At 41.5% G+C, this 144,179-nt stretch overlaps 1 protein-coding gene across 1 annotated transcript; it reads left to right on the top strand.

Annotated features, from left to right (window-relative positions):
- The first annotated feature begins 34,184 nt into the window (after window positions 1-34,184).
- Window positions 34,185-132,468, top strand: ZNF516 (zinc finger protein 516). The gene is made up of 6 exons (XM_084220819.1): window positions 34,185-34,241; window positions 76,376-78,393; window positions 118,430-119,899; window positions 124,711-124,815; window positions 125,723-125,790; window positions 132,291-132,468. The coding sequence occupies exons 2-6, from the start codon at window positions 76,497-76,499 to the stop codon at window positions 132,348-132,350; spliced, it is 3,600 nt and encodes a 1,199-aa protein (XP_084076945.1). The 5' UTR covers window positions 34,185-34,241; window positions 76,376-76,496; the 3' UTR covers window positions 132,351-132,468.
- Window positions 132,469-144,179: the final 11,711 nt, after the last annotated feature.

The raw sequence follows: 144,179 nt of genomic DNA, 5'->3' as shown, positions 1-144,179 counted from the left end.
TCAGAATTAAGGACAATAAGAAAATTTGTCATCCCATTTGCATGTAAGTATAAAGGTTTAGCTATAAGCTGCATTAGTGGTGAAGGGTCTGGAGCACAACTGTTATCAGGAGGGGCTGAGGGAGAAAATGAGGCTCAGGGAAGAGTTTATTGCTCTCTACAACCACCTGAAAGGAGAAAATGGCCTCAAGTTGCACTAGGAGAGGTTTAGACTGGATATTAGGAAAAAAATCTTCATTGAAAGGGTTTGTCAAGCACTGGAACACAATGCCCAGGGAAGTGGTGGAGCCTGGAGGTGTTTAAAAGGTGTGTAGAAGTAGCACTTGGGGACATGGCTTAGTGGTGGACTTGGCAGTGCTGGGTTAATGGTTGGACCTGATTATCTTAGAGGTCTTTTCCAACCTATTGTTTTTGGGTTTTTTTTGTAATTCACAAAGGTTGTCTGAAAGATTAGTGGCTAGACCAGCAATTAGCACAGTTAACAGAAGTAAGTGAGCAAGTGGGAGTGATTTTTCTTCCACAATGCAGATGCATTCGAGTTCTGTAGATGCCTCTTTTGCAAGTGCCATTGTCTGTTTCTCGCAATATCCTCCTTTTAAGAGAAAGCATCATCCTCCAGGCTGCATTTACAAAGATGCGTGGCTTGGATGTATCTTATAATACGAAAATGGCATAATTGCTTTGCTTCCAGCCAAGTCCATGGACAAAGTGACCCAAAGTCTTGTACTTTCAGGAGTAAAAATAGGTTTGCATCATTTCTACTGTCCTTGGTTTGACAAAATACCATGTGCCTCCAGTCACTGTGAAGCTTACTGGAATAAGGATAAAAACTGAGCCCAGAATATAGTCGATTATGCCAGTCTCTAACTAGAAAATTTCCTTTCCAATAAATCCATTGAGATTTTTGTCTTTCTTTAATTCAGCAGTATAGTCATAATCGCTAGAAGTGGTAAACCAGGTTGAATAATTTTAACAAAAAGTTTAAAAATCCTGCATAACTTTGTATTTTTATCTTCTGTTCTAGTTCCCAGAGACATGAGGAAGGCGCCAAGTAAAATCCTGGCCTTGAGTTGATTGCAATGTTGACCTATAACTTAGCCTGAGGTTGTAATACTGGTTTATAACCTGCCTGATCCAATTCATCCCCTTTACTGTTAAAGACAAATGATGGCCTACTGGCTAAGGCACAGAGTGAGAGTGTCTCAATTTAGTTCTCTGCTTTGCCATGGTCCAGACAAAGCCATGCGGTAGGAAAGCCTTTGAGGGATTTCACTCCTCTTTTGCAACTCCTAACCTCCATTCATTTCCAAAACACAGGTCAGACATCTCGGGGATTTCAACATTGAGATCTTAGCAGCAGTTCATCCCCTCTGAGAGGAAGGATTATAACTCCTCCCTCTCTCACAATAAGGAATTCATAAATCTGTGGAACACTAGAGAATTGCAGTGATGGGCTTAGTGACCATTCTTCAGGCACAAAATTAGGCAGAAACTGGTGTGAGTCAATAAAGTTGTTTTTCTGTACAAAAAGCTGTGGAAACTCAGTTGGAATCTCAAAAACCTGTTTTCCACAGATGTGGAAATAGTCCATGGAAGCATTCTAGAAGTCATTATTGCTTTGGTGTCTATGTAAAAAATTTCCCTCATCTGCAACAGCATGTACACACCTTAAAGGTCCTTTCCAACCAAAGTGATTCCATGAGTTTGGCTTTTTCATGTGGCTGTCCTAGAGGTAACTACACTTCAATAATTCCAAGTGGGCAGCACAGGAGGAGCCCTCTGAGCCTGACAGCCAACCCTTACACAAACACACAGCAACAGAGCTCATGGGGTAGATGTCTTCTGCTTAAATCTGCGGATAATTGCCCCATCCCCTTACCTGGAGTCGACCAGCTGTAAGTATTTTGCATTCCTTGGTGTGAAAGGTAGAGCAGGAATTCCAGCCTTAGCCCAGCTCTTGTGGGCAGTGCTCTCAGAATAGCACAGTGCAGCCCCCACCATGTTGCTGCTGCCAACCAGCATCAGACATCACACAGGGTTCATTAGTCAGTTTAAAGACAAGCCTTCTAACCTGAAGTGTGGTTTAGAAAAACTGCTCCCCAGTGTTCTTGGCTTCAGATGGAGATACTTTAGCAGTAAAGTATACTCCAGTAGTAAAGACTGGCCATTTTCAAAAGAGCTTTGCAGAATATAGCAGGAAGGATCTGCAGGTTTATATATATATAATGAAGCTTTTTAATGATGTATGCCTTTAAAATGGACAGGGACTCCCTCCAATAAAAACTTATTGCAATTACTATTTATACTTTTAGCAATATTGGAATGTAAGATCATACTACTGTACAGTTTGATATCATGATAAACCAGAAAAAAAAATCTTAACAATTCTCAAAATTCTCATAAATTCTCTATTACTAATTCTCATAATAAAAAAAATCAAACAAAATTCTCATAATATTTCCAGATAACTAATTGCACATTGATGTCTGCTAAACATTCTTCCATCTGTATATGCATATTTGATCTTGCAAATAAAAGTATAATAACTAAACTGCTAAACATTCTTCCATGTATATACATATTTGATCTCAAAAATAAAGTATAACAACTACGTGTCTTTTCTGTACATCTCCAATGCAGAAAGCAATCCTGAGTCCTGTGGGCTGCATTTTGAATACCTATTTGAAAAAGAAAAACAATTCATACTTTCTTTGTTGACACATTGCACAAGTCAGATGTCAAGACTAGAATTATTCCCTGCCAATATATTTTCACTTTATAAAATTGATGAAGATACAGAAGGAAAATAAATAGGGCAATAACTGCATGATATAATTTAGTGTAAACAGTAAAATGAGCTTCTTATTTGCAGCTTCCCATGGGACATGAGTACTGACAGGGAATTTCTTTTTGTTTCTAAAGTGGAAAATGGAAAAGGAGGGATGGAGAGGCACCAGTTACTAATCTGCAGAGCAGCCAGTAAGATAAAAACAGATGGGGACCTGGCTCAGAAGATTGGTAAGAGGATATGGTACCTTTTCCTTCCAAGTTACTGACTTTTATCAAATTCAGGTGGTTAGCCACTAACAATGGTGGTATTACCATTCAATGTATGTTCAGTGGTCTTTATCAAAAGGGCTGTTTGTTGCAGTCTAGTTTTTTGTGGTTCCAGGACCACTTGAAGTGGCACCCCAGGGTTATTCAAGCAGAGACACTAAGCTTTGGGTAGAGAGAATAAAATTCTCACCCAAACTAAATCTCAGTCTCCCAGCAAGATGAGGAGATGGAGCAGAGCTGCCTTTGCTACACTGCTGACTTTGCTACACCCGTTTTCTGACCAGACAGGCGTTGTTTTCAGCTACAGACTTTCAGTGTCCTTTACTGACAGATCTTCTAATGTAGCATTTGATGATGATGGTGATGATGATGATGGTGAAGATGAGATGATGATGCATAATTTATTCCCTTCCTCATGTGAGAACTGCTTCCTGGGCACTGCCTTCTCTGGTCTTCCCTCTATTTTCTTCCCAGTCTTTCACTTTTTCTCTATATTGTCCTGGTCTATTGACACATTCTTTATTTAAAGCAATCAATAGAGAGTATGAATTAACATCTTTGCTTCTGCCATTAAAATTATCTAGGTTTTGTCTTGTGCATGGTTCTTTTCCTTTGTCTCACTTACCATCTTTTCCCCTAGTGAGCTTAAAGTGTTTAGGTTTCATCAGGAGGGCTGTGGGCAGAGGTGGTGGTTCAGAGGGTGCTCTGATGTCCCTGGGATAGGCAGGCACTGCCCCTTTCCCCCCAGCACTGGGAGCCAGTCTGTGCCTTGGGGACATTGCTCTCTAAAGTGGCAAGCCTAAAACATGCAGAGAAATACTTCTATCTGCATGAAAAACACCACAGGAATGAAGAGCTCAATCTGATCATTGCAACAGTTTATTTTAAGTATTAGTGGCCTTGTATCTGTTAAAATTCCTTATGTGAGTGGTGGTTTTGGTTTTGGGTTTTTTTTTTCCTTCTCCCAGGGCTTTGGAATGAAGAAAGTATACTCACCTCACACCAGGTTGGGGGTCTCATGCCGGGTTTAGCAAGTACCCGAATCTCATGTCAAAGCCCAGCATGCTGAGTAGGTCAAAGAAGGTGCTCAGAATACCTGAGAAATAAATTGCAATTGTTATCCAGTTCAGCAAAGATGATTTTTCATTTCCTAAGTGACTCGGTCTTTGGAAGAGATACATCATAAGAGGTGAGCAAAGGTAAAACTTTTCAGTCTCTTAGTGATGAATCTATACTGGCCAAGATGTACAAGATGTAGACTAGCTGGAAAAGCAGCAAAAACTAGATTCCCCCCCCATCTTTTCATTTTAAAATAACTTAACATTTAAAATTGAAGAAAAAAATAGTTTAATGCCCCATTGTCTCTCTTCCAATCTCTCACTCCTCATCAATATTTTTAAACACACTATAAAGTAAATCCAAGAATTCAGTAGTGATTTAAATTCTTATAATAGCCACTAATAATTACCATTCTGCTACTATTCAGGAATTCCATCTATTTTGCTGAATGACAGAATAGGTAGAAACACATAAAGTAAACAGAGTCAAGTCTGATTAGAGAAGCAGGCACTGAGTTTCATTTCCCAAGGACATTACATTTGTAAAATTAGTATCTGAGAAAGATTTGAAATGTCTTCAAACTGGAAAACTAATAAGAGATTTTTTTTTCATATTTTTTGTAGAGTTAATACTTCTGGAAATGAATTATTCAACATTTCTTTAATGCTTGAAAAGATAAAGAATATCCTTTTAGCTTTGCAGATATGGGACAGAAAAATATCTATTCCTATAGAAATAAAAAAATGTACCTACTTTCATACTATTTCCACAATCTGTGTGACACCTGCATATCAGATAAAAATTCCCTCAGATATGCATTTTGATATGCAAAGATTGCTAATTGTCCTTGTAAGATACATTGTGTCATTATGCAGGATATAATAGAAAATACAAGACTTTCTACAGCATTTTGAAACTAACTGGGAGATGTAATAATGAACTTAAATGCAATTTTACAAAAGATTATATTTTTTTCCAGACATCAATTAAAACACTAGGGAAAGCATTTAATTTTTCATTGCTTCCTTTAGCTTTTTTACAGTAATTTTCTACAGCAGACCTGTTTCCTGAGAGTTTAATTTTTAAAAATTTTCTTGTGTTGTATTATTGATGCTAAAGTTAGGCTAAAAATAGTTGATTAATTTCTAATTATCATTGCTTCAGACAGCATGATGGTACAGATTTAGTACCTCTGGATTAAGTATGAAGCCTTGAATCTCAAATAATTTCTACAGCTGGTAACGGGGAATCAAGAAGACAATACACTGTAAAGGATAATGCAAGAAACAGAAAAAGAACTGCATAATGACTGCAGTTTTACTTAGCAAAGATGTGTGCAAACAGTTTCTGTTGGCTTTTACTTTGAATACCTGTTGTGGGTGTGTTGGAAGCTCTGGATGCTTTTATAAAAATCAAAGCAAAACAAAGTTTATATTTGGTGAAGTTGGGTTATGGCCTCAGTTTTGCTCAGAGAAGCAAATTATCACACGTTGTGCATTATGTCACTGTGAATATGTATTGGCTTAGGTGAATTTGAGGGAACATTTTAATGTATTTAGTCTGAATCTCAAGGTTATAATGAAGAAACAAAGCACTCTGAAGCATCATGACATCTCTGACCAAGGGATCTGCTTATTATTGACTCTGAATATGCCCTTATTTAATATATCCAAGTTATAAACCTTCCTGTACACATGCAGCAGAGATAGAGACAGAGATAAATGCAATGCTTTAAACTTCTTAGAGGCATGGACTTTACTTGGATGTAGATTGAACTTTCCAGATGAAAGTCACTGCAGACTTAAGGAGCAAAAGTTCATTGAAGGGAAAGCAAGGCACACAAGCCTGGGGTGCTCACAGCTCTGCCTCTGATTCACCTTCTGGCCCCAGATTAGTAGCTTTGCATCCTCAGATGTTTTTCTCAAATGTTTAATGAGCATCTCTGATATTTGGCTATATATTAGAGGTGCCTAAAGGTCGCTGTACAGAAGTACTAAGTTTTTTTGCTGCCAAGTCTTTATTGCCAAGTCTTCCGTTGAAGATTTAACTGTGTTCAATGAACTTCTGGTAGAGCGGGGCTAGTGAGCAAGGCAGGAATAGGACACCTGGAATACTGAATAGATAAGATGAATTAATGGGAAATTTAGATGAAAACTGAGCTAAAGAAGAAAAAGCATAAAAGAGGAAAGGAAAGGAGCTGAGAAAAAAAAGGGTCAGTAGAGATGGGAACAGGAAATGAAAACCACACCTCACATCTTGCAAAGAGTAATCCTTTCAGGATGGCATTATCCATACACTATTGTCATGGATTCACTGTTGGAAGGAAGGTACATCCTTGTGGTAGGCACCTACCCAAAGAAAACCACAAGTGCCTCATCATCCTGCTGATGATTTGCCTTCAGCAGGTGAGATGCAGGTGAGACACTTCAGGTCAGACACTGATGGTGCTGAAATCTCACTTACAACAACAATGGGAAACCAATATAAAAGAATTCACGTTGGCATAGCCCATTTCTGTGGATCGCTAAAGGTTTGAATTGTGACTTTTTAAAAAATGGAACAACAAATTTGGGTTTCACAGTACATTTTTGCATCGTTTTTAACTTGTGTACTGGTTGATGTTAATTAGGTTTAGATCCTTGCTCGCAGGATACTTTCCTTGCAGGTAAAAGCAACAATAATTGATGAGAATATGAAAATAAAAAATTTAATATATTGACCCCATAATTTTCCCCAGCTTGAAACAATGATATCATGCTTTGCTACAGCCTAAATCAGATTATTTTTTCCTATTTCACCAAATTATATGGTTTATAGAGCTATCATCAAGATGGAGAAGTATATGTAAACTGGCTATCAGGCACAGAATAAACCATATTTTGTCTTCCAGTAAACACTTAAGCCTCAAACCATCCGATTATCACCAACAGGGAAAAATGCAAAGTTCTTGACAAGTTAGTAAAAGCATCTGGCAAAGGATGGAGATTTTTAATTTTTAATTTAAAGACCAACTATCATTCTTACTAAAAATATCATGAAACGATCAGGTGATCTTCAACACTCCAGATGGGTTAAAATTTTCCACAGAAAGCTTTTACCAGTCTGCAGTAATCTGTCATGACTCTGCTCAATATGAATAGTGTGGATGAAAAATGTGTGGTTTATTGGTTCACATACAAAATGTGTAAATAAGGAAGCAGAGAAGAATGTGTGGGCATGTGTTTTTATCAAACTTTCCTTGCTCATACACAAAGATTATGGTCTTGAATATGGCATGCAGCCCTAGTGAGTAAAATGTCTAGGGCTCATTTCCTAGGAACTCAATGACTTACTCATTTCCTACCTGTGCCTATGCAGGGTCCAGAGCTGCCTCTTTATCCATTTGAGGACCACAGTAAGAGGAAAGTAATTTTTGGTATTTCCAAGTGAGGAAGAATGTCATTGCTCCTAAGTCCTTATTGCACAGAAGTCAAGATCTGCTTTCATGTAAATAACAGTGGCTAAACAAAGGTCTCAGTCATTTTTTGGTCTCTAAGTCTCCCTTTCCTTTTCATAGGAATATCATAGAATATCTCCAGTTGGAAGGGATATATTCTAGACCCTTCTTCTTCTATCCTGAATTTAAAACTGTATGTCCATACACCTAAGAAACACTTTTTATTCAATCCTATCCATCTAAGATTCATTTCCATTGTTTCATACAATCTTGAAGACAATGCTTGTCTCTGCATTAATTTAATTGACAAATCATTAGAATGACATATGTTAATTTGAAAGCAAGGAATATGAGCTCGGTGTATTTTTAACCTAGCTTACACGTCTAGAATGTGCCACACTGAGAAAGGCTTTTTTAGATCCCACAGAGAACTTTTAAGCCTTAGATGCCAGAACCTGTATTTTGGCCCTGAAAGAAAAAGCTTCTGTTACTTGAGACAGGGAGGTCGATGTAGGCTAATTCTATTTGGATGTCCAAAAGCTGGTTAGGGCAGGGAGCATTCAGCACGCTGGGCACAGCTGTGCTAGCAAGGCCTGTAAGACAAGGGAAGGAGCACTGTGGTGTCTCTTACAGCTTTGGAGAAAAGCTGGTACATCACACCCTGCAGCAGCCCGTGGCACCAAGTAGGTGCTGGAGGGCTGTGTCAGTAGCAGAGGCTGAGCTTTAGTGTGTCGAGGACGAGGATAATGAGCCTCATGCAAAAGCAGATTTTTGCTGGGTAAAAGGGATGATTTCTGCCTTAATGAGAGTGCACCTTCATGGTTATCAAGGGAGTTTATAAAGCAAACTAACAAATCCTGATGTCTTTCGCTTGTGAATCGGGTTCTTAGAAGGGAGAATTCACTTTATCTGCCTAAATACTTCATTCAACATCATGTGTTCTTAGGGGTGCTTGTTCCCTGCCCACTCCTGGCTAGCCTCTCACTCTGCAGACTGGATTTAAGGGCAGGGTGCTTATGCCCCTTAGGAGAGTAGGAGTTGAGCACTGAGACACCTGCCAGAGCCCATCCTTCTGTCTCCTGACTCGCACAGGCACTCCGTGGGCGCCACAAAAGCCCTTCCCTGCCACACATGCTGCAATGCCAGGGAAGGCAGGTGCAATATTTTGAGTGGCCTTTACCCATGGACTTCACTGAAAAGCATTGCACTTCATTTCAGCACTGGGCAAGCTTTTCCTTCACGTGAGCTTTTGAATTTTGAGTCTCCTCTTAATGATAAAGGACAAGTGCAGTAATCAAAGCAAGGGGAAGTAAAAGAGTTAAGAGGTGTCATTAAGGCTTAGTAGGATTTGAGATTTAAACTCTCTTTTTAATTTAAAAAAACCAAGCCAAAGAGTGTGACAAAGAGTGAAAACAGGCTTGTACCTAAAGCTGCTTGAAGGATGTACTAGAAAAACAACCAAAAAAAGATCTTCCATTTCCCAGCTATGCCTTTCTAAGTGACCTTTACTAAGACCTATTGGCAGTCCCCAGGTCAAATCCCTGGCACTGACAGATGGACTTTCATAGTGTACATCATGATGGACACCAGAAAAGGAGGTGGAGAACGACAGGAAAATCTATGGCCACTGCCTGTTGCTGCAGAAGAAATCTCCATATAAATTGTGGCTACAACCTTGGGAAAGTTTTGCTTTTGTTGTCCCAAAGGGTTAGGCATTTTGTTAAATAAATAAATAGGAACATGTAGTTCCTATTTATATAGCACATTTATTTATCGAAATAAATAAATAGCACATGTAGTTTTTTAATATCCTAAGAATTCAGTACATATGTTGCAATGACATGAAAGTTGGAATATTGGCAATTTTTCTTTTATGCTAGAATGCCACCTGCACACAGAACAATAGAAGTCCATATCCTCTAACATCTGCTCAGGGTGATGATGTTATGATCAGTCCCTGTCTGCTAACTCACATTGAGATCCACTTCATCCACAGTTTGAAGAGGTGTCTACATAATGGATTGTGTAATTTCTGCGACTTCTTGGGTTTGTGGGAGCGAGTATGCCTTTGGAAATCAGCTTTGTTACACAATAAACCAACCATAGGAAGGTCTGAAAATGAACTCTTTATTATCAGGACTATATTAATATTAATATTAAATAGTTATATATTGTTTAATGAATAGAAATATCTTAATAATATTTTTCCTACCAGAGAAAGTAAATAGATGTATCTTTGCTTACAATTTTCTGTGAATTTTTAGGGAAACTATCAAGTGGGAGAGACTTCAATTTTGTATTTCTTACACAAAAAACCCCAACACAACAAACAAACAAGCTGCATGAGGTCAGTTAAGATTCTTCCCGTTGCTCCACGCATTCTCTTCATTGTCAGTGATGTAACAGAAGGAGTTTGTAGGAATATGCTTTGTAACTGGGACTTTTTTCTAATAGTTAAGGTCGTGGAACAAGTTGAAAAGCATGAAATTCTGCTGCATAAATTATCATTAACAATGTGGTTTATTTTTCTTTGGCAGTTGAAATTTTAATGTAATGTTCTGCTGAAATTCTGAGATTCAGTCAAGTTTTAACAAGCTACTGCTAGGAGATTGCATTATTTTTTATGCATTTGTTATAAAAATTTTTTATAAATGTTGCAAAAATTCTACCTGTGAGCTGTTTTTCACTCTCTAGCTGATATTAAATACTTGCCACCAGAGCTGGATTTTTGATGGTGATTTGTCACATGGTATTATTTCTGCTCCTAGAGTGAATGAATGCAACCTTCATCAGGATCCTTGTCTGAAGCCTCACAAGAAATACATTTCAAAATGGAAGTCATCAGTATGTATGTGCATAAAATTTTCCATAAAGATATACTAGTACTATTTTCTTGCATTAATGTTTATGACAAGAGAATGCTACGGCTTTCAGCATGGGTGAAATGGATACATATTTTAATACTGAGCAAAATTTAATAGAAAAAGTTTGTGTTGTTCACCCAGCTGTATTTTGTTTTAGTCAGCATTTGTGCAGACAGAGCTACTCAGGAGCCTAAGAAAAGCCCACGGACAAGGTTCCTGTGACTCCAGTGCCTTTGGCCCAGCCACCCTGGGTGGGAAGATGGGAATTCTGTGGGCTCTGGCGTGCTCTCCTCAGAGCATATGAAGAATCAGTTTTAGATCTGAAGGGGAAAAAACTGATTTTTTCTAGCTTTTCTCTGGAACACTTTCCAACATCTTAAGCGAACAGGTTCCCAGCTCGCTCCCAGTCCCGGTTTATCGCTGTTCTTTAGGGGTTTGCAGAGCATTTTGTGCATGCAGCGCTGCTTTCTTTAAAACAGCAGGAAGCCAGCATGGTGGCAGTGGGACAGCCTCCAGGGTGCCAGCCTGACCCCAGGCCCTCCAGCCAACTGCTGTAATGGGAGATGCTGGCACATCAGTGGCTTTGTGCACCCATGTGCCTCAAATGAGCGCAGAAAGGTAGGTCAGTGATTCTACAAACATGAGCCTGAGCCACCCTCTCTGCTGGCTCCTCCGAGCTTTACACTTCTTCCAGCTTTTCTGGGGATTGTGTACAGTCAATCTTACACCACTGAGTTCAAACCTCAGCAGGGTCTTGCAGGTGTGGGTGAAGGAGTTTGATAATAAAACTTGTAGAAAAGAGTGCCATGAAAAGAAGTCTCCCCAGCGGTTCTTCCCATATCACATAAATGGCCATGCAAACCTTAACCATCCTGGGAGCTCAGAGGGAATGTGATCTGTGCTGTCTGTGACCCCAGTCACCCTTTCACACTACAGTTTCCATGAAAAATCAGCTTTTACCAAGTTCTGGACGGACTCCTGGGAGTGCTGACCACAGTCACAGAGGTAGCTGCCTGTGAGTCATTTCTCCTGCCTGTCATTCCAGGAGGACCCAGGGGGTTTCTGTGTTATCCTGGAAGGGTGGGTGGCTGGCCAGGGGAGCCTGACTGAGAGAGGAGGGTGGAAAAGCCTGTGGCATCCTTCCACGTGAGGATCTGCTGCTAATATCTGACCCATTCCTGTAAATTGTCTTAATATGTGAAAGCAATTAATGCTTCATCTATAGGTTTTGTATATGTGGCAGCCAGAAAAAGGTTGCGTGCCGGGTTTGCGTTTGATTTGAGGGAGGAGCGGGATCTGAGAGCTGTAGCTGCTGTTTTAAAGCTTTTCTCCAAAGTACTGATGGTAATGAATGATGCAATCCATTCCTTCGGACTGATGATTAATCCCAATGAACATGTTGCATACGTACGCCTCACGGCTGTCATTAAGCTTCCATTTTAACCGCTCTTCCCCTTTACCCACTCCCACCCGTGCCTGCAATCTGCAAACTCCTATTCCCTGTAGGTATTTTGATAGAGAAACAGACAGGTAACGATCCCGATGTCAGACTGTAAGCCATGCAACTGTCAGTTCATATTGTGTCTGACAGCCATTGACAGCTTGCTTCTTCAATTTTACTAAGATTAATATTCTTCACATGTTTTATTTATATTTACTGATCTTGCTGCAGTGAATTTTTAAAGAGACGTTTTCGTGTTAAAACCCCCTATTAAAAATCAAATCTGCATTTTCTTCAAAATTTGGGTTTAAATTTCATAATACTGCTTGCAGAATTTTTGCACGTTGCTAATGATACAATCTCATGAACAATGCTTTATCCATACAGTGGTCAATAAGGCTTATTCCTATAAACCTCCAGGATCATCATCTGGGAACCTTCTCATCCCTGGAAGCACGTTCACACGTGGCTAACTTGACACAAGGCAGTAGTTTCACAGAAGACAACTGCTCAGATGCATAAAATTATTCACATGTGCAAGCATTTGAAAGATCCAATTTCTGTAAGAGTAACATTGTCACCAGAGTAATGCTATTGAGCTTCAAAATATTCACACCAGCAAATGCCTGCAAGATTAGACTTTGGGCTCTGTTGAAACTCTTGTACTCTTCTGTCCATCTGAGGCAGCTCAGCATCTCTCTGGATGCTTGAATTGAAATAGAAACACATTGGGATGCTGAAATTTTGGATACGATGGGGGAAATTACACTTAATCCAAAAGAATTTTAAACAAGACAGAAATACTTGGAAATTTGGAAAAAAAACTCTCTAAGTTTATGAAAATTTTTATACAAATAGCAATAGGGTATTTAGCTAATTTATATGAAAATAATGTTTAAAAATGTAAAATTTATATCTGTGTATATAAACATAAAATTTTACGTTGTGTAAATGAAAAGACAAAAGCTTAAACTTGATTCCTACGGTATATCTGCTTTAAAAGGCATTAGCCAACTCTCTCACCCCATCATCAAGGATTTTGATCATGTGTCCTATCTGAGTGCAGGCTGACTTATTTGACTCAATTTAAAAAAATTCAGATCCCCATCTTCCCACATTTACTAATGAGAAAATTTGCACTTCAGGACTCCTTTTAACCTCTCTGGTCTTTCAAATTGTATGTCTCTAAACTTCAAGAATTAGCCAATTCTGACTTCATCTAGCCATGAGATTACAGTGGTGGTTTATCTTTTTTTCCCCTTCCTTTCTCTCCAAATCTGTAACATCATGTTTTTCCTATTGCCATGGCAATGCAGCTAAGTATACACAAAAATGCAACAAGCCAAGTGCATGTAAAAAAGTTTGCACAAAGACAGAATTGCTAACTAGACAAGGGGCATTGCTGATACATGGCTCCTGCAGGGATGTTAGTGGTGGGGGAGAATCCCTTTTTATCAGCTCTCATTTCCAAGCAAAGTGAAAACACCAGTGGGGTGACAATACATATCAGGATATCCAGGCCAGTTACAGGAAGGGATATCATCAAGTAGGACCAGAAACATGGAAGTGTGATGTTTCCTTCACATCATACAGAGCTCCAGCAGGCTCTAGTGAAAATATGGGTGATTTAGCACTTCTTCACCAAAAATAACCCTGCCCTGGACCTTGGAGAGGGGGCATATTGCTAACTTGGAAATAGTGGCACAAACAATCAAGGGCACAGAAAAACCAATGAATCAGGGAAAAGCCCTTCCATTTAGCCTAATAATTCTCTCCATATGATTACATGTGAAATTAATTCGTCCTTCACTGACAAATCAAGACCATTTTTAGCCCAAATAATTGTAATAAAGTAGTTAAAAGAGAGATGCCTTTGATTTTCCCTAATGTAAGAGGAAAAATTAGATGAACAAGCTGTAGTTTCTTACTTTTTAAAATTTGATTTAATTTACATTTTGTTCATTAATTATTTTTTACAGAGAATAGGTTTGTCTCATTTTCAACAAAAGGAATGCTGATTGTTCTCCTAGGGATATTATAAGAATGTCAAGGAAAGCCATAAATATTTTATAAAGACTGATAATAGAGTTTTCTGTGCTAAGGAAAAGTCAATGATTTTTGAAAAGGGATACATAATGATTTTCTGACTAACTGCAAAAATGAGATGGCAGTAATTTTAGTATTAGCTAATAAATATTGACATTTGTATTTCAATGAGTGTAATCAGGCTTTGGTTGGATATGAAAAGTCATGATTTTTTCATCAGTATTATTATGAAAACTTGACTATTTCCACCAAAGATATTAAACAATCTTTGCAGGAAGCCCCAGTAACTTCTCAAAATAAATCCAGTAAGACTGCGAGAAATAACATGTGCTCTCTGTATCATATTGAAAGCTCATCTATTTTGCTCTCTCACTTAAAAACAACATTGTGCAACAGGCATCCTCACACAAAAGCAGCCTGCATGCAAAATGATCTGGTTAAAATGACAGCTTTGGGCATATAGGTAACCTGATGACCTCAGCATACTTTACCTTGTTTTATCTCATAGCTATTCAAATTTACCAGTTAGGGAAAAAAAAAAGACTTAGAAAACACCCAGGGGTCACTCATAGTCTGAAATGTCAGCTGTTATTCATGGTGGCAGCCTATTATTGCAGAGACAGTCAAAACAGTCATTATTCTGTGATGACTTCTCAGATTTTCAAAAGCTTTTGGTCCCAAAGTTGCCACCATTCCACCAAAGCCAAAATCCCAAACTGGTTTCAGAATGGCTACATTTCTGGTGAAGGATCCCCCCTGGGATACCTGGTATTTGATGAATTAAGAATGACATCACTCTTGTGGGCTTTAGGGCTGATAATTACTGTCTGCTGAGAACACACAGCAGTGACTGGTGGCAAAGGGAGCGAGCTGAAAGCCAGCGCTTTGGTTACAAGTTCATTAGCAGACATGTCTGAAACAAACAGACCAGATTGTAAAATTGACTTGTTTTCACAATGCAGACAATTTTCAACAGAAGATTCTGGAGCAGTGATTCTGTTTCCTCACAAAGCAGCCCCAGTTTCCAAGCAATGTATTTTTCAGGGCAGCACATCTGTCTCCTTGGTTGCCCACTCTTCAAAAGTCTCTCCTATGGTACCCAGTTGGATGGACTGGGAAGAGAGCTGGCTGAAAAATAGCCTGTTTTGGATAATCTTTAGCTGGATTAATTCCTTGATCCAGGTGAAATTTTAAAAAATAAACCATGGGAGTGGGAAAAGTGAAGCTGGCTGGTATAAGAAATGCTGCTCACTGATGGGGAGCCACAACCCCATCTCAGTGAGCACCATCCTCACCTTGGACTTGGTGATGTATTTCCAGACCTTGCTCTTTTGCTGGCCCTGGTGCTCCCCTGACCTCTCTGTGACTCAATTTAAAGTCTGAAATCAACTGAAAAGTAACACAATGAAAAAAAAAAAGAACAAAGAAAAAAAAAGAAAAAAGGAAAAAGAAAAAAGAAAAAAGAAGAAAAAAGAAAAAGGCTATTTGTTTAAATTGGCTTAATAAGGGGTCACATAAGCAGCAGTGCTACTGCACTTCTGTGCATCAGCAACATGTGGCATAGCCCAGGGAAAAGGGAGGACCCTCACTAGCTTGACCAATTTAAACTGTCTTGAAACAGCTCCCTGGATATCTTGCCAGGGGCTGTGTAATTGAAAGAGGAGCATTTCTGCACCACAATGTTTAGTCCTGGCTAATTTTAAAACATCATGTAAAAAGGCTTCCTTCCTTTAAAAGCACGGGACTCGTGACCCTTCCTTTTATAAATACACACGCACATACAGATACACAGAGTATAAATTAATCTGAAAAATGTGTTGATTTATCAGAGGAGGGAACAGAGGGAAGAGGAAATCTAAACAACCTCATTTAGTCTTGGCAATATCAAGAATGCCAAGGCTAGTTTTCCCCTGCTCGTGGATGAGGAGGTTGGAAGCTTTTGAGGGAGGGACTGGGATTATATTATGAGGTTTTTCACAGTTTAGATAAACTGGGGGTGATGCTGGAATTTTAAGGAAAGGTTTTTTCCTTCTATATGATTTTGCATGCTGAAGTTTAACAGCTGTTGCAAGCAAAAAGAAAACATATTTTTCCCACTACATCTTTTGATTCCACCAAATGAACTGAGTTTCTCTGGCATTATTTCTTTTTTTAAGAAAATTCAGAAAATCAGGCAGTTAATTTTAACCCAGACGTAACTCTGCTGATTGAAACTTACATTAAAACAAAGGTCAGATTTGGCCAAACCTTTTAATTGCTCATGACCCCATTATTTTCTGTCCCCCTTTCCTCCCTCCTTAACTGGTTGTCCCATTGTTTCACTAGGGATTGAAGTCAGATTTACTGGCTGGCAAATACAAGGATTGCTCTTTTGCCCCTTTGCTCATTCCCTGATTTGAAAAATAACAGGAGAGGGGATGGGTGTAGGGAGAAGCCTCAGAGGGGTTTGTTTGTTTATTTTTTCCCAGCATCCCTGTAGGCGGCTAGTGTTATACCGTGAGTTTTTCGGAAAAAATGGGAACACAAGCCAATCAATCCCCTTCAGCTCCGCAGGACTGCACTTTCCTGGGACAATGTAAACATCCAGTTGTGCTGTGAACTCTCCCATCTGATTTTATTAGATTTGTTTTCCCCTGTTTTCCCCTGTTCACCATCATTTTTGTACATATTTGCCCTCACATTGTATTTTTGCTGTCAGCTAGAGCAACACGCAGGTTGGTTTCAGCCCATGAGCCCCGTGCAGGGGAGCAGCAGCACCCGGCACTGAGTGTCCCCTCCCGTGTCACCGGCTCCCCTGTGCCACAGGGGACTGATTCACTCCCTAAAGACACAGAGTTCCCCCTGGGTCCTCCTGCCCCGTCAGACTTTGCTCTGGTGTGTGTGCAGGCGCTTGCTTTGCTTTATGGCTGTGGGGGCCGGGTCAGCTCAGCGTGTCCTGCACCTCCCCTGTCCAGCAGGACCCAGCTGGGGGATGCTGCCAGCCCCAGGAGGTGCTGCTCACCCACAGAGGCTGGTTTTGGTGGTGGCGAATTATTCTACCCACAGATTTCCCACCTCAGAGGTCCCCTCTGGGGGTTTGGATCATCACAAGATAGGACTGACTGCGATTGAATCTGACCCCCTATTTATGTCCAAACAGCAGCAAAGCTGCAGACAAACATAAATAACACATGCTTGCACCTCCTCTGCTGTGCTGTGATTCCAGAAATGCTGAAACTGGTGTCTGAGCACTTCGAACCCTGCTTTTAGAGAATTTGAAATGCATCCATCAAATTGCAGCTTTTGCTGAACCTGTCAAGAAGCGTTTCTGCCCCAAATGGAAACTGTCCAAAAAATTATGCATGGCCATTTTAAAGTTATGCAAGGTTAGAAAATACAAACAAAACAAGCCAAAACAAAAGAGGGGCAATTGAATGGCTGCAGGACAAAATTGTGAGCAGAAGAGTCCATCCCCTTCAATTATGCCCACTTAGGCACGTGAAATCAGGGCAGTGGTGAGTTGCATGAGGATGAGGCGGGGGTCATCCCCTTAACCACAGAAACTTGGACTCCAGTTTTCCAAGTGTTTTGAATCCTGATGTCATTTTAGGCTAACAGCTGGGGTTAAAATAAAATGCTTCATTGAACTAGGTGGGTGTGTGAAATGTTTCTTTCTATATCTGCTGCTCTGGGGAAAAACAGGAGGACAGGCTGGGGTTCAGTGCTCATTTTAGTCCATGCTGCTGCCTGTGCTAGCAGACAGGTGTCCCAATATCAAGGGCCCATCCCTTTTGTTCTCCAAACATGAGCCACAACCACTGTGTTGAGAACAAAGAGAAATATTAAGTGCCCTCTGATTAATAGGTGTTTTTTTTGAGTTTTGTGCACTGATGAATTTTGGGGGTGCCTGGGAGACAGTTGTGCTTCTTAACTTTGCTGGATCTGTTTTCTGGGACACTGCAAATGAATAAATATCCAGAGCTATCAGCAGCTCCTCATTCCTTGGAGCCCTCTTTTCTCCACTGCTCCCCAAACTGGCCCTCTGACATACATTGCAGCTCCTGGTTTTCAGCGTTTTTCCCCTTCATTAGCTGAATTCTAAACTCAGTTAATCTCTGCTTGCTGGATTAGTAAAAACTTTTTGTCTTCTTGTGAGCTGCGCTTTTTCTGATCTCTGATTTTAGGTGCCCTTAATAGAATTTTAAGAATTCTGAATGGGTTTTGAAGAAAGTCTAAAAAATCCTCCCATCTCTCTATATAAAAACATGTCTCCAGAGAAAATTCTCTCAAAATACAGAAAACAGCCACATAATTTAGAACCTGTGGGTTTAACTTCGACAAGGCATGACAACCATTTTGCAAGCCTGAAGGCGTTTTGGAACCATTGTAACCCAAAACCACAAAGATATTGAAAATTAAGGATCCAAGCCCAAGCACAAACTGCCTCCTTGTGCACCTATTGCAGCACACAATGTGTTGGGGAAATATCACTCCCTTTCTGTCCAGGGAAGACTGAAACACATAGCTGCAGCAAGGCATGAAAAAGCTGGAGTTTGGCTGTAGCCTCTTACAGAAAGGAGATTCCTGGTTAGGAATTAGAATACTCTGGTTTGCCCTAGTGTAATTTGATGAATAACTTTTCAGGAAGGCTTCCAGCAACCTCCTCTTCCCTGTCCCCTGCCATTGCTTCATCTTGGCCTTGGCCCTCACTGATTTGTCTTGCCTTACAGTGAAATGGGCGAGAGAGCAGAATCCCTGGGAAAACAATAATTTAATCTTGTAGTTTCTATTTGTTTGTCTATTTTATTTTTCCTGGGTGTTTTTTTATTTCCAGGGAATCAGGTCCACGATCCAGCCTCCTACACAATCAGGAAAATAGTGCAGGATGGACACAGGAGGCAGAAGTTGCTGGCAAGGGTCAGAAATTGCCTAAGGTAGCTAAAGCATCCTCCAGCAGCTCATTGAGTTCCAGGTAACACCTTTAGTCCATCTGGTGACCACAGCCTGATATGGTTATTATGCCTATACATTTACCTGAATGTCTGCAGCCACTTATTTTCTGCTGAATTGTCCCTAACTCGCACCAAAGCAACGTGAACACAGCCTGTCTGCAGAACACTGCTGCCTGACTGCTGCTTTGACTTGCTTTGCACAGCTGTAAATACAAGGTAGAAGGCAGCGAAAAATTACCAGCAGAGTAGTTAAGGACATTACAAACAATGCCTGTGAGCTTCATTTAAATTTAGCTTATGTTTCTCTGGAGTCATTAATGATAGATTGCTTTGCATTCTTAGAAATGGGGGGTGGGGGGGACAGTATCCATGTAAATTGACCCTGTTATCAAAACAACAAAAGAAATCCCTGGAGGCCGTTTAGATGCTGTTGAAACCAGATTTCCAAAATACTGTCAATGGTATTCTTCCCTGTTGGTGTGTCAAAACGTGTATGCAAAGGTAACAGAGGACAATAGTAACAGAGGACACAGAAGTTGCATGCAAGCGATGTGGATGTGCATTCTTCTGGTTCTTCTCCCTCTTCCTTTGCTTCTCAAAGTACTTATACATGTGTGGTGCTCCGATGTGACTCCTTTCAAAGGAATAATTGCAGACAACAGACTTCACTCTGCTTTATTGGCAGCTTAAGGCATTCAAGCACTGCAAGGATTAAGTTCTGTATCTTAAGGGACACCTTTCTGTTTCATGTGCTTGGGAAAGCTAGTGGTTATCAGGGATGTATGGGCAGGTGTGTGACCACCTTAAATATGAAGGATTTTTTGGAATGACTCAGTGTTCATTTTATCTTTTCATGTTCTGACTTTCACTTAAGTTACCCTGAAAACCTTTTTTCCCCCCAGATACTCTTCGGTGCAAGGTTCTTTAGGCATCACCTTAACCCAACAAATCCTCCCCATGCTCTGCTGCCTGTACACAGTGCTGCCTATCACTGCAGAACATAATGGACAAATGCTTCTTATTCTTATTATGTTTAAAATGCATTTTCCAATTACATGAGTATATAACATTTTTTAAACAAATAGTCTCATTTTGTATAGCTAGGCAGCTTTTTAACAGGATGCCCCAATTGACAATTACCATACAATTCCTGAGGCCGAGAATCACAAACATGTCATTAAATTCCTAATGAAAATATCTGATCTCCTCCATGCTTCACTGTAGAAATCCCTGTCTTTTTTCTTTTTTACTTTTTACTAAGTGCAGGTAGCTGATTGTTTTGGGCTATTGGAAACAATTAAATCAAAGTCCATGGGGCTTTCTACAGCTGTACTTAATAGAGAAAGGCAGAGTTCTTCCTGCTGGTTAAATTTGTTTCTGCAATGCACAGCTATTCTTATTTTTGTGTGAAAGTGAGGTTTTGAAGCCTTAAAAAGAAATGATGGACTTGGCAGAAGAAAAATACTTGCTTATAAATCAGCACAAATACAGTGTCCTGTATTTAATCTGTGGTGTGTATCTAAATTTCTATTTTGATTCAGGGACTTACCCTGATAGATTAATCTATGTTTAGTGAGAGAAAAAATTAATGCTACCTGTTTCAACAGTGAATTTGCATTAAATAGGATGGGTAAGAGGAAAGCTGAATACCCCATTTGCACATTAAAAGCTGATCATTAATCCTATATTTTAACTCCACAACTGTCAGGAGCTATTATTTCCCAAAGAGCCTGACAGTTCAAGGGATAAACTGGAGTGGGTCCCATTATAAAGGTCTATGAATAGACGTCAGAATAGTTTGCGCATCAAACCCCAAAGGCTATTAGATGTGATACTTTAAGAATCAATTTGTAGCTAAATGAAAATGAAGGGATGTGGATCCTTGGACAGATTTTAATAAAGGAGAAAATGCAACATATAGAGAGGCATTTTAAATAAAATTAGACAGATGTAAAGATTTTTTTTAAAATGTATTATTAAGCATAAAATAACCCCCAACACTGATTTCAGACTGGTGCTTGAAAAACTGTGCCACAGCAACGAGATCAAACAAGGAGAGGTGCTGAAATGCTGCTTTCAAAATTATGTTTTCAAGTGACTCTAGAGTAGATCAATAAGAGAGCTGATAGCTTACGAGCTTCTGAGACAAGTCAACAAACGCAAGGCAAGAAAAGAGGACCAAAGAGCTGTCTTTGTACAAAAAAATTAGTTTCCAACAGGACATCCTGCTGAGTTTTATCTGAGTTCATTAGGCTCGAAGACTGAGATCTGCTAATTCCACATGAAAAGTTCCAGACATTTGCAAAACCAAATCAAATGTGATGCTGTACTTAAGCTTGTTAAGAAGTTGAAGTTAACACTAAAACCCGCTTAAATAGGCTCTCAGGAAATAACGTTGCACAAGCTCTACTGTACTCACCCTTTCAGAAAACCAAAAGAAATCATGTAAGCTCTGTGCAATTCATGTGAAGCTTTTAAGCACCACATTAGACTGGCCCTCCAAAAAATAAATGTTGAGAGAAGAACACGATCCCACAGTATGTTACTTTGGTTTTCTCCCAAGGAGTCTCAAATAAAGTCAGGGAAGCAGGCCCAACACATAAAATTATAAGGGCAGGAGTACAGAAAGACTGACAGCCTCACTGTACTGGGAACAGTGTTCTCTGTCATTTATTTCTAGAATTTCTTGCTCTTAGGTAGTTTATATCCTGAAGTCCTTGAAACAGGATGTGCCTTAAAAATTATACATCTTCTGTGCTCTGAAAGTTAATTGTTGTTTATTATTCAAAGTAGGCTACTGAAATTAGATCTCATAAAAATGAAATGGTTCATTTCCATAGCTGAAAATGGAGCTGCTTGCATACTGAAGCTGGAAGAGGTGAAGACAAAGAGAAGTTTATTGTAGACAGTTCCCCCTGGTTGTTCTGTTAAAAGCCTGCTGAGACATGAATGGAAACTCCAAAAAGCCCCTTACTCTGTACTTCACTGATATCACAGATTTTAATATCCCAAGGAGGATAGCTGAAAGCTCTATGCTGTGGGTTGTCCATAATGTCTAGCAAATCATTGTCTCAAATAACTTCAGATAAGCTATTCCTGCCTCTTATACATTGTTAAATACAATCAAGTATTAACCCCTTGTCCACCATTATTTTATTATTTTGAACAGGAGGCAAGCTACTTAGAGACATGTGGATGTGTGAATGTATCAATGAAAGGAACTAGGCTTTTTACTGTGTTCTTAAGTCATGTAGGCAAACTGATGTAGGAAGTTCCAATAGTGAGGATTCCAATACTCAGTCTGTTTATTCAGCCTCTTATATGTGTGCTTTATGGTAGCATCTTTAATTGCATAGCCACACAATAACTTTATTCAAATGCTTCTCTCAAAAAGAAATAATCAAATTCCTCGTGAGCTTTTCTGTGGTGACCAGTTCTGCAGTATCTGAACGCTTCATGAACATAAATTAATTTATCTCCTTCTTGGCAGTTGCTGTTGGAACTCATCCCAACGTTACTGCTCTGAGTTTGTAGTATAGTGAAATTTTGGCTTTGCCCATGTAATCTACCCTAGAATAATATATTCGAGCGTGCAATAGTGGGACACTGTAGTCTATAGCTGAGGACGTGGCATATGTGGTTCAGTCGGCACTACCAGCTGTGAGAAACCTGAGCATCCTCAGTTACAGCAGAATCTTAGAATTCAGCGACTCCAATTGAAGAGGTAGTGATGGAGCATGTGCAAACTGTGATTTTTCACAGACTTATAACACAGCCAAATGTGTAACAAGAATAGCAAAAGGCAAAGCCCTAGCATAGGGAGACTTTTTCAGACGCTGGCTTCAGATTGTGAAGGTGCTAGAACAATTCAGACTGTTTACTGATAAGCAAAACAACCTGCTTTCTGTTTCAGAAACAGTCAAACAGTTTTGGCTGAAATTGTCATTAGCATTTGGGCCTAAATTAGATGCTGCACAGAATGACAGCAGAAATGGCTAAACTAATACAATTTAGCTGTCTGTGAAGACAGGCTTATAAAGGTAGGCAATTTTTCCTTTTCACAGTGCACCTACACAAACGTGTAATAATCTCATTACACATAACGCTGTGCATTTGATATGACTGTGTATGTGTGTGTGTTTGCACGCAGTTGGAAATGTGCTTGTGCAAATATACACAGAGAGATCAAACGTTTTGTCATGTTCAAGATTAGCACCTATAGATAGTCACCGTGTGTAATTCGGGATCAGTTATGCAAGCACACAAGCCTACTGCTCGTGAGCCACTCAGCAACAACGCTACCTCCGACTGCAGTCAGAACAGGACAGTCAGGATCATAATCTTATTAAAGGAGAATAGATGCAGAAATCATGTCCTACTTTTGTTAAATGCAGCACTGCTAGGTTACACGGCTTGCACACGGTTTGAAACGCTCATTGTGTGTCTGGCTTGCAAAAATGATTTGATTGATTTGCGAAATTCTAAATTTTACCATTAACAGAATTTTCTCCCTTAGGCCTATAAATCCAGGTATATATTAAAAAAGAAGGCTTGTGTTTATCATCTGTAAGAAGTTCTTGTTGTCTTTTATTGCAGAGAGCCAAGTGTAATCGCCACAAGAGGAAACAATCCAGTTCAGCAGCAGCCCCGGCAGGAAAGCTGACTGCCAGGTGCATGAAGTGTAAGGATATCTGTGCTGGCTATGTACGCACCACGGGTTTGATTTGCATTAAAACACTGCTGAGTTGGAGGGAAAAGAATGGAAGAGAGGACAGGTAGGCACCTACCCCACCACCATCTCTGTGCCTGCTGAAAAGGTTTGGGTTTCACGGCAGAAACACAAATACAGAGTGAAGATAAATAATTAAAGCCTGGCATAATGGGCCAAAGTAATTTCTTGTTATAGGGAGAGTATTTTGTGTGTGTGTGTGTAACAGATGAAGCTCATTTTGAAAAATTTAAATGTGTTAAAGCATTCTAGCATTTCTTCCAGTATTGGCAGAACTTGTATTACCTTGGGGAAAAAAAAATTACCCAACACCACTGAGCACATGGGCTTATCTGCAACCTAATACTGTTATTGTAAGGGTTTGTATAGCTCACTTCCTGCCTTTGGGCTTACACAACAGGATATTTAAATTACAAAGACTGAAGAAATGAGGCAAAATGCTCTTGATATTAAAAAATTTCTAGTTGTTCTAATTCTCCATTAAGTGAGTTGCAGAATTTATCAGTAAATACAAGGTCATTCCTGGAAAGAAACTACAGGCAAACTAAAGGCAGCAAGGCAGGTTCAGGGTTTACCAGCTGTCCCTCTATGCTGTGAAAAGCGTGCAACTTACGAGTATAATGGCAGCTAGCACCCTTTACTACTGTTAGCTGTCTGTCACTGTTTCCATTGTTAACTTGGTCTTCAGGGTTTAATATCTCACCTGTATCAAATTGTGCCAGGTCAAAACTTGGCTCGCTCATAGGTGTGTCTGGATGGTATTTTTTTTTTAAACAAAAAAAACCAACCAAACAAGAAAAAAATCAACCAGAGCTGGGATGAGGACTATTAAAAAAAATATTTTATTGATATTGATTGTTCACTTCCCAAATCTGAACACAAACAAACATTTTACTTTTCACTCCCTTGAATAATTTTGTTATTATTCAGTTTGTGTTGACAGAGATATTTTTATGTTAGAGGTCTTTATCTGAGTGGGTTCTTCCTTCTTACGCTTTCCTGATCTACCATCTTGGAGCACTGCAAGAAAATCTGCACTGGATGTGCAGCAGACACATTGTTTTTTTTCTCTGGTGCACGTTTGGGACAGAGTTTCTGTTCTATTCACAGTATATTTATTCTCTTTTAGCTGGGTGACTGACTCTGGTTAGGCAGCCATCTCAAAGAAGGTGCAAAACTGCTTTCTGCAGAGATTGCCAAATGGATATAACCCTTGCTATGTGAGATACAAATGCCAAAACACAATTCCAAGCACAGGTACCAAGCATGACTGTGCCACAGTTTGCTCTGCCAGGGTCAGCAAAGGTGTCAGGGTATTTCATTACAGCAGTAGTGAGCACAGCTCTCTGAAAGTACTGACCCATTTTGCAGCTAAAGGAAAATGAGGCTCAAAGAGAAGAAAAACTGGCTCATGCAGCGAGTGGAGAGTCCTCCTCAACCCCAGTATATATGGCTGCACTGGGGACCAGAGCCAGCAAGGTGCTTTGGGAGCAGGGCAGAGATGTGTTATTCCTGCATCCCCTTCTGCAGCAGCTTCAGTGATACCCAGGGAGACGGGACCGTGGCACACATCACCCTGCTGACAGGGAGGTGCAGATGCAGCCACAGGCAGCCAGTAACTGCCTGGGATTGAGAGCAGCCACATCAGCTCTGGTCAGCAGTGCAGCCCTTCCCCTCTCCTCACTTACCTGCGCTGCATGGGGAAGAGAGGATGAGTCCTACAAACCCTGGGTAAGGACTAAGTGTCCACTCGTGAGCTGTTGGAGTGAAATTCAACTTGGATTAACAGCCGGAGTTCTAAACCCGTTTTGCATTAGTGATGAAAAAAAAGGCGTTAGTACATGGATGAATGTAACTTATTCATGGGTTTATGGGCCCTAAGGTCAGGGAGTGAAGGACTCTGCAACAGCTTTGATGGTTACATTCTTCCATTCATATCTCTGATTAAGTTTAAGTGTAAAACTCATGGAATTTCCCATTAACTGTACATCTGAGGAAGCTGCTGAATGCACTTATGCAAGTCCAGATAAGAAATTTAAGTTATACAAACTAGTCACACATCCCCTAGCTTTTGATAAAGCAGAAGAAGGACAGAAGGATTGTGTGCTAAATAAATGACATTAGATGAAGTAATGCCTTTTTTGGACATTTTCCACTTTGCATTTGGAAGTCAGGAGCATCTGGAAAACCACAGTTTTTTGAAATATGGTGGGAAATGATTAAATAAGAATGCTCCTGTCAGTCTCTTGCGTGCAAATCTTGCAGGGTCTGGAAATTACCAATGAACTTTGGAGAGAATTTTACCCTTAATATGGACTAAACACATTTGGTAGTCAAGGAGAAAACACTTGGCTACCAACCAAGCAAATACTTCCTTTTAAAAATGTTCTAGTGAGCAAGTAAAAAATGAGGTCATTCATGCAAATATTCCATTCACCAGCACTTTTTAAATAACCAGATTATGGATACTATGCCTGCCTTACAGCAGAACGGTATGAGCTTAGTAGAAAACTCTTGAACATAAACTTAATGTAGTTATATATTCCTTGCAGAAGCACTTCTGAATGAAGTAAGGAGTGTGCAGAGGTAGTGTTAATGCTCTGGCAAGTAGCTTTCTCCAAATAAGCAAGGGTGAGAACACAGAAGGCTCCAGGAGCAGGTGTAGAGCCAGGCAGTGGGTAGCCAAAACTACTGTCTTTGGCCCAGATCCCACAGCAGAGCTCCTGGCTGTGACCTCTACAGCCACCCCTCTTTGGCTCCTGCAGCTTAGGGCAGCAGCTCTTGTTCAGCTGTTCACACCAGCTTCCAGTTGCTGGCCTCTCACAGACTTGGCACTGGAACCACCACAACATTCTCTGGGGTTACAAGGCAGGAGGGGAGCCCTTCCAGAGGGCTCTCTCTCCCATTGACCCCTTCTTCCCACTTACGCCTCATGGTGTCTCTCCTGGGGACTACAGATGTAGGTACTTGTGTTGTGTAAGTTCTACCTGGAGGAGCCTTCAGGGAGGTAAGCACCAAATGGTGAACCCAACTCTCTTAAATTCTGTAACACAAGTAAACAAACAAATCAAAACACACTTTAGCCTTAGTAACACCAAATGGAGTTGACAGCACACACTCACATGGATGCTTCTTCTCTGGAGAAAACATTGGCTTGGACAATACTAACAGCATCATTCTGCGAGCATTTTTGGCAGTGTTGTTACCGCAGTTATTTTGCAATCTATTATTTTTATTACCCCAACTTCCATCAAAATAAATAGGGTCCTGGACTCCTTAGATGATAGAGGGATTTGGCATGAAATGTTCTTATATCTTAGGGAAAAATACGTGGAGTATTTACAGAGCAACATTCTTCGTAGCAATAAAAGTATGAGTGGTGGTATATCTTGCATTGCAAGAACATTGTCACACTAGTGATGTGAAATGCAGATCTATTGCATTTGACTTTATAAAGCCCCTAGGAGCAAACAGGATGTTTGCACCACTGATATTAATGGGATCCTTTGCAATAAAAACAGTTCTTGGGAATCTTTTGAACAGCAGAAGGAATCTAAGAGATGCTGGCATATGTGATAACTGCTTTATTGAGTGAGTACATCTCTGATTTTGTCAGAGAAGCAAATGAAAATGTAAATAAAAGGGGGAAAAAAACCCAGATAAGGTATTGCTCCACAAGAACATTCAAAACAAAGAAGTATCTTCCAAATAGCCTGTTCTCTTCAGGAAGCTAGATAAGTGTTTTAGAATAAAAGTGCTGCTTATTCCTGAATGAGGCACCCACATAGGGAGCTGCTTTAGTTTGGTTATTCTGCAAACAATTCCGATAGCAAAAGCTCTGCCAGCCGGCTTCCTTGGAGAGGAGGGGGGAGGAGGTCTTCACTACATTAGGAGCCTTTTGTTGGTCTGATATGGCTATATTCCCCATCACACTGGTGTTCAGCAGGGTTTCCAGGATAAAACAGAAATCCAAATAGAAATCCAAATACCCCTTTCTGTCTACTTGAAAGTTTGTTCTGATTTGAACAGAATTTGTGTACTTACCAGACAATTGAATAGTGTAGTTTAACACTCAGCCTTTTCTGTGCTCGTTTTAAAACACAGAGGGGGGAAAGCAAGGGGGATTATACTGTAGGAAACCGAGAAGCAAAAGTGCACTGCATATGACTAAAATATCTTCAAATCCTTGCTAAAGAAGTTTCTCAAAACCTTGCCGTCTCTAAGTAAGGTCTTTGTTGACACGAGTGCCTTGCTTGTTACTGAATGCTCTGAGTTTATTAGCTTTGGAGTTTAACGAGGGAAAAAAGGCAAATGCCTCACAAAATCTGTCGTGGATCAACTTCCCTAACTCACTTCTGTCTTTCAAACCCTATGAAAGCAACAAATGAGATGCCGCCTGCAACTTGTTGTTATAAGTCAGGATAATTTTATGCTGATAATTTTATGCTAATGATCCTGAGTGTTTGTTTCAGCCTCTTTGTCTCACTAGAACAAATTCTGTTGGTTGATTTGTGGATCCAAATGTGAAAAAAGGAATCATGAATTTTGTGTGATTTATGGGGAAATTAGAAAAGTAGCCAATTTGGCATAAAATTGTGCAGGGAAGAAAAATGGTCTATCAGCAATGAAAGAAATAGTGGAAAGTTTTTGGAAGAGTTCCTGTTCTCAAAATAATTTTCCCCAAAATTCTGCATATTTATTATGACTTATACTGTTGCAAACTACTGCAGCTTCAGATGTAATCATTGTACTTTTACTAATTTTTAATTTATGCCAGTTCAGAAAGACAGGCTGACACACACAATTTCAGGAGTAGCAGACGCACAGCAACATCTTAGCTACCCACCCCAATCTAGTATTTCCTGATTATTCTTTAGGATGTGGGCAGTAGTATGCTAAAACTGGGCTAATGACACACATTTCTGATTTGAATGAGATCCAGAAGGTAGAAAAAAAGTTTGGGAGCTTCTGAATGCTGAGTTTTTGTCTGGCTCGCTGAACGGTTAGAAAGCTCTGGCAAACTTTTACTCCAGCCTGTGAATGGATCTGTGTGGATGGACTTTGGTGTAAGTTGCAGCATCTCTGCAGTGAGGCAATAAACTCTGAGATTTGGACTCTAAAGCATCTCTATTTCTCCTCTGCAAGTTTCTGTGTGCTTTCAGCCAAGTAAATATCTGATGCTGGTTAACTTTTACTGTTCCTTCTGCTGCTCGTCATTGCAGATCCACATCCGAGTGCTTATGGCATATTATGTTACAGCCAACCAACTAACTTCCTCTCAAACATGTTACTTCTACTCTGTTGCTTGTGATATTGATGGCTGTTTTGACCTTTGCAGTTCTCTAATTACTGAAGCCTTAAAATAGTACACATCAGGTAAAATATTCTCTTTTTGAAGTTCCTTTCTCCTCGCATGCCTGAGCTGAAAGACCATATAAACTAAGATTATTCAACCACTTTAGACCACTGCACAGAATGTCAAGGGAAATTTTGTTAGCGAGGACAAGTGACTGTTTTGTTCCACTTTTACTTTTGAGGTATTTTTCACTCAGCAAAAAATAGCACAATAATGTATTCGCCATGTCGTTCCATAAATCAATTAAATTCTTCTTCTTGCTAAACTCCAGAAACGAACATTTGTGAAACTATTTTTTTTCCCTGTAGTCCTTTATTTAAAGTTTGTGCAACAGCCCCAGATAACACATTGTTTAGAGCTGGCAACCAATTTCCCAGTTTTAGCAAGCATCGCATTCGCTGCAACATCACAGGTCATTTTTAGCTATTGTACGTCTTTGTCTGGTCCAGTCAGAAAAGCGCACAAGCACTCCAGTACTATCAGTTATGCTTGGAGGAACATAAGAAGGGTGAGGGGGAGGGGAGAGGAGGCGACACAAACTCAGAAATACCCCGTTTTTCTGCTTTGGGAGAGCACAGCCCGCTAACAGCCAGGTCCAGCCGGCCAGAAAATCAGTGTACTGCAGTATTACTATCGGTAGACAGAATGGAAAAACCCAAGCCACAGAAATATGCCCTCCCAATGATCTCTGTCTCAAAGCAAAAAAAAAAAAATCTTAAAAGTTGCATCCTTATTGAATTTGTCTTCCTTGAAATTAATTCTACTTTGTGGCCTAGTTCTTTTTTATTTCTGAACCTATTATGGGCCACATCTGTGGAAGTCTGATCAACTATTCTGAAACCAGCTGCTGCTGAAATTCTTTCAGTTAAGCTGAAATTAAGAACAGGTTTGTGGGCTCCCTACCTGCTGTGTAGCCGTGATGTACTTTATAAAATTACATATGGGTGAGAAAATCTGACTGCCAGGGCTGGAAAAGTTGGTACATTTAGCATGAACCTAAAATACCCATGTACACTGAAGCTGTACTTATTTATAATATTAACTTTTTCTGCTCTCTTCCTCAGTGTCATTGTAAAAGCAATATTGGATAATTCAGTTTAAAAAAATGTGGGTTTGAGAGGATCAAAGCACAAAAAATCAAAATCAGGCTATATCCTAGCAACTGTGTTGGCAGTAGGGGCAAATATGAAAGACATTAGAGTTAAAAATGTTGATTCTTCAAAAAAGGTCTCCAGATTATTTCTGCCATAAGGAAAAGCTCATTACATGCCATACATGAGATGATGGAAATAAACACGAGTCATCTTTTATCATTGATGCAATTACATTGATAGCAAGGGGACAACTTGTATGAGTAGAAAGTAAAGAGGTTATGACCACATCCTGACACCTGATGCAATTTGTCAACAGATATGACCAAGTTGCTTATTGCTGTTACACATTAATAGACATGTCAGATCATGAAATATGTGCACCTCTCCAAATGGAAAAATATTTTCAAATCCTTTCACTAGATTTATGTCTGACTAAATTAACAGGGTGCAAGAGCTTGACCTCAATCCATGCAAACCCGGGGTACGCTGCTGTGCAAAACTTTGGTGGGTGGGGGTGTGTTTTCATGGTACAAACTCTGGAAGCAGCCTCACACCACACAGCTACTGAGGCATGATTAGAGAGGAAAGAAAGATTGTTGTGGTGCTCATCAGAAGTCAATGTATTTAATCCAAGTGTATAAGCTTGTTATTAATCGAAACCATTTTGTTTCGGAGTGGAATTTGTGGCATCCACAGAAACTCTGGAAGCACACCAGTGTTAGAATGGTCCATTTTCACTGGAGTCAGAAATATGAGATTCTTTTTTAAAAGCATTAGTGGGAATGCTTCTGTGTGGTGATCTGCAGACATAGATGGTATTAGAGCTGCCTGTGCCTTCCAGTTTGTAACTTCTGCATGTGTGTTTATCTTCAGATACACCAAGAAAACTCAGGTTTAGAATGTAAAGATGATTTGTCATCAGTTTGTGTGCTCTTTCTTCTGACCAATCACAGAGTGAGAGCAAAATCTGTCTTGCATTTAAACAGAATTTCAGACAGATTTGTAATAACTGAAAATATTAATTGGCACAAAACCTGAGTAACTCTGAGGAAGCACACAGAAAAAGAGACTCACTTCCCTAGATTTCATTTCACAGACTGTATTTGTGTATGTGACATGTACACACACACATATGCACACACATATATATGAAATGTAATCCAAACTTGGCTTGTTTGCCTGTCTTGAAGTATTTATCTATGCTTTCAGCCTTGCTTTTACAGAGATGGCTTTTTCCTCACTACTCTACCACAGTGTTTCTCAGGAACCTTTTCTTATCTAAACTTCCACCAATCACTCTAAGGCTAAGTTATGCAGACAAGTCATCGCACAGAATTTCATCAAACTGCCATTTTCCCTAACTTGAGAAAGCCTGGTCCCAAACGCTGAACAAATAATTTATTAGACCATAGCAAAAGTAAATAAATGCTTTCCTGCTCCAAATATTTCATTAGCCAGAATTATTATATATGCAAGTCTATAAATAGTAAAACACGTATTGAGCCATTAATATCACTGACATTCTCATACAAAATACTGTAATTTAAAGAATTTGAAACTGGAGGACATCTCCTCGAAGATTTCTGGCAAAGATAAAATAAGCAACTTGTCTGCAAACAAATTATTCACCCATGGCAATGGTACACTACTAACGAATTAAACATTAAGAACATCATCTCTACCTGAAATTTCTAATGACATTGATGATATTATGCAAATATATCCTGCATATCTTTTGAGTCTATAAATTCTTACACTGTTTCAGTTTTGCTTTTAAAACCCAGAAGTGCTGGGCTCAGCAGAAGAAATGTGAGAAAATCTCCTATTTAAAATTACATGGACAGAGGAGCTCTGCTGGTGACTTTCCGTGAAATTAATATACCGCTTGATTGTTTTTAAGGTCTCTGCATCTTCTGAATTTTTAATTGCCTTTCCATTAAAGTGGAATACCCCTCGTGTACTGAGCTTGAGATGGGTTCTCCAGTCCTTTCACTCCTGTAGCCTCCTATTTTCTTACGGGAACAAGGAGTGTAAGACTGGGTCCTATGGAAGCAAAGATGGAAAATATTAAGCATTTTAAGCATTACTCTGTCAAGTAATAGAGCAAGCACTGTGTTCTGTATTCTCATGTTTTACTGTCTAAGGAAAAGAATCTGTACAGACTCTGAGAGAAAAGGAGTAGGTCATAAAAATCACATTTTTAGGTAGAGGAGTTGAGAAGTCTCATGCACCTTTCATTGCTCTGACTTGTCAATTTTCGCCATATGGAAATTGTTAGCTTAATACTGTAGTTCTAAATACTGCCCAGGAATGCTGATTTATAATGGATTTCTTACTCTTTGTGTAAAGAAATACTAAAGTACTATATAAACTGTGATTAGAGAATCTACACACTTGTGTTATAGGCGTGTGCCTGGGGTGGATTCTTCAGGCTCAGAGAGGTGACATCTGCCCTGGTCCACTCACAGGTAAATATGGCACCAGTGAACTCGAAATTCCCACAAAACGCTGCACTTCTGGAGTAACTGGGAACACAATTTTGCCAGCAATTGAAAAAGTGTGCAGGAAAGATGCTGATGCATAAAGGACAAAATCCAGACATTCCAGATGCGTTATTTACTATTGAGGCTCTTAAAGATACCACATTAATGTAATGAAGCTGCTTTTGAAGAAAAGGCAACGTGCATTTTTTAAAGTGTGTCCTCTCTATATTTTGACCAGCTGCTGTGCACATCCAGTTATTTTCTTTCCTGTAAATTATAATTAAATTTGATTGTCCCAAATACATCCCACTCAGGCATTCATGCTGAAAGCAGCAACAATTGTCAATGACCTTTAACACGCCTGCTATACAAATTAGTGCAGATCATTAATCACACATAGCTTACATTTTATGATTCGTGTATCCTTCATTACCAACTTTCCCCTCTCTCTCGCTGCCCCTACCCCCACCGCTTCCCTTTATTCCGAGGGTTCTTGTAATAAGCACTGGAAAGGGCAGGATTTAAAGCCTCCCCCCGCCCCAATTTTGTTTTCTTCTCATTGGGAGCAGTTCGCGTCCCAAGTGCAAGACGGAGGGAGGGCAGCGCGGGGCCGGGGCGCCCAGGAAGGGCCGGGCCAGGGGCGGGGGGCGACTCCGGCGGGGAGCTCAGAGCCGGGCTGCTCGGGGGCCATGGGGTTCTGCCGGCCCGAGGCGTCAGGATAACACCGTCCCTCCGTCAAAAGCGCTCCGTGTCAATTATACGTCATCGCACATTATGAGACAAAGAAAGAAAAAAAAAAAAACCGAAAAAAAAAAAGCGCTCCATCCACACCCTCGATGTCTAGTGCCGAGCATTAAATTAGGCTTCCCAGCCATAGACTAAACACACTCCCCTCGCCTGTGGCACACACAGATTTGGCGTGATTAAACAGGGCTTCGCAAACAGGCAGGAAAACAAGAATTGAACTTTTCAGCCATAGGAGGCGATGGGGGGGGGGGGGGGGGGGGGCGGACCAGGGGGGCTTTTTGGTTGCTTATTTATTTTTTTTTTCTAAAGCCATATGGCAGATTGATTTGTTCGGAGGTCTTTCAACTTCCCCAGCGTGGCTGTTGAACAGTATTCCTCTTTGATCTTGATTGAGGACTTTAATGTTGTTGTTTCTGCGCATTTCAATAGATCCATAAATATTTTACCAGTGGAATTCGCCCCCCCCCCCAAAAAAAAAAAAAAAGAATAAAAAGAAAAAAAAGAAAGTTTCTCATAGAAATGCATCTGGGGCAACTCCAGCCCGCACCTTTCGCAGCGGAGGAGGTACGTGGGAACCGGGGCGGCGGTGGGTAGAAGCGCCACTCCGCGCCCGCACAACGCGGCGCCCGCCTTCCTCTCCCCCGCTCTCCCGCAGCGCCCGGGGGCGGCGGCACCCGCGCCCCAACTTTGCCCCGCGCAGACAATGGTCCCCGGCGTGTGCGTGCGGGTTCGGCACCGGCCACACCAGCGCGGCCGCCGGGGGACGCGCAGCGGCGGCGGCGGCGGCGGCGGCGGGGCGGGCGGGGCGCGGGCGCGGCGGGGGCGGTGCGCGGGCGCGGGGCGCGGCGGGGGCCGGCGGGGCCGCCCCCGCCCGCGCCAGTGGAGCCGCTCGGCGGATCATGTGCAGCGCGGCGCCGCTCGCATGCGGCGCGTGGTTTCACCTTCAGAGCGGCTCGGCGCGCCCTTCCCCGAACGCTGCCGCCGCCGGCCGCGCAGGAGGTGAGGGGCGGCGGGGCGGGGGAATGGCCCGGGGGGCGGGGGGTCCTCGGGCTGTGCCCCTGGGGGGAAAAAAAACCCTCAACTTCGCGCCTCCCCTCGGGTACGGGGACTGTCCCCCCCGGTCATCGGAGCAGCTCCAAAATGGTAACTTTGCGCTGTTCCGCGAGGAGGTCGGGTTTGCTGCAGTGGTGGTGCCGGGGGGTGGGGGAGCCCTGCGGGCTCCGGCAGCCTTTTGGCTTTGTACGCTCCGTCAGGGGCGTTGAGGGGAGGCGGATTGCGATATTAATCCATTAAGAGACAAAGAGCAAATTGCCGCACTTTAAAGTAGAAAGCTTCGGCTGAAGAAGGTGGGTGATGGGTCGTGGAGCCCCGAGTAGCCAGTTCGATTATTAACAGTGGGTTGTTCCCCCCTCTTTCTCCCCCCACCCCCGCTAATATTGATCCAGCGTGTGCGTGAAATGCCCGATGTGGGGCTGTGCCCGTGTGTGTCCCCCCCTTGTTTGCGAGTCGCTCTCGGTTCCGTGGCGAGTCGGTCGCTGCCTGATCCCCGTTAGAGAAGTACACAGTTTATCAAAGGAAGTTGGGGGTGGGCGGGCAGAGAAAACAATTATTCACATATAGACAGCGAGGAGGACTCGGAGGACAATGTCTCTCCGTAGCGATTATTTCCAGAAGAGGAAAAATAGCCCGTTTGATGCGGGTGTGGGGGGGGGGGGGGGGGAGGGAGGGAGGGAGTTTAATATACATGTTAAAAAAAAAAAAAGTGGGGGGGGTCGAGAGGAGGGAAGGAAGGGGAGAGAGATAGGGAGGGAGGGAGGAAGGGAGGGAAGGAGAGAAAAGAAGAATAGAAATAATGCAGTTCCAGACATTTTGTGCTATAAAAGCTTTCCTCCTCCTCGTCCCTCCCTCCCTCCCCCCATTACTATCTTCGGTGATCATTAGCATAGCGCCGAGTCGCGATCCTAAGGCGATCGCGAAAGCACTTGGGGAAGTTGAGGAAAGTTTGGATGGGTAAGCTTTGCTATGAGGGAAGAAGGTGGGGTGCTTAAACTGGCAATACGTGTGGTGAGGCGTGTGGAGCATGACAGCCGGCCGTTGTTTTTCCCCTCAAACCAGCTAACCTCTGCAATTAACTGCTGGAGACAAACCCTGTGTTTTAAGCCGAAAAGTGTCGGTTTGGAGTCAGCACCATTTATTAGGAGCGTTAATAAGCTCCCATCAGCAGACAGGGATCTTCTGGGGAATGCGCATTGTGTGTGCCCACAGCTTATCCTTTACATTACCCCTATAGATACGGAGGCGCTCGGGCACTGGACGTGCAAATATCATTTTGCTCGGACTATTTTCGAAACATTAATTCTGTTCTTTATTTAATCCAGATGCAGGGTTCCCCTCCCCCCCACCCCCCCCCCCCCCCTCCCGCATTTGCTGCCTTATTGTTGGGTGTACATTTTCTGAAAAGGCGACTGGTGTAACCTGTGGAATTTGAAATGCAAATAAAAGCCTGTGGGAGTTGAGGCAGAACAAATCAGCATTTATAAAGTGAAAAAGATTTAATGTCTTTGAAACCACTGCGAGATTTTTTTTTTAATAAAAACTGAATCGTGACGTCAAGTCGTTTGGGCAAGATTTTTAAATTTTTTTTTAATGTCTGAAACGCGGGTATGCGAAGTGCTTACAGGAAAAACAGATTACAAGATTAACATCTGTTAACATGATCGTTTATCTCCAGCCAAAAATAGGTCAGCCCTTTCTTAAGGAAACACGATTGCTGGGCGCATGATTAAATAATGAAATTAGGCTGATGAGTTCATAAATTGGACGCTGTGTCGACGTGCGTTAGGCTCCGACCTGTGACAAAAATATGTAATTCGCGGTCCGCCGGAGAGCGGTGCGGGGTCAAAGTCCCTTTTTGGGGAGAGGCGCAACTCTCTCGCCGCCTCCTCTTCCTCCTCCCCTCGCTCCCCATCGCCGGGCGCTCCCCGCTCGCACCCAGCTGAGGAGCCGAACTCTCACAGCACGCGGAGAAGTTTCCTCGGCGGGGAAGGACGCGGGGGGTGCCGCGGTAAGGGGGGGTTGGGGTATGGGGCCGGACGGACGCCGAGCCGAGCCCCCGCCCGCCGGCGGCCCCGCCTCGCCGGGGCGGCCCTATCCCCCGGGCCCGCCCCCCGCCACCGCCCGGCCCGGCCCGGCCCAGCCCCGCTCCGCTCGGCCCCGGGGTGTCGGGGCGCGGCGAGCTGGGACGGGGAGCCGCCGTGCTGCCGCCTTCCCGCTGCCCTGCCCTGCCCTAAGCGCCCCCCGGCCCGGCCTCGTTCCTGCTGTCCCCTCGCCGTTCCCCCCGCAGCGCTGGGACCCGGCTTTTTTTTGGAAGTGGGTGCAAAAGTGCCTTTATGAAAAAGCTAGTCGGGCCTGGCGGGGCCATCGATATTTTGATTTTTTGTGGGGTTTATTTTAATATTTGTATTATTTTGAGGCATATTCAGAGGTTTCTGGAGAGTGTCTCCCCAAAACTGGCGCCGTGCTCAGGGCCGGCTCCTCGGCGGCCGGGGAGACGTCCCAGAAGCCCGGCCGGCAAAGGGCCGCTGCGCTTTGGCCCCATGCCACGGACTTTATTTCATGCTTGCTGCACTAAATGAGTTAACAGCCAAAGGGTTTTTCATTAACTCGACTTGGCAACCGTGTATTTCGTCGGCTTCTCCCCCCACCAACATCCCCCCCCCCCAAAAAAAAAGGTGTAATGTTAAACAAAAACTGAGTGGCATAACATGGGTTGTCTGTCAGATTTCTCTTGTGCCCCCATCCCTGGGCATTGTGTGTGGGTGGGATGATAGCTAAGAGTTTTGTTTTGTGAGATGTGCTGTGTGTCCTGATTTCTGACCATTGCTTTCCAATGCTGTTTTAAGGCCCTGTGTGTCCCTTACCAAGCAAGCAGGAGGGTGCTGACCCTGTGGCAGGGCAGTGATCTTCAGCTGCCCCCCCCGAGCCCTGTGAGGGATGTGTGGATGGGGCTGGGGGGAATGTGTAGGTGTACATGCTGGGGAGCTGGGTGCTGCATGCCGGGCAGGTGCACGCAGGGCCAGGAGGGGTGGCAGGTGGATAGGAGTGTGTGCGCACACATGCAGGGCAGGGATGGGGTATGTTGCATTGCTGCATGGGAGCCAGATGTGTGTGCCTGTAGGTGCTGCTGGGGATGTGTATGCATGGCAGAATGAGGCTCAGGTGGCTGCGGGGTGAGGGAATGCTTCATTCACGTAGGTGTGTGTGTGTGTGTTCATGTCCATGTCCCCATCTTTGTGGCAGTGTCCCGTGTGCAGGTGTGGGAAGTAGTGTAGTTTGGGCTTCTCTAGTGAGCCCCCCATGTGCTAACCCCCCAGGCTGACTGCTGCCAGTGGCCGAAAATAACAGAGGTGTTGGCTGTTTTAGGGGGAAGCAGTGCCCGGGAGGGGCGTTGGTGATGAGAGCAAAAGTTTGATCTCGGTGAGGAGTATGTTGGTAGTTTTGCTCCAGTAGTTTTGTCCGTGGCAGCTGGCCGGAGGAATCGTCTGTCAGTGAATGTTGTTGCTTTGTTTTTCTGCCAAAGTGTCTTTCACTTCTGTCACAGCAAACCCACCATCTCAGCTTGGTCATCTGCTACTCTGTGCACCCCAGCTTTGTCCCACCAGGGTGGGCACAGTGCTTTTTGGAGCTTTGATCTGTAGAAACTGGAAGCTGAAGTTGCGTAGGAGCACCTGTGGAGTAAGTATCAAGGTGCGGATATTCCAGGAGACATCTTCAGTTTCACAAGACCAGCTGCCATAGCCATCTTGAGTGAACTCTGTATAATAAAGTCATTTGCGTGGGGCTCTGTGTTACTGGTACAAGCACACCTTTACTAGCTCCTGGTGTAAAGTGGTTTTTAGCTATCTCTAGAAATTCTTGCCTGGGGTTTGTTTTCAAGCCTTTAGTTCCTATAAAGCTGAGTGGTGTTGAAGTGACATCTCGTTAGTGATAAGTACTGTGCAGTCTGTGTGAACAAAAGGGCATTATAGCTGTCCCTCTGAACTGTTAGATTAGTATGCAAAGGTAACGCTTACAGAAAAGAGAGAAAAAATAAAGCATCAGTGAAAATAACATCGTCCTAAGGAGTGATCTAAAATATGTTTAAAGAGAGGAGTGGTCTTTGTTAGCGCAGCACCTATCAAAGCTTAGCACAACCGTCTAAACTCCTGTACCAGACAAACTGTGTATTCGTCCCTCCATTAATGTCAACGACTATTTCTCTGTGCCTCATAGAAGAGAGTAGGGTGAAATCTACCTACTGTTACTTGCAAGTGTCCTCAATAACTCTATCTGCCTAGAATGAACAACATTTTGTAGATTAAAGTTTTCCTGTGGCAGTGACTAATGTATTTACTTTAAAAATAGGTTCATTGTATGATTTTATAATTGGTCATAGTATCATGCTGTCACCAAGATTTAATAATAGTAATTATCAGTACAGAAGGGTTCATTGAAGGGGTTGGAAACGATTGTGCCATTGTTCTGAATCTCTGCCTGTTCAATTGATCGTCATTTTAGCAAAGGAGGATGCTTATGTCTTAACATCTTACAGATTACCTTCCAAAGCTGGGCTGTTGGCTTCAGTTGACTTAAAAATGCATAACTTTTAAATTGCACCCTGCTGTGGGCGCTTACACCAGAGGGGGCAGCCTGGAAGAGTATCCTCATAGAAATGGTGTACTCACCAACTTTTGAGAACTTTGGGCAGTCTGTTTATTTGGATTTTTTTTGCTAAGGTCTTTGTGTGCAGGTGACTTAAACAGTTACCTTTAGTTACCTCTAACTGTTGTTTTATATATATATAGTTATAATTAGCAATAAATATTATCTGTCTATAGTTATCTATCTTTGTAGTTATCTATAGTTACGTATCTGTAGTTCTCTGTGATTGACATCTGATGAGTTTTATTCCGAGGTCCCATCTAATGATAGGTACCTATATTTAGTAAGATCCAAAACCTGTCAGCTTTGAAAGGCCTAACTTGTGTGAAGACTTTAATTTGTGCCAAGAACTTCCAGGACTTCTTTGGGATTATATGCAGTATGCAGAATGATCCAGTGCAAAAGCTTTCATTGAGACCAGTGATGAAGTCTGTATATGTGTGCTTAAACTGGAAATCTGGGTTTGACTATACTGTTTCATAAAGTCATCAAAATAGAAAGCTGAAATGCAAAGTGATTGCATTTTGCAGGAAGCAACTTGTCCAAGCTTGCAAAATTAACAAGAAAAGTGCCTGTTTAAGTTTTTGAGATGCAAGTATGAATTTGTAGATACATACCTTTTAAGACTGGATGGGCATTGGATTTCTGCACGGAAAGGAGAAATGGATGTACTGCTGTTTTTCACAACCATGTGGTGTTCTTTAGTTGGATAAGACCATGTACAACCATCCTAAAAATTGACTTGTTGCTTGTGAATCCACTGCTGACTCATAATAAGCAACCTTTCCACTCCCATTGACTACTGGGATTTGCATGAGGGTGATTCTGGGCGGAATTACAGTTCCTATATGCATATCTGAAATCCTTAATTATATTGGCAGTTAATCAACTTAAACTTGTTATGGTCATTTTTTTTTTCCTTTAGCCATAAGCTTAATCCAGATACCTAATCAAAGCCTGGCCAAAAAAAACAGGAAAAAAAAAAGTCACATTTATTTGATTAGATATCTGCAATATAAATATTTGAAACTTGGTGCAATGTTGCTTTTTCAAAGCAGACATCTTACATGCTGCAAATATTTATACACTTCAGTGCTAGGATAAAGCTGTTCTGACTCAGACACTGAAGGCAAAATTCTGTTTTTCAGTTACCCACTGTAACTGCACAGAAACTGTACAGCACTTGGGAGTTAGAATGACTTAACAGATAGCAATATTTCCTGGTTATCACTTCTATGTTAAAAGTAAGTGGAACTTCCTTGCCTTTTCCAGCAGGAACGATTCTAGTAAATATCATGTTAGTGAGCCCACGTTAAAACTTGTGAGTGGATTATGCTCCAGGTAGTTAACGCTGCCACTTAGGCTTTCATTAGGATGATGACTTCATTACAAATGTTTACTTTCATTACCTAACTGTTAGTCAGCAAATGTTTAGTCTCAATCTGCTGAACCTGCTTTGCCATTTGAAGCCAGCGAGCTCTCATTTTTTTTGGTGTGATGATGACTCAACGCTGGTTGTTCATTTTTTGATGTTTACATCTTGGGTATCTGCAGAGGCCCATCACTGTTGTTGCACACTTGGTGTTAGCAGTTTCTCCTTGCATTCCTGAAACTGCAGCAGCGCTTGTGCAAAGGAACGTGGGGCATTAAGCCTGTGTTCTGAGATTAAATTCGCGCGCGGATGGACAGAACTTGCATCTCTCAAGTTGCTACTAAACTATTTATTGCCTAATAAGTTCTAGCAGGTCTCATAGCAGTAGCACACATCTAAGATAAGTTGTTTATTTACCACCCCCAAGTTGTGAGCTAACCCTGCACATGGTGTCCATGGCAGGGATACTGGGACAGAGGCTGCTGAAGACTGGTCTATAAACTGTTTCAAGTCATGGAAGAACAGAGGCTCTTTTCTGTGGATTCAAGACTGCTTACCTTCTGAGGACTACTTAAAATTCATTTTTGCTAATCTTTCATTTAAGTGATTGCTTATGGAAAAGAATTAAATTTTTATCAGCAGGATATTGTGTTGCTTAACGCTTGTTCAACAAAATCCACATTTCATTCTAGACTGTTGCAGAAGCTGTAGGCCTGGCATTACTGTTGTACTGTTGTGGTAAACCCAAGGTAACTTTAGTAGGGTGGCTCTGAATTTACAGCATTGGATGTGGGGATGAATTTAGCACACAGCACTTAGCACCTAATTAAAGCTTATAGTATTACATCCGTAATCAGGGCACTCTTAGAATCTCTAAGAAATTACTTTTTCCTTTGTCTGTTATTCTCCCTTTCCTTTCTTGCCGTCTCACTGTGTGGTGTTGGGAGCTTGCTTCTCCATGTTGGTGCTGTCGTATTTATGTCCCAAAGGAAATGCTTTCCAGCAGCGTACTTCAAATTGCAAAGTAGAAGAATTTTGTGGCTCCCTAAATCTATAAGGCTGGTTTCTAAAATTATCTAGCTTTTAATCTTCTTTTCAAAGTAAAATAAAAACTACAAAGCGTGTGTAATTACAATTTGTAGCTATTTTTAGACTCCTGACATGTTTCATTTATAGTGTAATGATAAAAACAAATAGCACAGCAGCTAGACAGGCAATTTTCAAACCAACAGCATCCACTTCAGCTACCCTGTGTGTATTTCATATGTGTTTCCTTTGGTTCTTTCTTTTTTTTTTTTTTTCTTTTTTGGCTGGGAGTGTACCGAAACTGTATGTCTCAGTACATGCTGGGGGGTGCAGAGGAAACAAGAGCTCTCTCTGTCAGGCAGGTCCTGTTGTGAGTGCTTGCTGAAAACTGGATTGTGTGTCAGTGAGTTTTAATGTACTGCACACACACACACAGACACACACGCACGCATGCTTTGCTTTTCCGGCAGGTATAATAAAGGAAGAACGGTGAGTTGGCTTGTCACTATTTTTACACTGCATAGAAATGCTTGTGTTGGTTTATTATGGGGATAAAGCTGACTGAATAGTAATTTTTCCTTGTCTTTTTAAAGAAGATGGTGAGCAGGGAAGTGGTATTAGTTTCAGTATAGAAAGAGGGAAAGAAGGTTGTGGAAATTGAGGTGTTCTAGTCACAATTGTAGCCTAATTTTAAAATGGTCACGTTTACTTATTTAAAAATAGATTTGGGAATGAAATTAGCCATGTTCTTTGTTTTTGAAAGGGTAACGTGTGCGCACTCACCATATGGTAGCATTTAACCCATATTGTATTAGCTGACAACAAGTCACATTTATTCTCTGATTTATTTCAGTGTTTCAGAATTTTTTTTTCTGAAATCTAGTACAATAAAAGATGCATTTAGGATTGTGCAATGTAATTGTCTGTAGCTGTTTTGCCTCATTGCTAAAATGATACCAGGTTCATGAGTAAGCAATATTTTTCCCTTCTGAAATAATTTCCTTGAGAAATAGTCATTCTCTGAATGTTGAAATGGTTTGCGGGAAGAGTTATGAACAATAGCCAGTGACACGGTGTGTTGTAAAGGATTGCGGGGTGAGGTGTTACAGTCTCTGCTGGCTGAAACTAGAGCTCCTCTTTTGATGGTTGAGTATGTGCTTGCAAAGTCTTTCTCTCCCCCCCCTCGTCCACCAGTCTTTACACAGGGGTTGATTACTTGTCTATTTTAATGGATGCATTCTGGCTTCCTTTGTGGTAGACTGTGAGGCACCTGCATTGGTGAGCTGGTAGCAGTATTGGCAGGCACAAGTATGATAAAACTATGAATCAGGCAACTTAAGGACTGACTTAAACTATGCAGTTAGGGAAACAAGATACCATATTTTCCCTTTGGATTTGGATTTCCCTGGGAGTTGTATTTTTAGGCTTTCTTTCCCCTGTGCCATCCTGTCTGCGCACATCTTGGGAGTTTCAGGAGCTGAGGCTCTCCTGCAAAGTACCGAAGTGTGCAGTAAATAAGAGTTAGCCCCATACGGTGTGTTGCGTGAGAACTTTCAAAAGTCGGTGGCCCTCCTCACTGTGGTATCAGTTGCTCGCCATCTGTCTCTTAAAGTAATTTCTTTTAACCTTGGGACTCAGAAACATTTCAACAAGGTTATTCATGTGTTTGTGTGAAGAGTTCGTAAGTGTACCGAAAAACTGCTAAGCTTCTAATTTCAGCGTGGTGTTTCAATACTAATGTATACCAATTAGGAATTGCTGACTTTGGAATTCATAGAAGTTGAAAGGAGCATGAAACACCACCCTTCCAACACTAAATACAGCTTTTCCTCCTGTGTGTAGCTGCTTACATGAAACCAAGGGTCTGTCTTCCAGATTGTTGTGCTAGCACGTTGATACATCCTTGGATAAAATACCAGGCTCGTGTATTATCACATCAGTCCCTTTGCAACATCCTGTGTATAACTGTACCTTCAGCTGATTAACACAATGCTTTTTTGGTACTGTTTTTGATGGCTCTGTGAATCCTTTTTTTAAGACCTTTTTTTAAGAAGTGTTTTCATCACTAAAGAGAAAAACTGTATGAAATCTATAAATACTTACTTTAATTAGATTTGCTCTGTCTCTTTTTTTTCTTTCCCTCCAGTTAAATTTTACCTCAGTAATGAATGCTGTGATCTTCAATGCATAATTTATATTGACATTAATAATGATAGTTGGGGAATATTTTAATGCCAGTTTGAGAAAACATGGCAATTTATGTTGATAAACTTGGTCCCATTAAATTAGAACAGATTTTAGTAGAGAGCTGTGACTATCAGTGGTATGATGAAATAACCCACTTCTTTTCATTGTGGCAAGCATATTGGAGAGTTCATCTTATCATGAGCGGTACATACCAGGTGTCAAGTGACATGCCAGACACACAGCTTTGCTTCTGAATGACTCTTTCCAATTAGAAAGTAATGGCTTTAACAGGATCAACCAAGTAATCGGAGTCTGTCAGTTCTCCCGTGCCAGGAGGTGTATATTTGCAAATGTTATTTATTTATTTATCTGCTTTTTAATGAGTTGCAAAATTGTTGGTAACCTTGAGTAAATTTGAGGGGTGGTGGAAATACTATGTGGAAACTGTGGGATTAATGGTTTAGCAGTTGGGATTAAAAATAGTCTCAGCAAATTACCCTGTTGATACTGAAGCCAGAATCTGTTAATGGGGTTACAAGCAGATTGGTTTATCGGTCATTTATTTTCTAGGTTGATTAGGGATTATAGGTTGCCATCACAAAAGTAAGCAGTGCAAAAGGCAAGGATTGCTAATATTTTGCTTCAAAGTTTCATGTACTTAGAAGGAGGGTGTCTGGAGCTCAGAAGTGGTTTCTAGATTGTGGGCAGCCTTTCCCCTCGGATTTTTATATCCTAAAGTAGATGTCTAAGGAGGCTGGGTATTGTAAAGGGGTGGTTTTGATTGTTAAAAGTTTGCAAAATGGTAGAAAACAGTAATCTGCAGGCCACTGAGAAAATTTTAAATGCCTCCTGCTGAATTGCCTACTGTTGTGTTCCCTGTTTCAATGCTGAACCCAGGGCTTTTCTTACTCAAAACAATATTTATGATGTGCAGTCTCTGCAATAGACTGATGGCTTTTGTGTGTCCTGTTCTAACTTGCAAACAAACTGTGTGTACCTCTGTATAACAAAATCCTTTTACTGCCACCTATTTATTGCCGATCACACATACGCCTCTCAGCTAGGGATAGAGTTGCAAACCAGGGCATCCCCTCTGAGGGATTAAAAGATGGCACCCATGATGAAACCCTTTAGATATTAATATTACTCTTATCTTCTTCTGCCTAGTTCAGGAGATGCTGTGACTTTAGCACTCTTTGCTACCTTGTCCTGATGTACAGCTTGAGATAACATAGTGACATTTATTTGGCTTTTCAATACTTGCTAAGTCAAATGCAATGAAATAGCAGGTGAACATTTCTGCAACTTTTTAGCTAGATGTGGAGCACTGCACAAGATTGGTGGAGAGACCTGTAATTGTTTTTGTGTCCTTGGCTCTGACAGAAGATAAGGGGGAGAACAAGAAGTTCAAGAAGAGAAATGCTGACTTGGTTAGAGGAGTGGAAGATACAAGCTTAAAAAGAATCCTCTGGGGACTGGCTGATGTGGCAGGCTGGCAAAAGGGAAGTAAATGGGGACCTTGAGATGTAAGAGATCAAGCTAGTTCCTTACCCTTCTAAAAACTAGGTTTTCTTCTCTCCTTGCAGAAAGCTTGTCCAAGCTTCCTGCAGGTTCTAAGACTGATATCCAAGGATCAAGACTTGTATCACCAGACTGGAGAGGAAGACAGGTAGTTACCTGCTTAATGTGGCTGTCCTGTGAGTTTTTGAGGAAGGATGAGCAGCCCAGAGCAGTGTCAAGGTCAAGAAATTTTTCTGAATTTTGGCTTAAATATTTTCTTCTGCAGTTCAGTTAGCACACCGGTGCAGGTTAGTCTGGAGTGTGTAGGGAGCCTAAAGCTGTCTTGTTGGCTCAGTGGGATTGGGAATGCTGCCCTCTGAGTTGGTCCTTCCTCTGAACGGGAAAAAAACCTCTTCACTTGATACAGATCTGTGATCCCCATGGAAGAAGAACACTATCTCTTAAACTAAGCTCTCTTCAACATGTAAGAAAAAGGACAAGATGATGAGAGTTGAGAGTCTGTCAGCTAAGAAGATGCTAGACATGAGACAGATTTTTGTTTTCTTAAACGCACAGTTTATTCTGCTTTATTCATTGTATTTTAGACTTTGAAGAAGATAACAGTCTTTGAAGGACTAAAGTCTCAGTTTTTCATTCTAATATGCAAAATGAAGTTTTGAACTTGAATCTTATTTTAAAAAGAAAATATATATGTAGGTATAGCAGTATGTGAATGTAGGAAAATAATTTTGCAGATGAATAATAAAAATGCTCTTCACACCGTCCTCCCTGTTTTCTTCCCATGCTGTTAGGGTTTAATGGATTTTGCTGATCATAACTCAATTCTTGTGGAATCTTGCAGCAGCTCTGAGAAGTTTATTGAAGACCAGGCAAGCAGAATTACTCCTTGTGTAATTCCACCCACAAGTGAGGTAATTACACCTTGTGCTGGGCATTAGCGGAGCTATGCCAATGTGAGCTGGTTCACTTGTAAAGATCTCTGAGCCGTTTCACGTCTGGCATCAGTGTCAGTCTCTTTGCTCAGAAGTGATGAAGAGCTGGTGCAAGCAGCAGGCACAGCAAAAGCTGGAGGAGAAGAAAATAGGGTGTGTTGAGCTGAACACAGCCTTAAAGGAAAAAAGACTGTAACAAGATCATACAGAAAAAAAGAGGAGGAAATGGGTATTTGGAGGAGCTGTGACTGTTGAAGGTGGAGAACTACTTTTCCCTGTACCTAGGAACATTGAGTTTCTGTGGGTGGGTGTCTGTCTTTCATCAGAAATCACCATGGCAGGAATCTGTAGTTATCTGCATTAAGGTACTAAAAGAATCATTGGCCTTTGGTGATGCTTTTCTTCATGAGTGGTGAGGTTGAGGTGGTGGCTGGAACTCCCCTGGTCATCATGTCCCTGTACAGTGTTGCTGGATGTCCCTGTCTGGGATGTGTTAATGGGGTCTGACTGAGATTTGTTTTATTTCCTGTGGCACTGGTCTGCTGGGTGGTCTCTGCCATCCTGCAGCAGCACCAGAATGAGATGGAGTGCGTACAGAGCTGTGTAGAAGCAGGATATGGGAGATGCCTGGTGTTCTGTCTGGTGCCTAGCTTGTGCAGTCCTGTTTCATCACAAGGAGTCGTGGGAGAAATTAGAGTGCTGGTGGTTATAAGAGAGGAGATGTTAAACAGAAGAAGAGGAGGTTGGCTGAGCACATGTGTTTGCATGTGTGTGAGGTAACTGAATTTTTCTTCTATGTAGTTTCTTGAAGGGACTTAAGACTTGGTTCTACTGCACAAATCACCAGTTATTGTAGGCTTCTTTCCTGTCTCTTGTCCCCCAGGCGTACTTAGCTCTGCAGTCCCTTTTTCCTGGCTGTTGCGCACTTCTGAATTGAGCTGGTGTCAGCACTCAAAACTTGAAGGTGGCAGAGACTTGGGATGAGTAGGTGGATGTGGCATGCTGAGCATGAGAGTTTTTGGAGGAGGAATATGAAGTGGGGCAGGTTTGTGTTCAGAATGAAAACAGGAGTGATCCAGGTGTTGCAAGGGGCCTGTGAGAAGGATTGAGGTATGCTGAGAAACCAGGCTGTTGGCACAGAAGGGTTGGGAGGGTGTCAGGCACAATGCTAACAGCTACCTAAGACTGATTAATTTTTAGCACCGGTAGCAAACTTCCTTAAAAAAGAAATTGCTGTTAATGAATGGAATTTGTTAGGACTAGCTGAGTTTGTGAAAGATGCATGTCAGCAAAAACAGCCATGAAAAGAAAAAGCACTTGGGAAGTCTGTTGTTCATCCTCTGTCTTTTCTGTGAATACTGTCATGAATCTGTCCTGAAAACACATTTTCTAGACGTGACTTTTACTGCTACAGCCTTAACTCTGATGACTTTTGCAAAGAATGTGCTGGGTATAATGTTTCTGCTCTCTTAAAAGGAAGTAGTAGCTTTATGTTTTTAGCATTATAAAGGAGATAAAATGAGGACTTGCAGCAGTTCCCTTTTCCAGGCTTCTGTAGCTCTGATCAGTTCCTTATGGTAACAATCATCCTCTACATCAAACCACAACATGATGGTCAGGTAAAGGTGCGTGGGAACACAGCAGGCATCTGTTTTTATCTGACACAGACTCAGCGGTTTAGGCTTACAGAAGATTATGATTTATCAAGAGAGTATAATTATAAGCTGTTGTCATATGGTGGCACCCAGTAGCAATGATGATCTATTGCTGGTGTTCTGGGATGTGTACAAACACACAGTAAGAATAAGTTCCAGGACTTGATTGTATCTCCTCTGTGTACATGTGGTTGTATGGATCCATTAAGGGGTCATTAAAGTTCTCCAAAGCATATCTGCTGTCAATTTAAATGCTAATAAATGTCTGTTAAATATCACGGTCCTCTTCACAATAATAAGTTATTAGAATTGAATTTACTGTGCATTTTACTACAGTGGGGGGAAGCCAACTTTGGTGCTTGATCCTCATCTGGCATTTGAATGTGTATGCATAATGCAAGGTAAAAATTTGGCCACAGTCTTCCTGGTACTGAAGGCTGCCTGTGTGGTGATGGGGTAGAAATGTCCTCTGCTCTCCTCCAGACTCAGCTGGTTTCTGTGCAGAAACTGGTCTTGCCACAAGCTTGCAGGAGAACTGTACCGTGGGGCTCTAGTTATGTATCACACCATAGGTGCCTAGAAGTGTGGTCAATGCCAGTGTCCCTGGGTCATTCCAGAAATTAACCTGTCAGCTACCTGAAAAATATTAGGATGGTTCATTAGCTCTCTGTGTCCATTACAGAGGGGTAGTAGGGAAAAGTCACATTAAGAGATCAGTGACCAAGGAGGAAAAGGTTTAGCATGCCATATAGCATGGGTGTACTCATGGGAGTACAGCTCTCTTCCCCAGTAAGAGTATTGAGTATGGAATTCTCTTTCATTGCAAAGATACTTTCCTTTTGCAAGCAGTAGCGGCAGCAACTTTCTGGTTTTGGTAATTTAGCCTGTTAGTAAGAGCTGCGTGGCATAGTAAATGTGCACAGATAGGAAGCTTACTTTTATGTATTTCCTGAGCAGAGCAACTGGAAGTGAAGTGGTGCCACATCCCCTGCACATGTAAATGGCATTGTAATTTCTTCTAGACAGTGTTCCATCACTTTAGGACGTATTCCATCACGTATTCCATCACTTTAGGACATTCCATCAACTTGACCCCAGAGGCTAAACCTTGCTCAGTTATTGTGCATTTTGTGGTGTTTGTCCAGTTATTTGGTCATGTTAGTTTAAATTTATATCAGCATACGTTAGACTAGAGCTTGGTATTAGGTGTGCTGAATATGAGAAAGAGCAGGATGACAGGGAACTGGGCTGGCAGAAGGAGATGTGCTTATGGCATCTGTTTTGTGCCTCTTGAAAACTTTATTTCAGCCCTGTATTCCCTGAGTCACGTTAATCCTCGTATCGGCAGGTACTGCCTACGCCCAGTTTATTTCTACCTTGAGGTCATGGCATAGGGTCATTATCTCACTTTCTGACTGCAAGCCATACTGCCTTGTAGGTTGATGATGAATTCATGGCTTTTAGGGAGTCGTGTCTGCTCCTGTGCATGTGCACACACACATCCCCCCACTACAAAATAGCAACTTCAAAGCCCTCACTGGGTAATCTTCACTGACATCAGTGAGTACTTCTTACTCATCTGAGGAGCCTTGCTGACTTGAGAGGCACTTTCTTGTGAGTAGGAGTTTGTCAGTGTTAGCACTGGTGGACCAGCCTGGCCCCAGAGGGTGATGGTATGACTCAGTTACCCTAAGTTTGGCATTGCCTAGGCATGGGCATATATACATACATGCACAAAGAAAAACCCAAAAAAAAAAAAAGAAAATAAAAAGTTCTTGGTGTTACCTGGCCAGGATTTTTAAAAAAAAGTAATTGTTGGTTTTGTGTCTGTTGTTGATGGTGTTTAAAGTCAAGCAAACAGAATTACCTGCAGCCCTGTAGGTAAAAGTGCCTCCTTGGCTGCCCATAATGATGTGGAACATTTTGTGTTTATGGCAGTGCAACGTGATACGGTTCTGTCCTCCTGCCTCTGTTGTGACACTGTGGTCTGCATTCTCCTCAACTCTTTGCCATCTCCACCCACTGATATTGAGAGTTCAGGAGTGTAGGCCGGGCTGGTTTGGTTCTCTGTTTATATAGGACACAGACCTGCATGCTCTGAATGTGTTTGTTTAAACAACAGGTCAGCTGTTAACAGAAAATGGTGCATGCCTTGCTGATTAATGGGAAAATAAAGGCAATATTGTCTTGATTATGGCTGTAGAAACAGAGAATGTTTCCTGTAGTTCCTCAAGTATGACAGAAGACGCCGGGCTAAGTGTTGTTAAAAAAGGTGCTTGCTTGAATAATAGTAAGTGTATGATGAACTTAATGCCAAAGATTACAATGCAGTTCAGTAGAGTGACTTCAGAATCCTGTTGTCATTCAGTATTTCTGCTTCTTTTGTCTTGGTAAAGAGCAGATTTTTTTTCCTTCTCCTACTTCCGGTTTTGCAGAAGGAGGTTATCTGTAGTTTGCTATAGTTTTGAGTTTATATATTAGCAAGTAGCACATTATTAACCATTGCAAGTCAGTGTTGATTTTTTGTAGTATAAACATAGTATATGCCTATACATGTGGAAACGAAAGTCAGAGATTTATTTTAAAGCTTTAAAGGAGGATATGTGGTGTTGGCAAGAAGCAGAGTGTACCCTAAGGCATCCTTACATTGCCAGTTGGGATTTAAGCTTTTATACTAGTAAATTTTATTGTCTAGGTTAAAAGCCAAATTCATTCAATTAAATTAATCTTTGGTTCTTTTCCAGTGTGGCAGAGTTTAACCAGGGACGAGTGTAGCTGTTTGGTTAAACATTAAAAGATGCTGATGATTTGATATTTTTTAAACTAATATTAGAGTGAGCTCAGAATGAAAAGAGGTTTTGAAGGTTTTGCATGGGGCTGCCATGCTGCCATGAATAAAATGGATCTTTATTTATTTACTTATTTAATCAACATGCTTGCCATGATTACAAAGCTTGTTATTTAACACTCCTTCTTGGTCTAGCAAGCTGATCCCTGTAGGTGGGTGCTGGTGGCCACTTGGAAGTCTGTTGAACTGACTGCAAAGATTTGATTGTGTGGGTCAGTCTGTGCAATGTGGGGTTTAGTTTCAGAGACAATGATTCACTATTGCCTAATTTTAGAGCTCAAATAATTGCTTTGCTATCAGTGCTTCTTTTTGAAGTGTTCCTAACTAGGGTGTAAAAGCAGGTAGTTTATGTTAAATGGCAGGAGAAACAGTTTGTCTGCTGCATGAAACTACTGTGTTTATGTATCAGTGTAATGTGTGTAATCCATCTACAAGTTTATGCATTCAGTGTCCTCCTGGAAGTGTCAGAGATCCACAGTGCCCCTGAGCACTAGATTTAGCATTTGATGCTCAGATGTAGTTTTCAGATCTATAAAGTGTCTTCATCCTTTACACCTCCCCACTGGCTGTGTTTTTCAGGACCTTGAAGGAGCTTGGTACTCTTCCCAAGTCAGCTGTGATTTATGCTCAGTCAGAGAGGACTGAGGCAGCCCATTGAAGTTACCCTAAGGGAAGCTGTCATCATCAAGATGATTAAAAAGCCTCGTTGGGCATATGATGCAATATCAGTGTGCAGGATAGCCCTGCTGCACGTCGAGGGCTCTGGCCCCAGCTGATGCTTCTGCCCAGGTACCTGAAGGATGGCAGAGCTGCAGGAGCAAACTCAGAAACAGAAGGAGCAGGCAGGAATGGTTGTTCCTGTGGATTTTTCTCTAAGCAGTGAGGAGAATCTGAAAAAAGGTTTAGAAAGGCTAAAATACCAACTTGCATAAATGGAAAACAGCTTAATAAATGCAGTGCTGACATAGCATAGGTGAGATCTTCTTGCCCGGTTGCTCCACATGCCCTGTTGTGACAGCTGGGGTGGTTGAGCAGGGGAGCACATATCCACTCCCCTCTGCAAGTTTTCATGTTGCAACTCCTATGTGGATGTCTTCTGGCCAAAAACTTCTCTCAGGCATCACTTCAGGAAGCATGTTTTGACACTGCCTGCTTGCATATGTGCTTAGAGGGAGTCACTGCAGGTGTCAGTGCAAAGACAACTCTCGTGTCTTGTTGAAAGGTTGTAAGGCAAAGAAGTCAGTGAGAATTACTTAATCTTCTTTGAAAAAAACCAAACCCTAATCTTTGAAAAAAACCAAACCCTAACTCTTCCTCATTAAAATTGCATTAATTGAACAAAAATGTATATCAACATTTGATATATTTGGGAGGAGATGATTAGTTGATTAGTTTTGATATGAAACATTAGGTTTAGAACAATCCAGATCAAGGACATGGTATTGCAAGTATAAAAGGTTTCAGGTAAAAATGTTAGTGTTTGTGGTTTTTTTTAATTATTTTAAGCACATCTGTATATGGACCTGGGGAAGAGATTACCCTTCATTGTTACTGCTTGTGGAGTGGTGACCTTAACAAGAGATACTGGTCTGAGTGGGTTCCTCAGCCTTACCCTTCTTTCAGAGGAAAGGTTCGGTATGGAGTGGCTGATTCGGTATTGAGAGGTGTGGTTCTTTGGGTTTCTTTTTGGACTTCATCCATGTGCCTTTTTTTGTTTGTTTTTTTTTTTGGTGGTTTTGACACTGACATAGGTGAAAACCAGATCTGCTGAGAAACATCATTAACACACTAGATGTCCTGTGTAACTTTGCCAGGGTGAGGAGGAAGGGATTTGGTTGGGATGTAGCAATTGGCAATTGTGCTGAAGTGTGGTAAGACCAACTGGATGCAGTCACCGGGGTGCAGTCAGATTTGATTGTCCTGTGCTTAGTTACTCTTCCTGTAGTTACTGACAGGTAACATCCTGCAGTGTAGCAGGCATCTGCATGTTTGAGCTAGGTCATACAATACCTGATCTTACAGATCTAATAATCTGGGGTGGTTGCACAGCATAACAAAAAGAGTTTGCATCCTACTTCACATTAATGAGATGTCTCTTAAAGCAGGGGGTTTAAGATGCAATTATTCTGTATTTATACAACAATCACTTGTTGTGGTGTAAGTGAGGTAGCTTATATAAACTTTCCTTTAGCATTGTTTTTGTTACTGTGAATGAAAAGTTGGTTTATTTTTCTTTTAAATAAAATTTGAAAGTAAGATCAAGCTATTTTTCCCCCCTGCACATAGGATGTAACCACTACAGTGGTACAAATCGCAGCAAAGGTATTGTTGCTTTATGTAGATTCAACAATGTGGAAGTTCTGCCATGGGCTGTGTGGGTCTTTTCTTCTTTCAAGGTCAATGGGCTAGACTTCTTGAGCAGCTGAATGCCATAAGAAAGAGCTTCTGTCTCTTGTGTCATGGTATCTATCTTTGCAATAGTGGCTGTGCAGTGGAGGGCAGAGCCCTGGTGGAGGGGTAGGGGTGGAAGAGGTGGAGACAGGAGGGCAGGGATATAGCCTGGAGGTGTTGGCTCACCTCCATGGAATCGTTGATACATTTTTGTTTGAGTTGAGGAGTGCTTTGAAGTCCTCTGGTGGAAAGCCTGCCTCTTTGCCCCTGTCGTCTCTTTCAGGTGGGTAGGTTTTCTACCTACACTTAACCAGAAGTGTAGGTTTAGCTGCCTGTGCTTTACAAGAACAGAATGTTTCCTGTGTCAAACAGAAATTGCATGCAGAAACCCAGGTTTGATTTCTCAATTCTGAGTCTCTCCGTTCTTACAAAAGAATGTTTTTTTTTGTCCGACTTGTTAAGTTTTAAAGGAACATATTCAAATTGTGCTTTTCAAGACCATTTAAAATATTTGAGTTATTGTCTTAGCCAGCAGAGAAGACCTTGGGGAGCTGGAAGGTAGAAAGGCAGAGAAAACAAAAGTACCTGTTCAATTAGAAGTGCCAGTGCAGATTAAGGAACGTGTAGCATTTTTCTGCCAAAACTCAAAAGCAGTTTCAGTTCAACTGTTGACTGACACAATCATTGCCCCTGTTGCAGCATCTGAGTAACTGTGAGGAAATACCTCAGTATCTCCTGGTTGCTGGTGGTGTCCTGGTGACCTCATGCACTGATGTGTGTTTTCCCCCACTGGTGCCTGAACACATATTGCTGCCAAGGCTTTCTTTCATCCGCAGTGGACAGAAGTGAGCACTAGGCTTCATCGCTGTGCTGCTGCCTATTCTTGGTTAAAACGGTTGTTGCCTCCTCTTGGTGGATGGAAACACGTTCCTGAATATTGAACGCCGGCCTCTCACTCTTTAGGTAGGAGTGATGGCAGCCCTGTTGACCTTGGGCTTGAGAAAGTCACTATCCTAGTGGGTTTTATGGGGTTTCCTTCTTCTGCTTCTGTTTGTTTTTCAGTAATTAAAACTTGCCACTCTTTGAATTCTGAGAGTGAAATTCTAATTGCTAAATAAAACTTCAGTTATTTGAATAAATAATGAGGGAATCAGTTAACAGCTTTGTGTTTCTTACTGTTCTGGTTATGCCTACTAGGAAACTTTAAGGAAATATATGAAGCTGTCAAGACTGCAAAAGCAAGAGAGTCTCATTCTTGAAGAGAAGAGACTTGGAAAGCTCATAAAATCGCAGCCTTTGGGTGCTGCAGAGAAGTAAATTGAAGTCATTATGACATTATGGCAGAGAGCCTCTGATCTGCCAAACTGTCAGCGTTTGATGGACGTGGTATCTACTGACACGGTGTTGCATGAGTGCCAGGCAGTTTCTCTTTCTGTCAGTGCAGTGTTGATACTGCCAAGCGCCTGTTACTCCCTCGAACTACTGCACGTGTAGAAAAAGCTGCTGATCAATACTATAAAGGGACACTTCATGTTTGGTGATTTTCAGATGCTTATTGATCCGTCTTTCGGTTATGGGTGGGTAATGTTAGGAAATCAGTGATTGAGACAATTGAAGTATTGGTAACAGATAATTTCTCTAAATTACGACATAAACATTTGCAACACCTAATAACTTGCCAGATAAATACAGTTTCCTGACAGCTTTCCAGAATCAGTTTCATTTGGGAGCTGAGTCACTAACACCCTAAAGTTTAGGAGGAGAAAAACCAATGAAGTATCAGGAAGTGACTTTTTTTTTTTGGTATGTTTGGTGTGCTTTTGTTTGTTTGTTTGTTTGTTTAACATAGCACAAAATGAACATCCCAAAGAAATGATCTCACCAACCCTGCTCTGACTAAATGCTTCCAAAATGAGTCTGGAAGCCGGTTCTGAAAGTGGAGATGCAGCAGAAACAAAGGTGAAAGAGCAAATGACTGATGTTATGCAAGATAGCAGATGAGAAATGATTCAATAATGGTTACAAGCATTCATACAAGGGAAGGAAAACCCACCCAGATTCCCACTTAACAATATTGATTCCACACTTGAAAAATGAACTGCAGTTTATTGCATCCAAGTTGTAGAGAATGTTCTCCGCGGATCCAGGGAGAGGTACGACAGGAGGGGTTTTTCCTGTGTGTTTAGACAACAAAGTAATACGGGAAGGATTAAAGGACTTCTCAGGTGAAGTCATCCTCTATTTAATACTTATGGAGAAAGCACTGGCATCTTGTAGTCTTGGCTGAATATATTTTGGAGGATTAAGGATATTTCTGCCATTGTATGAGTGACTGTTGAAAATAAGATCAAAGCTCCAGTCTTTTATTGGCATTCTCTCATAGCAAGGGCGTATGCTTTGTATTTTATTGTGTCACAATTTCTGAGGGTTTTATTTTGGTTTTGTTTTGTTTTGTTTGTTTTTGGTTTTTTTTCTTGTTTTTTTGTGTGTGATAGTTTGTCATCTCTAGTCCAATGTACAGATTAGTTATTCAAGTAAAAACTGTAAAATCTGGATGACCTAAATATAGATTTCTTAATTTGCACTCCTGTGTCCTGTTATTAAGTATTCCCTAACTCAGAAAAGCTCAGTACTTGGAAATCCCATTGCAGTCAACGGGAAATGCTATAATAAGCACTTTGAAAAGCAAGCTTTCCTTGTTAAGCACTTAAACATGATGGTTTGTAGAGATACCCGAGACATGAAAATTCTTTACCTAAATTAGTAACCTAGTTAGTATCTCCAGAGCCAATGAAGTGTTTGAAAAATGTCTGCACATAATTTGAGAAATTTCAGGTTTAATTTTAAATAATTCTGAATCTTGTTGGTATTTTTGCTTGGAGCAGATGAGTAGAATTTGATTATGTATTTTAAGTACTGTTTTTTTTTGGAAGAAATTTTTAAGTTTCACAGTGAAATCTCTGATTTTGTTTTTTGTTAAATGTACTGTGTCCTGATTCTAGTCACATTCAAAAGGTATGAGGGGTTTTGAAAAGAATAGTCTCACTGGATTTAAGCAGATTATTTATGTGTATGAAGTTACTCAGTTGCATAAGTGTTTGCAGAACTGGGGGTTCTGTAAAGTTTTGGTTAATGGCTTAAATTTCTTTTTTTTCCCTTCTTAATAACTTTATTTTTAAGATGCCTGAAATGCCTGTATTTACAGCACAGCTTACTCTGCATTTGGTTTCAGAAAGGAAAATCATTTTAGGTCAACTTCTGTTCATGTAGAAGGAAAAAAATTGATGTGGAAGTAGAACGGATTTTGGCTTTATGTGCGTTTCATCAGTGATACAATGGATTCATTCATAAAGCTTTAGTAAGATGTATTTTGATATTTTTCCTTTCATTGTAAAACATAGGTACAAGTTTTCCTGGAGAATTAACAACACAAAAGCCTTAATTTAGAGTTATAATTACAAAATGATGACTTTACCATTCGGAGCAGTTTAATGGTTTTATGTGGAATGAGAAGACAGATGAGGCTTTCTCAAATGTGGGCCTTTTTAGGACACTGTGAATAATGTGCAACAGATAATTTTGTTCTAGTAATATACAACAAAGCATGGAAATGATAAGACTACATATTTTAGGAAAGTGTATTCCTGAATGACCAGTTCTAAATACATCCTGAGATAGTTCCATTCAGTATGGACGTGCTGTGAAGCTCAGGACATCCTAGATTTCCTCAGACAATATAAAATACTTCTTACTAAATTTTAAGCAGGATTCACTGTGTCCTTTTATGTAGTTGTTCTGGGTAATACCTGGAAGTTTAATGGTTTCAGATCCTTTTAGTTTGCTCTGCAGATAAATTCGGGCATTTTCAAAGTAGCAGTTAAAGCCTGCACTAAAGGGTAGACCAAAAAGTACTTCCCTCAAAAACACTATAACCTCCCTCCTTCTGTTTTTCCCCACTTCCTTCTGTATGCTAGAGACTTTTTTTTCCTTTCTAGCTATGCATTCTTGAGTACTTATTGCTAAGTTATCTGATTGACTCTTGCATAAAAAAGCCAGTGAGGAGACTTACAAAAAGCGTAGCCAAAGTTTACAAAGGAACCTCCATAACACCATTTGTAAGACTCTTCAGCTGCTTTGAAAATTTCAGTTTACTTGTTCTACTGTCTGCCTGAATTGTGCATCTGTGCACATGTAAGTATAGAAAATGTACTGTATGGTAAAACTGGCTAAAATATCTGTTTCAAATTAAATGTAGTCATTGAGGAAAGATTGCTTTAGGCTCAGGTTATTTCACCAATATTCTTCATTGAACTTCTATTCAAACCCAGTATTGCCTGGTCCCAGTCTGTGGAGTTGGAGCGAAGCTTGAGTGAAAAGAAATTTCTTCAAGTGGTTGGGTGCCAGAATGAGCTGACCTCTCAAAGACATTTGACCTGTGGAAGTCACTATACCAAGATATTATCAGAGTAAACCATTACAGCTCAGGCTAACTAATGGAGAGGTTATGACATACGGCTTTTGGCATAAGAGGGCTACTCAAATCATGAGGTCAAGAAGACATGTTTTCAAAGAAGGATGCTCTTGCCTACTTTTAAATCACTTTGTACCCTCTGAATTTGGGGTACTGGTCTCATCTCTTACTGCTTTTCTTAAGATGAAGGATGGGTCTGGTTATAGAAAAAGTATTTTTTTCATCTGAATCACTGCTATAGTGGCTCAGATTTTAAGGAAATGTCCTCATGATTATGTATGCTCTGTTATTTTGATACCAAATATGAACAGTGTCTGTCAGAAAGGAGAATTTATTACCATAAAAATGATTAAGAAAAGCAAACCAACATTGCAGCAGTTAAGCTCAAAGTCAGCCATAGTAAAGCCACAGAGTACTTGCAATGTCTCTGAAATGACACTAAATTGTATGACAAGGAAGAGTGACATGGCAGCACTTGCACTCGATCATCCTTAGAAGTTTTCTACAAGAGGTTCCAATTCATGTTAGAAACCAACACAGTAGTTTTAGGAAAGCTACACACTACTGTGGTCTGCAATTTACATATCATGTGCTTCACTGAAGATTTGCTTTATTAAATCAGCCACTGCTTCCAGATCTGCTTCAGCAAGACCAAATCTGAGGCTTTTAAGGTTTTTTTTTTTCATTCCCTCATTGATGAAACAAGCAGAAGCAGACAGGCTTGCTGCATGTTACTTCTCCATTCATGGAAAAGATGAATTCTATTAAGCCAGTTTCCTGTTTAAATTGCTGAATTTTTTTTGTTGCCCAGAACTGGAATTCAAATGAAGCAAGAACCAACTATTTCTCTCTGACCTTGACACATGTTTCCTTTTCTTGGCCAGCTGGAAAATTGTTAGAGCAAACTTCATGGCAGGACATGAAGAGAATAATTAAAACCGTACATGTAGATTTTCAGCTGTTGGTTGTGTTTCTTTAGAGAATTGATTCAAATAATTACAGATAAAAGTAACTGTAACACTAGTAGAAAACCTACCCATGGATGCTGGAATTGAAGGGTGAAAAACTGTGATTTTGTGCACATTTTATGATTGATTATTGATGATTGTGGCAGTTCTGGAAAGGTTTTATTGTGCTGAATGAATATGATCAGCTTTTACTTCAGCTTTTGTTCTGTAAGGTACTTTAATGAGGAGCACCTTCGGTGCTCAGCAGCTGCATTTCTTTAGTGCTTTCATCGGTGCAGAACAAGAACAATAACGTGGAGATAACTTAATTATAAAATACATAGATGTTGTTTCACTTACTTGCTCAATAGGGCAGAGACTTGGGAATATGAACCAGTGAAGCAATAAGCATTTTTCTAATAAGGATGCATTTACAAATGAAATAGCTTTTAAATTTGATATTTCTGTGCTGTGCTAAAGATATGTTGCGTTTCTATGCCTTGGAGTTTAGTATGTTCCTGTCAGGGAGTTATCAGAGTAGTTTAAATATTTTGTGTTGCAGCTCCCTTATAAGGAAAGGCAGCATGATTCAAGAGGTGTTTGTTCAGTTGCGCTTTTGGTTTATTTGATGTACACGGAAACATAGTTCTCCTCAGTTTTGTGAAAAAGACCACTCTAATAATATCAGTACAAAATGTGGCTCTTTTCCCCAAGCCCCACACTGTGCAGTTAAACCTAAGCTGGGCTAGGAATTGCTCTTTTTTGCAATGCAAGCACGAGCTCCATATTGGCATAGCTCACCCCCGTAATTAGCTGCTGCCGCACAGGCGTGGTGGCCCAGGGTACAAACTCTTGCAAGCACATCTCTGGATCTGCATGTGTTGTTTTCGTTTACAATGTTAATGTAGATGACAAACATTATTAATATAGGGTAATTAAAGTGTGCATCTATAGCTTTCTGACATCTCTGCAGTTCGTTTTATTTCAGGCTGCAGGAAGCATTATGAACTCTGAGAAAGCTGTAAAGAGAGATTAATGGAAGTTACTCAAAAGAATTTGAGATTTAAATGTGAAAGCCTGTAAAGTTACTGCTGTTTCTCTTATTTAGATATTAACATATATTTCTTGATTTCTAAACTACTTTGGTCAAGGGCTTATATTGATTCTGGGTTAGGAGAAATACTTTAAAATAAATGTTGGGATGAAGGTGATATGATAATAGATGAGTCCAACTCTCTTTAATGTTTTAAAGTTGTTATTCAGTTAAGTTAGACCTTGCTGCACTGGTACACATGTGGTCATTACTTTCTTTTGGCTGGATTTCCCTAACAGTTTGCCTTTATTAATAGCTACCAGCTGACTCTTAGAAAATAATTAAAATTTTATTTGATGGTATTTGTAATACAATGGCGGTATTGTTACTGGAAAGTGAAATCTAATGCTTGTTAGGTGCAAAATTTCTACAGATGAATTTCACTGTTTCAGAGAAACTACTGGTTTGCAGTGTGAGCTGTGAAGTTTGGTGTGCGTGCAAATACACTGATAATGTCATCTCTTCAGAGTAGCATGCCCTTTACTTAAAAAATCTGTGTACTGAATGCCCTTTAAATCTTACTGACATCTTTTTTTATATATCATTGTTTAAGATGTAAAAAATCCCTGTCATTAGTTACCAAAGTTTACGAACTTGATTTTTGTTCCTTGCCTTTGGCTGCGAGATAATTGCTGTGGGTTGGTCACTCTGGTTTGATTGATGGAGGCACAAGGAGGATGTCTCTGAAGGCTCCTGTAGGCAGCCATGGCAGTGTCTGGTTTGCAATAAGGGAGGTGTCTGTGTTCGGCCTGTGAGGATGGAAGTAGTGACACACAAACAGAGCAGGTAGCAGAGTGGGAGATGTGTGTGTTTTCAGAGCTTTGTTTTTTTGATTTTCTTTTTTGTTCCAGGGAATCAGCACTGTTTGGCTTCCCAGTTTGAAAGTTGTGTTGTCAGCTCTTTTGGACGCTGTTGACCTCACACATGCGTTCATAAAAAGGCAGGGAAGGGAATCCTCTTTACCTTGCCGAGGAATATTCCTGCTGCTGTGCCAGAGATGGTGGCTGTGCTCTGGGTGGCTGCAGTGCCAGCTGTTTTGCAGCTTGCCATGAAAGATAAGCCTTGCCCTGAAATTCTGTGGCCGCATAAAAGTGACTCCCCACCCTTTGACTGGAGGTGGCTAGGCTGTAGGATCTCAATGCCGGGAGGTCTTCACCCTTTTCTTGTACAGCAGCAGATGGCTTTGGATTTGTTACTGATAGTCATGGGAGCATAAGAGAGTCTGAACTGGGTCAGGCTGAAGCTTCATGTGCTCCTTCCCCTATCTTTCCTCTGATAGTGCTTGGAGCATCAGAAGCCTCTTGGGTTACTTTCCCAGTTTAACCAGTTTGCAGTTCAGTGACTAAGCTAGAGGTCATATCTGAGTATTTTTGGTTTCTTAGTCTGGGTGGGCTTTTCTTTCTGGAGTTAGTCCATTTGCAAATATTAAGCCTTATGTGAATTGACTAGATAGTGGTCAGGTGTGCTAGGCAAACTGGGAACTTAAATTTTGGGTGTCGTGGTTTCCAGCTGATGTGCACCTCACAGGCTCAGGCAGGGTTTAAAAACAATTCCAGTGCAAAAGGAAGTAATTCTAAATGTATAAGAAAGGTAAATGTCAACCTTGGACTTCAAAACAAAAACTGAAGGGCTGATGTCTCCCTTCTTGAATGGGTATGAATGTGCAGTGAGTGCTAAAGTCATTGCAGCGTGTCAGGAGGGACACTTGCCTGACTCAGGCTGGAATTTGACCCTCAGTTTATAAGCAAAGCCTTGAGTGGGTGTAAACCTCTTGTATGCCAACAGTCTTTCTGCAAGCCCCTAGATGAGAGAAACTTCTTGATTAAATGAGCTGTATCCAGCTGCCATGGTGGGGTTCCCAAAGAGCAGTTGCCTGTGCAAGAGGTACCATGTTTGACCAGACAGGGCCTGTTGGTGGCTGAACACCGCTTCAGAGGCTGGACCAGCTTTTCTTGGTCCAGCCAGCTAGGTAACAGCATGAGACCACCCTTTGCACCTTTGGTTTGTTATCTGAAGCAGATGAAGGAATGTTGTTTTCACAAGTTCCAAGTTGATAATAAGCTAGAGAATAAGTGATGAAGCACAAGCTATTCTGGACTTCATTTTCCATCATTATTGCTGTGTCTCAGGGAGTTGGTCTGTTGACTTCTCCTTTATGGGGTGCCTAACAATTTGGGCTGAAACAACCTCTTACTGGTTTCAGTGTTAGCAGATGCTGTAACTGCCTTTAGCTGTACCCAGGACAGGCACAGTTTTTCAAATGACAAACCCAGTGAGACACAGTGGGGTTTGTCACCTCCTTCAGAGCTCTCTTATCTAAAAATGGTGTTGTCACCATCTATTCTACTTACATTCAGGGTTATACTAAAAACATTCTGGCAGACGATCTTTCTTTGCATAATTTTTTGATTACCTCTAAATCCCATGGAGTAAGTGAAGACTATGCATGCTCTGTGCATGTGACCATCCATCCACTGAGTGCTGAGGGGATTGTTCTGGCTCCCTGTATTAGATGTTTGTAGTTAAGCTGTTGTAACCTTCTGAGGAGTATTTTATGATTGAAGCAGCAGAGCAAAAGAATACCACATCTGTTTGCTTCAGTTATGGTTTTCCCAGTTACAGTTTAGTCAGTGGAGAAGGTAGCCCAAAGCCCCTTTTTCTGAAGTCCAGTGGTTCCAAAAGAGAAGATGTAAGCCTGTCAGAACAGAAGGTTCCTTGACTTCATGGTTACTGGAAGAAGCTTGAGATACGACTGAGTGTACTATAAAAGCTCAGAAGACAAATAAGAGAATTCACAGCCATGTTTTGGTCAAAAACCTCACCTAAGCTGATGGATATACCATGATATTTGGGTGCTTGACATGAGGTTTAGTGCTCTGAGTTGACAGTACTATAATACCCTTTTTTTTTTGGTGCTTTCTCTGCAAGTTTTATCCATACCTGGTTTTGAATATTGTATTTAATTAACTCCTTGATTTTAAATGTTAGTTGAATGAGTCATGCTTGAAATAATCAAGTTCAGGAGATACTTGAAAGCCCATGAAAAAAAAAGTGTGACAGAAGGAAGGACAATACTTTTAATTGTAAACCTGTATTTTTAGAGTTGTGATCTTGAAAGGAGTTATCCTGTTTGAATAGAAACCTGATACAGGGGTTTAAGGAAAAAGTTTCCTTATTTTTACAAAATACTTGCTTATAGATAAGGTGGTGTACTTTTGACCCTGTACACAGTAGTAATAACGTGTGTGTTTTTGTTTCAAGATTGTGGTTTTTTACTGTTGGTCAAATTGAAGCTGTTTGTTTCTTCCATATATGGCAAGTTTTTACATGTGAGAAAATCATCTCTTCAGATTATAAGCAGTAGCTTTGGTAAGTGTACCCATTACTAAAGGAAGTGAATACAGGTGTGCTTATCTAAAACTGTTAAAAAAATAAAATCCCAAATCCTCTAAAGTATTAGCAAATATTGTAGCTGACTCTTGTAAACCTGCCAGAATTAGATTGCACCTGCCTAAAAATGTGCTTTTAGTCAGGCATTTTCTACAACTTATGCTTGCTATTTCTGCTGAAATATAAACCTCCCTGCCATAGATTGCTTCTTTTTATTTGTATGCTCTTTGTTTAGTGCTGCAAGTAGAGTAGCCATGGAGTACTAAACGTAATATATAGTTATAAATGTTTTGTTTTGGTAGTAAGAAGTGTCAGGTAAGTGTATTGTAGCAGTTATTTATATCTAGAGCAAATATAATACTGTGCTGTTACATCATGATTATTTAACACTGTTTACGGTGTAGAAATATATTAAATAGGGAGTAAATGAGTAATAAATGGGGGAGATGCAGAGAAGTGAAAGCAGTGATAAAGATGGATAACCTAAAATAGGAGAACAGTCTTTATGTATGTGGCCAAGACAAATGGCATTTGTGTGTTAGGAATAGCATCACAAAACATCCCATAATGAACCAGCCACGCTGTAATCCATGCTTATTTGTTGTGTAACAGGTTTAAGGATTTAGCAGTGTGGCTCAAATTCTGCTCTTGGAGTTAAAGAGTCACAGTGATGTTGTGCTTCTCTGGTGGAAAATCTACTTGCTTCAGCACTGCCCTGAGGGGTGAAGGAGTATATTTCTATTTGCAGAATAGGAAAATGTGTGATATAAAGCAGCATGCTCATGCTGGAGGAAAGTGAGTTTGAAAAGCTTTCAAATCATACTTAAAGTCCCAGGTGTAGAAAGAGACTAACAGGAGTAAGAAGAGTAGGTCACTGAAGTGAGCATCACCTCTAAGGATCATACCCTTTAATTTGATGTTCTGCATAGCCTACTTTTTCTCCAGTTGCTTATGAAGAAATGGAGAGAGAAGTGCAGCACTTGAATTCTATTTGTCCTTATGCTTCTTGTTTGTTATTAAATGTAAATACATAACATTGGCTGGAAGCGTATGTTTCAAATAGGCAGACAGGCTAGAGGTTAGTGATGTGTGATTTATGCCTTGTTAGCTTCTTTACTAGCTTACCTTTACCATTTATTTGATGGTCCTTTTGGTTAACTAAAGAGATGAACTCTGGGTCTGCAGAAGAAGGGGTTAGTTTACTTTTGGAGCTCATGGGAAAGAAGCTATTTCTCAACTTCTCTCTGTACCTCTGATGAAAAGAGGGACTTTGACTCTTTGAAAAGGTGAATCTTGACTTCATAATGATAATTTGCTCCTAGAAATTATTTGAAGTTGGAACATTTGGCACTGTTTAAAGAGCACATACAAAAGATCTCAAGTTCCTGCCTTGAGGAATATACATACCAATTAGAACATAGCAATATGCAGTACATGTATTATACGTTAGGGGGAAAAACTATACAAAATGGAGTGATGGATTTAATTTTAGAAAATAATTTTGAGTCATTTGTGGAAAATATAATTTAAGAATGAATGAAAATATAATGAAAAACCAGTTCTAAATGCAGTGTCAGAACACAAGGTCGTAAGTGGGAAACCAGTATAAAAGCTGTATTAGGGAGGGTGAGTCACTGCCCACACAAAAGAGAGTAGGGTGGAACTGTGTAGGTCCTTGAAGAAGAAGAATGGCACTTGAACCTCACACGCCAGGCATTTGGGTGTTGGCATCCTTTGATTTTTGGGACAGCAGCAGTTACTGAACAGACTGAGGGGGACAAGTTGGAGGCTGGAGATGGGTCTGTTGTAACTGAGGATATAAAAGCCTGAAGAGTGGGCATCTTCTGGGGAAGAGGACAGAAGGGGCAAGCAGGAGGCATGTGAGTGTGTGCTGGAATGTCCTGGCAAACAACAAGCCAGTGAGCAGAGACTGAGCCTGTACTAATGAGGAGAAGAATTACAAATGGAAGAATTAGTCATGAAGGGCCCAAACAGGTTTGGGAGACACAAGGAAGTGAAAGTGCTCCTGGAGGAAGCAGAAGCGTTGGGGACAACTGAGAAAGGGCTGGAGGGCAGGCAGACAGGGAAGAGTGGGGGAAAGACGTCGCCTTTAAAGTACATCTGTGAGATGGCAGTAGCCAGGAAGGGAGTGTGAGCCTGGCAGCTGGCCTCAGGTGGTCCAGGAGGAATCTGACAGGCAGGCAGCGTGTGGATAGCTGGGGATAGGAGGCATGGTGGTGACAGCAGTGGGCTGGACCCAGGTCAGAGGGTAGCAGTGCCACAGAAGTGGCGTGGGATGGGCAGGGACATGGGCTCTGGTGGAAGGTGCAGTGACATGTGTGGCAATAGTGGAGTGTTGAGGTCTCTGTTGAGAAGAGTGGAGAGAGGAGATGGTGCTTGATTATTCAAGTGTGATTCATTCAACTAACATTTAAAATCAAGGAGTTAATTAAATACAATATCCACAACCAGGTATGGATAAAACTTGCAGAGAAAGCGCAAAAACAAAACGGGCATTATAGTATGTGGTACGTACACTCATTTTTTGAAAGCAGTAATAAAGTCTAACTAATCTTTTGTCATGCAAACAGGTTGGTGTTCTTGGTGTATGTAATTCATGTTTTTCTTACCAGTTGATAGATTTGTCTTGCAAGTTATAGTTTTGGTGTATGGAAAAATAAATAAACCGGCAACAGCCTGTGACATCAGACCTTTCTTTCTTCCTTGCAGGCTTGCTTGCTTGCTATCCTGTGTGTGATAATTTCAGAGGTTTTGGTTTGTTTTGAAGTAGTTGCTCAGCATTTGAATGCTGAGGCTGTTACCAGAGTATCTGAGTAGGGGTGGGGTTTGTTCCTTTACTTTTTTTTAAGCTCTTCACTCTACCTTCCTGTACTACAGGCGAGCAGTGAGCTCAGGAATGGTTTTGGAGATGTCCACCCAGGCTCTTCTTTTTCACAGATGATCTAACACAGAATAATTTTCTGCATTTGGGTAAATTTCTGTCTATCTTTGAAGTTCTAGGAAAGTGCCTTGTACACTGCAGGTGAAGGACTGGCCCAAAGGTTCTCAGTCTTTGATTAAATTGCAAGGACAGGAGAAGTACATGTACGGATTAGTTCTGAACAGAGTTATCGGGGTTCATCTTGTGACTCCACAATGTCCTGACCTGCCAAATTCTGAAGCATGTTTTTCATTGTGTCATTATGAGAGCAAAGTTGAAGGGCTGGTAAAATAGTCTGTGAAATTGTATTTATAAGGAGTGGATGGGATGTTTGTCTCTTTTAGGTGATACACTGCAGTGATGTTCCACAGAGATAGCTCAGCACTTCATACCAAAATAAGCCAGACAAACAGACGGCTGAAAGATTTGATTTCAGGTTTAGTTTCTTTTCTTCTGACTGGACGGTTTGAAATCCAGAAAAAGTTACCTTGTGCTTTGTATTCATTTGACATACCAGCCTATTCTTTTCTTCCCTTTGTGTTTAAAGAAGCAAATGAATGAAAGGAGGAGAAAAGTAGTTACTTCACTGTGCAAATCAACTCCTGTTTTATGGTTATGCCACTTTTATTGTACTGGCTATGCGTGTTTGATTTTCTGTGCTGGCAGGGATAGGCCAGTACAAGATTCAGTGTATTTCTAAGTTGGATTTATCACATATGTAATGGAAGTGGCTTTTAATGATGATAACTGCAGAAAACTCTAAAATGAACTGTTGGAGTAATGAAGCAACAGCTGACATCTCATCCTTAAAACTACTGGTGAACTTAGGAACTTCTGATCCTTCTTTTAAACTGCTAGCAGTCATCCGTCTTACTGCTATGTGTAAGATAAACTCATCAAGTTACTCTTGTGGATGACTGATCTTCAGGGGTACTGTGTACTTCAGTGTAAAGAAGGTGAAATGAAGGTATTTCTAAGGCACTGGCTATCCACAAACTGTCCTCTGCCAGCTTGGGACTGGTGGTGTCATGGAGCCAAAGCTGTGTGCCATTTAAGCAGCACAGTAGGTCCTGAGTCTCAGCTGTTGTAGAACAACCTTCAGACTGGGTGGTGAGGGATCTCTGAAGTGCAGTGTCTTCATCTGGGCCTGGGCATAGTCTGCATACTTGACATTCAGAAGTGCAGAGAATGGAAAAACTGTGATTGAAAGTCTTAATGAATTACCTGCTTAAGTTCTTAAGAAGTTTAAAAAAGCTTCCTAAAATAGAGCTTGTCCATGCTGTTTGTGCTTTACAAGAGCTTACAGAGAAATACTTTATATACACATACACATAAGTATCTCTGCACACAGAAAAAAAAAAGTAGCCCAACATCAGCAAATGAGGTTTTGCCAGCTGTGTGTTTTGTGAATTTTGTGTTGTTTCTCAGTGCTATCTCAGAAGGTAATGTTTAACAGAATACTTTTATGGTTTATTGCATATGATTATTCCTCCTTGTATTTCAGGGCACAATTCCTCTCTCTTTCCCCTCTGCCCTTTCTGTCCCACCCCTTCTCCCCTCCCCCCATTTTTTTTTTCAATACACTCTTTTTCCTTTGGTTTCACTCCTTTCTAATTCCTTTATAATACTGTGGAGGGGGAAGAAGTAAGCAAACAAATTGGTGGTGTTACTTTAGAAATAATTTTTGTTACAGTAAGACATTAGTAGTTAATCAAAGCACAGTGCTGCAATTCTCAGTCTGTTAAGAGATTAACGCTTGGCAACACTTCTATTTATAAGGTAATGATTTTACTGTTGCAGTTTGAGCAGTAGCATATATTAGGTATAAGTGAAATTAATTTATTACCTTGAATTTCTTAATTCTTCACACAGCTTATCTTGCAGCAATGGCCCATAGAAATAATATTTACCTTCCATTGACCTGGTGAACACATGTCTGTAGCTAGTAAACTTGTTTGGTATCAAGCATGCAGCTTTCTGCATTTGAGGTTTGCTATGGACAAGTGAGTCTACTAAAGCACTGAAGTTTGTTCCTTCCTGGTGCAATTGTCAGTTGTGACAGAGTGGAGTTTGGGTGGGCACTTAGGGCAAGGTTGCTTCATGTAACTTTTGCTGGGGTAGGAAATTAACAATTCAAAATGTTTACCTTCAGTTATGCTCATGTTTTTCTTGCATTCAGGTCTTGATGTACACAGCACAAAAGCATTGCAGTTCTAGTTAGCGGTGCAGCTTCTGAATTGATACAAATTGATTTCATGGCACTGTGTGCACTTACAGCGGCTGAGGATGTGGTTTGTGTGTAGCTTGCATTGATGGGGCAAACCAAAGAGGCAGCAAGAAGGGCTGGGTATGTGTCTGTCTGTGCCATGTACTGCACTCCTGTGTTTTCTGCCAGCTGATGATCCACATAATGTGAAAATTGCCAAAAACCTAAGTATGCCATGACACTGAAAATAAAAATAAGTACTTCTAAATTTTTTTGCTGTTGTGAGATAGAAGCTAAGCTTGGAACAGAGCATATTAAATACCCCGCCCATACAGTTTCAAATCAGCCCCTACACTGAAGATTAAAATGGCCATGTTACAACTCTGTGTAAATTGGTCTGCAGTGGAAACCCTAACAAGATCATTAAATATAAAAGCACTATTGGATGCTGGGAAAATACTGTGCTGCACATATATATATGCATCTCCATAGACATGCATGAATAGACAGCATCAATGCCATCGATTTGAATAAGGAGGTAATACACACAATTGAGGTGACTTTGCTTGTAACTGACTTACTTTTTTATTTGAAACTATCAGAACTGTAAATATTTCTTCAACTTTTAAAAAAATCTTAGATTTGGGGAATAATAAGCCACTAAAGTAACTCCCTTGGTGGGTGTGGCCAAATAGGAAAACGGTACTGTTACCCTGAAGTGAAATGGAGGGGTTCTTTGTTGTTGTCATTTTTTGAAGTTTGGGTTTTTTCTTTTTTTTTTTGTAACCTAAGTTGATGCTTATTTTCAGAATTAATGATACTGTTACAGCATGTCAAAATAAGAGCTTTTGACTTGCCAATATATATCAGTAATGACCCTAGGAAAAGAAAAATCACATCTGCACTGGTGCAGTTCTTGGCTTTTCTAGGGCTGATCAATAATCACATTGTGCATTCATTCCCGCTAGCCCCCCACCCTGCAGGGTCAACTTTAACTACTAAGTCTTTACATTTCAGAAAAAGGACATAGGCTGCCTTCTGCATTACTAGTATCAGTGTTTCCTTTGCATCTAATTTACTGTTACCTATCAAAAAAACCAGTAACCTTTTGGTTTTCTTAATTTATTTATCTGTAATTTTTCAGGACAGCTTTTCTCTTCTGCCTTCTGGTGCTGTGCTGGACTCAGGATGCTAAGGTTTGCTGTGGTTGTGTTATTTAAATGGATCCTTTCTTGATTGTATTGTAGCATCTGACAATGACAATGGGAGAACAACAGTTTCAGGGCCTCGTGTCTGGATGGTAACGCAGCTGCTGCAATAAAGTCTTGTTATGGTTGACCAGTCACATTTGGACAGTTATTTCTAATTAGAAGTTCTTATTTACGTTGCATTAGAAAATAGTTTGAAGCAAGCTGGTAGATGTTTGGGTGAAGTTAGTTCATTTTCTCCTCCTTGCCTTGAAAGATTAATGTTGCTTTTTGTTTTGTCCTGCAGCCAGAATAAGTAGCCTTGAAAAAAATCCTACTGTTAAAATAAGCTTTTTTTTTTTCTTTTTTTTTTTTAAATATAATGTAATGGTCTCCAGCAACTGCTGTAAAATAAAGGATTATTGTGGGTAGTTCTGCCAGTGTTAGACATCACCAATAGTTTTAAGTCTTGTGATGGCATTTTGTGATTTCTGCATTGTTGGGTTTTTTTCCATGAAAGTACTAGTGTTAGTGGTTCCCTTTTATTCATTTCTTCATATTAGGGGGAAATGTAGTTTGTTCATAATGGATTATTGATTGGTCTGCAAACAGCAGAAGCCCCAAGGCCTTGTCATCAATGGTACTTACTCTCCCAATAGTGAATGCATCGCTTCATGCGGACATTCGCAACCTCAGTCTGTAGAATATAAGCCCGTAATTGTTACTCTTGTGCAGCACAGTTTTTAGGGAGAGGAACTCTTCATTGTCATTATGGGATTTTCCCCCTCAATTTGTTCAAAGAATGGTCCCTTTGTTTTGGTAGCAACATAAAGCTTGTCCTGGATGTTAATGATACATTTCAATTCATTGCTTAGAATACTACAGTGTAACTAGTAAAGTACATTTCTTTGTCTCTCAGAAGACAAACACGCACAGTACACTAAAACACAAAGTATGTACTGAGTGGGTGACAGCTCTGTGTTTCTCAACATACCCTGTAGCAGTGTGAAAACAAACTCCCTTCCCACCCAGCCTTGCTCCTGAACTGATTCCTGAGATCCCACAAAAATATCTGGGTTACAGAGGTTTTGCTGACTTCATTTTGAGAGCGATCACCTCGTTGCAGATTCGTACCTCCAGCTTTTTCAGCATTCATTTTTTTACCTTTATTTCATGGATTCCTTCCTCTGCTAAGGGTGCGGCACCAGTTGGGAAAGGCCTGACTCTGCTTTCCTGGCTGCTGCTCAGAAGCCTGCTGCAAAATGTCATTAGCTCATGGAGGGAGAAGGACACAAAAACACATGATGTATTTGGAGAAGCTCAAAATAATATTTCAGGGTTCAGACAGCAAACTTTGCAAATGGGAAGAGCTTCACCAGCTGCAGGGGAAGGCTGGTTGAAAATAATTAAACAAAAAACGTTTTGCGAAATGCTGCCCAAGGATTTTAAAAGCCTGAGTGGAAATAGATTAATAGAAATTTCTTGTTTGTTTTTCCAGAAGCTTTTTATTTTTCTTTTTCAGTCCTGTGTCAATTTTGGCAGGCTTCAACAGACTTCAGGAGGTCTGTTCTCCAGATTGCTACTTCTGATAACTGAATGCATTTGGAAAATTTGCCAGTCTTCTGCAACTGGTTTGGGATTTTTGGATAAGTTTTTACTGGGTTAGTTTGGGTTACTCTCAAAAAATCCATTTAGAACTAGCTGCTTTTACCTTTGTAGGCTGTGCAATGCCAGAATTTCCTGCAAATTCAGGTATAGGCTTACTGTTGGAAGATAAGCTCGTTCTTCTGTGCTCTGGTGGTCCATAGTCTGGTGACATGGGCTGTGAGAGGCATTTGGGTCAGACTGGTGTGTAGATAAGGATGGCAGGATTGAGCCTTTGGTCAGGGCCATGGACTGATGAACCCGTGGGATATGGCTGTTCAGAAGAGGCCATGTCCCCTCCCAAAGTGAGGAGGAGGGTGTGCAGGTAGAGCAAGGCTGGTGTGTGTTGAGGACAGAGTCTGTAGCCCAGGGAGAAGACGCAGAGCAGGTGTCTCTGTGGTTCAGTGAGCTCCTGGGCTGGTGGTTGTACCTTTTGTCCCCTCTCTTCCTGCACTTCACTCTCATCTGGCATCTTTGCCCTGAATGGCAAAGCCTGTTTGCCTCTGAGGCGACCTGAGCCTTCAAAAAAACCAGCAGAGAGCTTCTCTCCAGGTTGCTGTTCTTCAAAAACACAACTTCCTCAAATTCACTTAGATACTTACATGCTGTGTTCTATCATTTCATCATCTAGAAGGAATTTCAGTAAGATATTTTTCAACATGATCATGCCTCCCATAGGTTTTCTTTTTTTTTTTTTTTTTTTTTTTTTTTTTTTTTTGTTTAAAGTCCTTATTGCTCTTGGCAGAGGAACATGGTGGTGTGATTGCAGTGCATATGCAAACCTCTCGGAGATTAGAAGAGCGATTATTTCTCCGGTGCATTTATCTTTCAGATGGGACTTGAAATACACCCAGACTGAAAGCAGTTTGTTTTAAAAGATACACTGTGCTATTTCAGTAGGTCTGTGTAGCTTCCTAAATTGTATTGTCTTCTTTTTTACTTACTGAAGAGTTTTCCCTTCTTGCCACTGTAGATCATGCAATATGATTTTAAAAATCATGTTTAATTGAGGAGAAATTTAAAAGAAATACATAGTTTGCTTGTTCTGTGTTGGAACAGGAATAATTTTCTATGTTTTTCTCTGCACTGCACAGCGTATTAGTATGTAAGAAATGAATTTGCAATTACTTTTCCAGTGTGGTATCTTTTGAATTCTTTTTGTCTTAATTTATTCTCCCTCCCCCCCCAGTTTTCCTGTGTTGTTTATTTTCAATTTCTCTTTTTATTAATTAATTTCCAAGAGGCAAAAAAGGTCCTTAGGAGGCTGTTTTCTTTCCTTTGAGGATGTGTGGGCAGTCCTCAATACCTGGTCCTCTTCCAGAGTATGAAGGTGGGATGAAGAGAAGAGTGATATGTATTTCAGAGTGTTCCTGTGTTATACAAAGTGCTCTTTCCCTGTATTTCTGTTCATTACAAGGCTGAATGAGGGTCTTGCAGAAGTTGTGAGGGTGATGCAGCTGTGCACCAAGGTACCTGCTGAGCTGCCAGCAGGGACAGGCTACCACAGCCTCACTGGGAAAGCCATAGATGGTGATGGAAAAGATGCTGGGGCTCTGTGGTGAGAGCAAGTCACTTTTGTCAAATGTGCTTTCTCTGAAAGGAAACAACTCTGTCCAAGTTAGTTTTAAAAACCAAAGGAGTTTTGATGCCTAAATGTTTGAAATAGAGTAGATTCTGACAAGTACTTGCTTTAAGTGAGTAGGAAAGCTTGTTTTCCCTTCGGGGGCACCGGGGGAGTAAAACAAAGTTTGTTTTTATTTGTTCCCATGTGGGTCAAGGCAAAGAATCTAGTGAGGCAATGGTGCAGGAAGAAACCTTATAACTAAAATATTTGGCTGTGCAAAGGCATTTATTTCTCAGCACACCACCCCTCCTGGTTTTGGGTCTTTGTTCATTTTTCTCTTCCATCTTGCTTTATGTACCAAACTTGTGTGTAAACAGTGACGATAAGTGTATTTTAAAGGGGCTGAAAATGCCTCATGGATACTGGCCAGCTGCTTCTTACATGAACTGAGCTGCTGATTCCTAGTTCAGCAAAATAAACTGAATCTAGTTCCTATGCCCCTTAGAGTATCACAGCTTCCCCAAGTAGCTGGATGGCATTTGGTGTAGACTGCAGTGCCACTGAGACACACAAAATATATTTAAATACTATATATTAATTTATGGTTTACATTTACTTGTGTTTTCTTATGGCTTGCCTCTCTGCTGGTGGGGGTTTCTGTGCTGTGACAGTCTGGGAGAAATCTGCAGGCTGGGTGTGACTCTGCTATGGATTCTGTGTGATGAGCCAGTGCTGTGGAACTGCAGGGTGAGCTTGGACCAAAGCAGTGAAGGGCTGCTGGTTATCACCTGAAACACTTTCAGCAGCCTGAGGGTAGCTGGAGGTGGCTGCATTCCATGTGTGCTGAAAGAGAATTATTTTAGAACACTTCAAAATTTTGAAATTATTTCAAAATACAACTTTTTAAGTCATCACAGTCAGCCAGAAAGAAACAAAGGTAACTATGGCAAAATTTTACTCCTAATGAAAGAGTGACTGGTGTTGTTTGATTTACCAGTTGTCTTCCATCCATTGTGCTATTTTTAGTGTTTAGTATTTAATACCAAGGTAAAAATTATTAAGACAGAGTGTTATTTTCTATTATTAGGATTCTTTACCAGTGTTTTTTCCCTTTTTTTTTTTAAAGTTCAGTTTTCTAAATTGAAGGTTTTTTTTCCAAAGTTGTAATTTTATTTACCACTTTCTAATGAACCAGCTTTGCTGTTCTGTGGAGAGACACCTCTGAAAGAATTACTTCTAAGTAGCCACTCAAATGATATGAGGAGGGAGAAGTGAGTTATTTATATATTTTACCAAAGCCAAAGATTGACCTCCATATACTGTGTAAAGCAAGCTCAGTTTGGGTGAACACCCTTCATCCCCCAAGTCTGGAATATCAGACTTGAAATGTTATGAGTCTTACGTGTGCATGAATTCAAATCATTCAAGTCTAGGAATACTTTATTTCAACTTCTAAGTCACAGATTGCAGTGCACTGGGCAAGATTAACTAATAAAGATGAAAAAAAATTCTCAGAATATTTTTGTGAAGACAATAACACTTCCATTAAGTATTTTAGATTTAATAAAATTATTCAGTAGTTTTTAAGTCTGACATTTTTTCCCCTCAGGCCTAATTTATTACAGGACTAGGGGGATCTCCTGTGAGTGGCTAATACCCTTCTTCTAAGTAATGCTTTCTTCATAGCCTAATTTTCATAACTAAGTTTCATTAATGAAAATGCTATAAATAATTAAAGTGAAATATGTCAAGACTAAGCCCAGGGAATCTGTAGCCAAATAAACAAAGGGACTCTGAAGCTTTGGATCTACATGTGCTTGGACTGCTGCATACAGCTTTCTTGTCTAAGCTTGGCTCTTAAAGCTCTTTTGAACTTTCAGACAGGAAACACTGCAGAAAGTTGAGTTGAAATGGGCCCTACATTTAAAGAAAAAAAAAAAGTCGCTAGTCTAAAAATCAGCCTGGCAATAGAAGCAATATCCTCACTGGTGTAAGCTGTAGAAAATTAAGAATGTAGAAAACAATATATAAAATAAATGGAAAAAATTTATTTGCTCCCAAAGCTTTTTTTTTTTTTTTTCTGAAATGGTGTGGAACATTTCAGAAGAAGCTGTTGCTTGCATTTAATATAGCATACTTGAACCTGGTATTTCTTTTTATGATTTAATGACTTTTAGGTTAAATCTTTGATTATAAGACGATATGGGTTGTTACTTAGCAGTTTTAGGTTGTGAGTCAGATAAATGTTACTCTAAGTTGTTTCTTCCACTGATGGGCAATATAAACTTGTATTTTCTGTGTGGTGTGTTTGTACCTTCTGGTGCAGCCACAGTTTCAATGGCTGACATCCTTTATTCACTCAGGAAGTTTCTTCTGAAGCTGTCTCTGTTTGATTTTAAATTACTAATTTCAAAGATTAGTTTAGATTCTCTAATTTGTAAACTTCCTGCTCATATGGACTTCTGAATTTGAGATACTTTTTTTTTTTAATAATAAAAAAATGCTTCATTCAAGAAATGAAATTGCTTTTGTAACTCATCCCTTAAATGTTATTGTCAGCTCTCTGAGGAAAAGGTAGTTTGGGTTTGATGCTGTTTGAGAACTCCCTGACATGCAAATGGATACTAGATATGCAGAAAATCCAGGCCAGAAATGAATGTCTTGTAGCAAATAAGAGGGCTTGATCAAATTAAATGTAATGAAATTCTTCTGTAGCCCGTAACTGAGATGAGCATTGTGACAGTCTTGCTTTTTGTTTAGCTCCTGCTGGTGATGTGGTTAGGCTGCTTATTTACGTATTGAAGAGACTCAGAGGTGAATACAGTGAGAAATCTTAAAATTTGCAGCTGTAGATCTGTAGCTCTTTGTTGAGTCATAGATGTCAAGTGATGGATGTGGGAATATATGGTCTCATTAGTGCTCTGCATATTTTTAGCTACATTTTAAGAAGCTGATGTTTTCTTAATGTGGCAATAGATCAGTTCTCTTCATTAGAGAATGCTGTGTTCTTTGATCTTAGTCATGTGGTGTTTGTAGTCCTTAATGAGGGTAGGAGGGGGGGAATATTTTGTTTTACAGTGTAGTAATTGGAAAAGAAACAGCCTATGTGGATTCTGATGATTGTTTTTTGCTGTATACAAGGCGCTGGTGTGTTTCATCTTGCACTAAGATACTGACCCTAGCGTTTATTCATGAAGAGATAAAAAAATATTTAAGCTTTCATTAATCTGCTCTGTTAATCAGAGTTTTTTTCTTGTTTTGTTTGTTTGTTTATAGTTGAAATTCTGTTCCATTGAGTTGGGTGGTGGAGTCATTTCCTGTGTGTCATGTTGACATAAATCACTCACATTTGAGGTAATTTGATAGCTACATTATCACTTTGCTTTGTTAGTTTGAGACTGAAATTTATAGTTGGAGGGTCTTTTTAGTTCACTGTCCAGCAGGAAATAACTTTCAGTTTTCATGAGTGCTTTGTCAGGCTCTGCTTTCTTGTTTGCTCTGTAATCAAAGTACTGAGCGTCCTCAGCCTTTGCGCCTTTCTGTGCCTGCCACTTCAAGCACAGCCGAGCTGTCTGAGACACAAAGTAATGCAGTTGCCAGCAGGAATATGATACTTACTAAAGTCTCTAGGAAAGCCTTTTATCTTTGGCAAGTAAGTATTTTACATGAAATTACACATGATGGTAAAGCCACAGATTTAAAGCGTAATAACCCCCACAAGAAATGTTTTCCTCATTTAAGGTGTATTTTTAGCCACTTCTGCCTGGTTTTAAAACAAAAAATATTTTTAAAGTTTGCACTTTGTTCAAGACACTGATGTCAGCGTATGGAAATGAGTATTTGCTCTTTTATGGATTTTACTTATTTAGTAATTATGCTTGTCATTGAAGTCTAGAATATCAGCAGAAAGAGAAACTAGTGCCTTTTGGTGCAATAGATTGTCATATGGTGCGCTTCTGAGCGTGGAGTGAGTGATGGAAGCTGTTGAATTCAAAACATGAACAGGTTTGAATATATTTAAGAATCTGTACATTTGTGTGATTTTGTTCTTGTTTCAGGTGATCTATGCCTTCTGCTTACAAAGCACACAGAAATAAATTGGTGCTGTGGACTCTGTGGAGCAGAGAAAGAAGCGTTACCCTGAGGATGAAGCAATAGAACACCTCTCTGCAGAACCGTATGATTGAGAACGCGGTCCAGCCCTCCTCTGCTGCCGGACATGCTTTTGTCCTCCTGCCCCGCTTACCCCCTGCTGCAGTAACACAGATGGATCGTAGCAGAGAGGCAGAAATGGAGTTACGGAGATCCTCCAGCCCCGGCAAGCTAAGCAAGAACGACGTGGATGCTGACAAGACCATGTGCCACAGCTGTTGCATCTGCGGTAAAAGTTTCCCTTTTCAGAGCTCCCTGTCGCAGCACATGAGGAAGCACACAGGTGAGAAGCCCTACAAATGCCCTTACTGTGATCACAGAGCTTCCCAAAAGGGCAACCTGAAGATTCACATCCGCAGTCACAGGACAGGCACTTTAAGTCAGGGGCATGAGGCAGAGATGGGAGAGGCACAGCTGGGGGAGATGGGCGTTTCAGAGGGCCTTGGCGGGTGCACCAGCCCCACCAAAAGTACGTCTGCCTGCAACAAGATCTTGAACGGGACCGCTCAGGTCGATAGCAGCAAGATCTTGTTGAGAAGCAGCAAGAAGGAGGTCACAGAGATGGCACCAGCTGAGGAGGATGACAAGCTGACCTCTTACCAGTGCACCTTCTGCAAAAACAAATTCGAAAGGAAGAAGGACCTGGAGCAGCACCTGCACCAGGTCCACAAACCGTTCAAGTGCAGGTTGTGCAGCTACATGACCCTGAGGGAGGAGACGCTGTTAAACCACATAGAGAAAGACCATATAACAGCTCAGGTCCCCAATGGGGAGAGCTACACCGAGAACTGCAAGAGCGAGCTGAACGTGGGCGAGTTCCCGTGCGAAGTCTGTGGTCAGACCTTTACTCAAACCTGGTTCCTGAAAGCTCACATGAAAAAGCACAGGGGGTCATTTGATCACGGGTGCCATATTTGTGGCAGGAGATTCAAGGAGCCCTGGTTTCTCAAAAACCACATGAAGTCGCATGGCCCCAGGTCTGGGAGCAAAAACAAACCAAAAAATGATTTGGAGCTGATTGCCACTATCAATGACGTGATACAAGAGGAGACAATTGTGACCGGCCTATCTCTGTATGAAGTTTGCACCAAGTGTGGAAATCTGTTTACAAATATGGAGAGCCTGAAAGTGCATAATGCTGTTCACTACCGTGTGCAGCCGGGCAGCACCGGGGATAAAGCTGAGGGCTTGACTGATGGGAGCCTGAGCTCCTCGGTAACCAAGCAGGTTTTCTTGCAGTGTCTCAATCTACGGCCATCTGTAGGGCTGGATAGAGTTACGAGAGGACAGCCTGGGAAAAGAGTAGCCGAGCTGGATCCGGTCAGTAGCTACCAAGCTTGGCAGCTGGCCACCAAAGGAAAAGTAGTAGAGCCCTCAGAATATGTGAAGTATGTGGGATGGGATGAGGCCCTGGCAGATGCAGACGTGACTTACGACAAGGATAAGAGGGAGTATATCCTCGTCAACCAGGAGAAGCGCAAGCGAGACCAGGACTCACCCAGCAACCCCAAGAAGAAGAGCTGCACCGGTGGACGCCTGGAGAAAGCCGGCAGTGTCCCAGCGGGGGAGAGCTGCCCACTCGCCCCAGGGGATCTGGACTATCGCCCTGCCTCGCGGCAGAGCCGGCGGGCCGCCCAGAACAAGTCCACGGAGTGCTTCGAGTGCGGGAAGATCTTCCGCACCTACCACCAAATGGTGCTGCACTCGCGGGTGCACCGCAAGGAGCGGCGGAGCTGCAGCGAGGGCGGCGCGGCCGCCCAGCCCGACCGCTACGGCTCCAGCAGTGAGGAAGGGGACTCGGGCTCCGTCAGCGGGCCCAGCACCCCTGGCTCTGCGTCCGCCCCGGAGGACTCGGCCACCTCTGGCTTGGGAGAGGAGGGGGCTGAGGAGAGCTCGGAGGAAGGAGCGGCCAATCCCTTGCTAGGTAAGATCGCTGCCAGCTTTGCCCTAGTAATTGTTGCTGGTCCCTGTGTCTCCTGGTCTGGGACACAGCGATGACCAGAGGGAGAAATACGTGAAAGCACGTGAGAGGTCTTAGAGACCCCATGCCTGCTGCTTGTCTCAGTGTGGCAGCTCCTTTCTGGTGCAGGTAATAAAAGCGAGATGACGGTTTTGTAATGTGCTGGTGAACTTGTATGTTGATGAAGGACGCCTGAGAAGTATTTTAGTTGCCTATAGCAACGCTGTAGCATATTCAGGATAGCCCCCTGGATGTCTTGGGGGCTGTTTTTCCACAATTCATGGGCGTCCTGTGCGGTGTTCTGCCTGCAGTGTACAGGTGTAGCCTGCGTAGCGTAGCCCCAAAGCACATAAACTTGTTAAAACACCAGCGTGAGAGGAGTCTCTCTCCTCTTCTCCGCTTCACTTCCCAAATTGTGTTTATAACTCCAAAGGCTATAATTAATCTCTCTGGATTAAAGCGGTCCTTTGAGCCCAATGCTACTAAATGGAACAAATTATTCTCCAAATAGCAGCAAAGTAAATATTTAAAAGAACACCATTAAGCACTTTCGTATCTTTTTTTTTTTAAATCCTTTATTTTTGTTGTTCACCGTGCTTTGTTTATAATACCCTTTTAGAAATGTGAGATTAACCATTCTTTCCTTACTAGCCCTTCTGCTGGTTTTTGTTTGTTTTCTGTTTGGTGAACAAAAACGGTTTCCTCTCATTTTCATTCCTTTTGTTGTGAAGAACATAGTTATCTATAGAGTTAAACTCATTTTCAAGACCATCGTGGATGAAGTAATCTGCACCATTGTGGAAGAGAGTGGGTTTATTCAATTACCTTGCTCTTTCAGGATATTATATAGTGTTGCCTTTTCTCCTGGCTTCAGACCCCACAGCAACAAAGCAGCGACATTTACTAGAATTGTGAAATGTTACATGCTTTTCATAATTTTTTTTAAGCAATGGTGGATATATTCAAATTAATCCAAGAACACCAGGTGTTTTTTTTTTGCTTTTTCACCTTTCCGTAAAAAAACAACTCCAGAAGGTCTAGTGACAAGCTAGATTCCTACAGATTCTTAAATATTTGCAGTATGATGACTTGCACGTTTAAAAGACTCAGAATTTGGCTTTCCCATGTGCTGTTGGATTCTTGAACACTTAAATTTCTTTTTGGGTACATGCTTACTTTGTGTGCAAGTCCATCAGCTGCCACCTGAGATCCTTTGGTACAGCTGACACAAGGTGTGGTGATAAAACTGCAGCTTTGTCTAGAGTAAAATGGGGCTGCCATGTTGCACCAGTGTAATGTACAGTGCTGCAATCAGAACTGCTGGGATGGAAAACCATCTCTCTGGACATGGGCTGAAAATACTGCCACACTTCTTTGTATGATGTTCAAATAGGAAAACCTTTGCTCTCCATATTTTATTTCTAACAAGAGGAGTTGTCTCATATCTTTGCCTGTTCTGCTTCTTGCCTCAACTCAGGCTTTGAGCCCTTGCTGCAGGACTGAAAGGAGAGAGTTAGTCACACAGCACTTTGCTCTCAGAGGAATTAAAGTTACTGGCTTAACTGATGCCAGAACTGGAAACTCACTTCTTTGGGTATCAAATTAATCCTTGTTTGTTTTAACTGTAAAGAAGCAGCAAACTGATGGGCCTGAATAAAGGCACATTTTGTAAAAGGGATATATTGGCAATGATGGGCTGGGAGGGTGGCTGCTGCATTTTGTATTTGCTAACATCACAGCTGAAGAGGTAATCAAGTATTTAATTGGCTAATGAGAAACGTTTCAGTGCTGCCTGTTACTAGAGGTTCTTTAACTCAAATCACTGTCGTAATGAAGGGAACATTTTTTACAAATGATAGGGGTTTTTTAATTTGAAAGAGAGTTTAAGGTTTTTTTGCTTATTTGTTTTGTTATGTATAAAACGAGTTTTCATAGGTAAATGTTCAGGACTAAGGTTTCCTAGTTGTATCTTTTTGATATGGAGGTTTATTAGCACTGCCCTGGTATTATGTTCTAAGGAACTGGAGTCTTTCTGTTCAGCAAGCTGTAAGATTAATTTTATTCTTTTGTAGATTCTGCTGTAACTCAAGAGGGTTTTTCTCCCTCCCCTATGAACAATAACTTAAGGTGTACGGAATACAGAGGCCAGATTCTGCCCTCATGTATATGCCTGCAAAAATGAGGCATTCTGCTATGGCCTTGAAGCACATTTTGTCCTAGAACTGCTGTAGTTTGCTATCCTTTGCTGCAGCTTTTTTTAGTTACTGTTCCAGGTGAAGATATTCCATCAAGAATAGAGCTCCAGCCCCATGGACAGGCTTCCTCCCCAGTGGAGGCTGACAAGCAGGGCTCTCAGTTCCTGCTCCTGAAATTATTTCTACAGCATTATATTTACTCGGGCCATAATCAGGAAAATCTTGTGCTACTCAGAAGGTTATGCAATATCTGTTGGGTTGTTGTTTTTTTTTTTTTTTTACTTTCCTGTCTTTACTCTGTTTCCCCCTTTCATGCATTACTACATTATCTTGTGTCAGAATAGGGCCTTGGGACTGCCAAGTATTGAATGCTGTGGCCTTGACTCAGATGAAAGTATTTCTTTGTGCATTTAATTCTTAATAATCTGAGGAGTGCTGTTGACACACGGGGTCTTGCAGCATAGAAGCTAGCAGGGCACCTCTGTGGTCACCTAGGGCCAGCAGGTGTAGGGGCTGAGGGTGGCAGGAGCAGGGATTATTGACAGGGCTCACTGGGAGGAGAGCAAGAATTGGGGTTGAGAGGCTCCGGGGCAGGCACTCCTTTAAACAGGAATTTGCCCCTGCTGCCTTTGTTGAGTAACATCATGATTTCTCAGGCTCTGGGATGTAGTGTTGCAAACTCAGTTTATCAGCTGCTGGGCTGACTACAAAGTGTGCTTCATCTGGTTGGAGGGAGGGTAAAAACGAGTTTTGTAGAGCTACACATAGTGTACTGTGTGATACCTGTCATGCACAGATCACACCTGAAGTCTTTGTGCTTTGTGTGACAGCCATGTGGGAAGAGGTGGCTCAGAGCTCTTTTGCTTCCTTGAGACCGGACTTTGGATGTTTTTGAGGTATTCCTGTCCCAGACGATGCTTCATTTTTATTTATCATTCAAGCCACTTGCAAAACTGTACCTGAATGTTCACCGAGTTGCATCCAAAGCTGTGTGAACCATCTGTAGATTGTGGCTCACCTCTTCCTCAGACTGAGGTTTTTGGCTGGGTTTTTTTAATGATTTTCATTTTTTCCCTGAAAAGAACCCCAGAGATATGACTGAGAGAGTAGTGAGGATTATGTATGTGTTGATAAAAGCGCTGTTTTTATAATCTTTCATCTTCTCATCTAAAATGTAGTTTTAGATATATTAAGGTAATTTGGTGGTTAGTATTTTTAAGGCATGAGCCCCTTCATTGCCATGGTGGTTTTAGCAGCAAAGGTGTTTGGGTTTGTTACATTAGGCTATATGTCAGTCCTGAAATGAAGAAGGAAGAATAATTTTTGAGGCTGTGACTGCTGTTGGCAGGTGAAAAGATGAAGAAAAGAAGTGAAAAGAATTTAAATACCTCTTGGTTCTTGGCAAGCATGCAGTAAAAGCACAGACCTGAGATAGCCCAGCCAGTGAGGAGGTGCCATACAGGTGGTACTTCTTCTTGCATGTAAGCATCAGTCTGGGCTGGAAGTAAATGTTAAAATTAATCCAGGAGGGAAAAACAAAGAAAATAAAAGGAAAAAAGAAAAGGAGTGTTATATAGGAATAAAGGAGAGGAATGCTGCTTCTTGTATGACCATGTCAAGGAAGGACGTCAGGGAAAGGAGAGGATGTATCACCTTGGAATGCTGCTTCCAGCAAAAACCATCTTGTGTATTCTATTTCCTTTATCTCCTGCCTCTGCTCTCCCTTCTCTTTGCCTTTTTTTCCCTTCTATGGTACTCCTCTGATTTTCTGAAATGCTTTAAGGAGAGACTGATTCAGCTGTAGTGCACACACATTTTTACTGCACTGGCCAGTGCAGGCAGGGGCTGACTGTGAGTGAGGGCTGTTGTGCTGGGCGCTGCACCAATGCTGCTTTCAGCCCGAGAGGCTCGTCACCTGACTGAGGTGGGCACAAGACTGTGCAGAATACAAAAAACTCGAACAGTGAATACCAAGCAGTGGTGTGGGGCTGTGCTTGGTTCACATCAGGCATCACTGGTGGCGAGGTGGGACCTGCTTAGAACGTGAGCACCATGAAGGAGTGGGATGAGATGGGAGTAAGGCGCAGGTGGAGGGAAAGGAGAATGGGAGAAGGTGGAGAAAAGTGGGACCTTGGTGAAGGGAGCTGAGCCATGTGATGACGTTTCAGGGTGGATGGGGGTTCTGAAGAGAGGTGTGCAATGGCATTGGAGTACAGACCCCCCAAGGCAGTGGGTGGCTTGCACCGAAGCTGTAAAGGTTCATGATGTGCTGTGCTCAGGTGGGTGACTCCAAGAGGATTTCCATGTGAAAACCAGAAGGTCTGGACCTCTTTCTTCATGTTTGTTACATTTCAAAAACTCTTAGAAGAGGATGGCCAGAGACTGATTTAGTATTTTTTTTTTTAGTAAACTGAAGAAGAGGCAACTGTTTATGAATTGCTTACAGGTTATACAGTCTTGGGAATGTAACACATACCATTTATCCCAGGCCTGTTACATGAAAATTCTATATATAAACTGGAATGCTTGAATAGAAACATAACATTAGCAAGTTCTGAGGAAGAAGTATTGGAGAGATTTATGAAGCATAAATTTGGACTTTGTTTTGCTCAGATATGAATTATAACAAGTCTAGGAGCTGAAACTTTATTGAAAAATGCATCTTTTCAGAAATCTTTTGATGTAAAATAATTAAAAAGTAAAAGTTGTTTAGAGTTGCTTTAATATTTTAGTAAAGGATCAAGGCTGTAATTTTTTGGGAGGAAAGCAACAATAAGAATAAAACAGCTAAGCAAATGAAATTAGAAAAATAAAAACGTATAGTAATTCCAGAGAACAGAGCTAGTTCTAGTAAATGTTTTCTGTTGCTAGTATGAGTGTATGGAACAGCTGCCAGTATTCAGTACGAGGGCTTCATTGTTCTTACATGAAAAAGTGTTTCTCTGTGTGCAAGGGGAGGTCTCTCCACTATGTAAAAATCAAACATTTTTATTACATATCTTGATTAATTACACTTCAGATGCTTCTCATGCCAGACTCTCACTGTAAATCCCGCAGTATTTTGCTGCTAAGGGCAGTGCTCTTGGGGCACTTCACACCAAATGAAATCTTGTTCTATATGTACAGTCTTAAGTATGTTTAAGTTATTTAACATATTTAGTTTGCTGAAGGAGCATATAACAAACTGGAGAATGTTTCAGTGCTGGACAATTGGTAACTATTGCCCCAGGCTTCCAAGAAATAAGGCAGTTTCAAGGAGGAACAGTGTCTCAGAACTGTGAAGATAAGAGTGTTACGCTGTGATTACACGCTCACCAGTTAATTTGGGCATTGCTGAGGGGTGCTTGTTGGAATATAAAACCCTTTCAGCTTTACAAATCAAACTAATTGTTTAGATTCTTAACTCCAGTGAGATCAATGAAACTCTGGGACTTTTGAATTATAAGCAAGTTGATGCTTCAAAGGGGAAGTTGGGCAGAGGCAAGGACCCTGTGCTAGCAGTAAGAGATCCATTAGACGTTGGTTGGGTCTTAGGAGAGTTCAGCTTTTCTTAAAGCACATTTGGACTAGACCTGTTACCTAGTTTGAGCACATCTAATAATACCACTTAGAAATTTCTCTTTCCTATCTGTCTTGCTGTAATGCAAGTCCAGTGTAATGGGCTGTAATGATAGTCCAGTCATGATGCATGTTAGCAAAGGCATGTGCAGTGTGGTACTTTCTCATGATCTGAGGTTTCTCTGCAAAACACTGCAGGTTGACCCATCATTTTTGACCAGTACAGGCCTATGTGTATCTATCTCTACAGCAGCATTTGTTACTTTTTCCTCCCCTTTGGACTCTTGTACTCTCCTCAGGACTGCAGATGATATCTCCTGAGTGAGTGTACACATTCCTGCGGTGTTGCCCTCAGCAGTATTTTGTGATTCTATTTGTCTTTAACTGTGGGTTGATCTTAATGGGAATACCTACCAAGGAAACAGAACAAAATAGAAATTATGCTAAATGTCCCAAGAAAATGGATAGCAAGAAAAATTCTGGGAGACAGGATCAATGCAGTGTGCACTGAGAGGAGAGGAAGAGAGAAAAGCCATGGGACATCTAGAAAGTGGTTAAAGCCTCCCTTGTCAGGTGCACTTCACACACATGAAGTTGTGTGCCCTTTCTGTATTTTAGGCTGATGGTGGGAGCTGTGCTTCAACAAATCCATGCAGGAAGTATTTGATTGGAGCAGGACAGCAATGCCTTGGCATAAAGCAGTCTGTACCTTTTAATGCTGTCCATTAACCTGACACCATTCTGACTGAGGAACATGCAATGATTGCCCTGTAGGAATCTTAGGTAAATTCCACTGTGTTCCTGACGACCACACTTTGCTCTGCATCACCAAGGCCTGTTTTACCCAGTCCTATGTGATGTGGGTGGCCAGCAAGAGTGTTGAACAGCAATTCAAGTTCCTCTTGAAATGGGGCATGGTGATGAGGAACAGATAACACACAGTCAGCTCAAGTCAGAACTAAGGATTGCTGGCTGAGCTTGGGATACTTCAGTAGATTAATGGCTTGTCGTGACAGAGATTGCCTTTATTGATGCTCAGAGACAATTTCTTATGCAGCATTTTGAAGTTATTAGACCAGCTGTAGCACTACTTTTATTCCTTGTAAATATTTCAGTGAGGGTGTTAAGTGCAGAAGAACTTTGTGCATGTCAAAGATACTTCTGCTGTATTTAGCTTTAATTGTTAGTGTTCCTTTTTTGCAGGTTACCATATGCAATTACAAGTGACACAGTGAGACAGCAGTATTATTTAGGCAGTTTATTGTAGCTGTGCTTCTGTGATATAAGCAAAAACAGCTCAGCTTGGAAGAAAAATTGCTCAAGATGCTAAGAGAGAGATAGGTTTACCCAACCTTTATTTTATCTCTTAGGAAGCAAGGAAGTGTGATTTCTTAAAGGTAGGTCATAGTAGGATAAGCTTTGCCCTGAAGCTTATAGAAAATGCCCAAGATTATTTCTTCACAGTTTTTGAAAATGTTGTCCCAAGAGCTGCTTCAAAGGATTGCTTATGTCTTTGTTTATTCCTTCCTGAGCTGTCAGTCACCATTCAACGCTTACCATACACCAACATTTAAAAAAATATATATTTCCAAGGGTGTGGAAAGATACTGGCCATCTTGGTTTCAGTCTGTGCATTCAAAAATATCCCTATATGTTTGAGTCAGTTGCACAGGGATTCCAGTGTTGATACTGGGCTTTTAGCTCTTCCTCAGTAAATACGATAAATGTCTGCATATAGAGATGTTCACTTGGAAATCTTGCTGCATAGAACCTCAGTTTTAACAAATCCCTCATTTCTTGACACCTGCTCTGACCTTGCTGCCTTGTAAACGTCAGTTTAGCATCTCTAGTAATTCTTTGTACTGGATGTTTCTATTACATCAAACTGTGTGAAATACTGCTTTGTGACATTTACAGTCAAAAGATCACATTGTGTAGTGCTTTTATTTTCAAGCAGTTTCTGATCAGTGAGTGAGGACTGCCTCCCCCCAGCTAGTAAAGCAAGATTCAGGCAATGAAAATTGTGATGGTAGTGTTTTAATCTGATTCCCAAATACTTTCGTAGCTCCATGACTGTACTTAGTGGGATTCTGCTGATCTGTAAATGACTGCTAACGAGAGGCTTGTATAAATGTCTTTAATGTTAAATCTTTTTTACGGTTCTTAACATTATGGTTCACAGTTTGCCCTCGATCAAGAGTCAGATTTTCTTTTTTTAGTGCATTAGGTTTGGCAGTAGGTACTCTCAGTGGATGAGATGGGCTGAATTCTGCAGGAGTTAAATGTTGGGGAGTCCCAGGGCTGAACAGGATATAAAAGTAATGTGTGGTTGGGCCTAGCCTTGGTAGATAATTTGTTTTCTGCAGGTGTGTTTTACAAATACAAGTTTTACTAGGTCTCACTTGACTTCACTTTATTACTTTTTAGCCCAGTAGTCTCATTCAGGCACTGGAATACTTTACTGTGAAAGAGCCTGACTGTGGTACCAGTTGTACCAGTAAAAGTCAAGAGCAACTTTGCTGCAGTTAAGGGAACCCTTTGTGATGGGAGCATCGATAGCTTTTCTTATTCTCAGTTTTCTTTTCATTGCCTACAAGATTTATCATCAGCAAGCTTGTATTTTTTAGGGGCATGAAGAGCATATAGTGAATTTTATTGAAACTGTGGAGGAAAGCATTGAGTTTTACGTTACAATTTTCTGTGCCTTAGGCCTTGAAGGAGACCTTTGGATCCTTGTACTTGGTGTGTGATTGCTACTGTCCCATATTTTGTAACTGACAGATAGACATTATTTCCAGTGCCATAAATGGATTTGTAAATGTGTAGGGAACTTACTTTCATGGTGAATTTGTTTTCCTTGTTTATAGACAGCATGGGTTTGGACTGGAAAATTGCAGAATACTTTGGCCCTGATACAGCAATAGTTATAACCGCTGACTTGATTTTAAGCATAGAGCAGTAAGATTGGAATCATTGTTAACTGCTTTGTTGAACCACTTGGCACCTAATGGCCTGAGATTAGAGAAGAATAGGGAAATCTTTCTTTTCTCTAATCAATGCCAGTGTAAATTGCATATCCTGAAATGTACCGTAGCATGCAAACTTCACAGGGGATAAGACTAGGGGAGGAGAAAGTCTCAGAATTGTCTTTTGTGGATTCTCTGTTGATGGCTTTGGTTAGGCTTTAGCAATGCTGAGGGCAAAAATCCAACCCTTCATCCTTTTAAAGTGCAGAATCTCTATTGAGAAAGTGTCCACATGAAAGGCAAAAGTACTCACTCAATTGAGGAGTATTGTAACTTTGATACGGGTGCTTACTTAACATGGATTTAGAGCATTGAGATACTCATCCTTGTACAGGACCCATGGGGAAAGATTTGCCCTCCTGCTTTCAGAACTTTGTTTTCCAGGTTGGTAATCTCAAACCTCAGTTATTACTTAATTATCTCTGTTACTTCACATAACAGAAAAAGAAATAGCCATTAAAATGATTGTTTCTGTCATATCACAGGTATAAAGTTTAAAAGTTTAGTTTTATTTGGGAGCCAGAAGTTAGGATTTACTCCAAGTCTCTTCTTTTTTAAAATTTTTATTATTATGGGATGCAAAATCACAGATTTTAATTATTTATTTAAAGACTAAATATAGGGTTAGTTTGTAATATAAGGCACTTCCAAACCTTGTGTTTCTTTGAGATAACAAATTCATCAGGCAGTTGAAGGCATCAGCTACACCTAACAGCACTTCAGAGGTGTGTGTTATCTTAGGATAGCATATGTCTTGTGATGTCTTACTGCTTAAATAGCATTTGAGGCAAGCTGTTGTCAGCAAAACCTAAATATTTGTGGGGGGGGGGGGGAAGCATAACCACAAGGGAAATATATGGGTTCTTTGGGAAATGTGAACCTCAGGTCTAAAGGTTTGGCTTTTTTTTTCTTCTTCTCTCACCTCTCTCCTGTGAAACATTTTCTGGGTGTTTTGACAGTAAAGGTCTTTCACCAGTGTCGTGATGGTGGAGGACTGAATGCAATGACTCAGGATGATAATGGGATATAAAAGACTGCATCTCTTCCTATGCCTGCTGTACCCCCAAAGTAGTGCAGCCGATGTTATGTTTCCTTGTTGCCTTTTGCGTGTTTTGGTAGGAGTGTAGCACTACTGAACTAAGGGTACGATCAGTTTGCTGTGATTTAGCCTTTATTCAGTAGGTAGTAAAGCCTTTTTTTTTCCTAGATAATGAAGCAAACAGATCTGTCTCTTCCCTTAAAAGAGAATTCAGGAAGTACAGCTTACACTGCACATGGAACATATTAATCCTAAACCCCTTGTAATACTTTGCAGAAGTTTCTTGTCCTTGCACATATCTGGATCCACATGCACAGCAATTTCCCAGAAATGTCTTAACCTTAAGTACTGTCGAAGCCTGGAGAAGCCTTAAAAAATATCCAAACACAGAATGACAAGTAAAGTTGTAACAGGAAAAAATTAATCTTTACTTGGATTGTTCTGGGACAACAAAATGGGTGCACATAAGTGAGGATCACTTACTTGCTACTGTAATGCTAAATATATTTGACAAGGAAGCCTCAATGCTGTTTTTTTGTAGAGGTAAGGAGTGTTGTGGTTTTTTGTTTAATGCACACAGACATGACACGTTAGTTACAATTCAAACATAATAATATAATTTTGCAAGTTATTAGGATTTTTTAAATCTTAGGTGTTATCAGTATGCAAATGTCTAATAGTAAGACTCATAATGGAAATGAAATGCTATTAATTCATAATGAGGTTTTTATGTGCCAAGTAAAATTTTCTGCTATACTGACATTTCTTGGTCAATTATATTAGAGCAAGATTGTGTTTAAAAAAAATGTATCTTAGCATATATTCAGTAAGTTGAAATACTGACTTCACTCAACCAAAGCATCATGGAAAGTCCTCTTCATAAAGTATTTACTCAAATTCCAGTTTTGCAACTTTCTTTGAGGCCTTTAGAAGCCAAAAGGAAAGAAACCTGATACCTAGGGAAGAAAGGAAGGTTGGAAAGGGCCAAAAACATAATGTAATTAAAAAGTCCATCAAGCAGAAAAAGGTTTGAGAAAGACAAAAATTCGGAAAGTGTATGGGTTTATGTAACAAATATAGATAAATAGATCTACATGGTAAAGGTATGATGTGTTACTATTAGAGCTGCATCCAGATGATGTAAACAGCTTCTTTTGGAAGGTCACTGATAGTTCCAAGCAGGTCTTTTGGAAGGTCACTGATAGTTCCAAGCAGGTCTTTTGCAAGGTCATTGGTAGTTCCAAGCAGGTCTCTGTTGCTGACAGCTCTCCGGAGATCCCTGTTGTAGTGCGGAGTAAGAGCAGTGCTAAAGCACAAGCCAGAAATGTGGTTTTCTGCAGTAACTTCCCTCTCTGTGAATTTGCTTTTTGACATGCACATGTTTGATCAGATCCAGGTTATCTCACAGCATATACACTGTAGGATTACCAATCCATATTTGTTCTGTTGAGGGTCCCAACTGGGAGTGAGCCAAAGTGCCATTTTATGATGTATCCCGGTGTTGCTGTGGGCAAACCAGGCACTCAGGCTGGTGCTGCCGAGAGCTGGGTGATGGATGGGACCTGGCTGGGGGTATTTTCCTTTGTATTTTCCACTGGATGTGCTTGTGACCTGAAGGAAGTGATAGGAGAGTTGGTATTGAAGGGTCTGGATTTCAGGCTCTTGTCAGCTGCAAACCATAGGTGGTTTATGTAGGAGTGGGGATCCTTAGGAGCAGCCTTGGAAAAGAACTGAATCAATGGCACAAGGAAGTAAGCTGGAGGTAAAAGCATGCTGTGCTTGCATAAATGGTGTCACAGTGTTGGCTTACTAATGGGAGGAGGTCCATAAGGATAGCCAAGGCCTGGAGCAGCACCTGCCAGGGGGGTTGGCATGCTGTGGAAACTCATCCTATGTGGGCACAGCTGGCATCTGGGAACATATTATTGTTTCAAGGAAGGAAATGAGTGACCCCAGAGAAAAAGTGGAGCACCAGAGAAGAAGGTGCTGTAACTCAGTGTCATCCTGCTCATGTTACGAGGTGGAGTGAACTGGGGAAGGAGGACACACAGTCCTGCTACAGCCCTGCATGATCAGTCCCAGCATCTGAAGCTGCACAGCAGCAGAGCAGGTGAAAGAAAAGCAGGTAAAAGTTTCTTTCAGGTCTTGAGAACAGTGGACATGGAAAAGGGAAGGAGAAGTGATAGGGAAACATACTATTGAGGGATTCCATTTTGATGTGTTGCATCTTAGTGTTTCACCTGGCAAATCACAAGGATAATGATGTTCCTTTGTACCTTTTCATCTGACTGCTTGAGTGGCAGGAGATGATTGTTTTATTTGGAGAAATACTTAGAAAGAAAACATTTGTACCTCTATATCTGTTTCACTTTCCTGCTGTGTGGGGAAAAGGATTAAAAGTATTTTTATCAAAAGTGTTATTGAATGAAAGATTCAAAATGATGAAGTGCTGGACTATGAAAACATGATTACTTAAAACTGGTGTGACTGGACCTCTTAGCTTAAATGTAGCTTATCATTTCAAAGGCACTAAAGCCAGATGGATAACTTACCCCAGATGTTTAGATTCAGTGGAGCAATCACACGTGGTGTTTTGAACAAAGTTGCCTATACCCTAATAATGGTATTTTGTGAATAATACTGTAATTTCAGACACCTTTCTTTGTCTGTATTTTATACATAAATAAATTGGCACCCATGGCAAGCACAGTGTTTGTCAAACCAGCTTCAAAATTTTAATGTATTGCTTTCTTGTTACAGTGACTTGAAATACTTGCTTTGTTTCTTTAATGAAATTAACAGCTTGTTGAGGGCTAAGGTTGCATGTTGGATTCATAATCAGTTTTGTTTCTACAGAATATTTTATTTTTTGTCTTTCTTTCATTTTGGGGAGCACTTATATATTAACAGAATTTCCATTAACTCCTGCTGTTTATTCTTTACCCTTAAGCTACAGCTCTTTGTTGTAGCATCACTGTGTTGACCCTGGAACCAATTACTGTGCATAACATCCAGAGGATGATGAGGCTTATTCTGCAGCAATTGTTTTCCAGTAGTCCTGGTGTACCTAATTCTTGTAGTGCAGTAGGATAACTCTGTTTAAGAACTTTGTTACACTGCCTGGCCAAAACCAATAGTAAAAGCAATAAGAAATAGGCTCCTTTGCCAATCTCTTGTTTTACAGTCCCAAGAGCACAGCTGGGAAAGCTGTAGCGTTCTTCCTGCATTTGGAGAGTCGGGATGTTCTCCATTAGTTTTGATGTCTGTCACTTCCCTGGAAGTGAGTGCATGTGTAAATGTGATACAGATGTTGTATGAAAGCTTAATTGTGCCTCTCTTTACTTTAAGCTTTGGCGCTTTTCTGTTTTGATGCCCACCCTCCCACCCCAAAAGGCTTTTCCTGAGAAATGAAGGGAAACTGTTTTCCCATTCATTTCTTGATCAAGAGTTAATTATATTCTGTACTGTGACTACACCTCAGCAAAAGCTGAATGGAGAAACAAGACTCCTGACAAAAAGGCGGAAGTTTTTAGGGGAGCTTAGATTTTCCCTTCTTCCTTAGGATTTAGAAGTCCTTACTGATTTCAGCCAAAGGAAGAAATCCCACCCTGAGGTTAGGTTTCATCCATGTGCTTTATTTCTGAGAGAGCTTAAATCTTCACATTTGGTTGCAGGTCGTTGACAGCCAACTTGGTTAAGTTGTCACAGGTGCAACTGTAAGCAGCCAGCAGGAACTGAAGAAACACGGGTAATCCCACTTAGGAAATCCCCTAGTAGCTTGGTGCTCCCTTGAAGCAGAACACCAGAAATACAGTTAGTGGCAGTTAGGGAAAAAAAAGGAAGAAAAGAAATCCTTGCTCATGAATCAAAATTAAAGCAATATACACTTCTCTAATTTCTGGGTTACCATGTTATCGCTGCTCTTCTTACAGCGTTCTTCTCTCTGGACTCTTGAAAATAAAGAAGAAATTGCTTGATCATTTTCTTTAACTAGTACAGTACTCTGATTATGGGATGCCAGATATGCAGTCAGACTGGATGAACCCGTTTAATTTTATTCTGTTGTATTTATTTGTGCTGTATTTATTTCTGTGTGTGCCTTTTTACTCCTTGAGTTTTCATGCTTTCACAATCACCAGTGCAATCTCTTCCCTCTTTATTTGCACCCCCCAATACAGCAAAATGAAACAAGCCATTTTTTCAAGATGTCTGAGACCCAACTTTTTTGTATTATTAGATGAGCAATAACAAGAATAGTCTCATAATTTTGATGAATAACTGTAGCATAGGTTTTTTTTTTTTAAGTTACCTGAATCATGAGATGATGAGATTGTCAAAATCTGGTTCTAAACTAACCTGGCTTGTAACCTGTGTTTGTGGAAGAAAATTATTTGAGCAGATCCGAGACAATTTTGGTGTTTGTTGTTTTTAGGGGTTTTTTCCCAGAAGAGAAGCTTCCTGTCTCTTTCTAGAAAAATGGTCAGCTTTTCTAGGGAGGAAGAAGCATGTGAAATGCATTATTTCATATGTCATTTAAAACAAAAAATCACAGCAACCTCATCTTGTTCATCAGCTTCTGCTGGTCAAAAATACTTGTTCTTAAATTTTATTTTTCCTTGCAACTTTTAAGGACACTGCTTCCATTTTCACAGAATTAGATATATGATTTTTTTTTTCTGTTAGAAAGAGGCAGAGTCACAATGTCACAGAATCATTTTCAGGTGGAAAGCTCGGCAAAGTCTCCAAGGGAAAAGTAAAAGAGAACTTTTAACGGGGATCAAAACAGAGAATTAAGCAGTAGATAATGGTATATATGAGAACTGTGAAAGTGTTAATGACCAAAATCTTCCAGAAGGATTTCCCACTGTGTATTAGCATTTTCAAGCATACAGCTGTGTCTAATTACCTAAAACTGATGTACAGTGCAATTAATGCATCTGAAGAGCCAGGTAACAGGGGAGCTGACCATCTATGGGAACAAATAACCCAATATCTGTGCAATCTGGGCATATGAAAGCACAAGGAGCATATTCAGATGTTCACAAACCTTTGCAGGCCCAGCTTCTGAGCCACTGCCATTCCCTGTCCTCAGACTGGACACAGATGCATGGAAGTTAAGTGAAAAAGAGCAGAAAGCCAGTCAGTCAGAAGCATAGTGTCTAAAGTTCAGGGAAAACATTTCTAGATTCTGTTTCAAGCCATAAATAAAAATAATCCAGCAAATAGTTACTGCAAAAATAGAAGCAATCTGACTTTTTAAAATTTCTGAACAGCTGATATCATGACCCTGTATTCTTTGTTATTTATGGAAATCTGTTACTTGCCAGACTGTGAAAATGGCTGCCTGCTTGTATATATATTATTTTTGAATTGCTTATAAGCCAGCAGCCACATTTTCACTAAAAGCTTAAAATATGAAAGATGGAAGAGACATCTCTTTATTAATATCCAGATATAAAAACTATTTCAATACTTTAAACATTCAAATAATTTGTGTGAAACAAAAGGGCTGGAAAAGCTTCCCCAAATAAATGACTGTCATCAAAGCTTCTTTCCATATAAGGCTCATATTTCATCTCCAGGCCTAGCTAAAAAGAACAGAAATACATGATCATCACATAATTAATAAATTACTCCCTTCTGATGGTGTAGTAATTTTACTAGGCTTTATTTAAAGTGCAGTTAGTTATTTTCCTACATTATGAAGTTTGTTTGAGCTTAATATCTTGTATTTTGCTCAGCTGTTGTAAGGCAAAACTAATCTTAATAACTGATTTGCTAAATGCTGCTGTTTGTATTTGCCTGTCCATGACAAATATTGCATGGGCATTTTAACTACCTGAGAAATTATGTGGAAGCAACAGAGTTAAGTGAGTGATGAATTACTTGTTTGCTATCAAATCTGTTTCCCTCTGTCTTGTTTTCACCTCACCCTGCCTCCATACCAACCGCTCAGCCAATTCAGCTGTAAATTTCTTAGTGGAAACTATGCAGTCTCTTCAACTGCCCTGTCTCCAAACCAGTGTTTCAAACTGAATTCCAGACTTGCCTGGAAGTCTGTATTCATAAGCCTTGGGAGTGGAATAGCTGAGAGTCTGACCTATCAAAAGCAACCACTGACTGTATATGTGAAAGCTCTCTACAGGCAAGCTATTGAACAAGAGCTCGGTGTGAGAAAAATATTTTGAAGTGAAGATGGGAGTGGGATTGGGTTTTGCTGTTTACAGGAAGCATAAGAGGCTCTCCTGGTGTGTTCAGGCAATTAGTTAATTAGTTTCTGGTTGAAATATGGCTCCACTGAGTTGGTGGAAAGGATGAGGGGCAGGTTGTAAAAAGTCCAGTGTAAAACTGGTATTACTGATCTTGGAGTCTGCAAGTCCGAAGTACGCAGCCTTCAAGAGTCAGTCAAAATAAACAAAACTTATCTCTGGGTAAGAAAAGGTGGAAGTTTCCCTTCTTCAGGCTGGTTTCCTAAGAGGCTGAGTTGGGGACAGGATGGCTTTTGGCAAGGAAAGCTTGAGTTTGTCAAAAATACTGTATCATCTTTTTGCTTCTGTCAGACAGAAGCCTAAGAACTGTGCTGTCTACAGAATATGTACTACTACTTTGCCAAAGCCCAAACAGGTTTTTTGACAATCCTTATGCTTCCAGTATACCCTGACCTGCCTTATATGCAAAGAGAGTGCCTTAAGGCTGGTGTCTAGACAGAGCCTTGTATTTCAGCAAAGGGAATTAAAAGTAGGCTCTGATATCTGTAAATTTGCAGAGAAAACTGCACTTTGGCTACGTGCTTCTTAATTTATTGGAAAAAGTGTTAAATTTTTTTGTTGATTCTAGGATGTACAAAGTTGGGAAGGCATTTCAGATGTTGCTTGTCAGGGTGTAACTATATCATGGCTGTTTCAAATGCCACTGCTGAACTGATGGTGTAAAGATTAAAAAGTGGGGCTGCTGTTTGTAGACAATCCTATTCCATGTCTCAGGTGTCATTGTTGTAAAGGATTATTCTGCCCTTACAAACCATACAAAGGCAGCTCAGTGAGCTTGACCTTAAAGCTAAAATGAAATTATGATCTGTTCTGCACCCTGCAGGATGGACTGAGAGAGTCTGGATGGTGATTCTTCAGTTCAGTCGTGGTGAATTGTAAGTAAACAAACAAGACACTAGTTAGTAGATGCTTATTTGGTGCATTAACCTTGCTCCACATTTCCAAGGTGTGCTGCCATTTGCTCCCATTAGAATTGATACGGTCATGGAGTAAGTTACTTGGGTAATGTCTGTGTTGCAAGTCTTAGTTCCTCAAACACACAGTGTATTCAGAAATATAGCCATTCCTTGTTTATTATTTACTAATTTTAAAAGTAACATCAAAAGTTTGGTCTATTACACACAGGTTTTTATTCTTTTGATTCTAGTTCAAAGTCACTTTGTTAGGATGAGACACAGTGGATACTCAGTGCCAAATATGTAGGGGATTGTGAGGCAAATGCACTTCCCAGCCTTCAACTCAAACACTCTTAAAGCGTCTCAACCTTTTAAGAGATTTAAGACTGAGACCTCAAGTTCAGATTTGCCTTTTGGATTTTATTCTTGGCAATAAATTGTAGAAAATAGGTATATAGGTATATATATGAAATGCTGTTTTGCTGATTCACAAAGAGTAGTGTCTTAGGTCTCAGAAAAATTCAGCTTTTGTTTTCAGATCATCTGCATAACTTCCCTTATAATTGCTTGCATCATTGAAAATAGTTCCCTGTAAGTGCCCCTCTATTCTTCATCTGCAGTGCTCTCTCTACTGTTGGTGAACAGCAGGTTTAGAGTTTTGACTAATAGGCTGGGACTCAGATGGATGACCTCTATCAATTATTCATGATAGATCTGAGTAGCCAGTGTATAACACTGACAACATTCATACCTTTCTACTGTAATATGAACTGTAAACGATACAGTGATTGATAGACTACAGATGACCCTTGGTCATTTTTATTAATTCCTGTTGCTGAGTTCTGTAACCTGTTTTTCATTGCTTAAGCTATGGAGCTACTGTGTTTTTAAAAACTCCAGCTGTCCAGAGCTAGGAGAGGCTCTGAATTTACTGGTTTTTCTGTTTATGTTCTTCAGACTAGTTCTCTTTCTTTTGAGGTTACTAGTTGTAGCATCAAGGATTTCAGTGGGATCACAGCAGGCTTCTTGTACATATTTCAAATAGTATTAGATGAATAAAATTAAAGATGGTTGGGGGTTTCTGTGCTGTGCCTGATGGTGAGTAGAGCTATGGGAAGGGGAGTTCTCAACAAAAGCAGAGAAAGAAGTGTTGCTTGCCCTTTGCTCGTGGACTGCTTCTGTTTGCCTTGTAGGTTAATGCAAAAAGAAGGTCAAAACAATATGAGGGTTGAGGTGTTTTGCTTCTTAACTGCTGCATAAGGGAGTTCCATTGTATAATCCTACATTACACATACTGTGCTGTGATGAGCCTCGGATGCAAATTTAGCATTGAGAATAAGCTAAAGTTTTCAGAGCATTTAAATCGGTTTACTCAGGATCTTACTGGAGAAGTTTTTTCTGAAGTCCAGAATGAGAAAAGGCTCCTGAATTTGTAATTTCTTTTGCTTATGGAGTACATTGCATATGAGCACAGTAATTTGTGTTTTTGCAAATTTGTTTGGGAAGAGCTATAGGTAAAGATCTGTAAAAACAGTTCTGCATTTAAACATGCTGCTTACCAGGAGTTCAGAGAAAGGGCCTGATTATAAGGTGAGAATGCAGTTGAGTGAGACTTGGGAGAAATCAACACTGGCTCCTGTGCTGGAAGACTAAAGGGGATGGAGGGGAGTCCTAGTTTCTGACAGCATCCAGAAGTAACTCAGAATTGGAAGATAAGCAAGAAATACCTGTTTCACAGGAGACTTAGATGCACTCTGCCTTTCAGGTTCTTCCAGCAGAGTTGTCTGTGTAAGATGTGTTAGGCTTAGAGCAGCATTACCCCCTGAGCCCGGTAGGTCTGGTGAAAGGGGACCCCAGATGCAGATGCAACAATGCCAGCCAAGTGACACTTCAGCTGTCTTTTGTGTAGAGGAAGGGCTCAAACAACACAAATAGCAGTTTTGCCACCGTGTCTTCATCCATGCTGACAGTCCTGTGGATGTCTGGTTTTGGGTGCTGGCAGGGATGTAACCTTGGTACTCTTGGTGTGAGGATCCATGCATTGGCACCCCCTAAGATCTGTGAGCCAGGGCTTCTTAGTGAGGGATTCTTAGTGAGGGTGCTGACTTGCTCTGTAGTGGCAGCTACACCACGATTCCCTTGCAGATGAGGGTGCTCTTGTACTTGGGGTTTGAGCAAGGGGGGAACAAGAAGTGCTTGGAAACCCTGCCACTTGTGCTCACAGGTTTGCTTCAGTCACGGGCATTAAACCAGGAACTCTCTTCCCTTCAGCTTCATTCCAGGGAAAGAGCAGTGGCAGGCTGTTGCTTTATGCATTGCAGGCACTCAGGAGACTGTACCTGGTGTGTTAGGTTACCAAGCAGACCTGCTGGCGCACCTGAATCCTGATCCGTGTATCCGGCCTCCCCCAGCGGCCCTGGAGTGTCAGGCACCTTTCCCCAGGGAGCACCGCTCCTCGTGCTCTGCTCCCTTGTATTTGCTGTGGGTCTTCAGTGTAGCTGAAAGCAGGACTGTTCTCCACTCACCAGTCCACCTTAACAGAGCTTTACTAGCCAACATATTTTGTTGATCAGTGTGATTCCAACTCCACAGCAATATGTAGACTAACCAGATGGAGGCTTGTACCTCTTGTGATTGTAAAATTAACCAGAATCATTGATAGTTACGAGAGTGATGACGGAGACCCAGGCGCTGTCAGAACAATGTGCTTTGAGGCATGCTTAAATCTGTTAGGACAATATTTCATGTTGCTGCATGCTCAGTACACAATTCTACAGCACAGCAAGGCGCGTACGCCTCGCTCAGCTCTGAGGGTGGATAAAGGATGAAGATTATTCACTACTGAATTTGACTCAGCAAAGAAGGTGCAGGTTCCACTCCATTCAGAGGCATAGTCAAGAAATTTTAGTGTGTGACTGGATTTTTGGGTTTTGTTTATTTTTTTAATAGTCCTAACTAGGATTTTCTGTCCGAATAAAACAAAGTCTTTTAATTGGAACCTCGTGTGAGAACTTCCAGGGAATCAGTGGGAAATTTGTAAGAAACAGCTGGAAATAACAGTGGAGAAGGCAGTGCCATCTCTATTCTCTTCCTGCCACACAGCCCACAGGCGTACTGTAGTTCCCTGTTCATTTACATCAGTGACTAAAGGACCTATTTAAATGAATGAAGTTAATGAATTAATAAATGCAGAACGGGGGAGAAACCTGCATTACAAAAGGTACTTTGTTCTTAGATGCTGAGAGTAAGAGTTGGGTTTGATATTTCACAACACAGCTCTGACTGCTGTTTGCTGTATTTCCTAATACACCCCTGGTAACATGAGATTGCACCATAGATTCCTCCTATTAAATGGTTATTCAGATGCGTTGTGCTACCGGCAGCTTTTTGCTTGCATATGAATTATTAGGTGTTTGAATTAGCAAAACGTGGATTAGCAGAGTTTTTTGCTTCGCTAGTGGTACTGCAGACACTTCAGCCATTTGGTCGTCAGATACAGTCGTTCTGTGCTTGAGCTTCTCAAAATAATGCCTGCTAGTGCCTCTGTAATTAAACATCTGTCAGGGTTTTAGAAATGCCCTATGGGTTTTCTTTTTTGGGGGGAGGGGGAGACAAACCCCTGCTTTTAGGGGGAAGAATGCTGTGTGTAACAGCAAAATATATTTTGTTTCAGCACAAGGCCAAACTTGGGAGATTAGCAGCTTTCTTCTCCATTTTGGCTGATGTAAATAAGCAGTAAATTTATTGAGACATCCGGCATGAAACTGGTGTGAGAACAGAACTTTGGGCCTCGTGTGGCAGCTTGAGCAGATGGGTGCTTCTTACTATTTCTTAAAAACTGAAATGACAGGGAGATTAGGGTTTAAAAATCACAGCTTCTGTCGCATGCATTAATTAAAGGGTTTTAGTATAATAATTCTATCTTATTGTTCTAGAGCATACGCTCAGCTACTTTCAATTTTTAAAAGTACTCGTCCTTTCTCTGGGAGCCACGGCTGTTTGTTCAGTTAAATTCCTTCTGATTAAAGCTCCCTGAATAGTCATTGCCTTCATATACCAAGACCAGCCCTGTTTTCTCTATGCTACGCTGATAATGGGGTCACTGGGAGATTTCTGAATTACAAGTTCTAACTGAAGTTTTATAGTGCTTCAGGGATGCTTCACTGCTCAGCACAGTCTGATGAGCCTCAGAGTACCGTTGGAGCACTTGGGGCACTGGCTCATACATTTTTATTCCTGACTTGTTTGGCTCAGAGGGGAAGCACTGAAGAAATTTTGGTGATTTCCTGTCAGGTCCAAAATATCATCATTCTTTTCAATACGGAAAGATGTTTGAACCCAGTGACTGTAATGATCCAACAGTATTAGCATTTTTCTTATTTTTTCTTAGCTATGACGGCAGTCGCCTCTCCTTTACTACTTCTTCCCTGCAGAATACAAACCTGCAGGTTTTTCAAATCTGAAAATGGACTGGATCAAGAGTACCGATGTCTCAGTGATGTAGGTGGTTCTCCTCTGGAGTCCCAAACTGACGAGTCGTGACAAGGTTCCTTAAAGAAAAAGGCCCGTAAAGTAATTGCCATGTAAGTTTTATTTTAAAATGTCAGCCCTGTGAATGCTGTGGATCTGTTACTGGTTTTGCTTCTTCCAGCAAAGCTTGACATTCCCTGGAAGAGCAGATGTTCGTGGAATGAACTCCTTCTGGGGAATTAACTAATTAAGAAGGTCGAGCTTCTGCGTTCTTCCAAACCGTGTATCCCGAGGCTGCAGTGTAGTGTCAGGGCCCTTTCTTGGCAGTGCTTGATAGAACACGTAGGTTGAGAATGGCTGAAGACCTGTAACCGTCTGCCAGGCTGCTAAACTGGTGTTGGAGTTCAGCAAAGGAAAAGGAAAAGAGCTGCCAGTCCAACAGCTTTCCTGTTTTCCCTTTAAACTGATCATCAAATGTGGTGGAGGTGGCATCCATTCCAGCAGTTTGCTGGAGAGCCTGTCCTGATACCAGTTCAGTGAGTGAGTAGGCAGACTTGATTTATGCTATCTCTGGCCAGTATCACTCATAGACACAGGCTTTGCATCTGGGATATGCAGATACTGTCATCAGCTCTGAGATTAACTTAGTGATGAGTAGTAAAATGATGATTTTTCTTTCTCGCTTTCTGTCTGGAGGTTTTTTTTGTTTGTTTGTTTCTTTTGGTTTGGTTTTGTTATTGTTTTGTAGTTTTAATTTTTTTTTGGGCCAAGTTGGCAAATGCCACTCCCAGCAGTGTGGAGCAGAACCTCGAAGGAGCAGGGTTTGTTGTTCTTTGCCTCATTAAGTGCTACAGCTGCCTGTAACGAGCTATTAAGCTGTTAGAGCAAGCTGATCTATCTTTAGACTGAACTGACCCATTATCACCCCGAGTCTTCATGTCTTAGAGGACAGGCCACATCAAGTGAGGGATTTTTTAGATCCTCTTAGATGCAGGAAGGAGCTTGGTTAGAAGAGGTAGGATGGCACCCACCTGCAACAAGACAACCATGGTAAAAAAGGGGCTGTTGTTTGTCTGTTTCCAGCTTTGGGGGAATGGAAAAGCTCCTCAGAGGGAGTTTCAAAGAAAAGGTGAGACTTGTTCAGTGGTGACTCTCCATTTTGAGGCTGCAGCCATCTCTTTGCACAGAGAGTCTGTGGAACGGAGAAGACTAAATTGGCAAGGATTTGAGTTTAATAAGACTGGCAGAGGCACAGAGAAACCCCTCACTACCCCTCCTTGTGCCTTTCAACTTGGATTATAGAACCCGTCAGCCCAGAATCTGGAGGCAACTTTAACTGAGCTCATTCATTAAATTTCTCATACTTTATTTTAAAGTGAAGGTTAGAAAAAAGTCATGAAAGCTACTTAAAATGAGTCTGAGATCTAAATATGCCTATTTTGAAATTATTGTTTGTAGCAGTGTGATACTATGATACTAAAACCACTGCTTTCCACAGAAAATAATTAATTTCTTGTGATTCAGTTATGTTAGACAAAGTATTGCTTTGTTTTTCTGGGGTTTTTTTTCAGCCTAGTAACAAGATGACTCAGATAGTAACCTGGATAACTAGGTTACATAGAAACAATTTCTATTAAAAATATAGGTTTCTGTTCTTAACATTACAGCTTAAATTTACTATCAGTAGCAGTAGATCAATTTTTAACTAAAATAAGATATGCATAAAAAATTCCGCTCCATTTTAAAGGCACTTCTCATTATAAATGCAGGAGTATGACACTGCAATAACATTTTTAGGTAAACCAAATTAAGAGATTTTTAGAAGAGCTGCTGTGGCACTTACACTGTTGATTTGTTTGAAAACGAAGATTGTACTTTATCACAATATTGAAAGTACTCCACAATCTTAAAAGTTTTATGTTTTGTCTGTTGAGAGGATTTCCAGGGTAAAACTGAATGTCACTTTGAAGTCCAGCTACTAAGCAGCAAGAAAACATTTAGCACAGTGCAAATGCCAGTAATACTCAGCTGTATGAAATTCACAGTAGTTTAATTGAAGTCTGAAATTTATGTTTAGGTTAAGGGAGCATGAATTTCTTGAGCAAGAGTTTCTGCCTAAAGGAAGTTTTTCAGCTTTGCCTGAGTGCAAATACAGTGCACTGAAAGTATAAAGAAAACTGAGAAGAGCTAAAGAGTGGGGTTCAGAAATGTTGGCACAAGGAGAAAGGTAAGGACAATGTAAAGGGCTGTTTGCTTATTTTAAAAACACCTGTTTTTCATAATGATTGTGACTTTTCTAGCCTTTTGTAGTCACTCTGAGCTTCACTGCAACTAGTTAACTAGATTTAAAAGAAGGAATAACCAAAAGAAGGAATAGGAGTTTACAAACTGATGTAAATGCTCAGTTGTAGTAAATGATGAGAACTAGATGTGGTGAGGAGTTAGGATGAGCAAAGCTGTTTTCAGTGCATTACATCTTCAAAACTGGAAGTCTACCTGCTTGTTAAGTTCTCTGTCCTGGCCAGGGCAGGTGATGAAGGAACCACAACTGAAATTAACACAGAGGCTTCTGTGTGCAGAGCTGAGTCGAGTAGCGGACAAATCTCAGTTAGTTGGAGCTAAGAGACACTCTCACTTCTGAGCAGCAGAGCTCCTCCTCCAAAGGATAGAGAACTTAATTCTCAGAGGGATTGAACAACTTTCTCATGGTTGTTTATGGGACTAAAGTATGTAGTAAACCCAAAAACTGTGGCTTGGAATGTCTTTCGTTGTCTTTAACTACAAAACCATCCACTCTCATAAGTGTTTTTTCTTGTGAAGCAGAGAATGGAGCAAACCAAAAGGACGGAGAGAGAATAAATGACTAGCAAGAAGGATGTGTTCAGAATATACTGAAAGGGTGTGGGAAAAAGAGGTCCAGAAGACATCTTTATAGTTGTAATAAAGGTAAAAGGCATTATACCTAAGCAATGAGCTTTTCCAGAGGCTAAAAAATACAGAAAGACGGCCATGAAGATTTAGACAGCAAGGGCAAAGGAGAAAACTCTTGGGGTAAAGTCCTTTAGTGGAGGAGATTGAAAAGTTGACTCAGCTTCACAGTTGGCAGGAAGTGCTTGCTGCTGAACTCTGTATGCTGCTGAAAAGGGTGGCTTTCACACCTGTGACCCTAAATACAGACCTGGCTTACCTAGGAGCCATGCCAAGGATTCCCTTCTCATGGGAAGCCTTCTTGCACAGCCCAAAGATGAAAGGAGGTACCTCACAGTGCAAAATTTCTTAATTATAGACAAAAGAAAACTTTAAAGGCTCTTCAAGAAGAAAAAACAGAAGACAAGGGAAAGGAGGAATTGTCAGCAATGAGCTTGGGAAAGGCAGTATTTCATCAACAAACACACAAAATTATGTCAGGGCCTTGGAAAGTCCCTGGTAAACTCAGTGCTCATTTATGCTCTTATATTTTTCAGGGAATTTTCATTCTGAAATAATGAAGGGATTATGTGAATTAACCTTAAATCTTTAAACCAAGTCAATTTTTTTCAGAATTTACTTTAGAAGTGCTGCTTTTTATAAAACTTTGCAAAACATCCTTAAACTGCGTGTTCTGACTTGGCTGCTGTTGCTTTCCATTCCCAGATAGTGAAATAGAAAAGTGAGGCGTCAGGTGAGGCATCAGGGAAGAGTCAGTGGTTTGCTCAAATTGTTTCATAAGCTGGAAGTGAAAACAAATGCCAGAGAACCCAAGTGCACTTGGGTGCCCAGTAGCAGAGCGTGTGCACATTCTGCAGAGCATGATGAATTGTGCTTGTCCTCTGGAAGCTATGTCTTGTGAATGGAAGCATACAAAGTATATTTTAATGTCATCAAATACAAGTACCCAAAATCTTTCATTGCTTCAAAAAACCTAGGCCTCATTTCAGGACTCCTTCCTCTAAAGAATTGATTTTTTTTTTTTTTCCTTAAGATTAGAGTTGGCTTCATTTATCCTTCTCCTGGTCTTTGTCTTAAGTTGAATTCAGAACACAATATTGTACTTCTTTTTTTTGGTCTTCCTTGCTACGTTTGGCAAAATCTGAAGTCTTTGTTCACGTGCACTCTCCGAACATACTAAATTTAATAATGTGTTGTTGCAACATCTTAATTTGCCCTCCTGTAACCACAAACCAGCAGTCTGGACTAGTTTAGAACTGACTTGGTTGCAAATGTCGTCTGCCATCTCCACAGATACCTGTTTTCTTGTGCAAGTTACTGCTTATTAGTTTACTTTCCTGTTAGCTCTAAGTGAAGCTTCTCCCACTAGCAGAGCACTTTTTTAATTGGCAAGAATGTTCTCTCAATTAGCACTTGGCAGGCAGAGGTTTTTGTATTTGTGAGGTCTTTGTATTCTCTTCTCCCGTGTTTCTGTATTTTCCCCAGTGGCTTTGCTAGGAAAGTTCAAGCCATCCTTTCCTGTGGAAAGGAACATGTGGGCTAAGTGATTACCATGCATCGAGGAGGACACTCTGGAAAGAAGGATAGAGGCTGGCATTACCTCCTCCTGCTGCTGACCACCCAAACTTTGGCCTGTTTGACAGGGATTGTTTTACATAGTAGGAGCAGGGAACAAAAGTCAGAACAGCTCTGCTGGAGGTTTTGTCTCCCTTAAAATGGATGCCTTTCCACCATCTGCAAACATGGTGCTTCCTTGTAAAGTCATCTATATTAACCTGTTAGGAACTACTTAAATAAAGAGAATTTTGGTTTAAAAAAATAAATTATATAATACAGTTAATTATATAGAAAACCCTTGGTCCTTCTGTAATTACCTCCCAAGTTACTGGACACACCACAGCTATATTTTCTTGATAGCGGCAGACACTTTTACAGCACAGCTCAGTCCTGCAGGGAGCGTTCGCCACTTGACGGAGCATCACTTTGCTCCACAGCTCTGACCGGAGCCCTGCACTTGTCACCAAAGGACTTGTGTCCCCACTACACAGAGGTGGGATGACGTGGATGAATTTGGTTATGACGGACAGGGGATTTTTGTTCTTCTTTTTTTTTATTTCGTTTTTCCTGTTCTTTTTTGTTTGCTTTTTATTGGTGTGGGGGTTGTTGGGCCGTGGGTGGGGTTTGGAGCCCCGCTCGGGCAGCATCCGGGCCGGGTCCCGGCTGGAGGCCCCGGAGGCGGCGGCGCTGCCTTTGGGAAGCGGCGCCGGCATCATCCGCTGGGCGGCGGCGCCACCTGGCGGCCACGGCCGGCACCAGCACCTCCCCTCGCTTCCTCCTCCTCCTCTTCTTCCTTCTCTTGGCCGGCCTGCTCTCCTGCTCGGCACCCCGCAGCTGCCCGGTGCCTGCTTGCTGCCGAGCCAGGGACTGACATGGGCGTGCAGGAAAAGCCACTGCGCGTTAGTGACAGTGAAAATGCCAGAGCTGTCTTGCAGGGCGATGCCCTGTACAAATGGATGTCCCTGGGCTCGCTGGGGAGCTGCGGTGGGGGCGTTGGTGGCAGGAGAAGGCTGAACGTGGCAGTAAGTCCCTGGGTTGGGGTTTCAGCCGAGCACGGTACCTGTGCGGGTGAAGGTGCCAGTGTGAGCTCCGCAGTGCAGGATTGGGCGCTGTGTTTGCTAGGGAACCTCCCTCCCGACGGCCTGAAGTCCTTCCAGAGGCTGGATGTTCCTTCTCATTAAGGAACTGAAGCTGAAATTGGCTCCATGTGATCGATGTCTGTACATAAGGACTAGTTATCACTTGGGTCTTGTGTGTAATCAGGTGTGTGGGTGGATTAAGTTGCAGATTAAATGTCTCTTAGTAAATAGATTTAAAATCATTATGAGAAGGATTTTCAAAACATTTTTATTTTTGTGGCATTGGCTTAATCTGTGTCTTTTTCAGAGCAGTTGGGGTACTTAATACTTCTTTATGTGGTGATTCTGGGAAGACACACACACACACACACACACACACTCAGTAAATATCTGGGCAAACATCTGTTTTTTGGTATGATTTTCTACTATCTAAGAATCTGAATTAACCAGATTAATTTCTTAAGCCCATTCTTCCGTAGACAAGTTTTATTTCTGTCTAGTAGCAGTCTTAAGGGGCCAGCTGTGGTTGGGATGGGTGGTGTCCTGCCATTTGTAACTGAAGGCTGTGGGTATGTGATAAGGAAGTCATATCAGAGATCTGAGGAACTCTTTGTTTATTAGTTGCTTAATCTTTCTTTTTTTTTCTTCCCCGTGGAATGTTCTGTGCATAAAAACAGACCCTGCAATTGCTACACGTCTGGGGCAGTGGGGTGAGGGTGGTTTGGTTACCTTAGTTCCCCTCATCCCTCCCAAGTGCATCCACTCCCCAGCAGAGTTGTTCTCACCTATCGTGTGCTGCTGGGAAAGCAGATGGCCTTCCTGAGCTTCCAAAAAATCGGGTCCCTGTAAGTCCTTAACACCGGGGAATAATTAACACTTAAACTCCTCAAGAGGAGAGGTGTCAGTACTGCTTCCTGCAGTACACCAAGGCACAGCCCTTGCCCAGGAGCTGGTGCAGCTTATTCCTTGTTCCCAGCGAGATGCTCTTCCATCCTCCCAGGTCTGCATGTCTGAGCAGACCAGCTTTGCTCTGAAACATCAGACGTCTTTCTCTTCAAGGACACCTCATAAATAACTGATCTTTGACATTCTAAAATCTTTCTCTGTGTTACCCCATGGCAGGCCCAGGGATCGTTCCTGGGGCTTGCTCTCAATGTGGAGGTGAGAGATGCCAGCAAGGTTAAGGTAGCCTCTCACCCAGTGTGGTGCTGCAGAATGCTGCAGGTACATGTGTAGAAATTCTTTTTTATCAAACCAAGTTTTTAAGTTGCCCTTAAATAGACTTACCTGCTCACTTGTAAGGAATGCAACAAAATGAGTGTTGGAAGTACTGAAGTACTTTCCTGCCCTTCTGGATTTGTGTATTCGGTTGTTGGGTTTTCTGTTTTTAATCCTTTTGAGAAGGAGAAATTCCAATTTAAGCCAGCCTGTGGCAGTGTTTTTCAGCATTTCTTTTGCTTCTGCTGCTTTTAACGCTTAAGCCTTGGTGCTAATTGAAAAGTGGAGAAGCTTCCTATGTGCTACATGCAGTAGTTAGTTTCAGATTTAATAATGTTTTAGCATTTTCACACAGCTGTTATTAAAATGAGGCGGTGATATAAATAATCATGGCTCACAGGTGCAGAATTACTGTTTCATTGTTTCTGAAGCTTATTTTAAGTGATGTGTTTCTATTGCCACTTTTCAAATGGATTTGCTTTGTCTTCCCCATCATCCTTTAGCATAACAAAGTTTCTATTATTTGAAAGATTCATTAAAACAAGTTTACAGCTGGTTCTTCTTTTTTTCATGACATCTTTGAGACCCTTGTCTCCTGACCTTTTTGAGTTACATGATGCACCCTGGGATGATTCTCATCTGACTTCTTTCCCAAACAGAGGACTTCCTCTGTCTCCTCTCCTCAGAGTTTAACAGACGTTGGTATATATTTGTTTTGTCTTTTAAATGACATCCTGAAAGTTTTTTTTTTCCCTTTAATAGTAAGACTTTAAAAGGAATAATGTAAGTGAACCCAGAGCTCTGGTGTTCTTGTGAGCTCTCAAATTTACCCCTCGGTACAAAAGGAATGGAGTCAGGAAAAATGCTAGAGCTCCAAATCCCTTTCAGAGCGCATTTTGCCTGCAGACAGCTGCCCTTTCTGCTGCTGTGTGGTGGTGCTGGGTTCCAGCCTGCTTTGTCTGTCAGCCCTTCAAGGGGATTATGGAAGTTGCCAGGAAATGGCTGATGTCTTCAGTGATCTGCATAAGGCTGTCAGGGAGTTGTTCCAGGCCAGGTCTGAAAGGCCATTTACTTTTCTGGAAGTGCCTTCCATTGTACTTGCTATCCCAAGGGAGGGTAGTGGAAGGAAGGGGAAGGGGAAAGGGAAGGTGCTTTTGTAGCAATTAACCAACCTACAAATACCCCTGTCCTGTGCAGTCTAAAGGGGCAAACACTGCCAATGCCAAGCCAGAGGTGGCTACAGGCAAGCTGGGTCTGGCACCTCCAGCCTCTTCTCTTGAGGCCTTTGGCTCTGGGCTGCAGCTTGTGTCACACATACAGTGCCTGTGGTGCAGTTCAGCTGCAGTGGGTACTGAGTCAGTGGCTTTGGCTGAGTAGCCAAAGGCTGCCCTTGTGCCTACAGTCACATCCTCCTCGGGAGCCTTGCTTCCCTTTGGTCTGTCTAGGGCAGAGCTTTTCAAATCAAGTTTTGATCTTTCAGTAGCATAGGTCCTTTTTCTACCTTGAGGAAACTCTGCAGAGCCTGGTCCCTCGTCTCTCCTGCCATGTGCTTGCAGCACCACATAATGGTGCTAATTATGATCCAGCAATGTCACACCTCACCAAAGGCATCCAGCTTCCATCCAGTTTCCAGTGGTGGTCAAAGAATCATAGTTCTGTCCAGCCTGTGTCTTGGGTTTGATAGTATGTATTTCTTGCCCTATTCTAACCCTATTTCATTCCATTACCTTTTCAAAGTCCTCTTTCCTCTGAAAGCCAGAAAAATAATAAGCCAAAGAAAGTGTGTTTTCTGTCCAAGCACTGGGTAACTTACAGTCTAAGTTCCCCTTTCTGTCATGTGTTCCTGTATTTTTTGTGATGGACGTGTACAGTAGAGATTCCCAACTGCCTTAAGTCTGTTAGCAGAATCACCAGCTACGGTAGCACGGCCTTCAGCAGGAGAAACAAGGTAAATTAGGTCATGCAGAGCTCCTGATTTCTGTGACTGCTGCCTCTGTTACCACGCTGGCTTGCCGGCTGTAGCTGAGGTATTTCTGCAGAATGCTGGCTGACAGCACAGCTGTACCCTCTGTTTTTAGATTGAGTAGCTGTAGTAAAGGGCTTTATGATGTATGGCACTATGCTACCCATGCTTAACAAATGATGGGAGAAATGAAATATTGGATGAGGAATGTTAAGCTGTATGGGACGGCTGCCAGTCCACAGTCCTGGCCTGGAAAGCTTTCCTCCTTAATGCACTTGAAGGAAGATGAACAGGTGGTGGTCAAGAAGATGCTGTGGAGCAGACATTGTGGCAAATCTGACTGTTGGAATGAAAGGAAAAATTTCCAGGAAGATTTACAACTGTTTGGATCTATGTTTGGAGGGATTGTACAGGCAAGCTGCCACTCGCTTAAAAAATCTGAGTCATGATTTTCCATCTCCTCTGGAAGTATTTTTGATGCATCAAAGCCAATTGCACTTCTCTTCCTATGCCTTAAATTAAAAGAAAAGAGCCAATACCCACAAAACCCACAACAGCTCTTGCCCAAACCCAACTCTCTCAAATTTAATTATGTAACCTGCTGTGTTAATGGTCTTAAGACCTTTTCTTTTCCCCCCATTTACCTGAACCAAACTTCACAGGCAGGGCCACACACAGAGAAATGTGCAGCAGCTACTGAGCATACTGGTGGTATTCTGCCTAGGTTTTGGAGCAGTTCTACTGTATTGCTGTTAACTCTGAAATTACGACAAAGCTGTGTTAAGAGTCAAATTGGTATCATCTGGCCTAATCGCTTCCTAATTTTGCAGAGCATTCCAGGGGTTTTATATCCCATAATTTTCTTTAAGTGTATTATGAGCAGCAATGTTTAAGGCAATGCCAAATTGTACAGTTCCGTTTTGGCAAGCAGTGCCCTCAAATGTGTTTCTATTGGTTTTGTGTATGTATTTCTCTGGCCCTTTATTTTACCCACAATTTTTAGGTAAGTACTTACCATTCCTTCACCTTTTTCCAGGATCCAGAATGTAGCTGAAACAGCTCTCTGTGAGATAGGAAGACATCAGGATGCTTTTGAAGCTCAGAGGGCAAGGAGGGGCTGTGGGCCATGAGCGGGAAAGTCTGGTCCCAAGTCCTAGAAGGGGCTGTGCTGGGTTTGAGAGCAGGATGTGGCATCAGGATGGGGATTAGATGCATGAGTTGCAGCCTTACTTCTTAGAACTGGTCAGACCAGTGTCCCCTGCCCTCAGCTCTAGATAAAAGACAAACTTCATTCTCAAATAGTGAAAGCCCCCCAGTGAAGTCTTCACTACCCTTGGGTTGATATAATATGCATGGAGGGTGAGAAAGGCACTTAGGCTGTAATAGCAGGAGCTACAGCTTTTCCTGCAGATAAGTACGTGTTGTTTTGTGGGGCTTTTTGCCTGCTGCTGGGCAGAGAATTTGCTTACAGACCTCTGTGGGAAATACATGGGTGAAAGGACTCTTAAGTCATGACTAGCTCTGCCACTCACTTCAGCTCTGCCACTGCCCAAATTCCTGTGTACCATGTATAGAATGACTTATCAAAAGATGTCACTGAGGAGTTACAGAGAAATGTGATGAACACTGAAAATGTCATGTCTGTGGCACACTGCCAGCAGCAGCCATTTTCCCCACATTTGCACTCTCACTTCATTAAGTGCCCTGCTGTGGAAGCTTTCCTTCTATAAGCCCCGCGTCTGTGTTGCGTCTGGAAGGGCTGATACCTGGGAGACAGATCCCAAAGCATCTGCCCTGGAAGAGGGTTTGTGTTTGGGGTTCACTGTGAAGCTTTTTGCACCTGATGTGCACCAGTGCAAAGCTGAGGGTTATGAAAAGGTACTGTGCAAGAGGATATTGGAACAATTTGCACATAGAGCTGCTGGTTCAGCCACTTGATGTTCGGGAGCCTTGGAGCATCAGTCCCTTAGATAACAACAAAGCCAAATAGTCTTAAAGAAAACATTGTAGCTGGATAGAAAAAGTTCACTGTGAGCTTTCAGACTTGTTTTTCCAGTACCTAACAATGTGTACTTCAGTTGGAGAGATTTTGGACCTGATACCCTTTCCAGCCTTGTTTCTTAGTTACTTTGTTGGTGCCTATTCTCTTGATTAGGCTTGAAATTCCAATAACCTTGCTGGCATTTGCATCTGTAGCTGTGCAGATGTTTTCAGACCTCCCTTTTCTTTAGGAAAAAAAAGTGATGTTGAAGTGTGACATAACTCTAAAGCTTTTCTGCTGTGTGGAGGAATTTGTAATTTTACTGAGCTAGGGAATACCTTGTAGAGAGGAGTCTTTTGTGCTGTACTGTTACTGTTCTCAGACTCAGATTTCACTCATCTTAAAAGGTGAAGTTTCAAATGTAATCAACTAAAATTTTTTGTGCCTTTTTCCACGCACTTTGGTGACATTTCAGATTTTTTCTCAGATGCAAAACCAGTGCAGTATTTCTCATGTTAATAACACTAATAATCTAAAATCATTCAGAAATCTTAACATGTGCAGTCCAGAACAAACTTTATGAAGTCTGATGGTCTCCTATTCTCGATTTTTGCTGTCTGGATTGTAAGAGCTCTGTGGGTTTTGTTTTCATTAGCAGCGGGTGTCCTACTGGACAGTGCTGGAGAGATTAGTCAAATGGAGACCGGGAAGTATTGGAAATGGTGAGCTCGGCTGGCCTGTCCTGCATTTGTCCCCTGCAGTGTCCCCCAGTTCTGCAGGGGAAAGGAGATGAACAATGCAACGGGGTCCTTCAGCTGTTCGTGCTCTTCAGGTTTGGAAGGACAATGCATTTGACAGCAAGGGTAAAAAGTAACTTGCAGCTAAAGTGAGAAATTGCAGAGGATAAAGGTAGTGAAATGAAGAAAAGGGATTTTGAAATAAATCAGTACATTGTTGTTCTATAAAGGGAAGCCTGAAAAAAAAAAAAGGAGAAAAATTAGCTGAAAAATAACTTGGTCATAAAAAAATGAATTAAAGACACCAACCATTAGTAATATAGTCATTGTGGCAACAGCAGTAGTACTGTTTGGGAAGTAAATGGTGAAAAAAAAAGTTAAATTTTGTTACTCTAGGGTGCCTGTTGTGCTTTAAGAATATTATTCTTCAATTTGGAGTTCCCACTAACTTCATGCTGCTGCTGGTCACTTCCTCCTCTCCCTCATATTGGAAGCACAAAAGCAAAAAATCACAGATTGAGATACGCAATTTACTGGAAACAGAAATGAGATTAAAAAAAAAACAAACAGAAACAATATTAATAATAAGAGGTATAAGACAAAGAAATTATTTACACTGAAAAAAAAAATAAACCCCCCCCCATGAAAACCAGAGCAAAGCAATAGTTCTTATCTCTGTTCTTGTGACATCATAGTTTTCATAGATTTCATAGTCATCATCCTTCCCTAATAAATGCTTCATAGAAAGTAAAGAGTTCCCATCAGGATGCTTTGCTTCTCTGAATTTAAAAAGGCAGTGGGAAAGCATTAAAATTTAGATGTAGAAAAGGAGAATGGAGAGACTGTGCAAACTGTACTTCTGGTTAGTAAGCCCTTGGCCTGGGTTTATTTGCTATGAATGTATAGCGTTGCTAGAAATGTATAGCTGATTTCGTGGAACTGTGAAGCTAACTCCCCAACAACTAGCCACAACAAAAATAAGAGAAAAAGGTGCTCTGAAGTAATACGAAAAAAACAATGCAATACAAGCCAGAAGCATCTTGCTCATGACCAGATGAAGGCAGGACTTCTCGGGACACCTGGGACTTGCTTTCCATGTGCTCCTGGGCTGTGCTGTGGGACAGCATTACTCTCTTCCCCCCCCCATGTAGCAGAAGGGAAACCTCTGTGGGACAGGGTGTGCTGTGTGACTGACAAACCATCTTTGTCAGCCAGCATCAAGAGCTGTGCTGGGCTTCTGCCCTGTTAAAAACCTCAAACCTCAGCCAAAACCACTCACCGTCAATTCTAAAATTCATTGGAGAGAGAGCAGGGATATTAGTTGATTGTGTACTTTTCTACTCTGAGTATCACCTTCTTAGCTGCTCCCCTACCCTATCCTGTGGTGCTGAGTGCTCCAGTCCAGTCTTTGCTCTTTCTCTCAGTTGTTGGGGAGCTCATGTAGGAGCCCCTCAAAACATCTAACAATGTGTAAAGCAAGAAGAGCTTTGCAGATGAGAACCTGTATCTCCTATCAGAGCAGCATAACTTTATCTTCCCAGTATGTCATTGTGGCACGTGGCCTTGCGCTGTAAGAAAATCTAAGAGGGTTTGTAGGAGTTGTCTCTCACCTCATGCCCGTGTTGCCACCATGTGGGATCCTCTGAGTGGCAAAACTGGGTCAGAAAGCAGGGAAAGTGGTGGGCAGCATGTGGAGTGTCAAAACTTGACCCACAGGCAGCTAGAAAAGGGGGCATGGCTCAGGTAAGACAAATCCTCCTCTGAAAAACAGACACTAGGTCTCTTTGAACAGCTGAGCTAGGCTCAGAGGATAAACCTGCTGCTGAGGAGTGTCATGGGCTCACTGTTGAATGCTCCAAGAGTCCTCTCTTAAGCGAAGTGTGTCTGGAATTAATATGAAAGGAAGGCTAATTTTCTGGCATATGTCTGTGCAGCAGTTACGGTGTGTGGATACTGGCTAACGCGGGGTTTTACTTTGCGGTGCTGATAAAGCAAAGTGGAGGAGACTCATCCTTTCTGCCTCCCTATGAAAAAGATGGATTTTTATGTGTGATAGTCCATGTTCTTGTCCATGCAGGTTTTACAGTCCAAGTGGTGTTTCGCTTCTTCCCTTAGCATTTATTCCTTGAGCTGCAAATATGTATTATCTTTTGGGTTTTTTTTTAATTCCTGTATTTCTGTTAATCATGAGTTTTTCTGCGTGCAAGTGTATGTGATTGTTGTTGATAGACTCCAGTGCTCAGGATGACATAATTCTTCTGGAGCTTGCACTCCTGGGGAGGCTGCAGACGTTGGCCTGTCATCCTTCTGTCTTCCCTCAGCCATGTGGAGAAACTCTTTGTTTTCATTTTCTGGAGGGGGTTACTTTTCTGTGGCGGTTCTCTCAACTCCTTCTAACTTACCTGTATTTGCAGATCTGCACAGATATACTAGGGACATGGACTATTTTTCACAGAACAAAAGACCTGAATTTTCTGTGGCAAAACTGCTTTTTGCCTTTTATCCCCTGCTGGGTCCCACTGTATTATGCTTTCTGTGGGTTTTGTATAGTGTCCATTGTTATGGTTTGTATATATTTATATAGATTTTTAAAAATAGATGTTTTTCATATATTTTCTATATTCAAAACCCGGTGTGACCTGCATGACCATTGTGTCTTCTTCAGAGGGATAGTTTTATTTTTGTTTTTATAATGTGTCCTTTTTTCTCTGAAAGCTAAGCTGAAGAACTTCATCTAGTACACTCATATCTAACTTGCTGTCTATTGTAACATCAGTTATTTTCAGCATTGCTTCTTCCCAGATTTTGCCTTCCCACTGCATGGATTTTTTTTTTTTTGGATCATTTCCCTTCGCTTGTCTTAGCCTGCTTTTCTTCCCCAGAATGAATCTCATTTGATTATTTTCAGACTGCATTTCTATTCTCTCTGGGTCCCTGTGCATTATTTCCTTGTCCCCATTATTTTTGCAGCTCCTCCAAATGTGATATTTCCTGGAGATTTAAGTTAGCATGCTGTCTAGAATCTCTTCTGGAACATTAAAGAAAATACCAAGTGAAATAGGACCTAATACAGGTCTTTGCAATATTGCACCTTCTTCCCTTGTTATCCTTTGCTTTTATCATGATTTATTTGCAGTCAGTTTTCAAATCAAGCCACAGTATTCATCTGAAAGTGCAAATCACTATCAAATGTTTACTGAAAATCAAACACACCACATCTGCTCCTTTTCCTCAGACTCCTAGTGCTGTAACACTAGCCAGAAAAGGGGCCAATTTCTAGCCAGTTCTGCTCTTCTGAATAGAAATCACGATTTCATTGTCCTCAGCCTTGTAGCCTGGTTTACTTTATAGGAAGCCTCATGAATTAAAACAGCTGTGCAGCCCATTCTGAAGTTCTGTTTTGTGGAGAAACAGTGCTGGGAAGAAAACAAGTGGAGTTTATGCATGTGAGGGGGAGAAAGAGAGAAGAGGGATATATGTGTGTGGGGAGAAGGGGAGTTGCTTTTATCTGTATGCGTGAGTAACTGAGCGAGGGCATTAGGTGTATTTCTGAGAACTCCACAAATCCCTGAATATTCTTGTGTTTCTAGACCATGGTTTTCATATAATTAAGTGTTTTGCCCTCTCCTGCTTTGCTTTCCCTGTGGCCTGTGATGCTGATGATACTTGAAGCTGCAGTGAAACTGGTGGTAGCATCAGCCTCCTAGGAAGGCGCCATGGAAAATTGCTATGCTTTAGCTGTTGCTGAGGTATCTGTGATACAGAAAGACTGGAACACTTCTCTTGTAGTAAAAGGACCTTTCTCACTCTAAAGTACAAGAGATAAAAACAGCTCTTTGGGGTAAGAAACAAAGGAATTGAGACAAAATATAAGGAGATGATGGAGACTGTAGGATAAAAGCAAGAGCATGCTTAGCCAAGAACTCTTTCAATGGCGAATATGAGTTATAGTCTCTGGAGATCAAGCAGAAGGCATCTCATTCATGGCTTTTTGCTTTGATCTGGCCATAATAAAATTTCAAAAGTTTCTGGTGACAGTAATGCCTTCACTGGGCTGGTTAAAACAATATTTTATACCAGTGATTTAAAAGGATTATTAGTACCCCTTTTCAGCTGGGGCAAGTAGCTGGGAGCAGGCAGAAATAAATTTAATCTATTTTTCTAAAAAGACTTTACCTATGTTTTTTATGCCCTTGCCTGCATTCCCTCTTCCACTTGGCTTTTGTTACCTGCTCACTGCCCAGCTTGGACCACCTGCCGTGGTGGTAAGGATGGCACGAGGCAGTCAGGGTGTTGAGATCTGTCGTGTTGGATCCCTGGTGGAGGGCAGGATGGGACTAGGGAAGAGCATAGGCTGTGCTTTGTACTGATAAGGAAGTCTGGGTTGGCCTGCAGGTGAAAATTTTTTCTGTCCAAATCTTGAGAAGTAGGGTATGGATGTGGGGTTTTTTGTTTGTTTGTGTTTTTGTTTGTTCATTCATTTGTTGTTGTTGTTTTGTTTGTCTTTTCTTTTTTTTAAGTACAGCTTAAAAAAAAGCAGTTAGCACAAATAATGCTATTGCGCCTCCTGATCTAAGCTTTAAAATTATTCCTGGTATGTTCATTACTGTTTGTGTGAGGCATCAGAGGAATTGAATCTAGCACACTAGAAAACACTATGAAGACACTATGAAGAGGTGTTAGAAGCTTATGGTTGTGTTTTGTAATAGCCCTACAAATTTTCATCTAATACACTGACAGCATTGGGGCAACTGCAGGCCTATACAGCTCAGAAATGAATTCATCATTTTCCTGCTCTGTGTTACATTTTTCCCCTGAAAAAATCCCTTTTTCATGGATGGATGCACTAGGAACTAGGGCAAAAAGGCCTGCATCCACCTCAAAATTCGCAGTCCCAGGCTTTATGGGGGGCACATGGGACTGTGGGCTGTCTCTCTGCTTTCTCCTCCTTCCCCCCCATCCCAGGTGCAGACCTAAACTGAACAGTCAAGACCTAAAGACCAAGCCCAGATCTGAGATGTGCCACCTCCCACAGTCTGACTTGTCCTCCTTGCTGAAAGAGCTTGGTACATAGATTTTTGACCCAGCAAGAAAGTATGCAGGAATGTCTGTGGTACTCAGGGCAGCCTGGGAGTTGCAGATGTTATACTGCTGATGCCCCACTTCATCACAGCTGCGGAGATGGACCAAGAGACTCCCAGCTGTGTAGTCCCTGGAATGGGGCTGGCAGTGGTCTCCCACCTCCCTCCTCTGCCCAGTACAGCCAGCAGGTCGGTTCTCTCTCCACTGAGTAGTGCTGCAGCCAAAAGATTTGGTTTTGCTTTGCTTTATTATTTACTACAATGATCAAAGCAGCCACTCCTTGTGATCATAAAGAGAAGTCTTAAAATCTTATTTAAGAGCACTAGTATTTTGAGCTTTGACAGATATACTTTGAAAACAACACAGATGTGCAGTGTCAGATTTCACTGCTGCATGCAGTGTCTTTGTTTCAAACTGTAAATTTGGCTAGTAGTGCTGGGCATGTGCTTTCCCAAAACCTTGTTGCCTGCAACAAGGGAAAAACAAGTTTCTGGGATGTGGGGATTTTTTTCCTCCTGAGTATACCCCCTTGGAGAGTTCAAAAGGAAAATGATTTTAGCAGAGTGAGCATTCAGCCCCTGCGAGGCTGCAAACCTATGGGTTATTTTTAACCTAATTACCTCGAATTAAACAAAAGCTTAAGAATGTTTTTGCTTGAATTGAAGGTGAGGCTGTGCAGAGCAGCTCCAGCCAACAGCACGGCTCTTCCATTGCAGAATAATGCCCGTGGCAGTGCCCTGCACTAACGATGCTTCTCTGAAGGGCTGGCTTATCTGAGCTGATGTGAGAGATATGCAGCTCTAGAGCAGTTCACTCCTTTCCCCTTCTCACTCCTCCTGTGGATGTGTGATCACTTTAGACTGGTGAAGTTTTAGATGGAGCACGGTCTCCTTGTACTTGCTTGGCAGTGGCTCATTAACTGCGTGTTAATTGAAACTGAAAGTTTGTCAGATGATTCAATTCAGTTACATGCTAAATGGATTCAGTGCAGTAAGCATTACTGCTGTGATGAAAATCCCTGTGGAATTGATCTGTGAACTGATTTAAAGGGATTCATTGGCTTCATCAGTGGCTCCCAGAGGTCAGCATTGGGAGAGCAGGCAGATGTAGCCACACTCCCAGCAAAACAATTCCTACTCTTCTCTTTCACTCTAAATAGTTTTAATTACTGGCCAGTATGCTCCCTTTCCAGGGCATATGTTAGGTGGATAAATTCTCTCTCTGGAGAGCTGAGAAGTGAAAAAGAAAAGAAGGAAAATCAAAAGTATGTTTTGAATTCTGTAATCTAAATGGCCTAAATGTTGGATTCTTATCTTCCTATGGATTGAGCAGTCAAAAAAGTTTTCCTAAAATTTGACTCAAACATAAACATATGTTATAAAGAAAAACAAAATTAAAGAAACCAGAAGAAAAATATCTGCTTTAAACTAAAGGACAGAAAATTCAAAATTTACATCCCCTATAACTCATCTTTTATACTTAGCCACTGCAAAAGTCTCCCTTAAGTGGGCAATTTATTCTCTTTGCTATACCTGCTTATATGGTTGGTTTCCGTGTGGAGCCAATTTTTATTGCTGAGTTATAAACCCTTTGAAAATAGGGGCTTGTAATGGAAGCACTGACAGACCTTTAACTAGGTCAGTTTTATCTGGCTCCATTATCTTTGCTTTTGTTAAAGCATTAAATGGTTGCAGATTTGTTTATTTTTCTCACAGTCCCAGAATTTTAACATGGGTATGTTATTGAATTGTTTTTTCTGCAAAATGTCATGAACACACAGTACTAGAGAGTTTATCCAGACCACGCAGTCATCTTTAAAAGTAAATTGAACTGTTGTGTCTTATTTCAAGATTTTCTTGCTCATACAGTACATTTGGTCTGTAGCACATCATTACCATAGTAATACCAAGGTTTGTCCTCTTCTAATCTTGAATTCTTCTTTGTCTTTTGGGCTCCTTTCTGTGTAAAATGACAGTGATGTTTTTTTGTTTCTCCCATTCAGATGGAAAGCCATACCACTGCAACTTCCCCGAAGAGAAAACCCCAATGATAACATCTCAGTTGGATGAACTCCCAAAGCTGGGAGGCTGCAATGCCGGAGAGAATGAAACCAGGGAATCTAAACCAGAGATTCCTGCTCTGGTCTCGGCACTGGAGAGTGTCATCAAGGAACCCTTTCCAAAATACCAAGGTTCTGCAGACATAAAGATGCCAGTATTTCATCACAGCCAAGGGCTTCCTTGCTCCAGTCACATTGCTAGCTTTGCTTCGGGTATGGGCCAGACATCTTTAGACGTGGTCATGGACTTGAAAACGTCACTTGAAGTGCAGGCTAGTCGTGCTAGAGAAAATTTGCTAGACTTGCACAGGGAGCATACTCTGGTAGAGAAAGGTGCTGAAGCTCTAGAGGTAGCTCCGCTCGATTTGAGTGAAAAATCAACGAGGGATAATTCATGCAATAAATATCTGAATACATCCTTGCAGGCTGCTTTAATTGTCTACCCGTGTCCTTTCTGTAGTCACAAGACCTACTACCCTGAAGTCCTGTGGATGCACAAAAGAATTTTGCACAAAATCAGCTGTAACTCGATGGTACCCCCGTGGGTTCAACAAAACGGATTCAAGAGTATTAAAACCAACCTGGTCTTTCTGGCAAGGAGTGGGCGCACTGGCCCCCCTCCTGTTCTCGGTGGTAAGGAATGCCAGCCTTTGCCCATTGCCAGATTCACACGTACTCAAGTGCCAAGTGCGTTGCCAGGTTCCAAACCCAGCTCCCTTTCTGTCGGGATGGCTGCAAAGTCCGGGAGTGCGCATCCCTCAAAGGACAGCCACACGCTCGGCCACTGTGGTTCACGTGTGTCAGGCCTGGATGGGTACAGACAGCCCAGGTTAAACCATTCCCAGGAGCAGTACAGCATAGCAGCATCACAAAAAAGCAAATACGAAGCAAATTCCAAACTCACACAAATGGGACCCTACGGCAGAAGCGTAACACCTACTCAAACAGTCATATCCAGGCCTAGCACGCAGCCCACCAACAGTAAGCAAGTGGAAAAGTATGTGGTTCCCCAAGGAAGTGCTGCTTTTGCCTCTCCAGGTAAGCACTGTGCATCCGACTCCGTGAAGGCCAAATACACCCCCCCGCTGCAGTACCATCCCCTGTGTAAGGGCGAGCAGTACCCTAGACACGAAGAGCCGTCCGTGCCTCAGAGGGAGCCTCACGGGAAGGCTGCGAATGAGATGAGGACATTGGCAAACTGCACAGCAGTAGCACGAGCCAGTCCAGTGCTGCAGCCTCAGCCCGGTGCCGTGGGAGTTCCTCCGGCTTTACACTCCAGCAAACAGGATCTGGGATCAGATGAGCATGAGAAACATTTGGACATTTTAAACATCTTTAAAACATACATTCCAAAGGACCTTGCTTCACTGTACCAAACCTGTGGTGCCAACAGCCCTGTCCTAGATCACACAGGTAAGATTTTAACAAGCCCTTCCATTGCTGAGGACGTAGCTTGTTTGTTCTTCTTTGTTCAGAACCATGACATGCTGTTTCCCAGTTTTTTCCTTCTCTGCCTTTACAGTAAGGATTACAAGTTCACTGTTTTTATCATTGCTGGATAGGCTTGAATGGGTTTGTTTACTGCTCTCTTAACATTGCAGCATCCCCCCTTGTGCACTGTGTGACATTTCTGTCGCAGGTTAAATGTATCTGGTTCCACCTGGAGTACTGCTGTTCCTTTGTCCTCCTGCTTCAAGCAGGCTAGAGTTACACAGATGTGCTGTCACAGGAAGATCCCCCTGATATGCTGGTGCTGGCACACATCATCCTCTTCTTGCTTCAGGCAAAATAAACATCCTCTGGGGCTTATCTGTGATGTTATTTTGGAGGTTTTGTTCAATTTTGTCTGCAAACAAGTCTTCCAACAACACAGAGGGATAATCGCTTGTCAGTGTCCTTTGTGTTTCTTGACAAGAGTCTTAAGATCTTCCTTGTCCATATCAAAGGCTACTAAGTATTTTTCAAATTAGTCTTCTGATCTTTTTTTATGCTTATAATTAAAAAGAGGTAGAGCTGAACATGTGCCTGATAATTCACATAAGCAGAAAAATCCGTTGTACAAATAGCCAGTTTAAAAGTTTGGAGACTAAAAAAGTTCAATGGCTGTATGAATAAAAATACACCTACATATTTGCATTTGAAACCATACTCTTCTGATGATCTGCAGGACTTAGTTTGTCTCAGTGGAAACTGAAAATCACACCGATTGTTTACACGTGAGATGTGTGTGTGTCTGTAGGGGAGGAGAATTGGAGCGGTAGTCTCACCTCTTACCACTTGTAAACCATGCTATTTTTTATACCCTTCTTCTCTTTGTAGAAGTCATGCAAATTACCTCCTCATAAAAAGAGTACACATTCTGGGCCAGTGTTCCGGTGCCCTCACTTGACATAATACACTCTGTTTTGTCAAAAGCACGTGTGAAATGGAGCTTTTGCAAGTGGTACAAAATCCAGGACCCTTGGAAGCTGGTAGTCTTAAGGACAGCTGTGGTCTAGTGCCCAGAAGGTGTGTGCAAGTTGAGGCAAGGAAGGAGCCCAGAGTGTTCAGTCAGGTCTTGGTGGAAGGGCCTTTTGGAGGGGACAGGAGGGTAGAATCTGCCTGACCTAGGCCATGAGTGAGTGGCACCTTTCAGCCACCTCCATTGTCAGTTCTGCTCAGTCGCTCCAAAGGTGCTCCTGTGCAGGGGCCTGTTATTTATCGAGCAGATCATTTCACAGGAGCTTAGGGCTTGCATGAGGATTGCAACCAACATCAGGCTCCTGGGTTTTGTTAAGGAAGCAGAGGAAGACATGCTTAGTGTCTGAAACTACAGTTTCAGTGTTCTTTAGGGTTTTTTTTGTCCAGTCGGCTTTGCTTTCGCCGTCCCTGTGGATTGTTGTCTAAAGTTTCTCCCTGCCCACTCCCTGCTCTAAGTACTCGTTAATTGTACCACCCCCAACTTGGGGTACCTTCGCGTGGGTGCCCTCCTTGATGTTATTTAATAGTACACTGTGTCAGCCTGCTCAGAGAAATCTTACTGATCCAGTGAGCTCCCAGACACGTTAGGAGGGATAAGGGAAAAACAGTAAAAGCTAGGAAATAGAAGATGACTAAGTGAAGGCAAGGACCAGAAAATTCACGATGACTTTCGGAACAAAGTAAAATAGGGGCAGGGTTTCTAAAGAGGTCTCTGTTTACCTGCCTTTTAAAAGAGGGATTTTATTGCCAAAATGTTTTTGCTGGGCAGTGATTTCTAGAGATGCTGTAACTGGAAGTTATTTAATGCCCATCTCTGCTTTGAAACCTCTTCTTTCATTCCAAGTGTTTTACAGCAATCAAGTTTTCAGAATTTGAAACCTCTTTTTTTTTTTAATGTAGCTTGTCTTCATTTTATATACAACTTCCAGGTTGCTGATGTTTCTCCAAACCAATTGGCATGACGGCTGTTTTTCATAGCACTCAAATAAAAAGCTGCTTCAGGCAAAAGGAACGAGATCCTACCAACTGCAAACAGAGGAGGGTAATTGAACTTCATCTGAAATAACATATGGCTCTAGATAGGCTGAGTCCTCTGAGTCAGTATGTAGCATCCCATTTAGCTTTAATACTGTAATGTGAATATGGCAATTATGACATAAAGGACATCAAAAAATCTGGATTATGTATACTATTTGTCATGCTTTTTCCCCTCAGTTGAATATTCCCAATTGGCTTTCCTTGGGGTTTTTGGTATATGATGTCATCTTGGATCACACTAGATTATTTTAGTGTGTGGTAGTACAGTGTTCAACTTCCTTTTGAGTGGCTGCATTTGTTTTTGGGATCCTTTCTTTGATGTTTGTGCTTGTTCCAGTGTGTCCTTGGAAGAGACTTGTTGTGTGTACTGCTGTGATACAGCTGCAAACATGAAGCTTGCTGTGCTAGGCTAGGTTTGTTTCACACTTCCCAGTCTTCTGAAATGCCTGTGGAGAGAATCTTACTGTTACATTTAATAGGGGTTATTTACTTTATTCATGCTGTTTATATATTAGGAAAGGCTGGGTTATGGCAGCAGATGCACTCTTTCTTCAGCGCTCCTTTGAGACCAGCTTTGAGCATGGATTTCTCAGGAGCTCCCATTCACACAGTGGTGGTTCTTTACCTGAATTATCAAACACCTGTAGTCATCCACCCCCTTTTGTTCACCTAGAGGATAACCTGAGTGATGACTCATGCCCATGGCTGAAACCTCTGAACTATCAAAAGCCTTCTGGTGCTACCTGGGAAATGCAACAATGGCAAATACACCTGGAAGCAATCAATTTTTTCCACCTGCTTATTGAATAACTCCCATAAAGTGAGTGCTAGGGAGGGGTTAGGTGGAAGTCTTAACCCACTCATCATTGGTGTTTATACATCAGTTTACAAACAGCATGCTCAACCTTCCTTCATGAGTGGGAGAAGTACTTCCATGAAGGCTGGTGGAGCAGATGGCTGCTGAGATAAGTGTATTCCCCTTCAGCTGTAGGAAACGTGGGTTACAGAGGGATTAAATGTCTTTCCAGCGGTGTCAGAACCATGACCTGAGGAACCCAGCTCTCCTGGGCCTCACAAAGCTGCTCTGCCAGTCCCTGCCTGTCCAGCAGTCAGCATGGCACTCCTGCAGAGGCCACAACTGGTTCCTCCACACACTTCCTCAGCTTTGCTTTCAGCTTGGAGCTACAGTTCTGGGCAGTGAGGGGACAAATGCTCCTAACAGTTTAGAAATCCTGCTTTAATCCTGACTTCCTTACGAGGCAAACCCATGCTGTTACAGTTCAGTAACGTTCTCATTGATGTTTAGAACACTTACTTGATTTTGTTAAAATTTATTCTTTTAGGGTTTTTTTTTTCCCTAGGGTTTTTTGTTTGTTTGGGTTTTTTTTTTTGGTGTGTGTACCTGATTTGGATTTTTTCCTAAATCATGATCTTGTATTTGACAGTCAGAAACTTAATTTTGTGAGTATTCAGGTGTATTATGCAGACTGTGCTGCCATCTGCAGGAGGTGCTATTATAAAAGAAGAAAACAATCTGTGAGTGGGGTGTTTGTTTGGAGGTTTTTTTTGGCAGCAAGACATTTCTTTGCAGTATATGGTCTGGTGAAGCATCCCAGGTTGCTTGGCATCATACCAGCAGAGTAAATGGCAGCTGTCTCCTTCTCCATTCATTTTCAGGTGCATTGGATTAATCTTGTGGCATCCTGCAGTTGATATTTCAGTTGTGTGGAGGTTCTTTATTGCCTTTCTTGGTCTCAATTTTAATCTTTTTAAATTCTATAAGTGGGGGGAGGGGGGGAATATGAAAGAAAAGCTGAAACTTCACTTCTGCTGACATCCCTCTTGAATTTCTTTAAAAGCCAAAGTATTCCAGTGGCAAATGGAAACATCAACTCTTTTTCTTCCAAAGAGGGTGTTTTACCAAAATAGAAAAGATGATGTTCAAACATTTTTTTAAATAATAAAAAAGCCCAATAAAAGTCAAATGTGTCTTTTTTGATCAGCAGCAAAAAGACAAAGACCAGCCCTTTAAGTCAGATGCTGTAAACTGACCTTTGGAGAAAAAGGAGAGGTTTGAGCGGTTTTCCACAAATGCTAATGGCCTAGAAAACATGTTTACCCAGGGCTGGGGGAAGGCTGCTGTGCTGCTACCAGCTCAAAATGTCCGGGATGACACTTTCATTCACAGATGTCTTTCGTCTGTGCCTCAGAGGTCCGGGGTCAGAGCAGCACCGGCAGGCAGGTAGGCAGGGGCGAAAGGTTTGATCAGTCTGCGATGGCTGCGCTCGCTCTGCATTTGTCTCTGAGGTATTGCCGCCTGGGGGGGACAGTCGGGCTCTGGTCCTACTCACTTCCTATTATCCATGTGACTTGTCTCCGCCACGCTGGAGTCACTTTGATTTGCCTGATGTACTGCTTGACAAAGCTGGGTGATGGCTGAGAAGTGGATCCAGCTGCTCTGAAAAGCGCACACCTGACATGCCAGTCCTGGTGCGGGCACATCATGGGGAGCATTTTTTAATTCAATGTAATTTATGCATTCTTGCAGTCCTGTGTGTGCCTGGCCTGTCAGCCAGTGCCTAGATGAAGGCTGACAGTTGTCATCCAGGGCCTGAAGGTAGCCTCACATAATGACACATTAGACATACTAATGATGTTTTCTTCTGGCATAATGTTTTCTTCTCAACTTTCCTCTCTCCTCTCCCTCCCCCCCCCACCGACTACAGGGATGCTCAGGACACAAACACGCCAAGGAGACTGTGTCTGCAGAGAATGTGGAAAATGCTTTACCCAGCCCAACCACCTCAGGACTCATCAGAGGTCCCACTCAGGTATCTTTTCACACTCGGTCTTGCTTTCCCCATTTCCCACTTGCCTGCTTTCAGATTCAGCTAACAAAACGCCAAGAATTGCGTTTCACGTACCATGTTAGCCTAAGTAATTCCAGTTCCTAAATCTAATAGACATGTTTTTTATTTTTATGACTATTGCTCTTGTTCTCCAAATATTGCTTACCTGATCCCTGCCCGAACTCCATAAAATTGCAATGCATTTAAGATAAGTCTGTTTGCAAATGTTTTATTTTAATTAGAGAGTAGGGTACTCAGAAATGAATATGCTAATGAATTCTGTTGCCACCAGCACAAATTGAAATCAAAGTACCCCTTTCAGCACAACATAAGGCTTTGTTTTGCTTCATCGTTGCTGTTGACAGGAACATTTTTGTGGGAAGCGAGATTTTCCCTCAGACTGGTCAGCCCTAAAATGGGAAATCCCTACCAGCCTTTTTTAACCTGACACGGTCTGTGGTTGAGGCTGGAGGACGCTGAAGCCACCAGTGTTGTGAGCCCTCCTGAGCATTGCATGAGACAGTGAGAGTAGCAGGTTCCTCCTCAAAAGTGTGAATGATGCATACATAAGCCAGTCTGATGCAAAATGACAGAAGCCAAATGGTAAGTAATGCAAGAAGAGGGTCCCTTTACACATACACTGATAATTAATGTTGTCAGTGATTGCTTTCTTTAGCGCTGAAGTCTGAATTAAAAAGGGCAGTGGCCCTAGGCTGCCATTAGCACACTCTCTTACAGTAAGTGTTACGGTAAATTGGTATTTTCCGGCCACAGGCTAGTAGCTGGTGTCTTTTTTTGAACGTGGTTAATCTGTAATGGTCTCAAATAATGTACACACACTAACGAAGCTTGAATGTTCATCTGTTAACAAGCCCCCTTGTTCCCACAGTGGTATTTGAGTCTAATGGACTCCGAGGTACTGAAGTTCACACCACCTCCGCAGATGCCCCAAAACAAGTATGTTTTACAATTAATTGGGTGTTTGGTTTTTAATGTGGTAGCTGGGAAAAAATTGCACAGTGATACTCATCACTAAAGCACTGACTGTTTTATAACGTGTATAAATAATAATGGTATTGCTTAATTTTTAACTCTTAAATTTTTAAAGCGTTTTATCAGAATCTGATATATAGAGAGTCAGTTAATTTTAAAGCAGGTAGTGAGTGTTTAAATAAACATGTTACTGGCTTACTTGGGGACTGGGTGGGATGGGTAACTCTGTAATGTGCACTGATGTGTAATAGTGAGATAGTAAATGAAGAATTCCTGGAAATTTGCTTTTACAATTAACACGTTTTCTGCTGCAACAAGACAACTAATGTTTAGTCTGTATTTTTCTGAAGAGTATTTGCACCCTGATACCCAGTATTGGACTTTGAAAAGCTCTCACCCACCAGTTTCCATGGACTCTGTTAGTGTGCTTTCCAGTTTCTAGTATACCATTTCCTGTCTTAGCAAACACTTCTCAGAGCTCTGAATTATACCTGACAAAGCTGTTATATAAAAAATCATTACACTGAATTTGTTTTGTGTATCTTACATCACTGGAGAATAGTGTCATAGCCTGGACCTTGCCATTCAATTTGCAGCTTGGCAGGTTTGTTTCAGAGCACACCTTCTCATGGGCACTTCCCTTCCATGGTGAAACTGCTTCCAGCATCACTCACTGTTCCTTTCATCCTCATTCTTAGTTTAATTTTCACTATAGCAGCCCCTGTTCTCCAGTCTCTTACTAAACTGTTGCAGGTGTTTTTAGCCATGCTTAGAGAATGCATCTCATGCTACCCCAACATGATGAAGTTTAGGAATTGGTTTCTACTTGTTGAGTAAACATTCTCATTGGGCACCACTGCACTGCCTATGCTCATATGTTCATATGCTGCACCCTTCATGAAGGCTCTTGGCACCCTCTCTATGCCCTTGCATCTTTCTGGCCCAAAGGCTGCCTGGAGAACCCAACCTCTGTCACAGGAGTGTCTGGATTGGCACCAAGCCATAGGAGTGGCCAACAATTCTCATAAAGTTTCCAAGATGGCATAGCACTTCAGTTGTTGTTGTGGGCAATGTTTGCTCTGCTTTTGTGGGACAGTAGCTGCAATGTTGCAGCGTCCCCCTTATGATGCTTATCTGATGAAACTGTGCAAGGACACATCTCTGAGTGCCAGGCACACAAGACACAGTCAGTGTAACAGAGTGAAGCACTGCAGCTCTGCCAACTCGCTCAGCTAGTCTTTGGTTCTCATCAGTTTAGTAACATAGATTTGTAAACCTAAGCATCTTGTAAAGCGCTCTTTCATCTTTTCATGCTCATGGTTTTCTCTCATGAGCCGTTGAGATCACATTCTGGAGGCATCTGGGCTTTCTTCTAGAAGGCAATATAAGGTCAAATTTGGAAATACACTTCAAAAAAATTCTGGAATGGCCGTATCTGTCCAAAAAGAAATGTGGTAGCTCAGACCACATCTGGACTCTTTTCGTAATTTGAGTTATATTACCGCACAATTAATTGACTCGTAATCTTGTCTTTGTAAACTATTGTCACGCCAGAATTTATTGACTAACTCTTTCCATGGCAAGAATAGCTTGCTCTCTCTAACTGCCAGTCTGCCTTCGAAGTATTTGATGAAATTACAGCATCTCTCAGTACAGCAGAGCACCGGGTTAGCTTCTTCAATGGCTTCATCTCGTGCCAGTCGGTATTTTTTCCGCAGAAGTTGCGGTGTGATCACTCCTGCAGGAGATTGTTCCCTTTCTTTTGTCTTGTTTGCTCCTCGGTACCAACCTTTGTCTCAATTTGTCAGCGTCTGTGTCAGGGGGATTATTCAGTTGTCTGCTGTTTCGCTGGCTCTCGTGGCAGGCAGGCATTGTGCTGCCCCAGCAGACTCCACCTGCACAGTCCCTGGGCGTTACGGAGGGAATACTCTCATTTCCACGGGCAGCTGTGGGGGCCTTTAGAAGCGCAGAAATGAGCTCTCAGTGAGAACGGTGCCTGCAGCATTCCGTTAACATTACCATTTCCCACTTTAGACCTTGTCACTCCATGTCTTCATTTCATTTCTTAATTGGGGACAGATCTATTCATGAGAGTTTAGGGTGTAAAGTCAGTTCAAGTTACAGAAGTGCCGTGCACATGCTCCGAGCAAGAAACAATAGTTACCTATATGGTAGTTTGAGAAGGGAAGAGGGTTTTTTTGATGTCAAGTGGAAATGATTCACTTTACATAATGTTTCCACCTCACAGGTAAAATAGCTTCCCCTGAGTAGTCTGCTAAAGAGTAAAAATATTAACATTAGTATTTCACGGTTCCGCCATTCCCTTCTCTAGTCAGCCACATCATCTCTAAAGGTTTCCTTCAGGAAACAGTGTTAGGTAGGGCTTTTAACATCCCCCAGCATGGTAGCTTACAGCAGTGCTATGTTGAATAGCAGTTTTATCACAGTTTTCTGCGTGTTAAAAATAGGTTCTACAGCCAGGCTTTTTCAAAAATGAACCAGCTAAATCTATATTTAGGTGTCTAAATAAGAACACTGTTTTAGAGTAGTGAACCACCAACAGGAGGTGCAGGTGTTCAGCATCTGTGAAAAGGAGGTTACCTAGAGGAGTGTGTAAAAAAAGATCAAACACACACAGTTTTGCTACTATTAGCACTGGGCTGTGTTTCATGCTTTGTTATCAGTACCAATGAAATATAAATGAAATGTAGGAAATAAGATGTTCATTCACAACATTATTTATTGTGGTTTCTTATTTCTACCTGAATGCTTTAAACAAAAAACCCAACCAAATGACATTTTTACATAAAATTAATTTCCCATGAACTTTGGAATATTTCCTACTCTTCTTTTCCTAAAGGACAAAAAATGCTCATTACATACCCCAAGTCAATACAATCTGTGCTAAGTCACATAGATTCTCTTGAAAAGCTGCCATATTAAACATATTGAATATTCTGAATATTTTTATAAATGCTAAATATCCCAGTATATACATAATTAAACTTGCTTATCCACAATGAATATGTATCTTAATTTGGAATACTCTTAAGCAACATCCAGAGACACGATTTAGCAGGCATGAATTCGGGGAGTACACTCCAACTGCACGTACATGGCAAGACAAAAGCTGGCTCCCCTTCAGAAGGGGCCCTGCAACCACGTGTGTGTGTGTCTCAAAGCAAGGCCCTCCTAAAGCGTGGGGTCATTTCAGAGGCACTGCCTGATGCTGCAGCCAGAAGCCCAATTCCCAGAGGTACAGGAGTCAGTCTGGAGCCTGCTTTTTCACCGTGGTGACAGCAGTGGTGGCAGTTTCTAACGCGTACGCCGTGCATTTTGACTCCTTCTGCCTTTTTAAAGCTGTATAAAAACCTGGCCTGGTTTAGGAATGTAGTTTATGCTCTATCAGTGTCAGTCAATACTCTCTAAAAATTTTAAGGGACAAGAAATCAGGTTTTTAAAAGGCCTGATTTCCTTGTTTGCAATGAGGGTGAGCTCTCTCTAATTGAATGTATATGTGTGTGAACCATATTTGCAGACACACCAGGTTCTCCGTCTTCTGTGTGAGTGAAACAAGGAAAATCCCAAAAACTCCAGCCTTTGTCCTCTCCAGAAAATCAGTCTTTTGTTTACAGAAAATCAGTTAGAAGCAACAGCCCAGGGAAAAAACCCAAACTGTTGGTATCCTGACTTCTGTGGCTGAAGCTTTTCCCATACCAGAAGGCAGTGATCAGCCTTTTTTGTGAAACAGCTCTGGACACCCCAGTTTTTGGGCCTCATTCACTGAAAAGACAGGTGTCCAGTAGTCCTGTACCTGCTGTGTGACAAGGGTACTGTGTGACCCTTCATTAAGGGTCACACATAAACCTTTATTTTCTCCACTGTAAGTATTTAAAAATATTTCTTGCACCATTCAATACTTGAAATCACATAAATATGAATAGCTCGAGCTTGGGGGATAGAAAGATTGGAAAGAGCCATCAAGAAAACACGATATGAACCATCAAGAAAACTCTATATACATGTCTATATGTGTGCTGTAAAGGAGCTTGGGGGAAAAGCTGGGGACATCCGTTACCTGTAATGTTTTTATAGTCCAGCAACACTGGCTCTGCTTGTCCTAAAGCAACTTTACAGAGAAAGAAAGGAGGCAAAAAAAACATAACCCAGATTAAAAAGTTATTTAAACTATTGGTTTCTGAGTTTGGCTGGTTTGGGTTTTCTTGCACTCAAAATTCTAGTACTGTCTGTTAGAAGTCCTATTTATGACATTTGTTTATATGAAATGTCTTGCCCCAGTTCCTTGCAGAGTTTCTTCCAAAGATCATGATTAATAGTTCAGTCCTCATTATTGCAAATGTTATTTTTAAATAGTTATTCTGAGAACAAGAATTCCATTAATCAAAATAATAGATAATGAACAAATAAATGGCAACCTAATTTGTCTCGTTCATACATATGGAGATTATAATGCAAACAATCAAGGAACCATGGAGGCTGCTGTACTGGCATCTGAGTAATATGCATGTGCTGTATGTCTGTTACTTTATGAGCATTAGAGACAGGATTTGGAGCTGTGCTTCTTGTCCCAACAATTGTCCCTTGCTAGCAAACTGCAGTTGTATCCGTGCTCCTTGCAGTTTACTTCAATGTCACGCAGGGATCTGTCTCCAGCATATTAATATGCACACAAACTGGGTTTTTCCTGTTAACTGGAGAAAAGCCCTGGAAGTTGCTGTGATAGCAGCTTCTGGCATGGAAGCTGTAGGTTTCATGTAAAGATCTGCTGCTTTTCACTGGAAGTGAAAACAGCCTAGTTTTCGAAAGGGAAAAAATTTTCATTTCAGGAACAATTCGATCCAAGCCTGTATCAGCTGGTTCAAAATGTGACCATACCTTGGGATGGTGTGAGTACAGGCAGGTGAGCCCCTGGGTGATTTTGGGACACGTGAAGCTCAGGTTCTGTTCACCAGTGAAACTGTGAGCACAGCTGTGCCTGAGAGGGGCCCAGCCACACAGCATCTCCAGCCCCTCTGCGCTGTCCTTGCAGGTGTGGGGAGGATGGATTGTCCTTCTCCTGGATCCCTTGTGCTGTGTGGTCCATGACATCCAGGGCATGCTTTCACCACCTCGAAGCCCGTCATCCCAGAAGAGGGCCCCTAATTACGCCCCTTTTTCAATTTCTGCCCAGAGAGAGTGGGGCAAGGGGCCTGCCATCCCTCCCTTCCCCTTCCCTCCCTCCTCCCCAGCCCTGTGAAGCTCTGCCTCTCCCCCGTGTACATGGAGCCGGTTCGATACGAGGCGTTCCGGTGATGAATGCCTCCTCCTGGAATTGCGGCTGTGTCTCTCAGGCATGATGCAGCCGCGCAAAAATGTAAAGCATCTTTCTTAGTTTACTGCGGGAAATTCAGCATCCAACTAAGGAAGTTTTATCACATCTCTCATTCAGTTACTGTTTCCTACATTTCAAATATACTGCAGTCTGTACAGCAGCTTTTTTTTTCTTTAATTTTGTTGCAAATCTTTCCGACTTAAAACCAAACTTTGACTGGTAAATGTCATGAATCTCGGGCCAGGTTTAATTAGGAATTTTCTAAATCTATTAACAAAAGAGATGCACTTAATACATTATGTCAACCAGAGCTGGGCTTTCTTTAGCTATTTCGAGGGCTGCCATAGGCACAGCTTGAAACTTGCTTGGATTTTACATGGGTGCTGTATTTTATGTTGCATTAATTTAAAATGGTCTGTTTCACTTCATCAAGACTTTAGCTTAAGGATAATGCATTTATGTAAGATTAATCTTGCCATGTTGTTTTAGGATCAGGATTGTAAACTGCATTGTTCCGACAGTGATGTTCTAAATGTCATTTTAAAGCTTTTCTTGGGAGCTGCAGGCTCCCACTTATTCATGATGTTATCTTTAATTTCACTTGATTTTAGAATATCCCTGCTATTTTTTTTTCAAAGTGGTAATTATTCATGAAAATTGTCTAAGAAAATAAAAGGAAGATGACAAGGGGGCAAAAAAGCCGCCTTAGTATTTGACAGACCTGCACAAGAATTAAGTTTTTCTTCATTTAGCTGCCTCTGTGGCCTCAAACTTCAGCCTTTTTAAAACACCGATCTAGTTGTGAATCCCTTTTTGGCTAGCACGTAATTTCCACTTTTTGGAGGCTTCTTCTTTCCCTTCTTGTTCTCAGTCTTCTCTGAGCTGCTCCGCCAGGTCCTGTTACATCTTGTTCTAGTCCATCTTTATATGGGACTTTATATGGGCCCGACACGCTTTGCTCTTGGTGGAGATGCATTAAAAAAACCAAACCCTAAAGTGTTCTCACGTGGTGGGTCAAGATGAACGTACATGATGCTAATAAAGGGTAACGAATGCCGGCAGAACTTGCTGGAGGGTCGTGCCTGGGAGCAGGGCTGAGAATGAGCTTTTCCCCGTGTTGTCCTTCTTGCAGGGCAGAGACCACGGCAGCGCAGAGGTCAGCCACATGCTGCATCTCCGGAAGGGAACCTAGATCCCAGGCGGAGGAGCCCCGGCAGCCCCCGCGCTCCAGAGCATCCCCGTGCCAGCCAGGGCCGCACCCGGAGCGGCTGCGCGGGGCCGGGAGCAGCGCTCTGCCAGGAGGGGGGTGCCTCCGCGCTGTTAATCATCTTAAAACAAATGAAGATGCTACACAAGATATATATAAATTGACGTACTAATCAGTCCCATGGTTCCTTATTTCCTTTATAATAAACAGTGGAGTTGGCAAGCACTGTGGCGGCACAAGGCATCTATATTAATCAAGAGAAGTTTGAGACACTGGAAAAATTAAACTTTATGTGATTTGGACAGCATGAAGAAGTTAAGCACTGTAACAAAAACCTCCCTGATGCTCACAATGACTATTTGATACATTTGAAAAACAGCAGTGGATTCGAGGGCTGGAGAAGTATTAATTAATGAAACTGCCACTGCCTGTCATGCTGAAAAGCAAATTAAAAAAAAAACCACAACAACAGTGAGAGGAAGAATGGGGGGTGCAGGGAAAAGGTGGCATTCGGTGCTGAGAAAGCAAAGCTTGATGAAGGATTAAAGGGACTAAAGAGAAAGACCGTCATTCTGCAATGGTTTGTTTCATTACAGTTTGGGGACCACTTGCATTTCTAGTGCTCTTGCTCTTGACTGCGCACCATTAATAGTATGTGAATATGGAAATTGAAACACTTCCCGAGAAAAGCTTCTATTCTGCTTTGGAAAAGAAAAGCTAGTTGAACACTAAGAAAAAAAACAGGCTTCTGTGTTTTACTCTCAGGACCTTTTTTTTGTAACAGGGCTACTTTCTTCAACCTGGTCACAAAGGAAGTCTTCACTTAATGAAGAATAAAAAGGAGAAAATAAAACATTCAGCTGTCTAACACCGCTGATCTGTCTGTTTGGAAGAGAAAAGGTGTCACTGAATGGATTCAGGCAGCCCTGGGGCCATAAGGTGCTCTCTGCTCCTGCCTTTGGTTCAGCAGACCAGCTGCTGCTCCTCCTTGGGCCCACTGATGTTCTGGAAGGACGAGGAACTTCTTTTGTGGTGGCAGGTTAATGTTCATATAAATGTGTCATGTCTTGTATTTGGTGATCACTGGTGGTGTTAGGAAAAAAAAAAGAAAAAAAAAAGCTTTATATACCTCTTCTACAGTAACTCTTTAACTGCAAGTTTTCAAGGTGGGGTTGTGGCACATAACAGGTTGTTAAACCATGCAGTGTAAGCAATTAAAAATGTATTCCACAGATATAAATATTTTCTTTTCTTATTGCTGTGACACTATGTGTGATGGTAATATTTCTGAAAGTTTCAGATTTTGCACATATAATTTTATGCATTATCAAAAGTTACTGCTGCCTTGAAAGAAAATGTTCTGTGAAAATTTTTGCAAAAGCTTTACTAGTTTGTTTTTTTTTTTTAAATTGTAACATTTTGTAAAGGCAGGAAATGGAGTTAAAAAAACAACTAGCATGCTAAATATATTTTTCAAAAAAGCAATAATTTTACATGTACAGAAATGATGCTAACCTTTAATACAGGTGAGACCACAGTTTACTTAATACAGTAATGGGATAGTGCTGTTTTTGTAGAAATGGGCTTCTGACAAAAGATTTGTTAAAAAAAAAGAAAAGGCAGAAAAAAAACCTTAAAACGTGATCTTTCTGTTCTAACAGTTCTGTTCTAAGGGTTGGGCAGGGGGGGTTGCTTTTTAAAAATCTACTCAGTAATTTGGGCTGGATACTACTTGCTACTTGTTTTGAATTACTTGACAGGTTTTGTTACTTTGCAACACTTGCAACAATGCAAATTAACTTTCGTACTTATTTTTTTTAAACTAGATTTTCCTTATGCTATTACACGAGATGTAAACCAGAATTCTCTGTAAGTCTCGGTGTAGTTAGGAATGTCTGTGCAAGTACTTAAAAAGTGATTGTAATTAACTGTTCTGTGAAGTTATTTCGAGGGACGTCGCATAGACACATTCCGTTGTACACCAAAAAAAAAAAAAAAAGAAAAAAAAGAAAAGTAAAAGTTAAATATTTTGCTGTGTTGCTTAATGATTATCATTTTGGGTTTGCACTAGCTTTCTCTTTGTTTTTGATTTTTTTTTTAATTTCTTTTTTTTCTTTTGTTTTGTTGCTTTTCTGAGTCATATTTTCCATGAGAGAAAGTAATGGTGACAGTTCAGGAATGCAAAAAAGCTAGTTGCTTAACCTGTTTGTTTGTGGTTTAGTTATTAAAAACTCTTCTATACCCAAAATGGCACAAAAGCGTAGTGTACATTTGTAAATTATCTCTTTTTTTAAATTGTATTTTTTTGGCAAGCTGAACTAGAAAATCTGAGTTAATATTTAGAGCCAAAATCTTCTTTCTGGAATTTTCTTCCCGAATTCTTGCCAGAGAAGCTAGTGCTGTCACTGCCATTGCCAGGGTACCAATCAGCAAAGTTTACAATCATAATTTAGCTTCGTGAAGAACAACAGTAGGGGAAATCAGTTTAAATAATTATATGCTGTGTATGGCACAGAAGTGAGATTTTCACTTAATTAAACAAGAAATAAGAGTGGGTGGGGGAAAACCAACCTTAAGGACCATCTGTTTTTGAAAGTGAATCCCACAATTTCTGAGTTTTTTTTCTTTATCATTGTATTGTATTGATTTGTTATTTTAGTTAGACCATAGTATTTAAAATGAGTTGTGTTCTTATTTATTTAGTCAAATGGGCTTTGATCAGCTCTTTCAAGCAACGTGATAAGTTTTTTTTGGCATGACACACTCCTGTAAAGCCCTTTTATGACTGTTACAGGGACTTTCTACTACCTCTACCAATCTACTGTTTCTTCTTCTTAACAGGTTTTTATGGTGTTGCAAGTCTAATGTAACTTAGACAATAAAGGGTTTGATTATCTACACTGCAGATTCTCAGTGTATCTGCCATCTCTCTCTCTCTCTCTCCCCCTCTCTCTCTGGTTTGTGTGTGGTTTATTTTAGCTAAAGTGTAGGAGATCTCTTTTATTATGGCTGAAGTGAAAGACCACCAGAGTATTTTTCTATCCTGAATGTTGTACGCTGACCAGAAGTCCAATTTGGAGAAACTTTCTCCACAGGTCTAATCAGCTACGTTGCCACCATGCTGCATTCTTGAAATTCCTTCTGTCAGAAATGCTGTGTATAAATGGGTGCATTCTACAAAAAGTTAAGCCACTTGGAAAGCCAAGACAGTTTTTAGGTTTGTATTTTAAAACCTCTTAAAAGACCTTAGTGATAAACCTTAGCATAAATCGCTGCTCTGTCCTATCAAAGACTGAGCTTTAATGAAAACAACTGAGTGTTATCCTTTAGAAAACAGCATATACTGGTAGGTGCAAAAAGTGGTTTGCTATTGACTGTAGGATACAAATTTCTCACTAGGGGGATTTCCAGGCACTGATATCCTGCAGGTTTCATGGTAATCCCTGTAAATGTGTTGCTTTGGGAAACTTTGTGGTGTTGTTTATCCTGCTGGAGGCATCAGAGCGTGCATGATGTTTGGAGCCAACAAAACAACAAAATCCTGTTATTCTAGTGGGAGTGCATCCCTCCTGTTCACTCCCTCTCACGCCTAAGGAGTTCCTGACCAGGCCTGTGCTTGGTTTTGTTCTTCCTTGCTGTATTCCCATGCTGGGCTCCCTCAAGTGTATCTCAGCAGCTCCATCAGGAGTGCTGGAATTCATTGACATAAGTGGGGATTTGTCCTTGAAAAACCGATGTGTCACAAGACCTGGAACAAAGCAAGAGGTAACTTCTTCACTGGATTCTTAAAATATGTTGGATTGTTGGGGGAAAGGTTGCATTTTATGACAAGTCAAATTTCCCAGCCTCTGTGCAAGCCACTGTTTCTAAGCCAGCAGTTCTGTGCAAAGCACCAAATTGCAGAGTCTTCTCCACCTGTGCTCTCTCCTTCTGCTGTGTTTGAGGGCCCCACACTTCAGGGCAGTCCTGTGTTCAGAGACAGAGCACAAGTGGATTCACTGAGAGCTCACAGGTGGGGAGCACCAGCCCCTCCCACTGTTAGAGGGTAACACAGATGAAATGGAGTGTGTTGATACATAAAAAAACTTCCACTTAAGTTTTTTATTATGAATTATGAAATAATTCTTTCTGAAGCAACAAGTGACATAAAGTGGTTGAAGATAATTGAAAGCATAGACATGGTCCCCTGATAGTTGCTTTCCATGGGACTCTGGGAATGCTGGCATTTTCCAGAGGGACTGGACCCATGTGATGACATCATTAGCTATCTCCAAGTATACAGGAGCTGTTACAGAGATACTTTTGCTTGGGTTTTCTTTTTTTTTTTTTTTCTCATGGGTTTATTAATACTGTATTTGGGAAGAAGAAGACCATAACTACCCAAAACACTAGAAAAAAAATGCCCTTTTGTTTGAGGTTGCTAGTCACAGAGTACATGGAAAAAATAAATCCATATATGTTGGGTATAAGGAAGTATTTCCAAAGTGACCACCAGCTACTGATAATAGTAAGGGTTGCTTTTGCTAGTGAGAGGGGAAAGGGTGTATTGTGGGTAGGGAGCAGGCACACAGCAGGGGTTTGTTTGGTTCCCAGCTCTATGGGTTGGAATACTGCAGTGGATGTTGCTCACAGGGCCATAAGAAAGAGGAAGAAAGCCCATTAAAGATCAGTATGGGGCTAAGTTTGGACCATGTGAAATTGAAGTAGATGGAAAGCAGTCTCTGAGGAAGGCTGAAGCAGAGAACAGGACCAAGGAGAGGCCAGAAGTGGAGCGAGAAGTTCAGAGGGGAATCACCATTGAGTGAAAATATTGCCAAAAAGGGCAAAGACAACAATTTGGAGATGGAACAGAAACTCTGAAACCTAACCAGAAGAGTTGTGTGCCTATTGCAGAAGGCTTCTGTTGAAATGAAAGAGAAGAGGAATGTGCAGACAGCTTCTGGGAAGATGGATTGGAAACTTCTGAAAATAAGCACGTAATTTAATCTCAGTGAATCATCTTACTCTGCAAATGTGTTCTTAGGCTGAATGATGTTCTGACAGAAAATAAGGGAATGCCTTTTTTGATCTCTGCTTTCTTGACTGATGAGTGAATCAGAGGTAGAAGTATAATTATGAGTAGTTGAGGGTGGACTGAAGGGTCTCTCCAGTACCTAAGGCATTCTGAGAAGCATCTTGCTCTTCTAGAGGAACAAGTAGACTGATTAGCCCAAAGCAGGAAGGGGGAAAAAAAACAGGCAGGCAAGAGGCCTCAGTGTTTTAAGCAGATGCTGAACTGGAGCAATCCTTTGAGGATGCTAGAGGGTACATTCAGATAGCATTCTGTAATACAGAATATTTTAAGATGCCTTGTAGTATGTTGGATAAAGGAGCTGGAGATGCTTAAAGCTGTCAAGAAAAAATGTCCAACACTAAAATGGCTTCAGACACTTGGCTCTTTCCTTAGTGAAATCCTTTGTATCTCAAATTCAAGTTGTTCAGGTGAGATTGGTGCAGATGGCTTGATTTGTTTGTTCCTGTGTCATCAGGTGAGTTACTTGTGAGGAATTTAGAAAATGTGAGTTGCCCATGTTCCCTTTCTGTTAAGTGAAAAGCTGTGCATGTCATCTTTCATCATCATCAACCCAAAATACCACAGGAACATCAGAACATTTTTCTAAGCAGGGAAAATGATTTCTTTATCTTCTAAACATTCATTGTTATGACATAAAATAAAAGGGACACTGACTCTCTGGTTCATCTTACTCCCAGAATTCAGCTTATTTTTCTGGGACAGGACAGTGTTGTGCTTTGCCTGGGACAATTCACGACCTCAGTGGTTTCTGAGGTCTGCAGGTTGTTACAGAGTGCTGGAGCAGTGCTCCAGTAAACATGGTTCTTCTATGAGAGACTTCGTGAAGGTAGGTCACAAACCAAACCCTTTCTTGCCTTTACCATGAGTTCTGACAAGAGTCATGCTGCTGCTGCAGGGACACTGGGTCTGTTCTTCCCCATGGGAACCAGCAGTGGGAGGTCACAGCAGTCACCTCACACACAGAAGACCATGGATGTAAAACGGTAACCAGTTTACTGCCTACTGCTTTCCCAAAATTTTCTTCCTTGTGTTCCTCTCCTGCTTCACAGAACATAGATGGGGGTGGTTACTTGCACCACACAGAAGGTGACATCTCCAAAGCTGCAAAGCTGGGAAGAGTTTCCTGTTTACAAGAAGTCCACATCAGGAGCTTGCCTAGTCCTGTCCCCTCTGCTGGGGTTTCCTACCTGCTTGTCCTGACAAATGGCAAGTCCATGCTCCTGATGGTGTGCAAAAGCCTGCTATGGATATGGGAATGATTGCCTTTTACCAAGATGATTTTTTTTTTTTTTTTTTTTTTTAAATATTGGCAAGAGTAGGGAGTGTCCTTGTTGGGGAGTGTTGGACTGCATTGTTAGAGGGACAGCAGGAAGCTTAGAGCAGATGTGACATGAAGCACATTTTTTATCTGTAGAAACTGTAAGTCTAGTGGTAGATCCTAGGGGCTCTTTACAAAGACAGATATTTGAAAATCTGCTAACAAGAAGGTGGAATTCTGTGGAGATTTGCTCAGGTCCTCAGTCTCTGGTTGCCTGCCATCCCTGTGCCCTGAGAGGGCAAGGCTGCCTGCAGCCACTGGCACTCAGCTGCAGAAGGGACCTGTGCTTGCTTCCCAGCTCACAGCCACAAAAGGGGAGGCTCTGCTCTCTGCTCTGCTCTCTCACATCTCAATGAGGACTGCAGGAACTCCCTGAGCTAGATTGAGTGCAAGTGCTAGAATTAAATCCAGGCAGACCCAAGTGAAATTCCAGGGGGAAGGACACGCAATGAGCAAGTGTCAAAAATGACACGGGCCTTTTTCTTGCTGCTGGTGAGGCTGCTGATCTATGTCACAGCACCATTTCCTACACTACCCCTAAAGTACTAGTGCTCTCAGGGTTAGAAACATACAGAATTCCCAACAAAGTTACATAAGTTACTTTCATTTTGTCTTCTCTGACAGCATATGATATGAGAAATGCCATGGCTTTTAAGGTGAGGCAAGTAGAAGGGGAATAGTCCAAGTGGCAGCAGTGTTACTCTCCTAAACTGCTACTTTTTCAGAACATGACATTTAAAGTATTTGGTAACTTAAGTTAATTCTGCTTTGCATTCATTCTGTTGAATAAACAGTGACTTTAAAATGAGGCACAGCTGGAGGCACCATTAAACCCACCTGAATTTTGCTACTCAAGCTGTGTTTTCTGAGTATTCTGCAGAAAATGAGTCTTTGAGAGGTTTTAGAAAAAAATAAACAAGCTCCTAAATTTAGAGAAATCATCTTGACTGTAGCCAGAATGCTTCAGGAAGCTGAACTTGCAAGAAACAGGCTGAGGTGGCACAGAGAGAAGCACCAGAGGTGTAAACCTAGCTAGATGGTGTTATTCCTGAGGCTGGTTTGGTAAATGTGATTCCAGGGAGTCCAGGTGCCTTGTAGGGCCTCCTCTGATAATTTTTCATGCCACTTTTGGCAGAATAATTAGTAAGGTTACAGTTTCCTTCATTGTATAAAGGGCCTGTTAGGTAGGTGTCCATCTCTGCTGGGCGCTGTATGGTAAGAGACATTTCCTGATGCTAAAGCTGCCATGGGCTGCCGTGCAGAAGTGATGCTGCACCAGCCTTGGGGGCAAATTCCCCCTCTGACCACGGCACTTACCTGCTTGAATGCCTTTGAGCTGCCTGTGAGGCAGACGAGTTGCAGCTTGAGAAGCGAGGTGCAGTGCAGGGTGCTGCTGCTGTGGGGATGGGCCCTGGCACTCCCGGATTCACCGACCTGCCTGAAATTCTGCTCTTACTGCAGCCGAGAGATGGCACAAATCATGGGGGCTGTGTGGTGGCTGCTGCATGTGTAGGCAGTGTAGACTGAGCCCAGGCTGCCTGCCAGGGCAAGTTAGATGAGGTGGGAGCAGGGTTTCACAGCTCAGGTGAAAGCACAGGTAGGGCTGCAGAGCAGCCTCAGCTCGCAGCTCTGTGCACAGCACAGTGTGCTGAGCCACACACTGCAGGGACTGGGAAGGGTGTGGTGACAATCTCCTTGCTGGGAGGGCAGCTGCTTGCTGCCCTACAGCTGTCTGTAAAGGAAGATGTGTCCTTTCTTAGGCTTCCAAAGAATGCTCTAATGAGAGGACATGGAACTGAGGGACTGTGGAGACACAAGAACTTGACAGTCTTAACCCGCCCAGGTAATGATGAGGAAAGGTTGATACTTGGCTCTTTCTTGGAGCCTTTAATTGTTTTTAATTATTCTGTCTCCAGCAGTTGGCCTGTATCACTTTTGTACCATTGGAAGGCAATCTGTTTCTCAGAGGAGCCTGCAAACCACTGGAGTACTCTGTTTCCATCACCCACATGGAAAATGGGCAAAAAAAATGGGACTATCTTCTCCTTCCCACCTGTGTGCATTTGAAGGAACTGCACTGACATCAGTGGGATTTTTGCATAGATGCATGGCTGACCGCAAGGCAAATTTGACCTCCACTCAGAGACGCATGGGAACGTGATACTTGCCTGTTTATAGTTACTTTATACAGGGAAGGGATTAGAACAGGGTTTGCAGTATGATGGCAAAATGGTTCTGCTCCACACTTGTGTCTGGGGAAGCTGTGACACTAGTCCTAAAGCAAAGCTCTAGTTAAAACAAGAGATTAGTGTGAAGCTGATGTCATGCATTAGTGCATAATTTAACTAAAGTTTCTTCTTTTGGCAAGAAACCCACTTCAAAAAAAAAAAAAAACCCAAAAAACCAATAAAACCCAACAAAAAACTTGCAATAAAGTAGTCTCAGAAGATGGAGGTAAACAGATGTAGTTGTCCCAGTGAATCAATTGCGAATAAACTATGAAAATGATACTTAATGTACTTTAAAAGATTTGGCTTTAGTATGGAAATGATACCAGCTGAAGTGAAAGCAATACTATCTACGTGGGAAAGTGGCATTGAAATATTCTTTCTTTCCGCTGCCTTTTGTCAATAAGAGAGGCTTGAATTATGCATTAGCAAGCCATAGAGTTATGGAAGATAATACAGCAAGGTTATGAACCCAGAACAAAAGAAGGGGAATCTAGGTTCAACTCAGTAATATATCACTTGGAACATATATAAATGATTATAATGCTTTGCAGATTATAAAGAGAGTAGTCACATATTTAAATGAGAACAAAGCCATTGCTTCAAGATTTTCTTCAAATATTAATTTGGGCATTGTAATTAGTTCTTCTTGGGAAGCCTTGCGATGTTCAGGATGTTTAGAGTTTTGTGGAATATTCTAGAAAATTACTCTAGCAGATGTACTTTAGGTGTAGGATTTTTCATAAATATCAATTTGTATTCACATAAACGAAATTCTGAATCTCTGGCTGTGAACAGTCATCTTTTGAAATGGGAGCGATCTTCGGACAAAGATGGTCAAAGCAATACTAATTCTGAATATCTGGAGGAGAAACCATAAGTGAAGAATTATTCACAGCATTTTTTTTCATTATTAATATTTTTATAATGTGCTTCTCTCCCTAAATTGACAAAAAGAAAGGGAAGCAAAATCCATCGGCTGCTCTATTTGCTGTCTGCTGATAGCTCTGAAATGGCTTGTTCCCTTAAAGCCTTTTTCCTGAGTGACATCCAGGGCTGTCACCTGCTGGCTGCCGGTGCTTCTGCCCACCTTGGTGTCCACCCAGCCCTCCAGGCTGTGTCCACCCCTGCCAGTGCAGCAGGGGGAAAAGCGAGCAGCCTGCGCCTAAGCCTGCCCTTGGCAGCCCCAGTTTCATTTACATTGCTTTGTGCCTGTGCAGGAGGGGCTCTGTCCCCAGGTCAGTTTTGTTGGGAGCTGGAGCCCTGTCTAGTTCTCAAAGATGGAGCAGCACAGGGCAGGGATTGGAGCACAGGACAGAGCTCTTGTTGGAACATCGAGTTTCCCAGTGATCAGTGGGATCATTCAGCTGGTCTTTCCCTGGTCCCAGGGGCACAGGATGACTCTGGGAGTTACTGCCCTGTTGGCTCTGAGGTCCTTGGCTGTCCCACCAGCTTTTGCGTGGGCAAGTGTTGGAGCCAGGTGCACTCAGGTCCTTCTTTGTCCCAGATTTGCTCCACAGTGGATGTGGAGCCCAGAGGCTGCACAAGCTGTTGACATACGGTCTGCCCGTTCTTTGCTGGGCTCTGGAGCCAGCCTGGCTCCTTTGGTCCTCTGTGCTGGGCTGTGGACATCACCAGTCCTTGCTGTGCTGCTGCTCACACATGGCCACCTCCTGCTCCCAGAGCTTGTGTTTGTTCCCTCCTTCTGCAGTGTCAGGGAAAAGATTCCATGTTTTTGTTGCTCTTACAAATAATGAAGCTTAGAAGATTTATTTTTTTTTGTTTTTTTTTCTAATAGGATTTTGGGCAGTGATCAAGTAGAGAAAAGTAAACTACAACAGTTTGGGATTTTTTTTTTGTTTCTGGGAGTGAATTATGGACTTTAAAAACAAGGTCTTCTGATGTCTGAAGCTGTTTACTAAATCGATGAGGCATTTGAGGTGCACTTGCAGTTCCTTGAGCTGTATCATTAAACAAGTGTAAGTTAACCAACCTTCAGACCACTGTTATTTACTTTTAATCACAGCTGAGGAGCTACTTAAGAAAACTCTTGGGAAAAGCAAACCATTTCTTGAAGAGAGGAATAGGGAGTCCAAGGTAAGTATTTACCAGTCACCAAGAATCTTTAGATTCATTTACTGTCTCATAATTTGGTGAATAAACCACCTGGCATTGCTTAGAAAAACATCAGTATAATTTCTTTCCAAGACAGACCTAATTGTGTAGCCGTGTGTGGCCATTAATTTCTTCCACTTCTGATCTGAGACTGGGAGTGCATGCCATGTAGTTTCATTCTCTTTTTGTTTCAAAAACAGTGTCCTTAAAAATTGAATAATTTTTCTCCTTAAAAAATGTGGAGAAAGGGTGCTGTGTTGGGCTACTCCTGCTAGCTGCCTTGCTTAAGAAAGGTGCCAACCCCTTACAAAAGAAGTAAAATAACACACAGTTGCCCCAGCATTATTGTGCTCTGCAGTGAATGGTTATGACAAGGGAAACGGAGGACTTTGGGTTTGTCCTTTGTGTGGTTACTCTTGGGGCTCAGAGATGAGGGCTCCATTGTCTTGAATCAACCACCAGAAGCCTCTCATTTTCTTCCTCCTCATTACACAGTTCCAGTCTCCCATGCACATAATTAGGGAGTTTGTGGCTTTTGGTTATGAGGGGAGAGGTAGTTCCTGATGTTTGGTTGTTCTCACTGCTTGTAAATTTTGAAAACTGATTCTGACAATTGTTCAGTGGGAATGGGTTGGGATGTTACAGGGATATATGTATAACTCTCCTTATTTCATTTAGCCACCCCTTAATTTGCTTCAGTCAAGGGACTGCTACATATTGCACGAGGCATGGAGGCTTTTTAATTTTGGGGTTCATTCCTGAGAACGTGGTGCACTGCCTATGATTAAGACTGACAGTCCTGGATGCACAGGTCACTTTGAGTGAGCAACTTCCACTTGGAAGAAAACGAGCTCTCTGACAAGAGGTCAATGCAAAGGAATTACCTGTGTTGTTTAGCCAGTCCTAGTGAAAGGCGTGGCAGGGCTGAGTTCTCAGTTCTGATGTCCTCCTGCAGGTGTGAAGGCCACACCTTCATCCAGCTGTTTGCCTTTGCTTGTGCTTGTCTCCTTGTCACTGAGGTCTGCTCCCACCACTGGCTTTTTAGTGATTTTCTGGTTTCAGACAGGCTCTGGGAGAAT

The sequence above is a fragment of the Fringilla coelebs genome (genome assembly GCF_963513975.1).
Source record: "Fringilla coelebs genome assembly, chromosome: 1".
NCBI classification, from domain to species: Eukaryota; Metazoa; Chordata; class Aves; order Passeriformes; family Fringillidae; genus Fringilla; species Fringilla coelebs.
This window is presented reverse-complemented; position numbering and strand designations above follow the sequence as displayed.

Bases quoted from the DNA above. Each gene is read 5' to 3' on its own strand.
- ZNF516 (XM_084220819.1), top strand. From the start codon at position 76,497: ATGATTGAGAACGCGGTCCAGCCCTCCTCTGCTGCCGGACATGCTTTT. The intron at 78,394-118,429 runs GTAAGATCGCTG...TCTCCCATTCAG, and splicing joins AGCGGCCAATCCCTTGCTAG to ATGGAAAGCCATACCACTGC. The intron at 124,816-125,722 runs GTATCTTTTCAC...TTGTTCCCACAG, and splicing joins TCATCAGAGGTCCCACTCAG to TGGTATTTGAGTCTAATGGA.